Source organism: Xiphophorus maculatus, chromosome 20 (genome assembly GCF_002775205.1).
Source record: "Xiphophorus maculatus strain JP 163 A chromosome 20, X_maculatus-5.0-male, whole genome shotgun sequence".
NCBI classification, from domain to species: Eukaryota; Metazoa; Chordata; class Actinopteri; order Cyprinodontiformes; family Poeciliidae; genus Xiphophorus; species Xiphophorus maculatus.
In genome coordinates, this window is record NC_036462.1 from 20,220,886 (window position 1) to 20,360,393 (window position 139,508).

The window sequence follows — 139,508 nt, forward strand, 5'->3', positions numbered from 1 at the left end:
GGAATCCTCAGACTTGATGAAGTGCTGTACAAGTGCAGGTCCTCGACCGTTTTACCATAACAGGTAGGACTGCAAACATCTAGCGACTTTCACTGATTTGTGTTTGTTAAATTTCCCAAATACAAAAAAAGGTTTTGAAGAGCTGACTCATATGTCATTCTTATTGCTGAGAATATTTTTTCTAGAACAAAATAAAAATAAAATAACTCCCCAAATTCAGGCCCGGAGTACCCAGAGAGAACCCACGCATGCACAGGGAGAACATGCAAACTGCATGAAAGACACCGGGCCGGGATTCAAACCCAGGACCTTCTTGCTGCAAGGCAACAGTGCTACCAACTGCACCATTGTGCAGCCATGTGGACTCTTACCATTCTTTTCATTTGGTCCAGTGATCCGTCTGGCCATGTGGGAACATGACCGGGTGACTCCTGGGCCCTAAAAGTCTTGCTGATGATGAAAACAGAAAAATTTAGGAATGGTGGACGCCTTCTAACAAAAATACCGTACGTCTGTGTGAGACGCACTCTGGTTTTAGGCTAGAACTGTGAGTCTACTGTTACAGAAAAGAACCAAGTCCCATGGTTTTTTCTTTGCTCCTCCTTCTGGATGCATGATTCCCACAATTCCTCGCACTTGGCTTGCACACTCAAGCCTGTGTTGTGTTATCGAACTGCTTAGCAACAAGCCTGGATGTTGTGCCTCTGCTGAGAAAACTGGAGCCAGGTATACTCTCAGGAAGTGACAAGCCTCACCAACTGGGACATTGTTGGCTAGTCTAACCAAGATCTTGTAAAATTAATTAGAAGGTTATTCTGATGGATCGCATAACCTGTGTGGCTTTTTAAAAAAAAATTTTACACACAATTGTATAATTTGGAAAAGCACTTCTTTGAAAAAATAAAATGTTTCCCTGATCTCATTAAGTAAAACTGGAGGACAATGTTTTAACTCCAGTTTCAAATAATCATTTATAAAAATTAGTTTGCGGTAAAAACGAGGAGTATGATTCAGAACATCCTCTTACATAAATCAACTTGGTTTTTACTTTTAAAACAGTCACAAAAAATCTAACTTAATATAATACGTGTTGTGATCATGCAGGTCTTTTTGCAACTCTGGTCAGAGGTTTACTTATAGTCATTTTGGCTCTGAATTTTATATTAGTTTTGAGCTTTAAGGATTCATTTGAACAGTTCTTATAACTTCAAGGATTTTTAAATACAAGAAACAAGTTTGAATTGATTATAGATTTTCTCACTGGGAACATATACAGTACATACTAATGATTGGGAGTTGAGAAAAGTTCTTATATTTCCTGAAACCAACAAGCTTCTTGCATAATTACGGTGGGATTTTTGAACACTTTTACCATAAATGCTAACATCTCATTTAAAATAGAAAGCTGGTTTTAACACAGTACATGGTTTTTTTAAATAGGATTCACCATTAGCCTGATTTCTCCACTATAAAAGCAGTTTCCCTAAATTTGACCGAACCATCCTAAGGTTTTAGCAATCTGTGACAAACTATCACCGAGATGTAAGAAATTGCAAAAATAACCCGTTAGTGAGTCTGTTTCTGCTCAAAGTTAGACATTTCCGGGGCGTGCCGTGGTGGCATAGGGGTTAGCGCGACCCGTATTTGGAGGCCTTGAGTCCTCGACGCGGCCGTCGCAGGTTCGACTCCCGGACCCGACGACATTTGCCGCATGTCTTCCCCTCTCTCCTTTCCTGTTTCCTGTCAACCTACTGTCATATAAGGGACACTAGAGCCCACAAAAAGACCCCCTGGAGGGGTAAAAAAAAAAAGTTAGACATTTCCTAACAACTACACCAAAAACTCGAAAGTGGCAACCAGAAGCATGTCATTTCACTGCAACTTTAAGATGTGTTTTAATAGTTAGGGTGTATGGTTAGATTTTAGCTTGAGAAACTCCACAATCAAAAAGTTGTGTTGCTTAAAAGAATACATGCATCAATGGTCCGAAATTAATCACAGTCATGGAAATGAGAAGTTTTACTTCTGACCAGAACTGTCTAATTTAGTTATTTAAAGGCTGAGCAAAATTGGTTCAGTTGCACTGCATTTCAAAAATAATTTCAAGCAGGAACAAATATATATTATATTTATTAATTCTCAAAAAATAAACGGTGAAAGTAGTTCAGGTAAAGTGGCTATAAGTCAATTCAGAACAAGGCAACAGATTGCTGGGTGGGAAGGCAAAGAAAAGCTCATGTTACAGCGTTTAATTAAAGACTTGATGAATTCAGCTCTGCTTTCTCTGACGTTAAGTTAGCAGCGAGAAAAGGTCGAACAAAAATCCTCAAATTTTGTTGTTAATCTGAGAGGAAAGATAAGAATTCCCAAAAGTTGCATATAGCTTTTTAAAATTCATTTATACTCTATCCAAGCTCATACTTTGCTGTCAATACCAAAAAAATAAATTTTTGAAATTACCCCCCATCTATGGTCCTAATACAGCGTTTCACATTCATAACAAAACCCTCTAATTGAAGGCTAAATTGATTTTTACCTCCTGAAGGAGACATTTTTGCTAAATCTGCTGGGTAAATATCACAAATGAGACAGGAAGTCAAAGTGAGTCTCCTTTACAGCAAATCAACAGCGATGACTCATCTGGCAGTCTTTAGTGTCTTTGAGAGAGCGCTGCTCTACTGAGGCCCCAGCATCTACTGGGGGCTTCCTGCCCCCAGTAGATGCTGCTCTACCCGCCGATTAATGCGCTGGAGATCTTTCCGATGGTTGGGTGGATTTTCCAGATCCTCATGAAGGCATCGTGCAATTTCCAGCTTCCTGTAGTCCTCTGGTCGCACAAGACGTCGCACAGCATAAAGAGCTCGATCCTTCAGGCTGTCAACTGGTGAGAAACAGACAATAAGAAAAGTGTTGCTTTTATTACATTAATGCCTTTTACTCCAGATTTATTTATACAGTATTATCAGGTGCATAGATCAATAAGACAGAATCAGTCAAGAATGAACACCATATGCAGTCTATAGATGCATGAATTAAAAATATGCACTTTGTTGTACTTTTAAGCATCTTACAAATCATAGAAGTATTAGGGATATACACTTTAGTGCATACATACTAACCTAGTAATTATTTTTTTGTTTGATTAGAAACCTTGGTAACACTTTATTTGACAGGGTGTGCATAAGACTGGCACAATGCTGTCATAAACATGAGATAACATCTATTATGAACATGAAGTAGTCGTTATGAATGTTTACAACTGTTGTCATGAAGTGTCATTCGGTAAATAATGACACTTTTAATGCAAATTTACATTAAAACTTGTATTAAAAGTCCATTAAAACTGTAAATTTTGCATTATTCGATAAATAAATACACTTAATAAAAGTTGCATTACAACTTGTATTAAAAGTCCATTAAAATGGTCAACTTTGCATTATAAGTGTCATTATTTACTGAATGACACTTTATGACAACAGTCGTAAACATTCATAAAGACTCCTTCCTCGTCATTACAGGTGTTACGGTACTTTTATGGCAGTGTCATGTCAATCTTCTGCACACCCCGTTAAATAAAGTTGTTACCAAAACCTTTATCAAATAACCTACAGCACCTATTCCTTTGTAATGTTTTAGAGATCTTAGGAATAAAAATGAGCTAGTCAAAATTAGAATATCACACATAATAGAAAGGAAAATTGCCATTGACCAGGAAAGCCTGATTGGTGCATATTAATTATTAGAATGATGAAATACTGATAATTAAACAATTGAGAAGCTTTTAGAAAGTCAAAGAATATATAAAAGGTTTAAATAACTAAATAAAATCTGTATAATCAGTCATTGGCTCATTTGGTGTATGATTTCTGTATGTCATATAGTTTCTACTCCTTTATTGAGCTAATATGTTAGGACTTTATCCATTTATTTATGTTTTTGTTTTTTTGCAAATGTTCTTAGGCTTAAAACACCAACCATTTCTTTTAGGAACTTGAAGGAGAATTTCCATGAAGTTTTAAACAAACTGGGCTGGCCACAGTGTTGATGTTAAAAAAGAAATCTAATTTAACTTTTTATGCACAACTAATTTAATAAAAAGCATCATTAGAGCCCCAGGAGAAATATAACTAAACTTATTCCTCTATAAATTCGACAATAAATGTTACAGTATATAGATATCTTAAATATCTTTAAGAGTCTAACCTGGTAAAGTGATGTTAACATGAACAGCCTCATCCCCGGACGGTTTGGGAACAAACAGCTCTTTGCAGTTGACTTTTAAAGGTTCATCCGAGGCTGCATCTCTGAAGATCCAAGGGTGCCCTTAAAAAAACCAAATACAGAATAATAACACATTATTTTACAATAATATTTATGACAAAAAAAATCTGACCATCCACCTGGAGCATCACTACAAGATTTTTTTCCTCTCTGCCAGTTATCTGAATTTTATTAATCTGTTTAGGTCTGAAACATCTGTGTAGCTGGCTACAGCAGTAGCTTCCTCCCTCTGCAACAACAGAGATCTGGGCGCTGAAACCTTTCTACTGACTCGTGTGCATCATGTTTACAGATCTGCTCACATGATCACAGCCTCCAGATTTCCTGGCACAGATGATAACATCTAGGCCAGCTTCTCAAAGACCAGCAGGAACTCATGTTCAGCAAATTAATGCTAAGGCTAAATTGGGCCATCTCAGCCACGTTCTTGTGTAGGAATGATTAAGGTTTCCTGTAAAGACACACTCAAAGAGATTTTTTTTTTTTAATGAAAACTGTCTGAATTCTTTGACTCATTTGACACATCGCCACATGCTTAGGTAGCTCACACAAGGTCAATAATCCATCACAAACTAGATGTAACTTAAATTAATAATTTAATTAACTTTTAACTTCCCCTTGCAAAAGAGAGTAAACTAAATGTCTGTTTCAAAGGACAATATTTCCTGTCACTGCTTTTAAACTGAAAATGTATTCTATTGTAACAAACTTGATTTTTAAAGATATATAAAAGGACAACTATAAATAAAAGCAACATTTATTTAAGAGTCATTGATGAATATTTCCATGTTTACCTGTTATTTTTGATGACTTCACATACTTTTTCTCTGGGTTTTAAATGTCTTGTATCCTTTTCTTTTTAAAAAAAAAATCACAGCAATGTTGTTTGATATGTTGCATCAGTTTGTCAACTTCATATTGTCATACACACACTGGTGTGACTTCTTAAATCTCCATGGTGGGGCACTTATTTTTACCACACAACGCCGGTTTAAGCTGAATCACTCTTTGCCTTAAAGAAAGCAATTTGAAAATTACTTTTGTGTTTTACTCTGTTTATATTTGCCCAGATTTAAGATAATCTGAGCTATTTGAGCGCAACAAATGAAGTAATATGCAAGGATAAGATGCGGTTATACAGAAATTTAAGTCAATACCAGACATGAAGTGAAATGAGATTCATTGTTGGTCCAGCTGTATGATATTTCTGCACTGTAAATAAGTGGACTTAGACAATGTGTTTCACTTAAAATCGAGAAACAACACATTGAGATAAAAAAAAAACACAGCTTTCTAATCACACTTCGCTAAAAGAAATATGCACCATCTCAGGACATCTTCTCTTACTGATTAATCGATTAAGTGATAGATTTCGCTCATTCACTCACCGACATAGGTCGTCATTCTTCGGCCCGAGAATGGCTGCATGTCGGCGTAACTCGTTGGCTTGCCTTCATAATTTATCCACAGCGGCCGGACAACACGGCTGGTGCGATTACAGAAGATGACATTAACGGGAATCCCGCTGTTCAGAGAGCGAACCGGGGGAAGAGGTTCCTCTCCCTCCTGAGGCATTAGACCTGAACACCGACTGCAAAGTGCAGCAAGATTAGCTGAGTGGCTAACAAGGGAGGAGCTAACTCAAACAGGCCCCTTTCTTTCGAAGTAAAACCAACAATTAAACGACGACTGCTCTTTTTGCAGTTTAGCTTGTTAGTAAAACTTAAAACGCAACTAAGTTCAGCGAGATCGCAAAGAAAACCCGCACTTAGCTCCTTTAGCTCCACTATCCTGTTTATTTGTTTTCTTTTCCGGAAGAGACGCAGTACTACACGGTGTTCTGATTGGTTAGAAAGCCACGTACGACATCACGGCCATCACAACGTGCCTCTCGTGCGTGCGGTGCGTGGTGCAGAGAAAGAACCACAACAATGCTATGGCTGTCCGCTTCTGAAGCTTCGATACAGTGTTTCAAACACCAACCAGCGGCCCTGACACCTTATCTCAGCTGGAAGCGATGAATATTTTGTAAGCATTTCTAGTGCACTTTTGCTGTTGAGTGAGAACATGGAGTCATCCAGGAAGAGAGGTCGTTCTGACATGTGGGCACACTTTAAACTGATCGCTCCTGATAAGGTAGGTGTGCTGTCCTAGCTCTTTTATTAGTGATATAGCAATAGGAATAGCTTCCCATTGAGGAAACCATTAAAGGGTGATTTCACCTAATTTTTCACGACCGTGAGCATCTTTGAACTGCTTTAGTTAGTAACTAAAACATTTTAAATCTGGTTTAAATCATTCTGCACTGATTACAGAATATCTAAAACTACATATGTGAGTTGTGAAACTTCAGTAAAGGGTGATTTCAGCACTTTTTAGGCATCTGGACCACAGTGGAACTGCTCCTGCTCCATAACTACCACTAGACCAGGGGTGGGCAAACCTGGTCCTCGAGGGCCGGTGTCCTGCAACTCTTAGATGTCTCCCTGGTCCAACACGCTTGAATCCAACAGCTGAATCACCTCCTAAGTGCAGTCAAGTTCTCCGGAGTCCTGCTAATGACCTCATTATTTGACTCAGGTGTGTTGAAGTAGAGACCCATCTAAAAGTTGTAGGAGACCGGCCCTCGAGGCCTGGAGTTGCCCACCCCTGCACTAGACCCCTCAAACTTCAACTGGAATATTCTGAACTAAAAGCAGAATAAGTAAAACCGAACATGTGATTTTTGAAATCTTTATTTATGAAACTTCAATGAAGAGCCATATAACTCTTCTTCTTGTATTATCATCATTATTTTTTGCGTCCGGACCACACTAGAACAGCTGTTGCTGAAATGGAGAGCTCCATCAGTGACAGATGTGTGTTAACACACATCTGCTTTTTTGCACTGATATCCTGTATTTTAAAGAGTCTCTTTTTAATGCAAAATAAACAACATATGTTTAAAAAATAGTCATCTTACTCATTTGCACACTTCTTGGATTGTGAGTACAATATTTCTATTTCTGATAACCAAACAGTATATTTTTGTTGTTATGTTGAACAGTTACATGTATTGATATTGTTGTTAATCTCATATCTTTCATATATATGTATATATACGCTCAACACTTTTGGATGTTTTGCGTAAATCTACATATCTTGATTCTGCTGTTGCAATTGAATTTCCCCACTGTGGGACAATAAAAGGTATTTATACTGTATTCTACTGATTATGTGCAGAAAAGTGAGACATACTCTAGTGACATAGTTGTTTGGAGGTGATGCATGCCTTTGCGCATCACAGTAACTGTAGTGGTCAAAACGGGTGCAGCAGTTACCATGCCTATCTGATTGCTAGCAAATTAAAATCAGAGCCTTTTTTATTGGTCACTGTGGTGACTTCTAGAGTGGCTGGGCTCAGCACATTTAAATCCCTCCATAGGGTGCTGGTTTGATAGGTCTCAAAGCTACTGTTCTCAGATTTCTGCCTCCTCACTGAATAAATCACAGCATAAATCATGACTTTGTCCATTTAGCCGCTGTATTATGCACTGGCGCCCAGGTAACGCATTCGAAGTGCATCTGCGTCTTGTTTACCTTATTTTTGAGTCATGCTCTCTTCTAATTTAAATCTGTGTTGATTGTGGTTAGCAGAAATTAAGTTAAGTATTGTGAGCTACAAGCATATCATTGATGTATTAGACTAGTATAACCATTACGGTACAACCTTTTAGACTCAAACGACAATTTGATCTACAAATTGTGTCTCTACAGGTGCAGTGCTCGTTGTGTTTAGGTGAGTTGAAGTATCATGGGAATACTTCATCCATGATTAGGCACTTCTCTACCCTGCATGGAGCCACGGTTAACCATGGGAACACAAACCAAGGTAGGGTGAATGTTTTAATTATTGTTGTAGTGGCGATTGTTTGTCAAACCAAACATCCAATAAAAGTTCCATCAGCCACTATGAGGCACTGGGGTCAAGATTCTTTACGCAGGCAAAAGAAGTTTCACTGTCCAAACTTGTTTTGTTGTTCTGGATGACTTATTTTGTTTCAGCAAAACAATTACAGAGTTCAAACCTTTTCTTGTTTTCATGCTACCTCTCTTGCTCTGGTAAAAACCATAGGCCCCAAACCCAAATGCCTGCTGGTCTTTACCAGGCCCCTACACTTATAGAAAGTGGATTGATCCACCTCACTTCCTGTCTTTAGAAAACGAATAAATAAGAACAAATAATAAAACAAAAGATAAATAGAATCACCAATTATTAACCTGCAAATAATACAAAAACTAGAAATGCAAGAATAAACTAACAAAATTCAAATGAATAAAGAAATAAAGAATAAATAGCTCCAACAATTGTTACTAAACCACAGACCCATTTTACATCTTCCTTTTATTCATTATCTTTTTATTTGTGTATGTCTTTATTTATCTCAGTAGATCAGAAGCCAGATGTAGACAAGGCTCTTGTGAAGATGCTGGTGAAAGACTCGCAACCTTCTTCCATCGTGGACTCATTGCCTTTGCATGACAGTGGGGGTCAACCCAGGAAGAAAGGTCGCTCTGATATGTGGGAATACTTTAAACTGGTCAAGCCTGATAAGGTAGGTGTGCTGGCTCTTTGATAGTTAACATAGGCAGAGTTGGGAAGTAACTAATTACATTTACTCAGTTACATTTACTTGAGTAACTTTTTGGGGGGGAAAAATATGTTTAGGAGTATTTTTAATATGCTGTAGTTTTTACTTTTACTAGAGTAATTTTATTATGAAGTGTCACTAGTTTTACTTGAGTAAAATGTCTGGATTCTCTACTAACTGTGAGTAACTTCATTGAACGAAAAACAAGTTTGTTTTAACCAAAAGATTACCAGATATAGACACATCTGCAGATTTTGTTAAAGTCTTATAGGTTTGAAGAAATTGATTTGGAAAAATGTTTCTTCTGATTTTCTTATTTTGTAATAAGGTAATTTATATGAATTATTTCCATTTTGGTCTATGAAATACAAAGAAATAACATAACTTTATATTTTGGTCTGTCTGATGATGTAATTTTTAAATATTAAATCAGTAACCTTTTATTACTGATCAGTTACTCAGTACTTGAGTAGCCTCATTACCAAATACTTTTTTACTCTTGCTTTATTAATTTCTTGAACGGCTACTTTTTATTTTTACTTGAGTGAAGATATGTTAAAGTAGTGTTATTCTTACTTGAGTACAATTTCTGGGTACTCTACCCACCTCTGAACATAGGAAAATACACACACAGTGGTAACTATCAGTGTAGTACAATATCTTTGGTCTTTATTAGGTCTATGTGAAGGGGATATATCATTATATTTAGAGACATAAAACCCATAAAATACTGCAAAATATAAATCATAACCAGTCTTTCAAATGGTTTGGGATGAAGTTATTTCAAATCATTTTTGACAAATAACTTTTAATACATACGTAAAGGGAGTACCATAAATAAAATATGATTTGTCCTAACCATTTGTGCTTATAAATAGCTTTTAGCTGGAACATGACAAATAGATATGTCGTTAGTTATTGAGTAAGCAGAAAAAGGATCAACTTTGATGTTTTGCAATAAAAATCACCAATGCAAATAACGTGTGAGCTCTGAGGAGCTCCAAAAACACTGTTACTGGTGATGCACTATCTGGCCCAACATTACGGCCGTTAAGGAACGGCCGTAATGTTGTAGTTGGGGAAACTAGCCACAAATGTGCTTGAGTTGTCCTTAGGTCAGTGTTTGTCAATTCCGGTCCTCTGGACCACTGCCATGCATATTTTAAATGCGTTTCTGTTCCAGACCACCTAGTCCAAATGATTGCATGACCTCCTCTGCATGCCATCAAGAGCTGCAGAAGCCACCCACGTATTCGAGTCACGTGTGTAGCACTTGCTAACTGTTTACGCTGTGACACAAATCAACAAGAAATCATGAGAAATTTGAACTGCATACTTTTCTATTGCTACTTTTGTCTTGTGGAGTCATTGTGTCGTGCATTGATACCCAGGTTTAGTGTAAGAACCCATCAGATTATAACTCTTGAGATTTAAAGTGCCTTTTTACATACAGGTCCAGTGTTTGGTGTGTTCAGCTGAGTTGAAATACCATGGAAGTACTTCCTCCATGATTAGGCATTATACTGCGAAGCATGGAGCTGTGGTTAACCAGGGGAAGGCAAATAAAGGTAGCATAAATCTCTCATAATTTTGTCATCATTGACAATAAAAACAGAAACACAATATGCTTCTGCTTCACATTTTTATCTCTTTTCTTTTTTGTCTGCTTGTCTTCTTTTTTGTGTCTTAGGGGACCGGAAGCGAGAGCTAGATGAGGCTCTTGTGAACATGCTAGTGAAGGATTCGCAGCCTTTTTCCATTGTTGATGACTGTGGCTTCAAGGAGTTTGTGGCGTTGCTTGATCCCACATATACTCTTCCATCCAAACAGACTCTAAAGGACATGGTGATACAGAGATACAAGGGCCAGATGTCCAAGATCAAAGCTCACATAGAAGATGGAGACTCTGACCTTGACTGCTGATATATGGACCACCATCTATATGTTTCCTGTCGTTATGTGGATGAAACTACCAGGCGTTCCACAATGCATTTGGAAGTGGCGTATTTGCCTGAAGCACTTACTGGTGGTAGGATCGCTGCTGACACAAGATCTCTCATGAAAGAATGAGGTACTGAAGGAAAGGTGGCCTTATTAATATGGTTGCCTGATAGAAGTTTAAATCTGAGATGTACACTTAGCTTTGTCCTTTCGTTAGTTTTAGTGGTGAGGAATTTTCTTGATGCATCTGATCTGGGGGGCTTTGCACAAAAGCCAGTCACATTCTTTCAAATCAGCTCAATGGGAAAAGATAAGCTCAAAGAAGTGTAGGAGGCGATACATTTTGAGGCGATAAAGGTAATTTTAGAGGTGGAAGCAGGCTGGGACCAAACCTTGTTCATAAATTCAGAAAGAGGCAGCCGGTGGGGACAGCTTTTGTTGAGCTGAAAACAGACTCTGGACAGTAGCTGTCCAAAGTGAAGACGGTTTCATGGCTAAAGAGTTTCCCAATGACAAAAATGTATGTGATACTTGTAAGAAGCATTTGGGAAAAAAATAAATTACAATGCAGCTGAACTTTAGAAATGATTGTTTTCTAAAATGTGTTTGTGTATTTTTGTTGAGCAGCAGTCATCAATGTGAAACAGAGACATAGATTTCTCCCTGATTTTATTTTTCTGAAACATTTAACCTAACCTCATGCTAACCTCATGCTAACCTCCAAGATTAATAGGATATGTTTATTTTGGAGATTAGCAAAATAACATAATTTATTTCCTGTTATTTTACTCAGAATTCCTGTTTTACAGGATTTCTACTCGGTCTCAAAAATTCTGGAGAAGCATTAAATTGGCTTCTCTCATTTTCCACATTTGGAAAAGTACGGTAATTCTTTATTAAGGAATTGTATTAAGTTTTCAGATTTGTTCCCCCTTATTCCAATATTGTACTGACAAAGTCTAATAATCCTTTACAAATGCTATTGTTATCACATCAGTTTATTAATTATATGCTTTATCTATAGATTTGCTATCTCTCAGATTAGTTTGAACATTTTACCCATCAATATTTGATTTTTGACTTACTGACTGTGTATAAGAACTTAAAACTTTAAGAAGTATTAGGTTGAACAGTGAGAAAGAGAGAAACTGAGAAACAGTTGAACCATTTGATCAAAAATCCAAAACAAGCACTGGAACTGATATATTTAGCAGACGTATTCGCCGTCATTGTGGCATTTAGCAAATCTACATGTTGAGTTTGTTTTCATGGAAACAGTTTCATATGTTTCAGTCTGTATTCTGTCTATTCTCTATCATCTGCTGACCTAATAGCCAAACCTTCAGCAATGGTTGTGAGCTCCACCCAGTTTGATCTCCAGTATAAAAACAGGGGGCGCAGCACAGGAGAAACCAAACCAAGAGTTCAACTTCTGCAGCGTTTTACCTCCGGCAAAATACTGGTGGGAAAAAAATGACATCTTTATAGCTGGAGAAGCTGAAGTCTGATCAAGGATTCTCGGGGAGAAGATTGCAAACTTTATATGCAGGATTTGTCTTTTAATTAAATAGATTTTTTTTAATGTATATATACTATTTCTATTCCAGACGCTTTGTGTCCGAGTTTAAAGTTAAAATGCGTCCGCTAAATGAGAGCGACTTTGTGGATGCGTACGACGTCCCGCGGGACGAGAGTCTGGCCCGGGTGGAGATCGCGCTGCTCGGTGCGATCTTCGTGACCGCCACCATCCTCAACACCGCCCTGCTGCTGCTCCTCTGGCGGCAGCGCAAGCAGATGTCCAGGATGCGCGTCTTCGTCTTCCACCTGTGCCTGGCGGACCTGGTGGTCGCCTTTTTCCAGGTGTGCCCGCAGCTCATGTGGGACATCACGGACCGGTTCGTGGGACCCGACCTGGTGTGCCGCCTGGTGAAGTACCTGCAGGTCCTGGGCATGTTTTCCTCCACCTATATGATCGTGGTGATGACGGTGGACAGATACCAAGCCATCTGCAACCCGATGGTGAAGTTTCAGCGGGCGCGCTCGAGACTGAACGTTCCCGTGTGCGTGGCGTGGGGGGTCTCTCTCGTGGGGAGCTTGCCGCAGGTTTTTATCTTCTCCCAAGTGGAGGTCGCACCCGGTGTGTTTGACTGCTGGGCGGACTTCATCCAGCCCTGGGGGCTGCAGACCTACATCACCTGGACCACTCTGGTCATTTTCATCCTGCCGGTTTCCACGGTGGTAGTTTGCCAGGTGCGCATCTGCAGAGCCATCCAGACCAACCTGTCCAGAAAGACTCACAGGCAGGGAGTGAGCGTCGGGGCGCCGCTGCCAGCAAGAGCCAGCGGAGCGGCTGGGATGTCCAAAGCCAGGGTGAAGACGCTGAAGATGACCGTGGTCATTGTGTTGGTGTATGTCATGTGCTGGGCTCCCTTCTTCACCGTCCAGCTGTGGTCCGCCTGGGACGCAAATGCGCCTAAAGAGAGTAAGTTGCTGCAAAAATACCACCACGTTTTTCCTTATAAACAACAAACGCGGTCCGAAATTGAATGGGGCCCAAGCGAAATTTGATTTGGGCCACCAATTTTCCCCGTAATCTAATAAAAAAATATATATGTTTATTTATTTTTATCCTTATTTTATGAAATAGTGAAGAACACATGTAGATTTAATAATTAAAATAACTTTAATTTAATGTAATGATTAAATGTAATGAAAAAAAAATCTAAAGTTTATATGCATATAATGCATTAGGCTATATCAAAACAAAAATGCAAGAAAATAAAGTGTACTTCTTTTTCAAAAACATAAACAATGATATCGGACAATTATTTTATGTCATTGTGTGTTAAAATAATGATTATTTCATTATTTTATATTTACTGAAATAGCTAACCTGAGGTTATGTGGCCTTGAGCTGAATTCAGTTTGGACCCCCAATTAATCCTATAAATTAATATTTATAGATGGGCTCACTTTAACAGTATAATAAATGTGTTAAATGAATTTTTAAAGTGTTAATAATTCATTAAAACACAAGCACAACAAAATCTTCAATTAAAATATGACTTTGTTATATTGTTAATTAATGCTTCTTTCTTATGCAACATGCAACAATGACATACATTAACCCTGACATCTAAATGGTTAAGCTGCTTAACTGAAGACCGATCTGCTTGACTTCTACATTGTTAACATAGCAAAACTGACCAAGTTTATTTATTTAGCACATTTACAACAACCTCAGCTGATCAAAGTGCTTCATGACAAACACAACATCAAAAACATGAATGATAAAAAACAGAAAATAAAAATAAGTTTGGTAAAAAAAAATAAATAAAAAAAAAGACAATTATAAAATTGGCAGAAAATACCTAAAATTAATAATATGAATAGAAACCAAAACCGTACTTATTTTCAGCTGCAGTGATTTTCTTCCCCCCTTTAGCTTTTCTCTTTAATTGGTGTTAAATGTCAGGGAGAAACATTTTCAGTCTGAGCTTAAACTGACAGACTGACTGAGAAAGCTTAACAAATAAAATGACTTCATCTCTTGTTGCAACAAAGAACTATAGAGCAATAAATTAGATTCTTAAGTAAACATATGCTTTTAACATATAACGAACAACAATTTATACTTTCATTTTTACATTAAATTATTCTGTTACGTGTGTGTGTTTAACTTATTGCACATTGAATTGTAACACTTTTATCTGGTCATAAAACTTACATTCTCATTATTTCTAAGAGAATAAGGTCCAGAGTCCTGTATTTCAATGCAAACCTATAGAGCAGGGAAGTTTATATATTGCTTAGTTTGCAGCTACATTATTAATAATCCATCCAGAAAACAAATAAAAAGCTTAAACAGATCTGAGGAACATATTTATGCAACAATATTAACTGGACAAGATAGTTCACATTTTCCAGTAAAGGTTCTGTGACCCTGTAACCTTTTTACATGCAGACATCAGTCATTACTCTTGCATGGATATAGAAAGAACAATTTTATCAGCTGGAACCGATCAAATTTCACTTGTATATTTTAAGAAATGTTGCTCAGCTGTAAATGTAATATATTCTGCTTTTGTACTTAATTTACCCAATTGCTTTTCTTTGATAAAATGGAAAGATTAATAATGTTACCTGTGCAATCATTAGTTTTTTTAAATTTTTTAAATTGAATATGAAATACCATTGCAAATTTTGAATCATTATAAATTTTTAAAGTTTTTCCTTAAATGTAATTATGAATGTAAAGTTTTGGCACCTACTCTCTGTGTTAGAGGTCATGCGTCCTCTGGGACCCGGCTGGCCTGCGAGCTTTGAGTCACAGTTTAGTTTGTTTTTTTGAGTAAATTAATACAGGAAGCTACAACATATTCATAAGATTTCAGTGCAGACACATTACATGTTTTTAGTTCTGTTCCTCCAGCTGCGATTTTCACCATCCTGATGCTGCTGGCCAGCCTGAACAGCTGTGCCAATCCCTGCATCTACCTCCTGTTCTGCGGGGAGTTCCCCAAGAGGCTGGTGAAACTCCTGCGTCCACCGGCGCTCTCTGCCGGTAAGAATCCGATGCGTGAGGAAGTGACGCTTGTCAGCACTTTGTATATGAGCTTTAAAAATGCCTCAGAGTCAAAGGGATTGTAAGGCCATGTCATAAAAAGGGGTGGGAGGGGGTAACATGGAGACCTGCGTCCTGAGAAGAGCTTACTCTGAGCTCTCTTTGTGTTTGACAGAGAGATGAAGACAAAATATCAATCAATCAATCACTTTATTTTGGTAAATTGTCCACATTAAACACAGGAAACAACAAAAGAAAAAAAACAACAATAAACAAACCCACAGTTTACCAAAAAAGGAATAGGCCGAAGCAAAGCTGATTCTTGCCTACCCTGTTTTTATACCTTACAACCTACCAGGATATCTTCACAATACATATATAAATCTACATAACAGCGTAAGATTTTATCATTTTACATTTTAAAGCTCTTTTAAAGTTCGCCAAGAAAGGACATAACTTAAAATCATCGTTCAGTTCATTCCACAGTTTCACACCAATAACTGAAACACATCTAGACTGCATCTGGCTCTTCTCGTTTGCACATAAAATATGATTTATCTGTTGATGTTTCTAACGTTATTGCTTGTCTCTGAAGCAATTATCAGGAGAGCAAATCAGGGATGGATGGCCGTAAATGAGATGTGGACAGAGTCTCCTTCAGATGTTGGTCTGAAAGGTGATTTTACTTAAATGGAGCATTTTCAACTGGATAAAGACTTTTTTTTTTTTTTTTTCATGTAACAGGATATTTCTAAAGCCTGGAAGAGATTGGACTTTTGTGGGCTCTTATTTTTATTTTCAGTTGTGCAATGTTTTATTTTTTTTATATACAAAGGTTTGTGGAAAGAAATATTACAGACACAACAAATTGTACCACAGATTGACAGTCATTTGTTGGATCTGGGTTTCATTGTTCAATAATAAGCTGCTGGAAAAGCTAAAGAACAAAAGTCTTTGTATAAATGTACAAAAAGGTTTGATGTTTTTGTTCTGAAAAAAAGTGTTCATGTTTGTTGTGATGAAGACAAATTTTCTGACAAGTGAATAATAAATCTATAGAGGCACTATTTCTGTTACTTTCTTTCTAAGGTCATATGAAATGATAATATTACAGGCATAAACTTGAAATGAATCGTGTGTTACATTGTCTTGCTAAAGTATTCCTGCCCCACGAACAATCCCAACTTGTTATGTTACAACCATGAACTTCAATGTATTTTGCTGGGATATGTGACAGACCATAATAAATTATTATATAATTGTGAAATAGATTTGAATAAATTGTTTTCAAAATGCTTTATTGAATAAACTGAATGAAAACTGAGGTGGCAGCATCGTGGCGTGGGATGCTTTTCTTCAGCGGGAATCGGGAAGCCAGCCAGATTTGAATATTCTGTTTAAATTAAATGTTTAAAGGATCCTACTAGCCATAGTTGGACTTTGTAGCTGTCCTTGTTAAACATCTGGAATTAGCGTATTATCTACAGGTCTGCAGACTGATGAGGAATTTTAACACGAGTAGCGCAGCTTGCCAGCAGCAAGATGACAAATGTTTGACTTTCACCTTGTATACATGCAAAGAACATGTTGGATTTATTTTCACTGCACCAGCTGAAAACAAGTTATGTTTCAATGCTGTCGTGTCTCTTTCTCTTCATGTGATAACAAAGGAATCTGAATGTAATGTTTTCAAGGTTAATTTTAAAGTAAGGACACAGAAAGTTTATCCTGCTTCCTGACCAAGCTGCTTATTCATGTAAGGCATTTTAAGAAATAATAGTGTCAGTATTAGCAGCTAGTATTCACTTGGAGATATTTTATTTTCTCAAAACCCTGAGTGTGAGAAACACAATTAAAGTGTTACTATTAATAGGAGGAATAATTCAAACATTTCCCATTTTAGAAGAGGAGGATGAGAAGCCCTGTCTGTTTACTTAAGGAAAAGAGACTCTACAGTCGTGTGTCCTTACTCACTCACTTATTTATTTACCTTTTGAGAGAGCTACACCAGACTTTCCAGAAGAATGACATGAACATCATGTCATTTTGGGTTAATAAAACATTAATGACACTGGGGGTTTTTTTCAGTGTGCAATTACAAGTTCAACTACTTTTAAGAACATGAGTTAGGTGCACATGTTTGATTTATATACATTTGTAGATTATCTGCAATTTACACAAGATTAAACTTATACGTACAAGATCACATATCCATCTAAATCTCTGAACAAGTGGTGCTGAATGTGTTAGGATGTTTTTTAACTGGACAGGACCGATGCCTGCTAATGTTTGGTAAGTGGTTATGGCTGACTGCATCTGGTGCTTTTTCTTTAACAACATGAAAAGGGTTTGTTTGACAGCACTCGTAGGATTGGCCGGTACTCTGAACACCGGCTGGGTCCAATGAACTGAGTGAAGATCAGGGGAGAGTTGCAGATATATACATATATGGAGAGTTTTGTTTTTTTTAGCAATGTCTAAACAGTTTTAGATTCTGTAATTATAGGTTCAACCATTACTAGAATTACTTGTTTCAAATGCTTTGCACTTTGCCAAGGTCTTACAGATGACCCAAACTGTCACCTCCAGGAGAAGGCAAACTGGTTTGGATGTTCAAGAGATACCCAGCAACTTTGAAAGCACAAGCCAGATAGGCAATCTAAATAAAAAGGCATGATGTAAAAGAAAAAAAAAAAAAGACCAACAACAACTATTAGAGACTATTAACGAGTTGCACAGTCAAAGACAAGAAGCTTGGATCAATAACAGAACACGTGTTAGAATCAGAATACGTTTGTTGGCCAAGATAGTGTGCACAAATGCAAATGAGGAATCTGACTTCGGTTTTCAAGTACTATCAGCATATAGACATTAGTACAGATATATTAACTAGAGAGGAGACCAAATAAAAACCAAAGTGCAAAATGTACATGTGTTTCAAGTAATTTTCATGAAGAAAGAAAAAAATATTTGATATGACACTGCAAAAATTCTTGTTTTGTTTCATAGTTGAGGACTTTCCTCATCAGGGAGACAACCTGGGGGAAGAGATTCCCTGTGGCGAATGGCTTTTCCAAATAGTGCATATACCAAATTGCAGACAAAAGTTTAAACAGTTCATGTCCAGAATGTGTCTTATAATGGTCCAGTAAAAGTTCAGACTTAAATCCAGCAGAGAATCTGAGACAAAAAGTGAAAATACCTCTTCACAGACGCTCTCCATCCAGACTGACTGACCAGCAGGTAATTAGCAAAGAGCTATAATTGCAGAGAAAGGCTGTTCTAAGTATTGACTCAAGAGGGTTGAATAGAAAAGCACGCAACATTTAGCAGATTTTCCTTTGTTAAAAAAAAAAACAACGTAAATCATATATTTTTTCTACTTCTCAATAACGCTTTCATGTTGTCGTTTGGACGTTCCTACTCCTGACCGCTGGTTGGCGACAAAGCGCTGCATCTGATCTTTTAGAGAATAAGCGATGAAGTAATTTCCAACAGGAATTCGACATGTTTTTGTTTCGTTTTTTCCTGGTTTCTAAAACAACAACTGCCCATGTGTCCTTTACAGCTCCCTCTTCACACACTAGTTCCTCCATGAAAGCGCCCTGGTTGTCTGCTATATCTGCTTGTTGTTTGCACTTTCCTTTTTGGTGTTTTAGAGCCTCTTGAATGGGCAGAAACCGCGGACTGTTTGGACCATGAACCGGGCCTGTTCCTGTTAGAAGAGGTGAGACTTTTAGCTCTATGGGTAAAGTGAGCATAGAGACCCGGCTGCAGGTGGTGAGCCTCAGCCAGCAGGGACTTTCTCAGGCTAAGATCGCCCGGCAGACGGGGGTCTCCAAGAGCGCCATCCAGGCTCTGCTGCAGAAGCACCGGAAGACGGGCACCGTGGAGGACCAGAAGCGCAGCGGCCGACCGCGCAAGCTGAGCGGAGCCGACGAGCGGCACATAAAGCTCATCTGCCTGCAGAACAAGAAGATGTCCAGCAGCGACATCACCTCCGAGCTGGCGTTGACGAGCGGGACCCTGGTGGACCCGTCCACCGTCAGGAGGAGCCTGGCCAGGAGTGGCCTGAGCAGGAGGCGAGGAGACAGAAGCAAAACCTGCCTGAGTGATGGCAGAGAGGATGAGGAGGAGGATGAGGAGGAGGAGGACCACAAAGAAGACGGTGACAGCCTGGAGAAGGAGCTCTCTGCTAAGGATTCAGGAGCAGAAATAACAGACTCTGATAAGAGCATCAAGAAGGAGAGTCTGGACGCTTCCAGCTCAAGTGAAGAAGCGTAGCAGCCATTTTTGTAGGCTTTATCAGGCAATATTTGCTAAATAAAACAATTATCAGCTGGTTATTGCAGCGGATGATGTATGACGGCGTGTTAGGGCCATTGTAGAAAAAGTAAGTAACTTTCCGCAAAGAAACAAAAATTTTGAGACTGAACTCAGAAATCTTTTTTTGGGGGGGGGGGGGAAGACGGAATTGTTTGAAAAATCGAAGAATTACATTTTTTTTTCTATAAAATTTGTAATAGTAATCTAAAAATTTCTAGCAAATATTCAACTTTTCATACTCAAGAGATTTCCAGGTTTCCTTCTAGCAATTTGCTGAGATTAATCTCTAAATTTCTGAGCTTAAATTTTTTCTATCTACAATGGGCCTATTATGCCGTCATAGGTGATGGGACCAGTCTGGACTTAAAGGCTCACAAAATGATAAACTGTTGGAAGAGAAACCCAAACATGGTGCATATATGTCATGTAAGCTCATATTTATAGACTTTATGTCAGTTTTTATGCCAAACAGTGTCAATCACGCTGCTACACGCACTAAACAGCAAACAAACTGTGAAGAAAAAACAATGAGTGCCTGGGGAAACCTGTTCAGATATGTTTCTTTGTTGACCCAAACAGGAAAGAATATTTCAGCAGGCTGAAGTGACCAAAAATAAAGTGAAACCAAAATGTGTTTACACAGTTGCTGTTTGAATATGTCACTTGCTCTTGTTTGTCCAGAATTATTCATACTGCTGGTAGATTCAGATTTAATGTCGTCCTGTAATTTACAGACATGTTTCTTCTGACTGGAAGGAGGAATATTAATATTTGGAGTTCTGACTTGAGTCTGTGGAGATGGGAGATGATTAGAGTGCCATTATTTATGAAAATTGAAATAATAACAGTTCCCTCACCTTTCTCTAATCTTGCTGAACCATCTTGTACTCTTAGGTATATATCAGGTGTAGAGGAATAAAATAGAGTGAAAGTCCATCCAACTATTCACAAATAGTATCATCAAACAGGTTCTGCCACCTGAAATGCTGAATGCTTCGTCCAAGCAATCTTTTGCAATTTTGCACATGTAGAAATTACCATTAAATCTGCGATTTGATGCATTTTGCAGCTCTTCCAGGAGTCCCGTAAGCTGCAAAGACTTGGAGCTCATTACAAATATGAGTGGTCAAAATACCAGCGGAAACATGCAAAAAGCTGGTCAGTAATTGAAAGAAGCTTCTTGTTGCTGCAAAGCCAGTAGAGGCTTTTCCACTGACTCTGAAGAGAGTGCTGTAAATCATTTAATATGCGATGTATGTGTTCAAATGTAAATAAACATGAATTATTTTTTTCCAAATATTACACCCTTTGCACATTCTTCTTATTATTTTATGTGCTGCTAGACTAACTTAAGGCTGTGCATAATTATAGTGTAAGCAAACTGATTCAGGATTCATAAAAATATTTACCAAATAAAAATCTGAATAGTGTGGTGTGCATTTGTTTTGATCCCTCCCCTGAGTCAGTTTCGCTGCAGTTACAGCTGCAAGTTGTTTAGAGTATGTCTCTACCAGCTTTTGACGTTAAACTTTTTGCCCAGTCAGCTCAACCACAGTTGATCTTGCAACATATTCTCAATTGGATTCATGTCTGGACTTTGACTAGGCTATTTTAACCCACGATGGAAGATGAACCTCTGGCCTAGCCCCAAGTTTTTTGGAGCCTCTGACTGGTTTTCTTCCAAATTTCCTTGTATTTTGATCTATTCGTCTTCCTATAAGCTTAGACCAGATTCCCTTCCTCCTCTAAAGGGAGGAGGAAGAGGCAGCATCAGGCTCCCCACAGCCTGATGCTGTTTTCTTCTGCAAACAGCTGAAAAGTTTACTTTTGGTTTCATTTGACCGGAACACCTTCTTTGTCTGCTGCATTGTCTAAATTGGAACTGGCCGTCTTACAGCTCTAACTCAGGTTTCGTTTTTGTTTCATAACAAAGAGTTATCCTACCGACATACTTTCCACCTGAGCTGTGATCTCTGGAGGTCCTCCAGGCTTTTTATTTTCCACTTCGTCTTCTTCTGCTGCTTCTCTGATTTGTGATCTCATTATCCAGCCAGTGTAAGTGGGCGGCTGTGTATTGCTATTGTCCGTGCTCTAACCATTTTCAAATGAGAGACTCTACAGTTTTCTGAGATGTCTGACACTTGGAATGTTGATTTATAAGCCATCCCTCCTATACACTTTTCCAGAACTTTCTCCTGACCTCTCTACAGTGTTTTTCAGTATTCATAATGTGAGATTAGATTGCATATGACACATTAGATTTACAAATTAGGTGGCCTCTGGAGGCAGTCAGTGGCACTGGATGTATCTGAGTGAAAAATGATGAAAACAAAAGAATGGATCCCTTCTAAACATCCCAAAACGAAGGTGATATTTGTCGCTGTGAAGTGACAAATATTGAAAAGATCAAGAGGGATGAACATTCCTCAAAGTCGCTGTGCTGTGGATTCAGTGAGCTGTTTTTTTTGGGGGGGGGGTTTTTGGAGTAATGTCTTTCATCAAACTTTGGCAGCACAAAGCAGCACTGTGAAGTCTGTATGTCCAAAACTAGCTCAGTAGTGTGAAGTTTCCCTGTTTAACCTTTAGGAGGTTTTGGTTGTCAGTCAGTAGCACCTTCCACAGAATCAGACGATGTCCTGCTGTGATCCTCTTTGCTGCAGGCACATTGTAATTGATAGTAATGAAGCCTAATAAGAACAAGCATCACTTAAGCGTGCAAACATGTCATGCTTACAAGGAGCAGCCCATGTGCCGTAACATGCCCAGCTGACATCCATGATTAATGAGCGCAGTGTTCATGGCTGCCACAGCTGTTCTCCACACTTGCTGTCTTGCTTAGTGTACATCACAGCCTGGATCTGCTTTGTTCTTACACTGCCTGGTCAGGATAAAAGCCACCACCAAACAAAAAAGGTCACACACGCTAATATTTTTGATAGACTGGCACACATTCGCTTCTGCAACGTCTCAAGATTCATTTCCGTCCAGCGTTGTTGTGAAAGAACAACTCTTTGGCAGTTTTATCCTGATGAATCTTGACATTGTTGGAATATGCCTGTGCCATCAAGGAAGAAAACATCCACTGATCTAATGACCTGGTAATCCAGTTTATTCAGCTGGCCACAATCTTTTGGCAGGCATCAAGATGAACAGAAATAAGTGTTTAAAATATAAAACTATCTGCATACTGAAGGCCAATAACGCCTGAGTTTCACTTTTGGACTTGATTTCCTGTCATAAATGAATTCCTCAATGATATCCTAACTATTTAATACATGTGTGGTGGTATAACTGTACACATTTCTATCAGAAACCTGACAAAAAGACATCAATGTCATAATCAATACAGCTGGTCCTTTTAGGCCAAATTCTAGCTCAAGTAAAAAGCAATAATTTAGGAGGTGCTGTTCCTCCTGGACATGAAAAGAAGACTCAGCAGCTGCTGCAGACACAAAGCAAAAGAAAAAAAAATAACCAAGTTGTGTTGGTGAAATGTCATATAATGCATCTCTCAAAGTGGTACAAGAAAGGTTTTTCTCCGAGGGTTGTCGCATTAAAATCCTCAGAGAGGCTCCACATCTCTTCTCCCACACACAGGGACTCAATAGATGGCATCAAATGAGCCTGCGAATAATTTGCGTCCACATCAGACATAAAAAGCAAAAATCACGTAATGTGTAGACATGATGGCTCAGGAGCATTGGCAACCTCTCTTTGGATTTGTTAAAATTAGAAAGGAGCTTCTAGCTTCTTCTTTAAAAGCACTACTCCACTAAGCAGTAGTGCTTAGTGCTACCTTTATAAACCCACAGAGATACAGAACCATCAGATCTGTATCGCTGTGGTCTGAGCCTGAACACTCTGGACAGAAACATGAAAAGCAGCACAAGGTCTCCGTTTGTGTCCATTTTTAGTCACTGGTGCAATAAATGATCTGGAAAAACAAGCTAAGGCTTCTCTGGCAACTGATCTCTTAGTAAAACCTCCTGCTTTTAGATTAACATAGGAATGAAAATTAGACCAATGACTGGACGCAAAGTTACAGGATATAGCACCTTGCAAAAGTTTTGAAAACCCAAATTTTAAAGTGTTTTGTTGGGATTTTGCTTGATGGACAAACAGTGGTACATAATTGTGAATTGGGAAGAAAATATGACATAGTTTTCAAGTTTATGACTTTCAATAATCTGAATAATCCAGGTGTAGAAGCAACAGGTGTAACTTCAATCTTGAGAGGATTGTTTTCTTTTTTTCCGAAGACTACTTTTAGCATCTTGTGGCTAAAAGTAGTCACAAGACTACTTGTGACTACTTTGTCTCCCTCTCATTTGAATGAAGAGGGAGACATTCAAATGAGCTTCATTTGAATGTCTTAAACTATTTTCTATAAAGTTAAATGACTAATTTTAGCCAGGTAATTTTAGCCAGGTTAAGAGGAAATGAATGTGTCTTCATTTATTCCCCACCAGAAATTATATATATATTAAATCGCACTCCACAGAAACCTTTAAAAAGGGTTTTTCTTCCGTTTTAATTGCCTATATTACTTCTTATTTTATGTTTTTATATGTTTTACCCGGGTAAACATTCATGCTTTGCTGCTGGCACATCTGAATTGTACCACTGCAGGACAGTTAGGATTTTTTTCTATTCTAATCTATTAAATTAATAAAAGTAAATTTAATTTAGATAAAATGTGAAAAGCCTGGACTTTTTTGAACCACTTTTAGGCATAAAAGTTAAGGTAATTCATATTTAAAACGTTTTTAAAACACAGCAGCATCCCGTTTGTCTTATTAAGAGCTGCAGCTCATTATCTCATAATTAGAGCAGCGCAGGTATTTGTTGTACAAGTGTGAATTAAAGGTCGAATCAAGAGTTTTTAACATAAGTTAACCTGAAAAAAGTATATTGGTCAGTCGTTCCATTAAATTTTAAGGGACATGCTTTACAAATCAAGAATTTTCAGCTGTGAATGTTTTTGTCTTGCCTGTTTTCTTACAATGAAATAAAAACACTTTACTGAAGATCCTAAGTAAATTAGTCCTGCTATATTTCTAAGTGCAGTACAAACTTTGGCTCAGTTTAGTTTGAATACTGAAAACAAGAGGAAAGAGAGCCAACTTTGACTAAAGCAAAATCAAACATCCAGCTGATCTAAAACTTACCAAAAAGTAAAAATGAAATGTTGAAACTTTTCAAAACCTCAGTATCCAGCAAATGTCCTCACACAAGCCGTGGGTTTCTCGTTGTATTGTTCCCGTCAGATGAATGAGACAAAACATGCAAACTAATTTTGAATTGTTTGTAGATGTATGATTATGACTAAACCAGTGCTGTAAATAATCATATTCCTCAGCAAATGAGTAAAGGAAAAAAAAAAGAAGCTTTCATTGAAAAAATGTCAACCATAAACAAAGAAAACAAAAAAACATGTTTGTAGATGAACATTCTTAAGTTTTTATATGATCTCTCACTGCTTTGTTTTAGTAGAGAAATGATAAAATTCCAACATTTTGCAAAAACACAAAAAGACGATTGGGAAATAAAGGATAATCTACAAATCATTAGAATAACAGTCATTTAATACAACTAACATGTTTATACAGAGAAAGACCCAGCAGTTTTCTGCAAAAACTGACGGAAAACAAACGTGAGAGAACCCAGAAACTATGAAACAATAAGCCGTGAATCTTATCGCCGGGTTGCTGTTTATGAGCTCGTGTTCAGGACCGGTTCACAGATTTTCCAAAGCAACAAAAGGAACGTCGAGCTGTTAGAATAGGCACCGGATTTTTAACATGCCACACGGCATGAACAAAATGAATGAATAAGGGCGAACGCTCCGTCTTAATTAGCTCTGACCTTTACAAACAGTCCGCCCTGAGGCACTGATACATATCTGACGCTCAACTTGTGCACCAGAGATAACGGCCGCCTCGTGAAGCATACCCTCAGACGAGACAAACAGCCTCTGCTGAATGCAAATCCAGCAGATTTGATCAAGTATATTACACATTATCGTCATCATCATCTCTGATATTACCCTTCGGTTTTTGTTTGGTTAAACAAGAAAACATGGCTGTGATAATTACCTGCACGGTTCCTCCCCACATCAGCAAGAACTTTAAATTAATCCTGGAAAAAATAACAACAAAAAAACTCTTGCATACAAAAATACATCAGATCTAACATTTCAAAAATAGTCTGTTATCACAGATCTATACGTACATGAATGCATCTTAATAAATTAGAATATCTTTGAAAATGTAGTTTATTTCATATAATCGAATTCAGAAGGTGAAACTCCTTTTCATTACACTAATATATTTAAAGTGTTCATTTCTTTTAATTTTGATGGTTGTGGCTTTCAGTTAAAAAAAAAAAAACCCAGAAAATTTAAACATTACATACAGTCAAGGAAAAAAAACTATTTATAAACAGATATGTTATGGTCACAATATAGATTTCCACAATCATAGAGAATAAAAAACCAAAGTATCTGACCGATCATATCGCAATGTATCCGAGTCTCTTAATGGAAAGTTAGGTGGAAAGAAAAACTGTGAAAAATGTGCACAAATCAACTGGGATAACTTCAGCGTTGAAAGGATTGTGAATAGTTTGGGGGAAATGGTGAAGAGGCATCTGGAACTTACTCTTTGTGCTGAACCATAGGCAACATCAGAAGTGTCTTATCTGCTCTAAAAAAAAGGATACGTGTAACCAAGTCTTTACTCTTCCCCCAGTCCACCCGAGCCTCCTGAAGACCCAGCAGCTCCGTATTATGGTGCACTAATTCAGTAATTCATACAAAAGGAGCCCTGACTTTTCAGTACAGTGACATTTCTGCATTAAAAATCCATTTCCACCTAACTTTAATTTTCTGAGGAACTGAATGTTGTAATAGCTGTAAATTAAATCCATCAACATTTACAGAAATAAACACTTGAAATATAACCCAGTGCATAATGAATAATAAGTGAATTACTGAAACAGCATCTCTGTTCAAATATATTCTAATTTACTGAGCCGAACCTCGCTGCTCTATGACAGATAAAATATCTCAGACAAACAGCTGAAATTACAACAAGTTCACTAAACAAAGTGGCTGCTATCGCGGTGCCAGATGCATGCAGATGAGACTCTGCACTGCAGGGAGAGAACAGTAGAGACCGTAAAGCATGAAGCGACCGTTTTGTGTTTATTTGTGTGTGTAGGTGTGTGAACCTTCAGCCATATTGATTCGTACAGAGAGAAAACAGCTTGATGTGCAGCTGCTGCATGCAGGGATGTTGAACAAGTTCCCAGTCTGTTCAGGCAGTCGGCCTTCGTCTCCTTCTCATTACTCCATCCATCCTCCTGAAATCGACCCTGAAAAGTGCCGTTCAAAGACCCCCTCTTCTATTGCAATGGATTTTCTGCCACATGTTGCAGCTGTTACGATGCACTGATGACTATTAAGTTAGAAAGTATTTGCAGTTTGACACTGACAGGAGAGCGGGGCGTAGGGAGGCGATTTTTGAAGAGGAGGAACGGACGGTCTGAAGTCACAGGCAGAAGAGGCGAGAACCTTTGCCGCCGTCCTCGTCCTCCCCCTCCGGGATGCGGGGCAGCATGGCCGAGCGGGTCAAACCCCAAAAGCGAGACGGAGACAAGTCCTTCTTGGTGGCCGTGAACTTCCAGCCCATGTGAGAGCCGCAGGTCTGGCACTGAGCGATGGTCCAGGCGTACCTGAGAGGAAAGAGAAATTAAACGATAAGTCATCATTTATGTGTAGTGTAATGTTCCTAGAAACCTTATTCACTTTAAAAATCCATCCTTTTCCAAAGTGGTCTCAGTTGTACATATTCTCATATATGTACAACTGTAAATACAAAAACTCACAAGACAATTGGATGAGGAATAAAGTCTGAAAATATATGTCTGTTATCGTTTTTTCCATCTTTATCCAGTCCTGGAATCCAGCATGAAGTATAAGATTATCTTAGTGGTCAATAGAAAAACACACCTGAGAAGCTAAAAGTTGATTTAAAAAAATGCTTTTAAAAGTATTCTGTATAAATAACAAGATCATCTTATCAGTCTAGAACTGAGGTCCTTACACTGGCTACTTATTGAGTTTATAATCTCCCTAACAAAGCATTTACTAGTAGAGGTCTGGACTTTTACTAGTCCATTACTATATCATTGATCTTATTCAATGATATAATCCACTAAGACCTTTAAGATAATCTGAATAAAATCTACTAACTACTTTAAGAGTTAAAACAAAACACAAAGCAGAATCACTTTTCATGCACCAAACATTTGGCAGAAGCTTCCTGTACGCTGCATTAATGCTCCCAACAAGGCTAAAAATATTTTTATTTGATGTTGCATACGCTTAATCTAGTTTTTTTTTTTTTACTTTATTTTAAAATCTGTGTAATCTAAATGTTTCAATTTGTTTTATCTTAATGTATGTTGCTGTTAACTTCAACACATAAGCACTTTTAGTTGCTTTTGCTCAAAAGGTGCTACATAAATAAGGCTACAATGCCTTAATAAGAACATAATTTCACAAGAAAGCTTTTCTTAACTCTAATCCCACTGACTGAATTCGCCTCAAGAGCCTCTGTCCAAACAGCTCTCTGTTTTTGGAAATCTTTACTGAGATTCTGTTCGGTCACGTACACCTTTCCTTTAGTGGTGTGTAGTTTTACACACCACTAAAGGAGAGGGAGTGTTATTTTGACCCCTCAAAGTCTCAGTCAGGATGTTTTGACTGAGACTGAGACAAAGGATATGTGCAGCTCTGCATGAATAAATCCCAGTCCAGAATCTAAATCATTGGGTCTAATTCATTTAACTTTAAAAGTTCACTCACCAGAGTTCATCTACAGTGAAAATGAAGTATTCAATAATTCAAACACACTAGCAAAGGACAAAATCAAAGTCTCCATGTCTTGTAATTCCCAAACTCCCTACTGAGACCTGCTCAAAAAATGCACCAAATTCTGAACAGACCAACACAGATTGAGTGAAATGCAGATCATCTAAAAGAAATGGTGAAGAGAAAAAGAGCAACAGTGACTCTGCACTGCTGCCTTTACACAGACAGGGCAGGGTTGTTATATTTTTAAAGTAAACCAATGCTTTTGGTCTCAAAAACATTTTGTTCCTCTGCAGCAGTACATTTTATCCATTTAGAAATACAACTCCGTGAAGGTTTTACAGTTTGTGCAGCGCCTCGACCTTCCGAAGAGCTGAAGCTCCATCTTTGTGTTGGTAGCTATTGTGCTTGTTGCAGAAGATCCTGTTTAAATAAAAAGGTGAAGGCACTTCTGACCAGAGCAGATATGAAGCAGAGGGAAAACACAAACACTGGTGAATTCATGCTGACTTCTAAACACATTTAACAAAAGTTTAAGGTCAGAGGTCAACTGAACACAGTGAGAGTTACCCTGGAAACCAGCTGTGCAGTGTGGAGGGCCTGCCGACCAGGTTCAGGTTGTTGGCTTTGTAGACAGTCAGCGTTTCATGAACGTAACCGTGAGGGTTGACGTATGCCGCCATGGGGCCGTACAAAGACAAGCTGGTGGAGGAGAAACAGGCAACAAGTCATTAGCTGAGAAACTCACTGAAGACTTAAAAAATAATTACATTTAAATATAAGCGATAATTCTGCTGTGTCTGAGTACAGCAGTTTGTTCAACAACCTCAGATTGCATGGTTATGTACGGTTAACAATCACAAAGAACTGTTTTCAGTCACATTTTGTAAACTAATGGATTCAAACTTAAACTGGACTTTCCTTTTTGAGTCCAAACCTGATCTTAGCCGCCAAGTTCACGGAGCTCAGGAAGAGTAGTGATAGTGGCAAAGTAAAGGTGAAGAAAATGGGGGTTAATACCAACAGGCTAATAAAAATCACATTATCGTGTTTTCACAAACTTTAAATCAAACCTTAAAATCAACTTTTTACTTAAGTAAATCTAAAATTCTGCCGCAGCCTAAGCTGCTTTGGTAATTGACCAAAATAAATGTGAAACATGTTAAAAAGACTTAAATAAAAGCTCTATTAAGCTTTTTCCTCTCTCACATGTTACTGTTTTTCTAAATTCAAAACATTTACTGCTTTTGCACAACGTGAGTTTGATATTTAGTATCACTGATTTGGCCTAAAGGATGCAGGAACCTGAAATAGAGCTAAAATAAAATGCATTTCGAATTTACGCAGCACTAAATTTGCTCTGTGATGGCACAGTTACTTTAAAAAAGTAACTTTAATCAGATTACTGATTACTCCTTGAAAAAGTAACTTAGTTAGATTACTGACTACTTGATTTGGAAAGTAACTAAGTTAAAGTAACTTTTTTAGTTAACTTCAGCAGCTGCTAACAACGTTCCGCCTCCTGTGAAAATTACGTTGATCTTTGCCAATACTTAATGGCAAGTTATTTTATAATTGATTATAATAATCAACAATGTGTCTCCACTTATAAGGTTGAACTGAAGAGGAGATTTTTTAATGGTTACAGTACAAAAAAACGTTAGTAATTTGTGTGTGTTTCTGAGTGGTCCACTATTGTCTGGAAAACTCTAAGAAGGATTTTAAAGCCCCCATCACTTCCTCAAGCCTCCAGGTTGTGCGTTACGCCCCTGCGTTTGCTGTCAGCGCACAGCGCTCCTCCTGCGGCTCCACAACTCAGCTGTCCCGCTGCACAGATTTGTGACACTTCTCTTAATATTAATGATTATAATGGCGTTTAGTTGCACAACTTTACGGACTCGTTCATTCGTGGCTGTTTTCACGGTTATTGCGCTGATCATATTAGTCTCGATGTTTGCAGTTTTCTGGAGCGCAACGCGAAGCTCGACGTCATTCAGGCAATATATTAACTTAACATTAACAAAGACACAGCGGGACGGATCATCCGGGAAATGATGGACAGGGAGAGCCTGACTAAAACTACCTTAATGACGGACAAATTCTGGGATTGATCAAGAGTCGCTTATTTCCAAGCCCAAATGAGCAACTTCACGTTCAAAAACGAGCCCAAAAACGCAACCCGCGACTCATTACATTTGCAAGCGACTTGAAAAAAAACAAGCCCAAAGCCGCCTATAATAATCGGACTTGGCGACAGAAACTCAAAAAATTTCCTGTTTTTCCACCAACAAAATGCGCACCTCCCTCATCCCTCCATTGTTTAAATTTCCGTAACTGCTGATACTGTCGCATAGAAACTGCGATCACTCGACAAGACGGATAGCGGAAATAAAATTAAATTACAAAAGAAGAAAGTAACGCAACGTGATTTCGATAAGTAACTGTAGTCTGACTACTGGATATGAAATAGCAACGCGTTAGATTACTCATTACTGAAAAAAGTTACTGACATCACTGCCTGTTACATAATCACATATTTTGCTAACAAAATCCTAACTATAAAATTTGTTGTGTTTATTCAAAAGTAATACAATAAAACTAGAAACATGTTTCAATGCTGTAAATATATAATTTCAGATAATTTGATGCGACTCTTTGGATCAAATATGAGACGTTCAAGCTTTTTCTTCTTTTTTTTTTTTCAAAAACATCACTGCTATCAAGATTTTCCAAGATGAAATTATGTCATATGTAATTATGTTTTTCTTAGATCCCTAATTGAAAATGCATTAGCAAGACACAGTTATTATTTCTGAATGCATCACAGATCTCGCAGCACACATAATCGCTGGTTAACTCTGATGATCTTGGTGACTAAACCACACTTTTGTCTGGAAAAATATCCATCGCGGCTCTGGACAATTTCCCAGGTCTTTAGCGTCTTTGTGTGTTTCTGCTGAACAAAGAGGTGACCCAACACACATCACAGGCGGCTGGAAAATGACATTAGATAACAGAGTCTGTCGGTGTGGAGGTGCCAGGTTTACTCATGACGTGACTCTGAATCTATACAACTTCCAGGCAAACGAGCCTCAACCACAATGCGTTTGTAATGGCAGTGATTACAGAGGGAAAAGGTTTGCTTTATTCTGCTTTTTTATAAAATGAAACAGCCAACTTTTGTGTGGATAGAAGTACAAATTGCACATTTTAAGAGCCTTGTAAGATTATTCAGACCTCAAACTTTTGCACATTTTGTAAAACAACAAACCATAAAACAATTTTTAAGCCATATATTGATTACAGCGTCATAATACAAGTCTCAAAAACCAGTAAACTGTAATTTTGTAAAGAACGCCTAACGCAGGAACCGGAAGATATTTTAAATATCCAAAAATAAAACACAGAAATCAATAAAAAGGAAATAAAAGCCACACATAGTCAAAACCATAAGTAAAATAGAATATGATGTCTCTGTAAACAACAATGTAAAATCACAATGGAAATGATTGAGCTCATTTTCATTTATCGTGCAACTAATTGATTAATTGCTTTTTGTGATGAGCTTAGAGTCAAATGTTTTTCAGCCTACAACAGATTTTCTCCAATGAACAACAGTGATTTGGCTCCATTCACCTTCACATCAACCACAAGCCGCTTACCACAGCATTATGCCGTCTCCACCATGTTTTACTGTGGGAATGGTGTGTCCAGCTGAGTCCAGGATGACGTGTATTACTAGTTTCCAGCATGCGTGGCATTCCTTGTAGTCACTCCAACATTAACGCCAGCTTTGTGAAGTGAAAGTCCAGTAGATGTCATGTTGACAGATTTTCCACCTGAGTTGTGGATCTCCGCAGCTCTTCCAGAGTTACTGTTAGCTGCTTTTCATATCAAAAGCCTCCTCGTCTGGCCGGTCAGCTTAACCGGATGAACATTTTTTTGGTAAATTTGCCTTTGTTCTGGACTTTTTTGTGTCTTTTGGATTCAGCAGACATATGAGGTTTTCAAAGTGAAACTTCTTCACAACTTCAGGGAAACTTCTGATTTCAAAGACATTATTGTGACATTTAGAAATAGAAATCATTTTCAAACTGACGTAAAACAAGAAAAGTTTGGTCTGATTTAACTTCAGACAATAAGAAAAAAAGGCGCATGTGTCTTTTTATTCAGTGTATGTAAACCTCTGGTTTCAACTGTATATATTTCATTCAAAGCACTAGAACAGTTTCATTTAGTGTCTTATTTTAATCTCTTGACTCCTTTATGGACCTGGGGTTGCATTTCGGCCCTTATTTTTTTATGTATTTCTCAATCAGAAATCCATTAAAATTACAATTTTGATATTTAAATTGAAAGAAGTCACAGCAAAATAAGTTCTCACCTGAAGATCTCATTCTTTGTCGTAATTTCTGTGTCTTGACACTGCTTACAGCACAGCGACGTACACTGAAGAGAAGACATAACACCAAATTAACACTCAATATGCGTCAAATGTTACCTCTGATAAATACCGATCGATGACTCTGATGAACAAAGCTGTAAAATTCATCTTAAACCTCCAGGCTTCAACAAGAGAAACTCAGGTGAAAGCAAGTTTTTTTTAAAAACCCTGAACACATCCACCTTACAAGTAAACAGAGCTGCCCTCTATTTAAAGTATGTTGGAAGAGTTAATTTACCTGTTTTACTTCAAATTATTTGTCTATTATCAACTTGGTATAAAATACAACAAAAATTGTGTCCTTGTACAACAGCTTAATGCTAATAACGTAAACAATTTGTTTCAAAAAAAGGATATGACCCTATTGGTGTTTTATCAAGTCAATCACAAACCTTTTCTATGACAGCTAAATATGAGAGTCATAATAACCTGAGCTACCATTAGTGGTCTCTATGTGTACTTAGAATCATCACTTGATCAGGACAGGAATGTGTAAATGAGGAGGCGACTGAGTTGATGAGAAGTAACTTTCCCTCAAACTATGGCTACAAAATGTTCTGCACAGAGCTGATAAATTACTGAAATGAATCATGCAGAACATTTGACTGTTTGTATTGACATGGAAGAACTTATAGACATTCCTGTCCTAACTCGCCCTGACACATACACAGGGTTTAAACATACAGAATAACCAGGATGACAGAGACCAGACTGCCTTGTAATGTGTAACATAATCACGTGAAGAAAGGCTGGAGTGACGTATTCAGAAAAAAGCTTCAATATTGTGTTCACCTTTCACCCCAAACACAATAAGCATCCATATTTTCCAGCTGTTAAAATCAAATCAACCAACATTTACTTTTGTTTCATAGTAAGTTAACTCTGGAATGAATCTTTGCAGCAACAAATTGTCTGCCAGCTGAACCCAGCCCTGGAACTGGATCCCATCACAACATGAGGAAAATGACGTTGCAGCACAGGGACACTGTGACCTTTGCTTACCCGGTCCATGATGTCCAGCTCGCAGCGGAGTCTCTGGATGGCGCTGCCGATCTTGAGCAGCTGGAGTCGCAGAGCGTCGTCTATGGGGAGACAGGCAGCCACCCTGTAGGAGAAGTCTGACACAAGCCAGACAGAAGCAGAGGAGATGGATGAAATAAACAGGAGAGAGCAAAGCGAGCACAAACAAGAGCCAGACACGCACGGACGTGCATGATCGATGAGCAGTAAACCGGAGAGTGGCTGACCTACGGCGTTTGTTGGGAGTGAGTCATCCTTCAGGTTCTCATCCCATTCGTGGAGCTGCTTCTTCACTCTGTTCATGAGCGACTCCTGCGAGGTTGAGCCACGGGAACAAAGGTGTACATTCAGTTCTGTGAGATGTTCTTTAGAGAATAATGGGCCGTGTTGTATAAGTGGACTGCAGCACTCACAGAGTCGTAGAGAGAGTAGACCCAGGGAGGCCATGGAGTCAGGCTGGCACAGTGAAACTTCCTCTGTAAACAGAAACAAATCCACCAGATCTTCAGTTTTTAATTTAACTCTCCTGGTTCTGGTATGAAGTGAGGCATACACATTTATCTGTTCACGGAGAAGCGTCTGACCTGCTGGCTCAACCAGCGCTGGGCCTGTTTACAGCTCTGAGCTCTGAGTTTGGAGGAGGGGGACATGTGGAGCCTTGAAAGTGGCGTCAGCTGCACAGCAGAGAGCGGGTCTGGAAGGATCCGTTCGGGCAGGATCTGCACTTTGGCCTGTCTGATTCTGAGAGACACAGAAGGAAGGTGATGAATCGCAGCACAAACATGTGATGTCTGGAGTAAATGTTAGGAAGTGCATGACAGGAAGTATGTAAAAAGTGAGAGCTGCTGCAACAAGAAAGCCAGCAAAGAGCAATAAAACTTACGTAACTGGTACAAAATAAATTTAATACAGATTAAACAAATGTTTCTTCTCAGGAGGAGAACTTAAAGCACAAGATAAAAAGGTTAATTTAAGTGAGCAATAGTTTAAGTGCTCTAATGTCTGGAGATATCGCTATAATAGGAGCTCATAACAAGATTACGGCCAACAATTCGTGTGTATTATATAATCGTAAGTAAAAAGATGGAGATGTGTCTTAATAAGAACTTGCTTATATTGAAAGAAAATCTCAGTGATTTCCTGGGCAGAGGAGGATGGTAGTTAAAATGATGTATTTCACAGGTCCAGCAGTGACGTAAGAAGCCTCAATTCAGAAACACTTCCTTGGTTCATAAACAAACAACCCCTCATTACAAACTGGGACAACAGAAAATACGTTAATTACATAAAAGGTACAATATAATCATATTTTATCAACCAACTATGTGTTTATTTACCCAAGTTAAAAGGATTAAAGATAAAGCCTTGAAAGAGGAAAATATGTTATTTCAGACAAGATTAACGCCAGCATATTGTATCTTCTTCAAGATCTCCATTGTGTTATTCAAAGCAAACTAATAAATTACTGAAGAAAACACGAAACTTTTTCACCACATTTTGTCCAACTACAATCAACAGGAACACCAAATAATTTGGTTAAAGCTTCACCAAATTGATCAAGTCACATGAAAAGAGAGTAAATAAGCTAAAGTTAGCCTTAACTTTCAGGAAGCTGCTCTGCATTAAATAAAATTTAAAAATCAGCAGTAGAAGAAAGACACGAGTTTATTGAAGACTGCATGGTGTGTGTGTGTGTCAAAAAATGAGGTTCCAAAGAAAATTTTCTCAAGTTCAAATAAGGATTTAAACTTCTTAATTACAGTCCAAGTCAAATTTGTGGAAGAACAAAAGAGACAGTGCTTTTATTCTGATAAGCCATAAGTGTCTTTGTCACACAGTTAGCTGAACAGCAAGCTAATGAGATGCTGGAAGCCATTTAAGTTTATGTTGTCCAGAAATTCCCCCAAGTTATTAAAATACTGTGTTCAGATGGAGAGATATCTGTGTGCTCAAAGAAGCCTTTAACAACCCACAATCCATGAACAATAAGGGAAGTAAATTATCTGTCTCTTTTTACTGCAAAACATGCATATATTTATTAAAGTGTGTGCAAGTCTGTTTTTTTTAGCAGTAAAACATTACTGCACTCTTTGCACTCCTACAGAATTTCCTCATGTTGGATTTAATATAGGGGTTAGACTGCCCTCTAGCTGTGAACTTCTAGAGTCAATTAAATCAAGATTCAGAAAAGTTAAAACCTATATTCTTTTCTTACTGAGGTAATAGTTTTAAGGTGCTTAATATTAAGTTTTCATGCTGGGTTTAGTGTTTCAGTGTCGGCTCAGGGACTTCTTAGCATGTGGATTACCAAGAAATTGAACTGTCTCCCTTCTACCTAGTCTCAGTAATCTGATAACTCCTGTATGAACATTTACAACCTGTCCATGAATACACAAAGTATATTCTCTTGTCTCTACTGAGCTGAGAAGCGAAAAGAAGTATTCAGTTTGCTTTCTCACTTCATGGGACCAAATACACTTACCCGTCTGCTTGAGTTCTGATCTCATGGACCTTAAATCTCTGCCTGCCAACAGCCTTCACTTTCACAGTTTCGATGCCGTACTCCTGCTCCTCTCGGTATGCATATATTTCAGCCGTTGTTCCAAACTCAGCCTCCGGCTCGCCTGCATCACTGCAAACACATGCAGAAGCTCTGAAGTACTGGTGACCCGGAACAACTTAAAAGATTATAACAACATCTAGCTCCTCTGACTGAGAAGATAAAACATGGGTGATGGGAATTTTATATGTTTGTGTTGTACCTGTGTGCGAGCACGGCGAAGGTTCGGTCTTTCTGGATGACGCTGCGCATCATGCTGACCTCCTGTGGCCTGAAGAGCTGCAGGGGCAGCGTCTGACCCGGTACCAGCATCACGGCTGTGTGAGGCAGCACAGGGATGGTCTGGCAGCTGTCGTCATCATGCACCGTGCGGCCGTGAAACTCCTCCATGTCTGAACCCAGGTACTGTAATCAAAACAACAAAGGTATTGTTACAAAACAAGACAACAGACAAATATACTGTAGGTGGAAAAGCAGAAACTAGCCTGTAGCAGATTAATATTTAGAAAGATAGAAAGGCTTTTCTCATCATCAAGATTTGTATTCGTAGGACAGAAGATTTAGAAAATGCATTGCCTTTCAAAGGGTATGTTTACACCTTGAACATTTTTATGCCGTCATGTCACAAGGAAACTGCAAAGAAACTCCAGAAGTCACAAAGGTGATTAGATAATAGAGTTTAAATGTGCATAATTTATTCTCAGTCCAAATCCAGCTGTTCAGTGAAGGTCTCAGAGGATTGTGAGAGAATATCAGTGAATATGTCACCGCATGAGACATAGTGGTGGCAACATCAAGTTTTGGGGATGATTTTCTTCAGCAAAAATTTTTGTAAAATGGTTAGAGCAATGGATGGAGCTAAACATCAGACAATCCTGAAATAAAACCAGTTAGAGGTTGTAAAAAAAATTAACTCTGAGGTGCAGGTTCACACTCCAGAAGGCTGAGTTGGTATGATCATTTTTTCAAAGCAATAGTGGCATAAATAGGAAAAGAGTGGAAGACAGGAATTAGTGAAATGTTGATTGCAGAAAGAAAGAAAGAAAGAAAGAAAGAAAGAAAGAAAGAAAGAAAGAAAGAAAGAAAGAAAGAAAGAAAGAAAGAAAGAAAGTCCATCCTGGACAAATAAAATGATTCCTTAAACGTAAAACTTTCCACAGATTTTCAGCTATCTTAAGCTTATTGATAGTGAGCAGTGTTGTTATTTTTGATATTTAAAATCTCAATTCAGGGAAACATTAATGCTGCTTTCTTACTACTGATATAAATATAGTGATTGTAGAAAAGAACAGCGATTTGTTCACATTTTAGAAAAGGTTACAACTGATTGCTCACAGCATGAGATGTGGGAAGACTGGGGTCAAAGGTGATGGTGCTGGGTTTTTCCGCCTCGTCACTGTCTCGGTCCTCAGTCTCCATGTCATCTTCCTCCTCTTCTTCCTCGTTGTCTGTCGCGGCACAAGTTAGTGAAGACACAGAGAGACGGGTTAGTGCTCCGTCTGCATCCCAACACAACCACAGCCGCTAAAAAACACTCTGCTGGAGCCAAACGGGCTGCTTTACAAATGTCAACAAAGACAGAAAGCGAAAGCTTCGGGATCAAAGATGGACCAGAGCGGCTTTGAAACCCGAGGAGTGGCCTTTGTTGCGGCTGTCTGCGCGGCTGTCAGGAGGAGGACACGGACTGTCCCCTGCGGACACCGTGAGACATGTCTCTGCTGCCGCCTGTTACCTGGTAGCAGCTGCAGGTGGTTCCCCATGTTGTTGTTAACGTTGTCTCCTCCGCCACCCTCGTCAGCCATATCTCTCTGTTTACAATGCCAGTTCTTCTTCTATGGCGTCTTCTCTGTGCTGGGCCCAGGTGAAGGCAAGAGCGCCACCTGGTGACCGTGCGGTTTGAGAAAAATGAACAATTTTCTGCCAAAATCACTTGATTTTTTATTTTTTTTTAATTAATCTGTGAAATTTTCTAGAAATATTTTTGAACGTTGGGCTCCAAAAGTAAAAAAAAAAAAAATTCTGAAAAAAAATAAAATCTCAGAAATTTTAAAGAAAAACAAGGAAATTTCTCGGTTTAAAAAGTTTCAAATTAGCTGCAGACTTCAGAAAACACTTTTGACCCACACCTGCAGATTATGTGGCGCCCCAAAACTGACTGGAAAATTCACACTGGACCTCAAGCATTATGGACTCTTCCTTTGTAAAATGAAATACACTTTGAAAACAGGACTGGACAGTCGACTTTTTCCTCAGCTCAGTGTATTTTTAACCCTATGGAGGATCTCTCAAAGTACATTGACTTAAATCAACTCCATATTAAACAGGCTCCAATTGAATGGATTTTGCTCAGAAATAGTCAAGGTCACAGTCAGTCATTGCTGAACCTTTACACTCAAGTTTACCATTTTTATTGAAGGGAGGAGTCGATGCCTCTTATGAATTCCTAGTCATATCAAATGATTGTCCTGACCCAACAGAACAGTTTTAGAGGCTCAGGAAACCTTGCAAGAGTGGTTGGTCTGCTACATTTTGACTTCCATATATCATTTTTACAATAAAGTTGCAATATCTCACTTTGTAATAAAGGTTTTAACTTTCTAATCTAATTTAGATATACCTACACTATTTTTCACACATCTCCAGTTTCCTCAAGCTTTTACTGAAACTCCGGAGGGCTAACACAAGTGCCATAATTTATTTGAAGCTAATTATTGATACAGAATAAAAGAGGCTTAAGTGTTTGGAAACTTAACAGTGTTCGTTTATTGTTCAATACACCACATGACAGTTTGGAAAACAAGTTGTATTATGGTCCATGAACAACGCAGCTGCACTTCTGATATCCTTCCAGGATCTTTGCCTTCCTCCAGTTACGCATCCACAGCTTGGCCCAGTGGAAGTCGTCCTCCGATGGAATATCTGGACTTGGCCTCAATTTCAGAAGATGCTCCAAGCGATCCACTCCCTGGATGAATGGGTCTGTAGATCTGGAGAAGCTCAGATGGATCACAGCTGGCAGCGATGAGGGCTTACTTTGACCTCTGCCTCATCTTTCTCCTTTTACGCTTCAGCCTGTTGGAAATAAAACGGCAGCTTTGAGGAAAACGTCCAGCTCACTCAAAATAAACTCATCGACTCGGCACGTTCTGCTTCCTCTGAGTCTCTACTAGCTCTTGTATCATTTACCATTTATCAATAAAACTGTCCATAAAGCAAGAACTTTGGTGAAATGATTTTCTTATCTACTGTAAGGAAACGCCTCACTACTGAACACATTTTCTGCGTGGCTCAACTAGCTTAGGGTTCACCAATTGTCATAATTCACAAATATTAACTGGCTCAAGCAAATAAAACTAAGTGGAAATAGGATTCAATACCAAACCAAAGTGACAAGAAACAAAACAGCGATATGTGAATGGGATGTAGGTGTATGAAATAGTCACTTTTTAAAAACAAAACTGACCTATTAGTCCCTTCTGAATAGTCATTGTGATCCCTAAAGTTAAATTTGTATCTAAATTATCAAATTGTATTAATGCATCAATATTTTTAACTTCCTAAAAATTGTTTAAAATCAGCCACTAATAAAATACTCTAATTTGTGTTCAGTAAAAATTGTACAGAAAGTTCTACCTGGACTTTAAACTTGTTTATGATTGCTGTACTGACTGCTCAAATGCTGCCCATTTGCCTTTAGACTTCATAGCAAAATTTACCTGCAGGGTTTACTTTGATAAAACATTGATGCAGAATAAGTTCTTCATGCTACAATATCCCCCAACTACTGCTTTTTTAAAAATCCAAAAGTATGGACTCAAAATTTTAGGCTGAATAAAAGATTCAAGCAATTAGTATTAATTCCAACCATCACAATGTTTTGAACATTTTCTTAAAGTTTTATATAAATAATTTAAAAGATGTAGAAATTATTCCATACTGTGATCAATAGTGTTTGTCACACCTTTCAATGTGCTTTGATGCAATTTGAGAAACTTAAGTTGCAGAATAGAAAAGATTTCAAATTCCCTCATTTTGTTAATTTGTGACCTACACGTGTGGCATGTTCATTTGATTTTTTAAGTGCCATCTCCAATTAAATGTAGATAAAAAGACTACACGTGCTTAGCTTTAGCTACCACAGTAAGCTAACCCATAGAAATAAACCTCACGCCGATATATATTAAACAATTTTTTTTAAAATCACGGTGTAGGTGGCCTGCAGCGGGTGCTTACCTGCGCATACGCTTCTTCCTCCACTAGAAGAGGAAGAAAAGAAAAAAAAAGACAGTTTACATCTGAAACATTTACTTTAACAGCAGCTTGAAAAGGAAGACAGTGCGCTTCTAATAAAAGATTAAAAACGTAGCTAAAATCTCACTATTGCAACACAAAAAAACATGGCATCAATGGAGTCACTGATTTGCTTTCGCTAACGGTAGCACGCAAAGACGCACAGGCCTTCTGTCAAATAAATATCCGTAGAGTGGAATTACCCAACTTTGAGCCATTACAGATAAATAAATATCATACATTAAGCATAAATTAAGGTTAAATTACATTGCTTGTCTATTGGGCGTTAATAAGTAGCAAGGAAGGCCGAGCTAAGATACAAGCTAGCAGAATAGCAACGCGTGAGGAAACGTATCTAAAATACAGAAACTGAATTCCTTATCTTACCTTGGCTCTCATCGTGTGGAGATTTTTCTGTAAAACGACACAAATAACTGGTTAGCAACTGCAGATGGTTTGTAAATATCAAAGATTAACTTGGATTTCGTTCGCGGTGACACGATCCACCGTACCTCAAAGCGAGAAGAGCAACGGAAAGAGGATGTGACGACCAAGGAGCGCGAGTTTTATAACGGTGTGACGTCACATCAGACTGGCGCAGGGCGCATAGGGAAATGTAGGACGTGTTCAACAAAATTCAGCGCCTACGTCCTTCGGAGGCCGCGTTTGAAGTGTGATTAATCAAAGCGGCGCGACGAAGGCTCGCAGACAAAGTGCGTCATTCTTTTCCCCAGATTTGAAGGACAAATGGTGTAGCCTTCGCTGCCCATTGTATCCCAGGATTCATTGCGGGACAAACGGGAGGTTTTTGGCGGACGAAGTATGAGCGGGAAAGGAGAGTACGATAGTTTTACTGTACTGTTTAATCAAAAACTGGCGGCCCAGAAATTAAAAGCAGGTTTCTGTTGTTTGGCTTTTAGAATTTATATAAACATTTTTACTATAATTTTTGTTATATAAATATTTCATTTATTATAACGGTTAAATAATTTAATAATAATTTATTAAACTGTTTTAATAAATAATTTAATTTAAAAACTCAGCTCAGGTTGCTAGGCGACCAAACATACAGAGAAAATCTAAATTAAATCGTAATTTCACGTTGTTAAAGCCAGTTCCCCCTGCTATGATTTTACTAATTAAAGTAATAATAATAGGACTGTCTTTTATAACAAATTACTAACTGTACAGACAAAAAATGTAGTAATAACTTCATAAGAAACATTCAAAGTTCCCGTTATTAACCCTAAGAAGAAAACATTTAATTCTAAATCCTGCTCTTTTAAAGAAAATACTAACCAAATATCTCTCTTTTCCATTCTCTCTAAAAACAAATATATTACAAAATTGGTGAATGATTTTCTCTTGAAAATATTTTTTTCAAACGAAATTCAGCATTAGTAACAATTCATGACTCGGCTACTGAGACAATATTCACTATAATACTATAAATACCATTTGGAATGATCTTCAAAACTGGATCTGGTATAAACAACACATTTCACATAACGTTTGATATGTTAAAATTAATCAATTTTCAAACTATGGTATTACGAATCTAATTCTCCGGTTTACTTTTTTATTCTCAAGTATTGATTTTTAAAGTCCTCTCCTGTTTTCAGCATTTCGCTCAGTGAAATAACTTGCTTGAAAATTGTAGTTAACTTTTAAAGATTTATCTCATGTTTACTGTATTTTAATGTTTTTTGTATTTTCTCTTCAGTTGTACAAGTAAAATTGATTGTTGTTGTAAAGTGCACCTTTTTTGTTCTGAATCGTAATGTTTACAGGTTTAGATATGCTATATATCTTAGGAAGAGAATCACATAGAGGTAATGTGATTTTGTTTCTTTTACAAGCTTTTAGGAATTACCTGTTAACTTTAGCAAGTTTCACTTTAATTTCTGCAAACAAATGACTAGTGGCAAAGTTTATACATTTTCTAGAGCATATTAACTGGTATATGTAGAAATCTAAATAAAATTAATATTTTCTCAATTTGATCTTACAATCTTTGTATATAGGCTCAAAGGGGGATTAAATACTTTGAAAACTGTATTTGAATTAAGAAATCACCTGTTATTCAAACATTTCGTGTTGCAAAGTGCTAAACAGTCTTCGGCATCATTTCCTAACCTGTATAAAAATATAATTCTTAATTATACAACCTGGGGGTGAATATACCACTACAAGCAGATTTACAAAAAACAAAGAAAACCAGATGTGTATGAAAACATTTTATTCCATTTTCATAGGTGTAAAGTTACTTGCCCAGTGGTTGAGTTTGAAAGAGCAGCATTGTGCTTTTCTCCCAACGTATTTCATTGTGGACAAATATGAACCACCACTTCTCTCAGACCTCCAAATGGAAACTGACATGAAATGATCGTACAGCTCTGTCTCGACTCAAGACTCGTCTTCAGACAAGTTTTCCAAAACTTTAAACAGCTTTAGTCTCCATGATTCATAAGACTAAAGTGTGTTACAGGTGTAAATGGTAGAAAAGTTCTCAGTTTTTAAACAAGATCACAAAGTATAGATGTTCATTTTCACCATAAAAAGGGGAATGGCAGTAAATGTAGCAGATTGTTCCCTAAAATCAGGTTGGTTTCCACTTCCTTTCCGTGTATACCTAAAATATCGTCTGTTCAGCTTTTTAAAATCTAGGAGTTAAAACATCAACGCTTCAAAGAAAAATATGGTCATAATAAAAATATAAATGTTTATTTTAATTTTTAATCCTTTACTGCATAATATTGGCAAGGAAAATAATTCAGGTTGACTCCAGTTTTCGATATTTTAAATGAGTTTGTAAACTACAAACAAGTGGAGATGCATTAAAATTACTTTGCTGCAGAACCAACATGAGCTTATCTTCTAACTAATAAATCAAAAGGAAATTCTATGCAGATCTCAAAAACTTAAAAGTCTTAAACACGTTTAAAACATGTTTTAAAAAAGTTTGGTGATTTTCATACAAAAAGAAAAAGGAAAAACTGCATGAAGAAAAAACATACACGTATGATGCAGATTTTGAGAAAAAAAAAAATTACACGCTCATTTTCCCTCCATTCCTTGACCAAGTTAGGGAAGAAAAGAAAACATTTCTCCAGTGATTCTATCAATTAATAAAGCAAAGGGTTAAGCCAAATATTGATCAAATGTAGGTATTTCTAAATAAACCTATCAGTTTAATTTGCTTGATTGGCAGAGAGCTCCGGAAATCTTGTCGTGCTTTGTCTCCCTTGTCTTTGGGGTCTTGCATGTGTGGAAAGGCAGTTTTGTTTATTCTGGTGCTTCCGTGTCCTCAGTCGGCTGTCCAGTTGCGTTTTCTGCCGTCTTTGACGCCTGGAGGACATGAAAGGGTTAAAGTCATATGGAAACTGACAAACTAGTTATCTGTCCTATTCAGCTGAAAGTGGCAAAAAGCAACACAGTGCCAGAATTTACTGCACATCACTGCAGAGGTTACCTTCTTTTTCTTCTTCTTCTGTGTTTTACGGCTTGCAGAGCTCTGTAGTAAAGCCTTGAGAAGGGAGGAGAAATTCAGGATGCACAATGTTGACTTTTGAGAAGTTAAAGTTTTATAACTTATTTCAGACTCACCTTTAGCTCTGGATCCTGAACTTCGTGCTCCGACTGGTAGAGCTCTGGATCAAAGGGTCCATTTGTGATTCTATGAGCCCCGTTGGCCATCAGCAGCACTGTGAACTTGAACTGGGCAACAAACTCTCCTGGAGGGAAATAATTACATAGGTAGTAAAGATGTGCCGTAATAAATTCAAATATTGTTAAAATGGGAATTTATTCAAGTGATTTATGTCAGGAGGGAAAACATGTATAGGTTCTTTATACACTGAGTGATTCATGTCAGACGTTTACTTGTATTAATATTGATTAAAGCTGAAGCAAAACCTAAACTTTAATTTCTCTGAAAATTTGGACTTCAATCATGATCAATAAGTTATTTTTCTATGCAAAAATAACATGTTAAGAACTACACAATCATGGAGGAGACTGGCTGCTCATAATGGAAAGTTGAGTGGAAGGAAAAAAGGTTTGGCAGAATTTCTGTACTGAAAATTGTATTTTCATTGGTCTTATGCGTTAGTCTGATTTTCTGAGAAACAATGTTGGGTTTTCATTAGCTCTAAGCTATAACAATTAAAATTAACAGAATGAAACAGTGTTTGATTCTGTGTGCTATAGATCTATGAAATGAACTTTGTGATTTTGTAATTTTCTGGGACGTAACTCTATACCTAACAGAAGGTAAGATACTCACCCTCCTTCTCATGCAGCACACTGAAGGGCTGCAGCAGCTCATGTTTGGCACACTCGACCACCCCAAGACGAGCTTTAGCCTCATCCTCAAAAGCCCTGATTAAAGAATCAATGGCGTTCATTAACCTGCTGCACATGTAGCACTTCAGACGGCGGTAAAGGCGACATATTGCTTCCTAACCTTAGTGTGAAGGGCATGGCATCAAAGCGTCGCTCCACTTCGCTGAAGAACGTACGAGAAGTCTTCATTTTCAAGCCGTACTGTTTGCTGGGGTCCCGCTTATAGATGGTGGTCCTCAGACCTGAGTCTCTGGCCTGAAGATAAACCAGACATGGAGTTCAACTTTCCCTATTGGTCTTAATGTGAATTAGATAAAGTAAATTAATGAGAATGTTGGGTATGAATGGCTCAGATGGAATATCTAAATGTTGAATTTTTTTTTTTATTGTCTTTCCGGGGATTAGACTGAAAGTAGCTTTGGCTAAATCTGATGTAAAACATCTCTTGTTGTGAAAATTAACATGTTTACATATTGTCCCTGTGATGTAATTAATAATAAAAAATTGTGACAGTGAGTAGGCCTGTCACATGATCAATTAAAACAAACTCAATAATTTCAAATGTATCGTTTTTCTCTTTCTACCAAAAACTGCATGGTAAAAGTCTTCAGTCTGGACTTTTGGTCTCAACTGCATCACTTTTTAAAGAATAATTTTGTTTAATGAGATTTTATAATTCATTTCATCAGTTGTTTCTGTTGTTTTGTTCATTTATTTTGGATATTTAAAATGTCTCCCAGTTCCAGTGTTAAATTTTCATTGGAATTCAAAGCTTATTGCTCTTTGAGAATGTATTCCTGCATTATTACCATTATATTACTGGCAAACTGTCTCAAAACAACAATATTATCGTTTATTATGATAACTTCTGGGACGATTAATTGTCCAGAAACAGTTGTTGTGACAGGCCTAAAAGTGAGGAGCAGAGGCGACTTACCTTCCCTTCTCCAGTGCTGACCAAAACATCGACAGCGTAAACTTCATGTACCTCAAACTCTGCCTTCTCGTGGTCCTTTCTGGAGAATATAATCAGAAAAGAATAAATATGTGAAGATCTTACCCGTTGCTATAATAATCTTTGTGAACGTTTTCAGATTAAACGACAGTACCTCTGCTGGTCTGACGGGTTCTGAATGATTGTTTTCTCTCCGTCTATCACATGCTGCTTTAACTGATGAGACAGCATACCTTAAAACCACAAAATCAAAGCAGTGAATAACGCTGCACATTGTGGAATGAAATATAGTGCCATGGAAACATCATCTGACAGGTTATGAATGCATAACCATTATCCCATTACATGACGACGCAGACACCCACCCTCAATAGGAGAGCATTTAAATGAATGTGCGATCTTGTTCCAGGCTTCTGTCACTTGAGTGTTCTGAGAGAGAAAAACGAAATCAGACATTTTCTAACAAAATCTGCATTTTATCTCTAAGATTTTTACATTTAAACCAGTCTCTGATCTATTCCATTAACTAATCAGCTCTGAATAGTTTAAAAAGCAAAGAGGAAGGCAGCAGAAAACCTGAGGTTAAGATTAAGCGGTACATAAACCTTATGTTTCACAGAACTAATCTTTTTAGCCACACGACTGTTTTACCTGGTTGCCGGGTTTAACGAGGCGCAGCGCCGCTTCTGCGCACAGATGAGCCGCTTTGATGACGTCAGCTTTTCGGCCCGTGATGGGGTTCTCCTGCAGCAATAGAACCGATCAGCAACAGTGAACAAGAGGATATAGAAACGCGACTAAAAACAGGATTTTGTTTTTAAAAAGCTCTCACCTTTTTGGCTCCAACAACAAAGCTGTGAGCGACGTTTGCGATGAAGCCGTCAACGTGAACCCCAAGGTCTCTAAACAAAAAACAAAACGGAGTGTCAACATTTAGAGATGAAGTTTAGCTGCCACTTTTATTTCACTATGAATTCCCTTTTTGGAAGTCTAACAGCTAGTAACAGATATGATTCTGCAAAAGACATTGGGGTATATTCAGTAACCATCATACAGTAGAAAACAAAACTTCTTAAAACAATTCCTTATGAATGCTAAAGACACAATTAGAAACCAAATTGCACCAATCGACATGTGATCTACAGGCCAAATATTGAAAAATATTAGATTTCTTTATTCACTAAATGCATAAACATGAAGTTTGATCTTTAAAAGAACCAACAATATTTGATTTGATGCACTTTCTTGAGATAAATAAATTATTAGTAGAAATTAAGAATATTTAACACATAAATGGTGACAGTCAGTGCAACTACAGCCTCTATCAAAACACCTACAGAACATTGTATACGGTGTTGCTAAAATGTCATAATTTGAAAAAATAGTCAACTTTTAATGGGACATATTGTCTAAAAGTCAAATAAACTGTTGCAGGCCAAGTAAACACTTTGTTGGACCACTATGTAGATTAATCTCAGTGTTTTTGCTTCTCAAGTTCACTGGCTCCAAATTACAGTGAATCAGCTTAACCAGATATAAAGCTCCTGGTTGGCTACTAATCCTTAAGCTACAGCCAAAGAGCAAAGAGGCGACGAAGGAGCAAAATAATCTCACTGTACAAATGTTCCAGTCAGGAGAAGCAGACAAAACAACAGCAGCATTTTATACCAACTACTGCTTAGTGAAGACAGTCACAAATAATATATCAGGTAAAATTACCAAAACTGGAGTTTTCTCCTAAATGAGTGAAAAGACGAGATAAACTCATGTCAGCAAGGAGCTGGATGGTTTTATGGCTGGTGCTAGAGGTGTTCAATCAGTCCTCCATATTTTGGACAAGGAGTATGATTGACAGACAATTATTTTCTTCCAAATAATACATTTGGGGCTTGGTAAACCCTCTCAAAACCCAGTGGGAGAATTAGATCATGATCAAACCAAACTTTAACTTTAAGGCACAATAGCAAAAACAGCAGTTTTATCACGGAAACACCACTGTGCAATAGTCCATAATATTCACAGAAAAACAAAGTGGTGGTAGTAGCACGCCCTGTGCTTGTTTTTTTTTTTTCCCCAGACGAAACTTGATTATGTGTTCAAGTGGATGAAATAAGGAAACGTTCTAAATACAGTCAGCTATAAAGACACATCTCTAACATAAAACATCGACATAAAGAAGGAAAACACACCGGAAGCAGCAACATTACTGCAGTGTGGCACCTACATTTTGACCAGATCCCCATCTTTAAGTGTGTAGTCGGGGTCACTCTTCAGGGGAGAGAAGTGGCAAACACAGTTGTTGACTGAGACGCTGGTAGGGAAGGCAATGCCTAGAAGAGAGAGGACAGGAGTCTTCATTTAGAAACGATCCACAAGTTGATCTCAATCAATCAATAGTCCTCAAAACAGCTGATCAACCTAATCCAGACTGAGCTGATTGAAAGATGCAAGCGACACCATCTTCTCCTCACCTTTCTTCATTTCCTTCTCCTTCTTGAAGACCTTCCCGGTCTCGGTCATGATGTAAGCGTCGCCCACCTCACACAGGCTGAGCACAGAGATCCCGGCTTTAGCTGCCTCCACAACCTTACGAAGAGCCTCTGTGTGGAAACAAACCGCACAAATTCACAAGCAGGACAGCTTAGTAGCTGGTCTACTGGTGTGACTTTGATACTGTTAAACTGAGGGACGTCAGGACAACAGCTTCACTAGTGTACTACTATGAGAAGTTATAGTATTTCAAAATACTGTGAATACTGTGAGTGAGTGTAATGGAACTGCAGTGGAGACAGAATCTGTAATCCATCCACCCAAAGCTTTGTGTTGCTGCTCAACAGCCTGTGTTGCAATGCCCAAAGCACGGCTTTATACCCGTAATTACCTGCAGCGATAATACAGGCAGGTAATACAAGCCCTGATGTGAAACACAGTCTATGAGATTCTGTGTAACCATTTTTTTTTTTTTTTTACCAGAACACATTCTGTGCAGATTTGAGTACAAAGTGCACAAATGAAGATGGAGAGGGAAAGAAAATCATTATTTTTCTGTCTATACTTGCTAATTAGAATAGTGTATATTTTTCATCCATATAATCATTATTATATGGGTGATTTTGTACCTGCTCTGATAGGTTCATGACGGAAATTAACAATATACAAACAGGGTTATAATCTGTCACATTTCTTCTAAGTCAACTGGTCCACATAGGAATCTGAAGCAAAATAAATGGATGGTTCAATACAGAGTTTTCCAATCATGTTGAATTGAATAATATTGAATTAAATTATATTTTAGATAGGAGCATTTTAATGACTATTTGGTTCAATAATTACCAAACATGTTTAACCAACCATATAAACAGAATTTCAGACTAAAAGTGAATTAAAGATGAATATTAAGAGCTTTGACAAGCCATGCCTACAAAATGTTATTTTTATAAAAAGAAATTATGGTTTTTAAACAAACTTGTAAGTAAATGTCTCCGCAGAACAAAAGACAAAATAAGACAATATATATTAAAACGTATCAATATTTAAACTTAGGAAAGCCCATGTGAGGCTCTGGGTTACAAACTTGGACTTGTTCACCTTTTTACTTGATTTCATAATCATTTCATATGATATGAGAAATTACTTAAACTGTGTTTCTTATTTTACTATTAAAAAAGGCCAAACAAACATGATATGCAGGCACGGAAAAAAACTTCTCCCAACTAATATTAAGCTCCTGAACTAAATAATTTCATAAAAATAATTCCTCCATATGTTAAAGTTAATGTTAGCCTGTTAAGAGCCATTCAACCTGGTGCATAAGTGATTCTAAAATTAAAATAAAAAGTGAACAGAAACGGCTTTTAATACATATTTGTAAGGTTACTGAATGAAAAAAGATACCAGTAACTCAAGTACGTGCTATCATGACCGACTCAGAAGAATGAAGCTCGGTTCCGTTCTTATTTTTCGGCTCGTTGGCGTTTAGTTTAACGGACAACCATGTACCAAGCTGTGCTAGCTCGTTTGTTAGCATCTCACAATGTTTTAAAGGGTCCCCCCATTTAAAAACCTAACATCAACCTTGAACTACACCAGCTAGCTTCGGCTAACTTGGCTGTATAAAACTGTAGGCGCTGCACCTGTTCGCCTGCCGGTTATGATAGCATACGTGCTCCCTGAATGTAAAAGCACATGGCAGAAGCTGCAGCAGCTGCTGCTGCTGCTGCTGCCGCTGCGTGGGGAACGTCGCTAGCTGGCAGCGCGACAGGCCGTTAAGGGCAGGTCGTTCCAGCCACAAACGGCTTTTAATTTTTTCCATCAACTTACGGGTGGCGATGTCACCCCCCATCTTATACTTGGTGACCACCAGGTCTTCGGCTATGGTCTGCTCTTGCTCCTCGTCGGACATGTTGGCAGTGAAGTTCCCGTCGCTCCTGGGCCCAACGAAGCGACAGCTCTCCGCAGATCAGCTCGGCTCAGACCGTTACGCAGCTGCTCGCACTACGGATGCCCCGCAAGCTCCTCCCACTTTACGGCGTGACGAAACCTCAACCAAGCCCGCCAAAAACGCGGGAATGGTATGGCAAGCTAACTTATCATATAACAGTTCTGCAACGCTGTTCTCAGGTCAAATTATCACTAGTTATTTACCATTAATAATTTTGCAGCACTTCCAATTTTATATATGCTTTTTATTTCTCATAGCCATTATGAGAATAATAGCGATATTATTTAACATATAGTAATATTTATTTCATATTATTTTGTCTTATAATAATCTATATCCAGACCTGCACAGCAAAAAAGGAAAACATTACATTGTATTACTATTTCTGAATACTGTGACAATGATTCAAGTTATGATCCACCCATAATTTTTGCACATATATATATATATGCATATATATATATATATATATATAAAAAATTCCCTTCTCACCCACCGCGGGTGGTTCTTATCCTCTGAGCTCAGGTCCTCTACCAGAGGCCTGGGAGCTTGAGGGTTCTGCGCAGTATCTTGGCTGTGCCAAGGACTGCACATTTCTGGACTGAGATGTCTGATGTTGTTCCTGGGATCTGTTGTAGCCATTGGTCCAGTTTGGGGGTGACTGCCCCGAGGGCCCCGATGACCACAGGCACCACTGTGGTCTTCACCTTCCAGGTCCTCTCCAGTTCCTCCCTGAGGCCCTGGTATTTCTCTAGTTTCTCGTGCTCCTTTTTCCTGATGTTGCAGTCGCTTGGTATTGCTACATCTACCACAACGGCTTTCCTCTGTGGTTTATCCACTACGACAATGTCTGGTTGGTTTGCCATTACCATTTTGTCTGTCTGGATCTGGAAGTCCCACAGGATCTTAGCTCTGGTGTTCTCCGCCACCTTTGGGGGTGTTTCCCACTTTGATCTCGGGGTTTCCAGTCCATATTCTGCACAGATGTTTCTGTACACTATGCCTGCAACTTGGTTATGTCGTTCCATGTACGCTTTCACCATATATATATATATATATATATATATATATATATATACACAACAGACCAAAAGTTTGGACACACCTTTTAATTCAATGAGTTTCCTTTATTTTCATGATTATTGACATTGTAGATTCACACTGAAGGCATCAAAACTATGAATAACACATGTGGAAATATGCACTAAACAAAAAAGTGTAAAACAACTGAAAATACCCCTCATATTCTAGTTTCTTCAAAGTAGCAACCTTTTGCTGTGATTACTGCTTTGCACACACTCTGCATTTTCTTGATGAGCTTCAAGAGGTCGTCACCTGAAATGGTTTTCACTTCATAGGTGTGCCCTGTCAGGTTAATAAGTGGGATTTCTTGCCTTATAAATAGTCATGAAAATAAAGAAAACCCATTGAATTAGAAGGTGTGTCCAAACGTTTGGTCTGTACTGTATATATATATATATATATATATATATATATATATATATATATATATATATAGACTTTCTATTATAATGGCTAAACAGAACCAGACCTCAAATAGTGTTTGTAATAATTTTTATTGCTTACAAAATGCATGTCATTTGTAATCCCTCACAGAGGTCTAAAAACATACATTGACGTGCATTGTTCTCAAAAACATTTAACTTACTGAAAATGTAAACAGTAATTGTAGCTTGTAATCTGTTTAGTGTTAGTGCTTTAAACACTCAGTGCTTTTAACTCCTGAAATGCCCAAAATCAAAGGCCAAAAACATGACAAAAAATTTACAGAGGCCCATTTTTAACAATGATGGAGAAATAAGACAGATCTACTAGTGTTATTACTATTAGTGAGAAACGTTCCCATAATGTTTCATTACAAAACTGCAAATGTCTTGTTGCATAGTTGACATAAACGCACAATCCCTGCTATCATGGAGGTAGGGAAGCATGATGAAGGTCTAATAAAGGGCATGTGGATATTAGCATTTTACAAATCAATAAACCAGTTAGCATTATAAAGGTTTACTACTACTTGTATAATCATTTTCAGTTATTATAAGGCCAGTCTTTATTCTGATAAAGTTCTTCAATATCCTGAGGTTTTTCATCATCAGATGCACTTCCAGTAGTTTTTCCCCCTCAAAATGATATGGGCATCTATGCTAAATATATACATAAAATTCTTATTAAAACAAAACAAAAAAAAAACATGAAAGCACAAACATTTGTAATATAGGTTCATTGAAAAAAAATACAAAGTCTTCACACCTTATTAAATGTTCTGTAAGGTTTTAATTCCAGTCTTTATGATTTTTATGTTTCATTGAGATTGTATCAAAGGCTACATTATGTGGCTTATTGATTCTTTTCCTTTTTCAGGTCCTTCATGAATCTCTTCCAAGACTGAGATAAACGAGTTCTTCAAGTCGGCATTGCATTGGACTTCAGGAACATCTTGCTGTGCCAGTATCCTGGATTGTCAAAGGATCTTTCACTGGATATAGGCTCCCCAATACCGACTCCAGCTCGCACCCTAACGTTGGGATCAAAGCCCAACGAGTGCATCTCTATGCAGTCCACTGCTACCTCGCTCTCCCTCCGCATGTTCTGGTAAACGACTGTATCGACAGCAGGTGGCGGAGCTGCAAAGCAGTCCATGTCCTCGTATTCATCCGCCTCACTGTTGTCACTGCTGGGGTCCTTATTGTCAGCAACAGGTTGCTGCTGCGCTGTTTGTCTGTTCGTGTACTGATAGTCGTCACTCTCGACGTATTTGTTCTCCTGTCTCTCCGTAGCGTCTCCTCTCATCCTCGGTAGAATCGGAGGTGGAGGGAGAGCGTGCTCTGGTGGGATTTCCACTTTCTCGTTACATCTGATGTCCATGTATTCATACTGGCCCTCCTTGGAACCCTGCTGGGCTGAATGGGGATTTTTCTGACTCGTCTTTTGCCCTCCCCTGACCTCCAAGCTCAGCGTTGTGTCACAGTAGGCTGTCGCTTGTGACGATAGGGAATAAGTTCGTCTCTTGTTCGACCTCAGCCAGTGAGGGTTGTGCCTCAGAGAAACAGCTGTTTGCTTGTTCATGTACTCATACTCCTCATCATCTGGGCTATCCAGGAGGCCCAATGAGTAGGACTTTCCCATTCTGCCTGCAGTGGCTCGAGATGAGTACATTAGGGTTTCTGAAACCGTAAGAAGACAAAAATGGGTGTAATTTTAAATATGAGACATTGTTTAAAATAAAGCTTTATCCCAAAAGGATGTACCTATGATGTTTGTAGAACAACATGACGTACATTTTCATGCAAGTAACAGAAGTTTGTGTTTTTCTAAATTTCTGTTAAAAAACAACCCCTTTAAAACATTTTTTAAATCATTTTTAAAAAGCCTAAATATAATTTTTACTATCATAAAAAAAGTGTAAAACTTTATGAGAATCTTCACAAAGCACCCTATTCTCTTAACTTTGCGACAAATAGGGTTTGGAAATGTTTAACAGGTAAAAGTGTCCACAAACAGGTAAAGCTAAAAGAAATCTGAACAAAAGCAAAGGAAAGACTTTGAAGCTCAAAGAAGTTTCACACAGAGGAAAAAAACTGCCTCTGCACATTCTCTAAAAATGTTTAAGAATATGTTTTAGTGTCACATACTAAACATGTCTGAAGATTTTCATATTTCCACGTTTTTATAGTCAGGGAGCTTTTAAGGAAGTAATTTGTTTTAAATGTTAATTTAGAAATATCCCTCTGAACTTATTTCCTATTGAACTTGAGATGAGGTGACAGCGGCTTGTCCTCATCCAGCCGAGCGACCGGCGTAATTCATGCATGTTACATTTTGAGCACACCTGGGCTAGCACAACATATTTAAATATGTAGTTTGATTAATCTGCACTATGTAATATTAATATGTTAATTGCATGCGTAAGTGCGTCCACGTTAACAATCCTGATTTAAACAGATGTTCGACATTGTGGCTTTTGTCAAATAAGTTCAGTACGTCTCAAAACCAAGACTAGTCTCCAGTTTTCTTATTCCAGTTCAACACGAACCTTGTCACACATTCCATTTATTTAAACTTTTTTTTAATTATTATTTCACTTTGGTCTAGTGTGCTTAAATATTATTACATCAAACCCCTTGACCAGCTACAGCAGGTTTACTGAAGCCTCTCAACCTCATGTCAAAGCTTTTTAAACGCTAAAGCATTGTCACCTCTTTCTGGGCTTCCTCCAGGAAGGACGTATCCGTTCTGATCTTCCTCCTCTGTGTCAGGGGAGGGGGTCTCCGGCGGCCCACCGGACATGCTGTCCCTCTGTGATACGTAAGCGCTGTCCTCACGTTGGCGTCTTCTTTTCAGACTTCCTGGCAAAGAAAAGTCCTCGCTCATCTCCATGTCCACCACAGTGCCGCAGCCCTCGGAGCTCTCAGACATGGTGCGCGCAGAGTTCAATCGAGAACGGGACTATCACACAACACAGATAATTTGAGATTAACCATTTAAGTAGTCTGAATATGATGTGGGCTGATAAAAAAAAGCTTCTTAATGGATCTACCTGTCCTCCAAAGCCTGGGGTCATGGGCAGGTATCCAGCCATGGTTGATGGATTGAGCACCACCTTTACCACAAAAATGAATGAATGTTATGTGGATACAGATGAGCAGGCAGTGCATTTTCAGGCATGAAATACAGGGAATGTCAACAGAACACCGTCCCCTACTCTGTTAGTGTCGGTCCTGGAGATGCGGCTCAGACTCCTGGACAGGAGGTGTGGTCCTGGAGTCCCGCAGTCTGCTGAGGCATGCACTCCAATGTCCTCCAGATCAAAGTCTAAATCATCCAGCTCATCCAGGTCTGCACTCCGCTGGGCAACTTCATCAAGTGGTGAATCGTGTTGATTGCAGTCTTCCTGCCGAAACCAGAAACATTGTAAATGAGCATGCTGAGTTAGCACCAACAGCTGAACAACACAGTGCTAAGCCAGGTAGGTCTTACTCTGATGACCAGGTAGCGAGGTGGGTCTCTGGCCATTCTGGTGAATTCTCCAGCCAGTTCCTTAAATGTCGGACGGACATTCTCATCGATCATCCAACCTGGATAAGTAAGAAATAAAGTTATTAATAGTTTTCTGGGAGACTGCAACCAGCAAAAAAACAGCTTTCGCCTGTAAAATTAAAATGACTTACACTTGACCATCACCATGTAGACGTCAATGGTGCATATCTGAGGTTGAGACAGACGCTCGCCCTTTTCCAACAGATCAGGAACCTCCTGTGGACGCATTGTGGAGTATGGCTCTGTCCCGTGAGACATCATCTCCCAAACAGTCACACCTAAGATTAAGAGGAGAATGTTGAAGCAGTCTGAGCAGAACAGCCTTTAAGTTTGTAAAAGTGACCTATTACGCTTCCTTAAACAGGATGAGACAGATCTACAGGCAATACAAAACATGTTCATGACTATTTTCACACAAAATCATTCTTAGATATATCTCATTATACAGAGTAAAATCATGAGCTCCTTTCAGAATGAGATGTTTTGGGGCCTCTTGTCACTTTAAATCGAAATAAGCTGCTGATGGCCAACTACTCAATTGTTACACTACCACGTGAAAATCGCTGCAAACAGACAAACAATTATACAACAGTACATCTTTGAAAAGCAGAAGTAGAGCCTCCTGCACATCCAGCAAAAATTCAGCAAGTGGTTTCTAGAGGGTAAGTCAACAACAATGCACTTGTCTTTTCCAGCAGCCATTGTACAGCACATACAGCGGTAAAACCAGCTGACTGAATGTGCAGGAGCTCTGCTTGGGTTGCTAGGTAATGTTGAATCAATTTGGAGGTTTTTGAAACTGTAAATTTATTGCTTAAGAAAAGCTGTTTTATTTAAGTACAAAAGCTTAAAAATGTGAACTTTGCATAATAGGTCCCATTTAAATAAAGTCAGTACTTAGAGCCTACCATAACTCCACACATCACTCTGATGAGTGTATCTGCGAAACAAGATGCTCTCCAAGGCCATCCACTTGATGATTGGTGTCTGCAAATGTAAACAAAAAAGTGTTTATTAGAAATCAGTTAAGAAAACAGAAACGGTGGAGATAGAAAATAATGGATGTTAAAAGATATAAAACAATTTTCCTAAATGTCTGTTTTCCTGTTTCTGTGTCCTACAACAAGTTAAAAAAAAACATGCCATTGAACTTCTTCACATTTCGATTTGTTACAAGAAACTTCAATGCATTTTTTAAAGATTTTAGATGACATCAACAGAAAACAGAAAATTTGTAGAAAATTAATGAGTAAAAAAAAATCTTTACAAGAACAACAGAATAAATCTAACAAGCATAAGTTGCAGTTAAAGCTGTCAGCCTCCTGCTTTTAACATAAACTCCTCCCTATCCTTGCACAATACTGCCACCACCGTGTTTCACCATGATTCCTCTGACTAAATTACTTTCCTTTGAATGTTTAATGTTTCCCCTGCATGGCTGGTGGGAAACTATAACTAGGATATGTCATCACTTTGTTTCAACAATAGATTTCTTCTTGCAAATCTTCCATTAAGGCTGAATCTGTGAAGTTGAAGACAAACAAGTGCCCCACCAAACTTCTTCCACCTGAGCTATGGTTTTCTGCAGCTCCCCTAAAGTTACTGCAGGCCTTTCGGCTGCTCTCTAAGTAGGTTTGTGTTATTCTGGCACATAAAATTTCAATAAGAAGATTTTAGTTGTAATGCAAAAAACATGAGGAAAGATTCAAGGCGCTTTGATACTCTTGATTAGCACTGTACATAACTCCTCCTAGAAAACTCACCTTGCCCTCATTAAAAAAGTTTTTCTTGTCATCAGGATAGAGCAGGTCCGCCACGCCGTAATCTGAAATCTGTGCTGTGAAGTTGTCATTGAGGAGAACATTTCTGGCAGCCAGGTTTCTGTGGACAATCCTGTTTTCCTCCAGGTAATTCATTCCCTGATGGTGAAGAAGAACAATGTGACTCGTCTTTGAAATGTGTGTGTAAAACTAAAAAACAGAGACTGCATTGGTCCTTTACCTTTGCTATCTGGACACACCAGTTGAGCAGCCTCTGTGGGCTCAGCTTGTTCTTGTTGTTCCTGACATGCTCCAGCATGGAGCCCTGACTGCTGAGTGGGGTGACGAGTTGGAGGCTGTCACCCGGACAGAAACCCAACGTCCTCACAACGTTGATGTGGTTCATGCTTCCCATCACAGTCATGTGCTGTGGAAATCATTTCCGTTACATATTAAGACTTTAATATCTGAGTTTTCAATCACATTTTCGTCAACAAAATCGAATTCCTTTCCATACAAGTTCACACTCTTTTCAAGCATCATTTCAGATGGATGGACAATACAAACATTTTACTGAAGTTGACTTACATCTGTCACTCTGTAGAAATTTTGTCGACCCGTGCGATCATGAATCGTCCTGATAGCAACAGGCAGCTTCACTGTGTCTCCCTCAGGGATCCAAACGCCCTAGGATATAAAGAGAGGCCAGCTTCAGACACCGATCAATAGGAATCAGATGTGGAAAACGAATGCTGCAATGTGTACCTTGTGGACGGTTCCAAATGCTCCATTACCCAGAGGTTTGATCTTACGCAGGTCCGAGGGTTTAAAGATCCGAGCGTGGACTTTCTCTTTCTCCTCCAAAGGTTCGAAACTCTGAAGACACACAAAGCATAACTTTATGTTGTCGTCTTTAAATTCAAACAGGAGTGGGGAAACCCCAGACAGATATGCCGACTTACTTCACCGCTCTCCATGTATCTCCTCATGGCTCGCTTACGACGGATGACGATGCTTCGGCGCCACAGCGTCGTCAGCATAAAGATGGAGAATGAAATGAAGAGTATGGCGAGGACTCCCAATATGATGGCGGTGGTTGCTTGTCTAATCACAAGGGTTCAAAGGATGATATGCAATCAGAACCTCATAATTACCCAAATCAAAACTATAGAAGACGTATCTAAATAAGAAAACATATTACCCAGACAGGGCTCGAGGAGCAATTCCCACACAGTCCCCGATTCCAGGGCCAGTACATCTGGAGGCCAAATGCATGAAGAGTCAGTTTAAAGAAGGAAAATACACATGCAGGGATACAGATTTGTAATCGTCACTCACCCTTGGGTGCAGTTCATGTGGCATGTCTCACAACGGCCTTGTTTGCTGGCATATTTAAAGATGATGACTCCGTCCCCGCCCATCACACCATCGGGACACGAGGAGACGCAATGTGGACCGTCCTGCAGGCTGGAACATGCTACACACTGATTTGCTCCCTGGAGGTAGACAAAAGACACAGAGCGGAGACTGTATTTGAGCCACTAGGGGGCAGCAGTGGATCTTTGCCCAAACTTTACTCTTCTTCTACTTTGACCAATTAGAGAACATATGCTATAAGGGTAAGAAAATAGCAAAGGGATCATACCGGCCCTGTGCAAGTCTTCATCCCTTCCTGGACTTTACATTCAGGATGACATGGCAAACACTCGCCTGACTGTGTGGCAAACTCCCTCCTATTTCTGCATTAAGAGCAAAAAAAAAAGAATGATAATATTCAGCAGGCTGCAAAAAGAACTGAAATCTGTAAAGCATCCAGCTAAAACTTGCATTATTTATCCTAAATGTAATTTTTTTTGAAGACCTACCCAGTGAGGAACATGCAGTCTGGTACACACGTCCCTCCACGGCTGTACTTGTTACAGGAAACACACTGATCCGGCCCCGCGCCCCAGCAGCCGTCAGAAGAGCACAAGGGGTCACACACACGGCCCTCCTCGACTGCAGGGGAGAAGAAAGACAAATGATTGTGGTGAAGTAGCCTCAGCGTCGCTGGGATGAGGTGGAATGAAGAAACATCGGTAGGTGTGAACACAGAACGAAAAATAAATTTTGCAACACAGCTCAAGGTGTACAAACTCTTGGCTGAAAGATTACATGTTACAGAAATGAAGCAACGTTTAGATTCTAGTTAGCGCAACAATTAATTATAGAACAACAAATGAAAATAGCTGGCATATTCAAAGAATATCAACTTAAAAAAAAGGATTAACTTGAATGACATCTTTTTGTTAATATTCAGGGTTATTATTGTTGTCCAGATATAACAGCTTCAGATCTTTGGGGAAGGTTTTCTAAAAGATTTATGAGCTTTGGAAAATCATGCCAGGAAGCACTCCGCTTACTGTCACAGAGTAGATCTTAAGATCACATAAAATCTGTAGGCCTGTAACTAATTGATGTGGTTTACCACTTTGTTGGTGCTGCAGGTGATTTCAAAATATGTGAAATTGTTCCCCTCCTGAATAAAAGTGCTTAATTTAAAGGTTGAATTATTCAAAAACATAAAATCTGAGATTATGCTCCTTTAATAAAAGTGTTAAAAGTAAGTCTTACATTTGTTCATCACAGGTGCCTTCATATGTGAAGGGTGTTGTATATTTCAATTGGTGAGATGGAAAAATGTTAAAAACGTTTTATTTGACACACTTATTTTAATTCAGAGCATGTTCTTTTTTAAAGTAAACTGTACGTACTGGCTGCATTAGTTTATTAGCAGGAAGCTTCTGTGTCATAAATTAGATTTCTATCTGTATTTTAAAACAGTTTTTCATTCGTAAAAACCACAGTGTTCAGGGTCACCTTAGTAACATTTTAAAATGTGAATGTTTTTAATAGTTTGCATTGTATTTTAATCATTTTGTTATCTCTTGACCGTGACTGCCTTGAAAAAGAGGTTATTGATCTCAGAAGGACTTTCCTAGTTAAATAAAGAATAAATAAAAATAATTTTAGCTTTCACCAGCACTAAAAAGGTTTACTAAATCTATTATGACACCACTCACCACACCGATCCGGCCTCCGGTTTTCCTTGATGACGGGGTTATTCTGCTGTTTCTGGGGACTGGAAATGATGCGCGTCCAGTTCACAGTGTTGTAGTAGCACAGCTTCTTGTTTTTGTTGATGTACACACCGCCGTCATTTAACTTCTGCAGGGAGCGCAACCCGAGGGAGGTGAGAGACTGGCTATTCATCACGAGGAAAGAGTAGCCCCTGAAAGAAGCAGGTGATAACGTGAATGCGTATTTTTGTATGAAAAAAAATCTGAATTGGACAAATGGCTTACTTTAAAAAGACTTGTTCTGGATTATGTGGGTTCACTAAGTTTAGGTTTTGCCATTTCAATAAAAAATATAAACACAGAAGAGTCTCTAAGTTTTGAGTTTCTTCTCTGAACTTCGTCACATCAAAGACAAAACAAAAACTGATTCTGATCATTTCTAAAGGTTTCCTACATCCCTGTTTTAATTTTTGTTTCTTTGAAAGACATTTTACGTTTCATTTGAAAAGGCAAAACTTAAATTTGGGAAATCTCGAAAGGAAGTAGGCAGTGGAACAAAACAGAAATTAATTTTATTTTGAAAACATAAATGATTAACAGAATAGATTGGGATTAATCTCCAAATATGAACAATCAAGTGAGAAATTAGCATTTTATTTTTTCCTTTGTAAAATTGGATCCCATTCTCACAATACAACAGATTTTGCCCAGGTACCAGAAGAAAAGAAAAAAAACAACCTTTAAACAGAAGTGTCCATCACCAGTTTAATCTCACAATACCAGTATGGGATGAACACACACCAACACCAAAAAGAGGATGCAATTTGAGGTGTTTAACATACCTTTTGTTACGGCTCCCTCCACTACGGAAAGTAAAAACATCACATGACAAAGAAATAAAAAAGAAAACCAGTTCAATGTCGTTTAAGGTTTATTGTGTATGCAATTGTTAACAGAACACAATAATTTATGGGTCAGAAAAACAATAAGGCAAAGAAAGAAAAACATCAGCTGCTCACTTGTAAAGTTTTCTTCCTTGTATTGTTTGAAGGTTGGAAAAGACCGACAGGTTCGACAGGCTTTCAGGCCACGATTGGATGTTGAGGTAGTCTGAAAATCAAGTTGTATTTCAGAGACTCTAAAAACGTGCAAACAATATCGCAGCAACTTAAAAATACTCCTGTAGTTTAGAAACTCACCTGTAATCTCCTGCACAGTGTTAAAGACTTTCAGTTTTTCTGGATCGAGGGGTGGTATATTTTCGTAAGAATCGCTTTGAGCAGAAAAGAAAAAAGACGAAAAAGATTATTTAATGCGAAATACCCTCAATGAAGCACTGAGAATAATGCTTTATGATAAGGTAATTATAAACTGAGAATTTTCTGAGGGGAAGTTTTAGGTAACTCATGCAGAGAGCAAAAAAAACCAAATGAATTGTTTTCCCTTTGCTTTAAAATTAAACATGTTACTTAAAGGATTATGCCTTAACTATCAAAACTTATAAATGGTTGTGTGTGCATCATGTTTCTCTACTTCCTGTGCACAGCCTGATACAGACAGGGCTTGAGACAAGATGTGGGTTTGGAAGAAACAAGAGATGAGCCCACATCTTAATCCTTTTTGTCACATCATTTCTCCATGATCATTGTTCAGGCAGGTGGCTGACACTGGGTCTGCTTTTAACTTAGATTTATAACAATTTTTAAGATTTCTTATTGAACTCAGACACAGTCTTGTACTACTTTAAAGGTGAACACAATTAAAGACACAATATGAGTCGTTAAGCTTTCTCTCACAACCTTTAACTAATTTTGCTTTGACAACTAAAACAGGAATATATGTGAATGGGAGAAACATGGTTGGGAAACTGATACTGAGAATGAACCCGTTTGTCGTGTCTATAAATTGAGTTCTGAATGTTCAGCTTGTAGCATAAAATAATTCTTACATTTTCATTTGTTCTTACCCTATTATGCCAAGTACCGTAAAGTCAAGACCGCCCTTGATTACAGTGCAGTTTATAAAACTGTCAATGTTAGTTGCATCAACGGTTTTGCTGTTCTGTTTTTCTGTGCCGTCACAAACTGTGAAAAAGAATGGGAGAAAAAATACATTAAAAAAAATAAAAACACCAAGAAACATAATAGTGTATTGGCATAATTAAAACTAGTGATCAACAGAGATTTAATTTTACACGTTCAACCACAAGTTATAAATACTCCAGTGGCTTATTACTAGGTTTCAGACAAATCAGGGATCAGCAGGTTTTGTAATTTGCACTTTCAACATAAGTTTACAGATGCTCTTTAAAATAAAGGCCTCACTTTTCCTAATAGAAATAACTTAGGTATAGAAAATGTATTATTGCTGTTTTAAAGGAAAGCTCACAGAAGCATTATATCAGTGGAAAGTTCTGATATAATTAGAGTTAGCTGGCACATTCTCGTTAGCTAGGATGCTAATGTTAAAATTAGCATTTTAGCCTATAATAAAGCACTGTTAATGTAGTAGAAACGTTTAGTTTTTCTTACTGATTAGGAAATGTTAGCATTTTAGCTAAGCACAGCATTCAAGTTTGATAATACAGATTAGCATCATGTTAGCTAATGCTAGCTTATTATTGAATGCTAGGAGACTGTAGTGTAACAGATTATGTACATTATCGATAACTAACATGCTAAAGTAATAATTTAATATATATTACTTTTATATTAAAAGTAATATAAAAAACTTTATATTACTTTTTAATATAAAGTTTAAATGTTTATATTAACATTTAAACTTCTTAATCATTTTAACCCCCATTAGCATTGTAGATGTTAACTACTGTTAGCAACACTGCTGTTACTAGCTTGTTCTCCTTTACTAATATGTTACTGTGTGCATTATACCGTAATTTAGTGTAACAGATATTTCTAGTTATTATAAGCAACATGCCAATATTGCTGCTACTTGTAAAGTGGTTACCTTTGGGGCACAGTCCTCTACAAGGCTCGCATCGCTTTGCTCCATTTTTCTCCACCTCCATTTTATCTGCTGGGCAGTTCCTTACACATGAGCTGCCATCCACCACAAAGTTGGCTGTTCAAAATCAGAAAATGACATTAATGGACACTGTGCACTGTGCCAGGGACTTACATTAAACTGAGCTAACACTTATAGCAGCTTAATAACCAGAGCATTATGACTATCATCACTGTATTTAAATAGGTTTATGTACAGTCAGTGTTTTTCCTAAGTGTGTGAGTATAAGACAGCATGTGTGGGGACTTACGGGGGCACTGGGCCACACAGATAGAGCCATACTGGTATTTGGCATTGGGATTGTCCTCCATTTTGAATGTATGCTTGTTGTAGATCACAGTCTGGGGGCACTGGAGCACACATGATCCTGAGTTGTTGAAGTTCTTGCAAGCCTGTAAGATGCAACATAAAATAACAATTAGATGAAAAGGTTGTGCATTTGTATACATGTTTTTAATCTTTTGCTACTTAAGTGGTTAATTGTTATTTATGACTGCTTTTATCGTTTATTTAGAAACTTCTCTTAGACTTTTTAAAAATGATATTGAAGATCATTAAGCAGTTCCTAATAAGTGCTTGTAACTGTCAGATGTTTAGCAGCAAAGCATAGTGTCATTTGCATAAATTGCACCATTAAAATACTTGTGTGAAAAATAAGACATTCAACTTCTGCGTGGGCTTTTTTAAATTTACATTTGTACAGAAATATTTAAATTTCCTCACTAAAAGCCTTCTTTATATCAGTTGGAGTAAACAGTGCAATACTTTGACCTAAAACTTTATCAAAAAGTTGATTTGTTTATTTTATATAAGCTGGCTTCTGTCTAAAATCTGTTTACTGTAAGTTTTAGACTCACAAAGCAGTCTGTATCCAGGGGCCCGTTGCAGCCACCAGCACATTCAATGTGGCAACACTCGCTCGGGCTTCTTCCGAAGCATCGGCTGTTACACTGAGGCGCACACACAGTCTTTGTCACTGAAACAGAGAAGGAAGTTTGTTGTGCTTCCAGTGAAGTGAGAGTAAAATGTGGCACACAAAAGTCAATGAAATGTGAATTATCGCCGAAGTTTGAATTAGCATACAGTGAAAGAGTTAACTCATCAAGCTACAAAGAGTCGTCTTTTTGGTATTTTTATAACGAGTTGAGTAGCAAAATTAACGGATAAGAGATAAAGGTTTATTTTCTGTCACTCACAGGTCTGGCAAGAGTTGCTTCCTGGTCCCCAACAAGGCCCATTCCCACATGCTTCATTACAAGGTTCTGGAAAACATTTCTACTGTTAGTAGATGTAGTTTTACAAAGGAAAGCAAGTGAAAACAAATCAGAGCGAAATCAGGTTTAAACACTTACATCTTACCTGCAAACTGATTTACTCGTCAATTGTGTTTTTTGTTTGTACATAGGCATCTTTAAAAATTAGATACTATAAAAATATTTATTTATTTCGGTTATTCAGTTCAATAAGTTAAAGTCACAAACGACATAGAGCCATTACGTTCAGAGGAATGTGTTTTAAACTTTTTTTTTTGCATATTTGTTTAAAGTGTCACTATGCTGTGACAGTAAGAGACAGATAAACTGTCAAAAATTGAGCTCCTCTGCCTTTTCCCGGTGCTAACTAGAAACATTGAATCAGAGCCAAGAGGAGGGTAAAGCACTGTCAATCAAGCCCAGGTTTGCGCCACTCACCCCTTCCTTCTTTCTGTGCTATGATAGAGCTTCTCCCCATCAGCAGGGCCTGTCATGAGTGCTAGAGCTAGTAAGTATGGCCACCAATGATGGCAGATAAACAGCTTTCCTGTTTATCTGGAAAGCCATTACCACATTTACCACGGCGTTCATGAGGATGATTGACAGCGCTAAGGCACTCCTCCTGGCTCTGATTGGTTTTGTTTGCTGTTTTTGACCAGGAGTGTTGCATTTCTTCATAAAATAATAGCAGCACAGGGAGGATGTGGAGGTGCTCGATCTTTTCACAGATTGTCTGTCTCATAACATACTCTCACGACATGACGACAGTTTTAACAAAATATATTTTTTCTAAAAGCTTTTGCTCATTAGTTCAGACTCACTTTCAGGACCGTTCTTTTGGATCATAATCTCAGCTGATGCATCCTTCACTATGTCGAGCCAGTTCACCTGTGGAGCGTAACTCAGGTACTTGTTGTCGAATATCTGGACGCCTCCTTCTAGTATCTCTGTGGGCGGCACAAATGCAAATGTGTGGAAAAGAATGAGAATTATCAGAGCAAGCCCGGACAGGCCCATGACTCATCCTGTCAGACGTTGGCACTCGCTATTTACTACAGCACATATAAATGCAGCGCAGTGGTTCAGAGCTCGTTACTTTGACAGTTGGGCGGTTGTACACGACACATTCCAGTTACCTCACCGACAGATGGCATTCTGGAGGGTGCGGCTTCACTGAGAGCGTGTGAGAGCTCCAACAGTAACTGAGGACCATATCCAGCTCTTATCTGCTCTGTCTCAGCCTCCCACACTTTTAACATACATAGCATACAAACAGCATACCTGTGAGGTTTGTCAGGCCGAGCTCCTGAAGGCCGTGTTGGCCGTCTTTCTTGTAGTTGAGCATCACGGCCAAGGCGTAGCGGTCCTCATAAAGATTGTTGCCCCTGATCACACGCAGGTTATCGAGAGGGAGACGGCTGAACTCATTCATAGCGAACACAACGTGGCCTGTCACTTCCTTTATAGACTGCAAGGTTCAGTAATAGAAAACGCACGTTAGACAACAAAGCATCACTTAAATGCGTTTCAGCCACAAATAATGATCCCATAGTGACATCATTTCCACTGATTTGGTTCCCGACTTCTCAGGGAACCTCAGGGTAGGAATGTTTCTGGCACCGGTTGATTCTACATCCATGTCTGGACTGGTTAGTGACATTCTTCTAGTGACACATCTGCGAAAGGATTACTGATAATCTGCTCTACGCAGAGGCTGATGTTCCCAGGCTCACCTGCAAGAAGCTGAAGTCCCGGGTGTGCTGCATCAAGATGATTTCAAGGTTTCCCATCACGATGTTGCAGCCGGTGTATCGCTCCTTCATCAGTTTGTAATGGTTCTCTGGGTCTCCTGTTGTGCTCATGCCATTTTGAGTGCCAGAGCAAACAGCCACTGGAGAGATAAAAAAAAAGAGACTCCTATTATTTCAAATATTTCTCTTATTTTCTATTGCACATTTAAAAGAAATGTGCAATAGAATGTTAATGTGCAGGTTTTGTGTCTTTTGCAGACACAAAACTTGCATGCTTCTGGGCACTATGTTATGGGATAGCAGGTAAACTTGTCAAACCGCGACATTCAACTTCAACCATTCAATGATTACATCAGCAAAATGGAGATTCAGAATAAAAATGAAAAGTAGCCATATACAAAGACCGGCGTCAACAGCTAAGGCATGGACAACGGACCCCAGGCTACTTTCATCAACAACAAATATGGACATAATTTGCTCTCTTGTTAATGGTGCCAGTTCCTGTACTTTTGCAGAATTTCGAAACCATAAATCCTTAGAATGCACTAACACTGTATCACAGCAAAGGTAAGAGACCAGAAACATAATATTGTCAAACTTGTATAAAAGTATTCTCTTCAAAACTAGTTTTAAACTTTTGCTTTAAAGATAATGCAGCAAATATCACTACAAATGAGATAAAACCAAATAAATTTAATAAAACAATAAAGGTCAACACCTCTTGATCAGCTGAGATTAAGTATTTAACATCTATTTTCAGATCCAGAATGTGTCACCTCATTTAAATAATTTTATGTAAAAATATAAAGTGCTTTTTAAATTGTTTGTAAAACCTGCAAAAAAAACCAAACCCTGCTACTTAAGATGTTCATTTGACCATATGTGAGGGAAGAACTAACATCGACATGACCAGCATGATGCTGCCCCCACCAGGATTCACTGTGAGGATGTTTTTCTTCCGCAGGAAGCTGGGTAAAGTTGATGGGAAGCTGGATGGAGCTGCATTCAAGACAATCCTGGAAGGAAACCAGAGTCTGTAAAGACTAGGGACTGGGACAGATATTCTCCTTCTGGTTGGATGACAACTTTGAGCAAACAGCCAGAGCTACGATAGAATGGTCTAGACCAAATTATGTGATGGTTTGGCATAGTCAAAGTGCAGGAATATTCAAATGACAATCTGTGGTATGACTTGAAAATTTATATTTCATTCGCTCTCACTGAGCTTGAAATATTTTGTAAAGAGAAGGGGGCACAAATTTCAGTCTTTAGGGATGAGAAAACAAGAAGCTTGCAATTGTGATTGTAGCAAAAGTGTTGACTCTGTCCATTTGCTGGATTCCAATGCACAAAGAGTTTCAGGGTTTTATTTTGACATACGTTTGATAAACATAATTTTCCCCATTCTACCCAATTATCCACTGCTTTGCGTTGGTCAGATAAAATCCTAAAAATAAATGGAATTTTATGGGATAAAATGTGAAAACATTAAAAGGGCGCGGATACTTTTGCAAGTCGTTGTATTTATCTCTTCGTCTTAAGAATCACCAGAGTATTTTCTTATGTAAAATGTGTTCAGATGTATTTGAATATAGAATAAATGCAACTTCATTGTCCCGCAAGGGGGAAATTCATATCTTTAGTTGTTTAGAAGAGAAACAGCACAACAAATAACTCAATGATAGACACTCTTATGGATGTCTTAACGAGGGATTCGTGAGCGAACAGTGTGCTTTTTCACAAAGACCGTTTTATGCCGTTTTACTACAAGAGGCTGTGTTCGTGTTGGTGAAAATGAATGAATGTACTGTAAGAGTGTGAAACAAGTTGCGAATTGTGTTCAGGACGCATCATTCTGCCCAACAAACACCCAGAGCCTTGTTTATGGTCAGTGGGAGTTGACACAGTCAGCATCACTATGAGGCTGCTTTGCTATTCAAATACCAGGGAAACACGGGAGACGACGAAAAGAAGGACAACAAACTCAACATGACCAAGTGTCACATAGAAACACAAAAACACTGCCAACCACATTTAATGACACAAAAAATTACCTTAAAAACACCTTTAATTAAAACAGTTTCATCTCAAACTTAGGAACTGTAGAAAAACCCACCCTTACATTTGAGTATATTTATTTAGAATACTATTATTTACAGAAATATTTGTCTTTAATAAAATCACCAGTGGTGCAGTGACAATATAGAAGAAGGATCTTAGACCATTTCTCTTTCTACAGTCTTTCTACATTGATCTTGACTCCATTATAATCTTCTTTGTTCTGAGCACTGAGATAGAAAAAGATTATTTTGTACCAGATGACCAAAGCAGAGGTTTAGATAAACCTCATATGGTTTAGCAAAAATATTCAAACAAGATATTGACAAAATATTCCTGTGTCATTTATTTTGAAGGGCACTGCAACATGTACAGTGAGTTTTGGCGACAGTTTTGGGCGTCATGTTAATAAGTTATAAATATGTAAGAAGAACAAGTTGAATTTTTAAAAAGTGTATTTTTGCGATTTCTAATCTGATTCATGCTGAAAGGAGAAAGACTGGCAAAACGTTATGCATTTTATTGCTAAAACATAAAAACTATGCTAAAAAAACACAAAGAGATAATTCTGAAATTGTGTTTTTAAGAAGCTGAACCTTTAACATGTATTGATTTCTGATTCTATTGAATAATATAACTCTGAGCTGCAAAGCTGTTTTTTGTATTTATTTCAACAAATTCCCCACATTTTGAAGACCATTTATAAAACACAGGAAACCAGACTCTCAAAAACCTGTGTGAGTCAAAATAGCAGGCAGCCGACAACAGGATCAACAAGGACATAAAAGACTAATGATTATTAACTCTAGAGCACAGCCAGGTCAAAGCCCACTGTAAGAGTCCTTCTTTTATTAATTCATGAAAAACATTGCGGAGGTTTCGTTTCACAGGAATAACTGCGCAAGTTATTATTTGGATCATTAAATTCTGGCTACGTCTCCTGGAGATGAAACTATGTTAATGCGAAGTCCCCTGAAGGAATGGAAAAACCACTCTGAGTGTGTTCAAGTGTGGCAACAAGCTTATCAGTGATTATAAAGTCCTTCTGAGGGTTGTTTAAGAGTTTCTGAGAACACTGGGTTCACTGGCTCTGACTTGGTAACAAGAACATAAAAAAGTTCCCCCACTGAGGTAAATAAAACAAAAAAAATCTCTTTGCTTGATCTTTTTCTTATTCAGATGATTTTTCAGTTTCGATCCGTCGCCTTTCTGATATAACAGGTTTGTTTGCTTATTCTGTTCAGAGATTGTTTTTCAGAAGTGGCGTTATAAGCTCTCACGAACAGGACATTATCTTACGTTTACCCAACCTTTTTAGATGGAACAGTCATCAACATCCAGTTACCCTAATAATCTCAATCTAAACACAGGAAAAGGTTTACTGGGGAGGAACATCACAAACTGAGTTTTTTATTTTTTGAGTTTTGCATTTAGGTGATCTGAAAATCAGGATAATCAAACCCAAACTTTTCAGAGACAATATTTGAATCATTTTCTACTTAAAGTAGTCCGGGAATCCATAAGTGAGGGACTGTTAAAAAGGTAACATATATTGCGTGCCGTTAATAATTTTCTTATTTGTTATAAATCCAGATTGGTCCGTCTGGTGGAATGGAGACAGTCCAAGCTAAAGCCCATTTCTCCCATCTAAAAGCTTCTCCAGTCTCCAGAATTTCACAGTAGTTTTAGAATCTTTTGCTCATTTACTTTTTTTTTCTATCTCTTCTCTATCACGTAATTTCTCTAACTGGAAAAGCTTGACATGTTCACTTCCTATTTGGTGCTTGACAGGTAAGATGATCGGTTGCACGCCATCAATTAGTTTGAGTTCCCATGCAAAAATCCAGCATCTTCTGTGTAAATAATGGACGAAAGCAAAGGTAACCTACGGTGTAATTGCTCATGAACTAGCGTCCTTCTGAAACATGCAAAGAGGATTTAACATGTTGAAATGTTAAACTCAGAGTAACTACTATTAGAAAAGCATAAAACTCAATGAGACTGTAGTTGTGTTAAGACAAGAGAGCTCACTTTGGACATGGCATCTCCTAGACTCCCAGGTAACTTTACCCACAAACCAACTAATCTAGATTTACACTAAACCATTGCAGGTAATTTATAAAGAACTCATAAGCTTTTACCAGAATCTCAGTTCAAAAGTCTTGAACTATTCCTTTAACTCTTCTTGAGTTTCCTCCAGTTTCCACAGTGTGAGATTAAGTTTTGCAATGAAATATTATACAACTGCTGTCTAACAGGAAGTGTTGGATGTTGTTTACTGGACCTTGACCAACACCAAGCTAGAACAACAAGTTATGATTTCTCAGAGTTTAGTATTTCACTTTAGATAAAGTGAGATGGAAAACTAAAGAAATTATGAGGAAATTCATACGCCAAAGCTTCAAGCTGGTACTCTGTGACCCATTTTGTGTGTGACTGATCTGCATCGGTCATTCACAACTAATGCAGGTTTAAGGAGCGATGACAGGCAACATCAGCAGCCTCTTTCAAGGAAGAGCAAAAAACAGCACTTTACAGGAGACCTTATTTGCAGTTCCACCAACAAAAATTGTTTTGTTAGCTTGTTGCACTTGCTACATACCTCAAAAGTGCATGTGCGTGCATGCATGTGCAAACACAAGGAAGAGTCCTGTTTTATAAACTTGTCACACTTCCATGGAGTTACTGGATTCTGCTAGTTGTTTTGCCAAGAAAGAAAAATGTGAAACTTTTGGTTGTTTCTTTTCATTTTGCATATTTGTTTAACTTTAATCCACCTGTGTTGATTTGTTTTTCACAATGTATTTATTTTTTTCAGATTTTCAGGTTGCTACTCCCTGTTTATTTTATTCCTAACATGGTTTCTGTCATTTCTAGTCATTCTCTATTAATGTCACAATTCATGCCTGTGCTATGCTCACATAATCAGACTAACCCGATTCCTGAACCAGTAATCACCCTTCTCTGTATTTATACTCCTGGTTTGCATTCAGTTTTTGTCAGATCTTCCCTTTACCTGCTCAGTGGCCCAAAGCTTTTTTTCATCTCTGGTGTTATGTAATGTTCACATTACTGGCAGGGTTTTTGTTGTTGTTTTGTCTTTTTTCCCCCCATTGAAATAACATTTTACTATTATTGTGACTGCCTCCTGTCCGCTCTTGGATCTTACAGATGCTCAAAACATAACAAAAGGTTGTTTTTGAACCCTTCTCATGTTTTAAACTCTTAAACTCGCTGTAAACATTTTCTATTTCTAAAGCAAGCGACTACATTATTTAACGTTTTTGTAAATGCTTGCTTATGAAGGGCGTGCCATGCATCAAGTTTTCAAAATGACATTAAGAAAACCCTTCTGCAGCCTATATTTGAAATTGTATGACTTTACAAGCCACTTGACCGTAATGATGTTTATCTGTGAGTAGCTTGATGTTATCAGTTGATGACTGAGCTGTTGACTATATGGCGCTTGAGCTGCCAGAAACACCTGTGAGTGCATCATGTTCGAGAATCTTCCACCTGGTGTAGTATGCAGAATATGCATGTGGAACAGGGTGACAAACCAGAGTAAAATTACACAGAACAGAATGTGACAGATATGGTATGTTCACATTTACATAACACACAGACTGTAGATGTTCTTTTTCTATTTAAGGAGGACTTCCTGAGTCAGCTGATGGATGATGAAGGGGAAAAAAAGGATGAGGTGAAAGGCGATGAGTCAATACAGAAGCAGGGATTAACACAATGGCTCTACTCTGAGTGAAAAGCAAGAGTAGATGTGTATCTGCAAACAATCTGTGTATTTTTCCCACTCTTTAAAAAGGCTGCAATGCGGTGGAGCCTCACTAACTATCAAAAGCCAAATGAACTCTCTGTTGCATGGCATCACTGTCCCCTGCGCTAACTTGTAACCTGACACAGTAATGAAAGCAGAGCTGTTGTGGGGTGGCTGTTCTTTTTTTTTTATTCATTCATCTGTTACCAAGGCTTCAGCTCTGCAAAACAACAGAGGGAGGGAAGAAGAATAGAGGGAGGAGGAGATAAACAAGTTCAATAGAAGCAGAGGAGACACTGACTGTTGTAAATAGAAACTTGGCACAGCGCAGCAAGAGATTACTGCATACCTTGAGTGCACGCTCGTGCATCTGCAAACACTAGGAAAAATACCTGAACACACAAGCTGGTTCACTTCTATATTAACGCCCCTGTTTACAGGCACATGTTGTGCATAAATGGAATTACAGATGCTTCTTGTGTTGCCAATGTGAGTGACTTTCATGAACTTGCAGTGAGTTACTTCACATCAATCACTGCCATCAAGCTCAATGCCATGTTTGCTTTTCAATGCATGCATCTGAAAATCACTTTGACAATAACTAATGAAGTTATATTTTAAATCTTTGTTCAGGATATTTAATTAACCTTTAACATTTGTCAGTAAACAGTCATGCACTGTTCCTCATTCCACAATGACAACATTAATAAAGGAAACCAAACTGACAAACCTGTAACATGTTTGCTTACAGCAGTGGTTCTCAAACTTTTTTCAGTGATGTACCCCCTTAAAAATATATTTTTAGTCAAGTACCCCCTGACACGGGCAAAACATTTTTGGAATTAAAAAGAGGTACAGTGCTGTAAAATCACTGTCTGATTTATTAAAGCCAAACAACTTATATCAGTGAACCTGACAAATACATCCATATTGCAAACATTGCATGGTTAAACAAAAAAGAAAAACAGAAGACTGTGACCACCAGGAAGGTATAAAACCAGTCAAACCGTTTTATTTTAAAGGATATTGAAACTAAATACTGAACATAAAATTCAGTGCATGAACACACATTTATATTTTATCGAACTTTTTACAAAATAATTTTTCCCAAGACTTATTATGAGGAGCCTACTGATTTTTTAAAGATATTTTGAAAAGCTTCACGTACCCCCTGCAGTACCTCCACGTACCCCCAGGGGTACACGTACCCCCATTTGAGAACCACTGGCTTACAGGATTGAATAACATGTTATCCTGATTTTATGCTCAAAAGGATGAGGAAAGCAATTAAATGTGCAGAGAGACAACACTACATTTATTTCCAACTCTGTGTGTAAAATCCTTTGAAATGCAGGAATGTTTTATTGTTAGCACTAAAACGTTTGTCACAACTTTTCTTCAAGTGAGTGTTGGAGATTCTGTGTGTGCTGGTAAGATTTATGAAGAACATCATACGACCTTTGTCACAGTTTCAGTGGCTTTTAACCGTTTTTAATAAGTGATCAATTAAATTATTTGGCATTAATTATTAATATTTTTTTAATTCCTTGACTGCGGATATGTGGAACTTTCTAGTCAATTTTTTGTACGTTTTTCTTGACTTATGACTCTTATCACATCTGCTTTGTGCACATGTCATGTTCTCTTATTCTTTCCATTTTGGACATTTAATAAGATAATAAAAAAATAAGCTTTTTGCAATTCTGGATCTATTATTTAGTAAAGTTTCATTCCTATTGGATTAAAAAGCTTTCCAGATCAAATATTAGAAACTAATACCTTTTCTTTCATCTGTTGCTTTCATGAAATCTTTTGAGAGTTTGACGTTTACCAGAGGCTCTGTCACCTGAGCAATCGATGACCTCATGTTCACATTGTTGTCTTCACAATCAGAGACACTTTAGTCACTAACAACCAGGTGGCAACAAGAACACAAGGTCAAAGTTCACACAGAGATTCAAATCACAACATGCCTTCACCTATACACTCAAGAAGCAACATATTTACTCAAGCACTGCACTCCTCTAAAGTGTGCGCTGGGATTGTTTGAATCTTTTCCTCTCAGGTAAAGCTCTGTCAGACTGGAGCAAAGGGAAGCATTTACTCAGAGCCGGCCCAAGGTACAAGTGAACTAAGCTGCTGCTTACGGCTCTCAAACTATTGGGGGTCCTCCCATCAATGCTTGAATTTTAACACAGACCATAGGATGACATTTTTTAGATTTGCTAGTGAAAAGGAGAGCAGTTTTCAGTTTGATTTGAATGTTTCAGATTAGATGAATTAACCAATTTTAAAATGTTTAAAAGTAATATTTAAGGAAATTAGAAAGTTTTCTTTGTATAAAGTGGTATTTTTGTGATACATCTCAGCACGCAATAACCAATCACTCATGATTGTTTTTTAAACTCAGCCAATTATTCTCCACCCCTTTCCCAGATTTCACCAAACCTGTACATAAACACTGTTAGCAGTGATATTTTTAGCCCCCAAAGCTAATTCTGCCTAAGGCCCTGTAAAAGCTTGGACCGGCCCTGTCTCTAATCTGCTACTGAAAACCCCAAACTTACACACAATCAGTTACTCAGCATTTTACCCAGCAACAAGTGAAGCAGCATATTTGCATTTTGATGTTAATCTATGTCTATATTAAAAATTTCTGTTATGTTAATTTATGTCCATTTGGAAAAACTTAATAAAAAAAATAAAAAAAACTACAAGAAATATTGATATTAAAAAAAATTAAATGAAGTAAAATATTACACAAAACATTTTGCGTAGAAAATTACTACATACTTATACTTACAATGCTATATTTACACCGTAAAATAAACAAATACAAAAGTTTACTCTCAGCACTATTTTGTATCCAAATATAAGAAATAATCAAATTACAGCTTATCTTTATTGATCATTTGATTATTTTTATTTGTAGTATCTCTAAACATAGTAAACAATGATTTCCACATAAAAATCTGAAAGTGAGTTTTAGATTTATATTTGGTGTCTTTTAATCTCGCAGCCCTGAAAAAACAACACAGCACAACCTACTTTCTCCAGAAGTCACTCTTAGCGAACAGCGTCGACCTACAGTATGTCTGACTTAATCTGAGAATAAATCCAGCTTTTCTGTGAAGGCCTCAGAGATTAAATAGAAGACTTTAGTGAACAGCTGCATCATAAAGACACAGAGAAGTTTAAAGAGAAGTGATGTTATAAAATAAAATCCCAAATTTTGGGTATCTTACACCGTTTAATCTGTTATCTGAAAATGGAAAGAGTTTGGAACAAGCAGCCAAGTAACCACTGGTGTCTCTGGAGAAGCTACAGAGATGCTCTGCTCAGGTGGAAGTAGATAGATAGATAGATAGATAGATAGATAGATAGATAGATAGATAGATAGATAGATAGATAGATAGATAGATAGATAGATAGATAGATAGATAGATAGATAGATAGATAGATAGATAGATAGATAGATAGATAGATAGATAGATAGATAGATAGATAGATAGATAGATAGATAGATAGATAGATAGATAGATAGATAGATAGATAGATAGATAGATAGATAGATAGATAGATAGATAGATAGATAGATTTTCTCTCTTTTACAACCTACTTTCACGTGACTACCAAGCCTGAATAGTTTCTCTACTATTGATTAAAGCAAAAAAAAAAAAGGTGGTTTCAACATTTCTTAGATAACCTTTTCACAATCTGGGGCACATACTTTGGCCTGACTGTAACTCCTGTGGTGGTTAAAAAGGTTGGGCTCTGTCGCAAAACCTTGAAACAATTGAGACAAACATGATAAAGCACACAGAGTCGTGGGAGAGGTGCAGGTGACTCACAGCAAACAAGTTTCACGTTTGCGGAACAGGTTTTTTTTCTTTTTGAAAAGCAGATGTCCTCCCACCGCGATTGAAGCTCTGTATGTGGGAGTAGCGCTATCTCAGAGTAAATGTTATTATTATTATTATTATTATTATTATTATTATTATTATTATTATTATTATTATTATTATTATTATTATTATTATTATTATTATTATTATTATTATTATTAAGAAGGAACATACTGTGTCGATGCATGTGTGTGCCGGGGTGTGTGCGTGTACCCACCTCCATCCGTGTCAGCGCAGCAGCGCTGGAGAGCGCACAGCAGCAGGACGCAGAGCACCTGCTGCACCTTCCTCATGAGAGCAGTCATCCTCATTCAAATATCCGGGCTCATGAATTTCAAACAAACATCACAAGATCATCTGGAAGGCGGGGGGAGGGGGGGGAAATATTCCTCTGTCATCCAAAGCTGTCCTGCGGGATTTCAACCCGAGACTGTCCATTTAGATCAATAAAATAAATTTCTCTTCGACTAACTCCAGTTGGCGTTTCCTCTTTTTAATTCCTCCTCGCTCTCAGGAGAAGTAAGGTTCAAAATCTGCCTCGGGAAGGAATCCTAAACGTGTTTTCAGCTTGGCTGTGAGCTGCGAGCTGGAACTTTACGAGCCGCCTGCTCCGGTCTGACCTGGAGGAATCACTACGGCTCAGTGACAGCAGCCAATCAGCGGCGGGAGCGGCGCTTTCTGCGGCACTGATTTATGTGGGCGGGGCTTGTGCGCCTACCTGTAACCTGGACTACAATCTCAGAACACCTGACGCTTCCTTTTAGCCACTCTAAATGTTTTAGATAATCAAACAATTTAAAAAAAAAAAAAGCAGATTTCAGATGATTATTAACTAAGAACTAAAATATTAAGTGTTCAAGTCGTCCTTTCTCTCTGCTATCAGGCTATTCTTTTATTTTTATTTCCTTCAGATCTCATTTTCAAGAGGGACCTGGGCAGAAATCGGCAACGCACAACAACCTGGCTACAAAACATGTACAATGTTTGTATTTTTAAGTCGTTTGAGTATTTTCCTTTCTTCTTCTGATCAATATGCAGTTTGTTTCATTATATTTTGATAGATACAGACAAATTCAAGAATTTAAACTATCATTTACTTAATCAGGAAGTGAAACATTGTGCACATTAATCACACACAGACTGATGTTTTGAAGCTTTTATTTCTGTTAATTATTATAATTTTCCACTTACAGCTAATGATAAAATTATCTTTAAGACTAGAACAAAAAAAAACATTTGAACTTAGACTTAAACATTTTAAGTCTAAGTTTACTTACTTAAAGTTTTTCTTACTTTAAGTAAGTAAGAAAAAGGTCTGTTAAAAATGGTGCTTTTATTCTGACAAACAAGCATCATCAGATACATATTCCAGTTTACTGAATATGACTCTATGTTATGTTTATGTATGATTCATTAATAGTTTGTTTTGAGAATGCACCTTCGAAAATGAAAGAGTTTTTCAAAACCTCGACCTGTGGGTCCAGGGTTTAAGGTCCTATTAAACCTAATAGATTTAATTGTCCTATTAAATTTAATAACTACTTCTTTCACTCTTGGCTGCAGCAACTGCCATCAAGCGCTTGCAATAACTGCATTGTAAAAAAAAAAATGTCTCCAATTTATGGCAAAATAATGGCACCTGTGGTTGCCAGAGTTTTACCGTATAAATCCGGTAAAATTTGTATTTATATGGTAAAATTCTGGCAACCGCAGCTGCCGGTATTTTTATCGAAAATTAGAGCCATTTTTGTTGTTGTTGTTTTATTTTTACAGTGTGGGGATTGGTCTCTTCCTCTTCAGTCTTCAGCTCCTTCAGGAAAACGATGTTGCTTCTGGAAATCTCTTCAGCCTCCTTCATGTTGGCAGACAGTTTTTATTTGAATGCTCAGTCAGTGATCATGCCTGAGTCTGAAAACTGAACTCATAATTGGAGAAATCATCTATCAAAGATTATTAATAATAATAATTCCTGGCTTAAAAATCTGGTAGTTACTTTTTCACACAAGGTTGGGTTGTATAGCTTTTACATGTAATACACAAAATCGTGATTGTTTTGGTTTATAACATTAATATTTGTTTACTGATCTTAAATATTCACGTGTGATTAAAAGACAACAAACAGAGGAACTCTGTAAAGGATAAATACTTTTTACAGTACTGCATTTCTTTTCCTTGCAGCCTGGTTTGAAATGACATTTGCTACATAAATAAACTGAAGTTTAAAAATAACTTTTCTGTACTTTTTGTCACTTCCCACAGTTAAACACTGGCCACAGAAAGTCAGATACAGTATAAAAATGCCTTTGAGAGAAAAGCAGTCAGCAGCTACCTTAGTCTGGTTCGTCATGTCAATGTTCAACATGAAACTGACCAAAAACATTTGGTAAAATACGTTGTTTTCTGTGTTTTTTTTTCTTCACAGGTCATTTTCACATGTTTTCATATGAAGAAGCTGATTGCCTAAATGTGTCAGAACAAAATGAATAATAATTATTGAGTGATTGAGTTTATTAAACAGGGTTTCATCTGGTATACAGGTAGATAGGTTGCATTAATGAAGTAGAAGCCTGTATTTAACCTTTGACCTATTGGATTCTTTGCAAGGGTGGGTCGCTTCCAGTTGCTTTACCTCTAGCAGTCCAAAGTGAACACTGCTGACTAACCAGCACAATGCGACAAATTGAATCTCACGGACTGAAGGTAAAACACTGAAATGTGAAAGAGTGTGAGAGATTTGCAAAAGAGTAATCCGCCGGGATTCCCCAGGAGACAAGAAGGGGCAACCAGTAAAAAAAAAAGTAAATAAATAAATAAATAGCATCAGGAGGTACTTTTGCTCAGGTAGTTACAGATTTTTGAGGAGGATTGTAAAGTAAAATCATATAATTTTGTCCTCAACTGCAAATCTAATGGATAATCTGTGGCAGAAATTGAAATTCGATGCGCTCTCCCAATCAGACTGAGTTGCGGAACCGCTAGTGTCACAACCAGACTCATAAGGTTCTAACAAAAGGGAGAAGATGTGTTGATTTTAGTAGACAATTAAAGTTCTTATTCATGTTTTGTACTTTAAGTTGATTGAGATAGATAGACAAGAGACAATAAATGGCATCAGTAAGTCAGGAGTGCAGAGAGTGAAAGTAAGACTGTATGGGTGTTGCATAGTAAATTAACAAAATATATCATTACATATATCAGAATTATACATAAAAAATTTAATATTTCCGTGGAAATAGCTATGATAAAAACTGCTCATTACATATTGTTTCCAAAAGAGAAAGAGACTACATTCGCACTGCAGGATGAAGTGATCTACATCTTTTTTTTTTTTTTTTTTGCCTTTATGAGATTTGCATTTGATCTTTTTGAACGACACAGATCAAATTTTTTTCAAACGCGATCCAGGCCACTTGGACATGTTGTCCTACATCTGATGCGTATCCAATCTTTTCAGATGTGACCTGCGTCAAAATCTCCATGAAGTTTTATCAGTATATTTTGTTGATGTGCTGATTTGTAACAAGAAAACAGAAAAATGAGAAGGCTGAAGCTGTTAGCCTTCGTGGGGTTTAATGGTCAGCGCTGTGATCGCTCTCTGTAGTTCTTCACTGGGTTGCCACAATTCTCTGGAGGTATGCACTCCCTCCTCCATCATGACAAATTGCTCCAACTCATCTAGACTCATCCATGAGATTCAGATCTGTGCTCTGTGAAGGCCTCTCCAGGATTTATGCCCCTTTTGCCCAAAGTGAGACTTGCAGCAGATTTCTCTAACTTATTCTTCTAACACCAACATCCTGTGAACATATGAACTTCTCTAGTATGCCTTGTAAAGTGTCAGTCAAAGTTGTTATGATCTCTTGTTTTTCTTCTTGTTGCTTCATGTAAAACTAGTTTTATCATCTCCATCAGACAGGGTGTGTCAGCGTCTCACTCGTTACCTAAAGACATTCGTCCTGTCCACTGCAACAAACAACAACAACGACTAAGATAGCTTTAAATGCTCCCCTTTATCTGTTACTCGTTGTTTGCTGGCACGAATCTCCTCTTTGGCCACCCCTAGAGACTTTGACCCCTGCCACTCCTTTCTGCTGAAGTTCTTGAGGTGTAAGATCACTTTATTGCTGCATCACAGCATTGCTGCTGCAGCAATTTACTGCTGGACTTAGGACTATAGTTTGTGCAAAACAAGAGCAGCAGATTGTTTAATTTGCTTGTAAGAAACATTTCTTCCTGGTTGAGATAAGTTATCTTGCTTTGGTTTAAGAACAAAAGAACCTTAGTAAAAAAAACAAAAAACAACCTAAGGAGTGGACAAGCGGGCCAAACCGCTCTGCGGTAACTGGTTCTGCCTGCACCGCCAGTCTCTCTCAGGAACACAAACATCTTGAGTTGTTCCATCCAACAACATTGAAAATGTACGAAGGGGGAAAAAACCCAAACCTTTGTATTACTTTCCTGTAAGGAGGTAGAAAGGTTGTTCAAGACAAAGGTTAATATATCACTAGTAACAGGAAGGGATTATTAAATATAAAACTGCTTCTTATCCCTACGGATTACTGCAAAACAATTTATTTTAACACAAATCAAATCTGTCAGATACAAAATAAACACACTCCAAAGGTTTATAATGTGAAAAAGTCAAAGAAAGTGGCCTGATACTGAAAACGGTCCAAGCGAAAATGTATTTAAATTAAAAGAACAAATTGTTTAAGATTATTTTAAAAAAGCTTGTTGTGTTGTAAGGTGTTCTCTTTGTTGCTGGTTCAAAACATGTTATGAAAGCTGACCATATTTCTGTGTTGACTTTGTCAGAGGTAATTTCCTGTTCAAGGACTTAAAAACCCATTGACTTATTTCACCCCTTCAGTCGTCGACTATATTGCAAAAGCATATTTATCTGACCTCAGAATGAACTGGAGTGACATCCAATTCTCACTCTGTCTGGTTTATTATGGAGTCAGCCCACACTGTGCAGCTGTGACAGGCTTTCCACAAGGTTTAGATACAAGCGTTTGTAGTTTTTTTTTCCTTTTTCCAGAAGTGCATTTGTTTTGTTGGATGAGAAAACAACGCAGACTCTGAGTCTGCGTTCTGACTGATTCGTCCTGAAGGTGTTCTGTCAAGCTGGTCACAAGGTCAGTGCAAGTCAGTCAGTAAACTCACACATCCATGTGAATAAATGGTGCCCAGAGATTTTGGAAAGGGAAGTGGAACTGTTCCCACAATGTTGGGAAATTGTCCAAAATTTACCAACTAATTATATTAAAAGATGATGGACACAAGGAGATTGAGAACAGATGCACAACACACTTTTCAGATTTTTGTGTGAAAAAACCAAATCATAAAACCATTAAAAAAAAACAAGTCTAACTAGAAATCTGTTGGACTGTAAATGTCTTGGGGAAAGATATGAAAATGTTCAAGGTGTGTTGAGGTGAAAACTCCAGCAGCTCTTTAACTTTATTGATAGTCCAACGTGTTTCGACTTCTTGGCTTTATCAGGATTAATATGTTCAAGATGTAAATATCTCTGCAAAAGACTTTGTTGGGAAATTGTCCAAAATTTCCAAACCTTTCCTTTCATTGGAACCAAAGTGACATTGTGTAACCCAGAGTTCCAGAGAATATATCTCCATAGCTCTGCAGTCCTGTGACTGCATACTTTACCACTGCATCAGATTCTTTGCATTGCACTTGGTGATGTAAGGAGTGGATGTAGCTGGTCACTCATGGAAACCCATGAAGTTCTTTTCAAATTGTTCCTGAGCTGATCTGAAGGCCACATGGGGTTTGGAGGTGTGAAACTGTTCAACTCTGCTGAAAATGTGCGAGCTCTTCACAGTACGGATCTGTCTGACCCAGCTCTGTGATTTTACATCACTTCATGGCCGAGATGCTGTTTTCACAGCAATCACTTCCACTTCATATAAAACCGCTAACAGTTGACTGAGGGATATTTAGTTTTTTTTACACCTGTTTCACCTGCAGCCACAGCAGCAAGTGAAACAAATTAACCCAAATACCTGGAGGAGTCAGCAAATATATTTTGGTAGTTATAGTCCATTTGATCAACATGACACAGATATGCACTCGGAAATGCCATGAGGCTCAATAATTTAGTCAAAACTTGTTTTTCTTTCAATTTTTTAAATCTCTTATAGTGAAAATAGGAGCTTTGAAATGTTCTCCTTACTACATGTAATCAGTGCAACGCGATCTGATGCAATCAAACCAGTTAATAATGTAGAGGCTGATATTTATAGTGTTTCTAAAATAACAAACAAAAGTGTATTCTATTATAGTTTTAGCACTAAAGAAAACTGATAAGATGTGATAAAACGTTGTGACTGTAATTTAGAAATTGATTTTGCAGTTTACTTTAATGGGTTTGAGTTGTTTATAACCATGTCAATGTTTTTATTAATCCTCAAAAGCCTCTCCAGAGACATTGAAGCGTGTAGAGCAGGACATCCTTCATGTCCTTTCAGCGGAATATTGTCGCCCTCTTCTGGTCAAACACCGCAGCAGCTCATCATTTACAAGTGAACGTACAATCATGTCCCAGAGGCTTTAAAATTATATTCTTTACAAATGTGACTACTGCAGGGTTGTTCACTTTTTTGGGGCATTAGTTCCTCAATAACAAACATAGCTGCGAAGGAGAAGTAAGTCTAGTTAATGGAAAGACACCAACAGGTTTAATGTGGAATTAAGGGAGGAGTCCTTGGCATGGAACCGTCATGTTTGTGTTTTAATCCCTGAGTCACTCAACCTTTGACCAGGTTCCTCATCATCCTCTGTATAAAAGTGTTGTTCATCACCAAATTAATCCTTGGTTTTGACAAAGTTGTTTTTGGAGCAGGGTTTTCCCACTCTTTGGCAATGTTTTGATGGAAACCTGTGACCAAAACCGTACCTCCTTGGACAAAAGGCAGAAAACACGAATGGCCTCAGGATGTCGGCACAGCACAGGACTCATGTTCCCAGATGTTCCTGACTCTATAAAGTGGAGAAAATGATTTGATCCAGCATGTCCGCAAAGTCCAATGGATTTTAAAATATTCTTTAAATTATTATGAAACTTTAAGATCCACGTGAAAAAGAAATGAGTAATTTAAATCAAGAAGTCAGCTGCAGGAGCAGACTTCACTCAGGGCTGTTTGATGCCGTGCATCATTGCCGTTTGTGTTTTATTATAGTGTAATAACACAATTCACATTAAAGTTGTAACTAAGTGAAAATTATGACATAACAAACACTCCTGACAGCTTAAGGCCCAAAATTTAGATCAAATTGAAACTTTTGAAGATGCAGCAGAATCCCTAAACAGGGCTTTTTGTTTTAATTTAAAAGTTCATGCCACACAACAAATGAAATTATGTTCACTTGAAATCTTCTTGTTAACTGAATGTTTTATTTTAAAGTGCAGTAGTAAACTAACACATTAGGGTAGTCTATTGTTTTTTCTGCTTGTTTCTGTAGGGATCAAAAAAAATATTTGAATTACCTCATTTTTATTTTACTTGTTCACCCCATTCTGATTTATAAACAAAAAGTAATGACAATAATGCATGAAAAAATATTAATATGCTCAATTGGGCTTACATTTTAGATATAAAGTCAACTTGAACAGAAATGAGTCAGTGGAACAATTTATTTTTACTTAAAATTCCCCAAAACTTGTGCTGCCCTTAAAACAACTGAAATATTACTTCAAAAAACCTATTTTGACTTTAATTAATTTACAGAAATACAAGTTATTTCTGATACTAAGATGTACTGTCAGGTTTTGTTTTTTGTTACAATGCATGAGTAACAACCACACCAACCAGGGGAGACAGGTTCTACAATAAATGAGTTTATTTAATTTTTTTAATACAGCAGGATCTTGTCTTACATCACATACAGAAGTCTCCATGCATTCAGCACTGGAACTTTTTTTTTTTTTAAATCTACTTGTGCAACTATAATGGTAAAGAATGAATGAAGGAAAATATTCTTTTCCACACTAATTACCATTGTTTTACAGACACCGTCTACGTGAAAGTTTATTTAAACCCCAAAGAAAACCAAAGAAGAAGTCCAACCACCGAACATGAATCCAGTAAAACAGCAAAACAAAGAGAACGCCTTGTGAGGAAATGTTTGCCTTGTCAATGTGAAGTGCAGTGCAAAATCTGGCTTTTGAGGGCGCTGATTAATAAACAGCAGGTTGTTTTTCTTTAAATAGATAAATATGTGCAAGTCAAATTAAAAATTTAACTATAAGGCCACATGAACCCCCAAAATGAATTGATCCATAACCGTATAACACGTTAGATATGAGAAAAGTACGGATAAGATGCCAGAGGATGTACAGTAGGTGACACTGCTGATAGTATGTGACTGAGTATGGCACAGGAAAAAAACATTTTATTGACATTTAGCACCTTGCAAAAGTATTCATACGACTTTGAACTTTAGCTTTTGGTATTTGGTCATTTTGACAAACACAGACAAACTTCAATGCATTTAGTCAGGATATGGCGAGACAGACCAACGCAAAGTGATGCATAACAGCGAATTGGAAGGAAATTTGTCTTCACAATTAAAGTCTGATCCTGTCAGATGAGCTTAAAACTTAAGCAAAACACTAAATGTGTCAGAAAAATAATACTGCACACAACAACGCCAACTTTTAAACATGGTAGTGGCAGCTTCATGCTGTGGGCAATATATTTTTTTTCCATAAAAGACAAGTCAACTTGTCAAAGTTGATAAAATAATGGACTGGAGTACAAGGTAATAATTTAAACCACTTCACACTTATGCAATTCCTCGTGTGTTGACCACCTAAAAATCCAGTCACAAACATTAAAGTTTATTTGTTGCAGTGCAGCAGAATGCAGAGGTGAATACTTTTGCAAGACATTAAAAATCTGTGGATTCTGCTGGTTTCAGCCGTGACGTCATCAGTCAAAGACGAAGGTGGAGACGGATTGTCTCTCCTTTCAATAAATATGCAAACAGAACATTAACTATCTATAATTACAGCCAGGTGAAGATACCTTCACAACATTCACATTCAGTAGTTGAGCTTTAAGTGACAGAATCAACAGGGGAAACAACAACAAAAACCACAAGCTGGTGCTATTTGAGAGCTGATTTAGACACATTAGAAGGTGGACAAGCAGCTGTGTCTCACTTTAAAGGGGCGATAGTATGACATTTTTTAACTTTATATCATATTATAAAGTCATTCCCTCATCAAAAACATACCTGGCGAGTTGTTTTGATTCTTTCATGCATGTTTGAGAAATCCTTTGATCTCCTGCAGCAACCATTCAGCTGTGCAAAACTGCGGTTCTCACAAAGCGTCATCTTTCCCATAAATCTTGTCCTTGAAGCCAAGCTCCGTGCTCACACAGCAGCCCTCTTCCACAACTCCCCCACTCAGCTCCTGCAGACTAGCGGCAGCAGCAATGAGCAAACACCTGGTGGAACTGTGTGTCTGCTGAGTTCACTATATGACCTACTTTTCAGTCCAACGCTCCTAAGAATGGTTTTAAACAGCATGATGGAGGAGCTTTGTTGTGATGACAACAAAGTAGAGTGTTGGAAAGCTTCTTAAAGAGACAGTGGCCCAATTTGAAGGTGTCAAATTGCAAAGTCAGGTTTATTTTAAGTCATATTTGATATATTAGAAAGCACTTTTGTAACAACTGAGGGTAACATAATTGTTTGATTGTACTATAAAATGATTCTATATGTCCTAAAAACACATAAGCATATGATGGCACCTCATGCCGATCGCAGAGCTTTAGTCAATTTTTGTGGCGACAATGAGAGCAGGTTAGAGAAAACCTCATCATCTACGGATTTCTGAATGGAGAAGGGCTGCTGATAAGCATCCATGTCAGGTAATTGAGAGCGTGTAGCACAGGTTTAAATATTTAAAATGTCCAGTTTCAGTGCTTCAGGTTGCCACAAGCTACTACTAACACAGCTTGGCTCTCAAAAGATTTCCATAATGTGGCAGTAAGAGGATGTGTCTTTAGCATGATGGGAGAGATGTTCATGAGTTACTATTTCTCTGCTGCCTGCAAGGAAACCGTCAGAGTCAGCTATGATGGTATGAATCTGCAGAATGCTATTATAATGTAAAGCCAGGTTCTGCAGGTCAGAACAACTAAAACAGAAAGTGAAACTCACACAGAGCTGCTGCTGTTTCTAACTCCACATGATCTGATCTTTATAAAAGAGTGGCAAGAAGAAAGTCTCAAAGAAAGAAAACCATCTCCTGTTTCATGTTTTCCATATAGGGGACTGTAGGTGGGCATTTATCAAATCATTTATGATAAAAACAAATATCTTGTAATACAAATTTAGATTTTTCGTTCTCTCGATAAATTTTATGTTTTGTTAAAACCCCACAAAGCTGACAGTATTATCATTTCCACAGTTTTCTCCACTGTTTGTTTTGAGTAAAAATAAATATCAGTAACTTTGAAAATATGATTAAATGCAGCTACTCTGTGCAGTTTAGTGATGTAAACCACAGTTCTTTAAATAAGTGGCATCCCGAAGAAGACTAATTCAAATGGGAAAGTTTTTCCAAGAACAATATTTGTACTTGTGATGCCATGAATGATGTGACATGTAGTCACAGCCATAACTACCTAAAAAACAAGCGATCATTTTTTTTTTCTTACTGTTATTATGATATAAGTGGGTTTTCTTTCTTACTGTTACTGTCGTAATAGCAACACAAAACATTGCAATAAATTTCTAATCCCATGTCCCCCACCTCCATAGGAGACGCAGCAAACTTGAGGAAGAAGCCGCTCTGCACCTAGCCAACATGCAGGTGTGCATAGATTCAGAGGAAAACTAACTCCACACACAGCGCTTAACACACCATCTCCACCATGAAACCTGGTGGTGGCAGCATCATGCTGTGGGGAGGCTTTTCTTCAGCAGGGACTTTGGGAAGCTGGTTAAAGTTAATTGAAGATCAATAGAGTTAAATACAGGATATCACAATATTCCCAAAATACGGCAGTAAGATTTTGTTTGTTTAGCATGTGGAGGGAGCTGCCATTTTCTCCATGAAAAATGGCGGTAGCAGCATCATGCTGTGGAGAAGTTTTTTTCAGAAGGGACAGAGAGGTTGACCTGAGTTAATGGGATTATGTTTGAAGCCAAGTACAGGGTAAGAATTGTTTCTTTAGCTGTTTGTGATGAAAAATCCCTCTGCATCTAGACACTGAGACTAAGTGTTCAGCACTGCTAACAATAGGGAAAGGAGAACAAACCATCAGAACCCGCAAAGACTAACGTGGCTGTGTAACACATCTCTGTGACCCTGCAGGACAGGACAACGATTAATGACTCACACCTGGAAAACGAAAACTGGACACGGCACTACAGACTAACACAGAGCACACCGAACCAAAGAACGAGAGGTGGACGGAGCAAAAGCAAGTGTCTGCTGTGACTGCTTACGGTTAGTGTGAATCAGTGTATGTGGTTAGATATGAACCTTTTTTTTCTTTAAAGAACCACTGAGCACGGAGCAAAAATGAAGTCTCCCTCAAAACCAGGGTCTTGTTTTGCGCCTACCATTCAAAACCCTTGCACCAAAACCTCACCCTCCATCCCCAGAGGAAAGAAAACACTGGATCGGGTGGCTTGCTGGCTGTGTTTTCCAGGTTTGCCCCCTCTTACTTTTTGTTCTTGAGCTGATTGGCCAGCCAGTCCAGGCCCTCATAGAGGCCGTCGCCACTGGTAGCGCATGTGGCCTGGATGTACCAGTTGCGGTGACGGAGGGAGTGCAAGCCCAGCTTGTCTGTGATCTCCGCGGCGTTCATGGCGTTTGGTAAATCCTGTCAATACAAGGGGGGAAGGTTATCATGTAACAATCTTTTAAAAATCTAAATTTAATGACAAAGAATTTTATCTGATGTATCGCAATTGTTGACACACACCCTGGTAATCAGCTTTACAACCCTTAATTTTCAATATGGCATCAATAAATCTTGTCTGGCAACATTTCACAAGGTTAGAGCAAACAGAGAATTATAGCGGAGACCGCTCTAGAAGCAAAAAAATGGACTGTAGCGCATGGCATTCTGGGTAAATACAACCAAAACAAACATGCAAGTCTATTGCTAGCGAGAGAAAGAGTTTGTGTCCTTTTGGCAAAGACAAAAGAGAAATCCTACAGTCACTAAAATCGGATGCCACACCATTATTGTTTACATTTCTTGAAGAAGGAAGCTGCGCTCATGTCGTTTCCTTCAGTGATTCTTGGTGCAGCGCCACCACAGGTGAGGAGGGGAACAGGTTTTTCAATTGGTTTGGTTCGTTTGACACAGTGCGGTGTGAAAGTGAATCACATCAGCTCGAAATGTAACAAATGTTGCAAATTCGGTCCCCAATCAAAACGAGCCTAACAGGTTATCAGGTGTAAAAATACCCTAAATGTCCTGGTATTTCAAATGTTATGCACTCTAACAAGGTTTTTATTCTCTTTGGAAGAGTCACAGCCCATTTCATCACAGATCCTCTTCTGTGCATATCAGCAGGGATTATGTGCTAAATAAAAAAAATATTAATCCTTTTTTCACACCAAACCCACGTGGAGTGTTAGTTTTAGTCTCATCTGACCAAAAAACATGTTTTCTAGTCAAAGTTCAAGTAGCGCTGACAACTGTGGCCAGAAAAGGCTTTTTTCTGACATGCCTCAAAACAAGAGGCTGGCATGTTGATAGACTCTATTGGTTGCTATGGAGTCTTGGTGAGTGTGCAAAACCATTTTTTAATTTGCTTTCTAAAGAAACATCAACCCTTGTAAGCTTTGTCAAGAAGAAAGCAGGACTGAATGTTACAGCTTTTTCTTTCCTGAGGATAAGTCCCACACATCGCTCCCTGCAGAGCTTCTAATTATGGCATGTAATTATGATTTCATGCATCTGAAGCTGTGAAATGTGTATAATTATTCCTTCTATATGACTGGCAGAACTGCTCTGTTTATTTTTAAACATGCATCTTGCATTTTAATATCCTGTTGCATCTCCAACATTTTTGCTTGTTCATGGAGGTGGGAACAGTGTCCCGAACACTCTTTTACTCTATAATAGTTTAAACCAACTGTGACTTGTGAAAATAAACACTTGGAGCACCATGAAACAGACGATAATCTTGTATACTTTGCAGCGGTTTGAAAACTAAAGGCTTCTTGCCTGCTTATTTGCAAACACAAGGAGAACTGCATCTCTCAGCTCATCCTCAGCCAGCATCCTCATCAGCTCCTCTCGAGCTTCGTTCACACGTTCTCTGTCGTTACTGTCCACCACAAAGATCAGACCTGAAACAGTAAGAATAAATCAGACTGAACTCACCGTTTTCTGAAAACAAGCAGACATTTGCTGAGGCTGGCTGATTAGCTCTGCTCACCCTGAGTGTTTTGGAAGTAGTGCCTCCAGAGGGGCCGGATCTTATCCTGTCCGCCCACGTCCCACACAGTGAAGCTGATGTTCTTGTACTCCACCGTCTCCACATTGAATCCTGAGGAAAGGGGAGATGTCATGTTTCATGTAAACACAGTGAACAACTGTGATGGTGCAATTAATGTGATTGTCTCAGCTCACCGATTGTAGGGATGGTGGTGACTATTTCCCCCAGTTTCAGTTTGTAAAGGATTGTCGTTTTCCCAGCAGCGTCCAGCCCCACCATCAAGATCCTCATCTCCTTCTTTCCTATGAGGCTCTTCAGCAAATTCCCAAAAATATTCCCCATGACTTCAGAGCAGGTTCTGGTGCTTCAGTCAAGGTGCTGGAGGCAATTTGTTGTCGTCCTGCAGGGACCGACAATTAAGGAGGACTGAAAAGAAACAAAACAAAAGACTTCTAGTGAACAAAATCTCTGAAACCATTTTTTTCCAAAATGTTTGATACCAATGAGGGTGCACCTCAGGGGTCTATAATAGATAATCTGTGATTTAGTTAGTATATTAATGACTTTCTTGAACATTTTCGACTGATCTAAAAAAGCTACAAAAGAATTGTCAACTATAAAGATCAATAGCAATGTTGGTGTACCATAGGTTTCTACGTTGGCTCCTCTAAATCATTTTTACACATTAAGTTAAGGATTTTCCTTAACTTTTTGTCACTTGTTGTAGATGTCACTGTATGTATTTTTGAGTCACTGTACGCATATTTTCAGAAAAAAACAGGAATCTTGGTGTACCTCAGGGTTGTAAACTCGGTCCTCTTGTTTTCTATATTAACAACTTTCCTAAAGTAGGTTCACCTCATGTTACTTATCAGATGTATTCAGATGACACTGTTGTTGTCTGAATACATCATTTAAACACACACACACACACATATATATACATATATATGCTGACTATATAACTAGTCAGCAAACGATCTCTGACTGGTTGCTGAATGTTTGTTTCTCAATGTTGATAGAAAAAATTGTGCAAGTTATTTTGCTGTGTCAAGGAATAAACTGTAGTGCTGCATTTATTGCTTACTTTTAAAACATGTAAAAAAAAAAAGTTGTGAACAGAATTGAGTTTATTTTTACGGAGCATAAAGAGAAGTTTTAGTTCTGCAAAAGCATAAGTATAATTCTGTCACATACTGTATGATGGGTTAAACACAAACAGGAAGGGTTTGAAAATGTTGGCTATGAAAGTCAACGCTATACCTTTACTGCATGTTTTTAACTATACAGTCATTTATATCTTAATAAAAAGGGATTAAATATGCAGATCTCATAAAAAGATTTGTAGGACAATCGGGTGAGGATAAGTGCCTTTGGCAGTCAGATTCTCTTATAGGACTGCTCATACTTGGAGCAACTCGTGTTATTTAATATATTAATCTTGTTTTCTTTAGTTAACCTCCTAGTTTCTGCAAATGGAGATTACTCTCACACACATTTGCAAGTCCAACTCTGCCGATTGTTGATTAATGTCTCTTTTAAATAAATAAATAAATAAAGCAAACAGTAAAGTAAACTACGACCCTGCACTGAACAGGTGCGGCGCGCTGTTGCACAGCGACAGTCGGCATCAGAAGGTGACAGAGATGCATGTCCGCGCCATGACTCCAGGCAGCAGCACAATCTGTTCAGACTCCTTTCACAGCCTTTCCTTCTCCTTCACATGTAAGCTTGCAATCACGCCAACCCCTCAGAGCACATGCAGCATGTCCTACATTATCATGCCTCATTAGAACGCATTTAAAACATGAGCCAGGCACCATGTCACCAGATACTGCCGTAGCTAAAGGCCTTAAGACACAATAAAACCAGACTTTTGTATTCTGAGTTTTATAAAAAGCTAAACTTGAGAGGAAAAAATATATGTTTTGCCACCAGAATCTGGTGGTAAAAGGTCATTTTCAGCTGCATTACAGGATGAAAAAAAGAAACTCACCAAGTTAACTTACTTTCCATGACAATACAAAACACTTTGCAATGGAGACTATGACGAGAATTAAAGCTGAAATACTGCAGGTTTTCTGCCCAGGTCAAATTTTCAGATACTCTGCACCTTTAAGCCTATTCAAGGTTTCCAATAGAAAACTTGCTAAGCCCGGTGGCTGGTTCCTAGGGTAGTCATTCATCCAGCGGCCCAGCGTGTTCAAAAATTAAAAAACGTTTAAAGTTGACATCGAAATTTTAAAACATCACTTGATAGTTATGTGTTATTGAAATATTGGAAGATTAATACCTGAACACCAACTATAAAGCCTTAAAAATGCAAACATTTTAAAAAGACTTAAATAAATAAGCAATGCTTAGCCTGGTGGGGGCACAAGAAAATCCTGGTGGCCCGCCAGGCTTATAGTACACTAGGGGAAACCCTGCTATTGGAAAGCAACAAAAGTTCATAATTAATTTATGCCAGATTTTATTTGAATGCATAGATGAATTGACCAATGCTTGAATGGATTCCTGAATGGATGGATGTTTTAGGCAATGAAATGAAAGAAGTACCTATTTTTCCACACTATTTTTCTCATAGTTATGCAAACTTAGAAGATATTGTATTCAATAATATTGAATTGGATTAAAAAAATACATAATGAGCAGCAGAAGTAACTTTTATCTAAAGGATTTAACATAAATTGAATATTGTAAAGATAAATTTCAAGAGGATTGTTCTTTCTGAACTAAATTCATTGATGACGTACATAATAATAATAATTGAATCTGTGTGGAAATGGGCACAGTTGCTTACAATTTGATCAAATAGATGCTACTAGAAACAGATACTACTGCTGCTGCTCAGTTTGCTGAGATAATAAAAATATAAACAGGAAATATTCTGCAGCCCTGTCCATGGTGCTAAAGAGGAGACAGAGCACCTGATCACTGCCTGACTCCAGCTCCCCTCTCAGCTATCTGGGGCTTTTATCCCTGCATGGAGGGAGGTAAGTAAGGGCAGCAGGGCCTGACGATGCCCCCCCAGCTCCGGTGTGTCAGGTTAGCCCGGGATGCTACGTTAGGTTACAGCCGCCCTGTCTGCCCCCGTTAGCAGCCTCAGATCCATTACATTTCACCACACATGGCTCCCAAACGCTGCGAGCTAAGTTATACTAAATTATATCAATTTATCAACTTTTTTTATAGAAACATTTGGATGCGGCGGTTGCTAGCGTTTGGACCGTCTTGATCCACCCCATTCATCCGTTTATCCATCCCTCCCTCCGCTCATCACCTCAGAGGGCATCCCGCTACAGCGAGCCGCCCGCTGCTGCCTGAGACCGGGCGGCACCGAGGCAGCGCGGCCGCTGCCGGAGCGACACATTCCCCCGTATAATTCAGTCACCTGTCGGAACCTACGTGATACGTGCCGTGTTGATGGTGCGGTCGGTGTCCTCGCTTACCTTAGCCTTGCAGTCCACTACTGAAAGGTCTCACGAGATCTCCCGGAGGACAACTCGCCAACACACGAAACCTCGCGATATTTAAACTAAAGCGGCGCAAGCGGGATTTTCTTTCCCCAAGGGATGAACTACAAATTGTGTTTATATGAGTTTTTTAGAAACATCGAACGGTTTTAGCATTATAATTGAGTAAGTTTGCTTCTTTTTTTGTGATAGTGACCACAGATGGATAGTAACTACTTACTTGGTTACATTTACTTGGATAACATTTTGAAAAAAAAGAAAGAATTTAACTATAATACACCTTATATTTTACTTTTACTGGAGTAATTGTTCTAAAGGTACTCCTGATATTATAATTCATTGGATACTTTGTGATACAAAAAGTTTAATCTGAAGGTTCAAACAGTATGTCCTGAATGCAAACTTTCACTTTTTCCAATCTTGTTTTTTTTAGCACACTGCCAAACACAGTGAAACAAAACAGCGTATACATTTAATTTACTATTTCAATGCCTCAATCAGGGAAAACGCATGTGTATTAACCAGTTTTTTCAGATATGTAAATTTCAGGCATTTTTTAGGTTTATTGTCAGCAAATATAGATATTCTACCTTCTCAGCGATATTCTGATTTTTTAAAAACCTTCTGGAAAGTGTAAAGGGCCTGTCTTTGTGGGTTATGGGTCTTTATGTTGTAATTGACTGCAACATGTTGATCCCAGGCATGCAAAAAAACACTCCATGAAAGCTCCGGGTGTGAGATGCAGACTCATTTAATTGTGAAGTTAAGTGAAAAAATTTGGAAGACATAAAACCGGTTAATTTGTTTCAAATCTGCAGAATTAATATTACACAAGAATTACTCTGTTCTTAAAGCCATTTAAAGTATTGCTTTAGAATATAGCATAGCAAAATATAACAATGAGAAACTGCATGAAGGGGGGTTTGAACAGTTTAAAACAGACAAAGCTGCAGGTCTGTGGTAACTGATGCACATGTAAATGTAGCAATTAAGTCAGATCATAGATCTAAAATATAAACAAGTAGCTCTACCTTCATACTTCTGAGTAGTACTGTCGTTAGATGGGGGAAGTAGGTTTTATCACCCAGATGAGTCATGAGTTCTTATCTTGCAGCAGAACAAGCTGTTTTCAGATTGTCTGGTTAGTCAGACATGTTTAAATAAGAATAAGTCTCTGTCTGTTAGGAAGGAAATCACTCTTTGACATTTCTTTTGTTAAATTGTTTCATGGAAGCACAATCTTTAATGTTTAGGTTCATCTTGGTACTTAAATGCAACAAGAAAAATTGTATGAAACATGCTCTATGCATGTTTAGATGTTTGGCTTCAAACACTCAATTTTTCCTAAAACTCCTGGCACAGACTCAAAAGTTTTTGCCTTTTACGATTTATCAGGAAAAACAGTTCTTGAGACAAATGTTGTATGTTCTAGGGTCTTTTTGATTAGATCTGCTAAAAGTAAAACTGACACAGATTTGAAGGTCCAGTATTCTAGAAGATGTCAAATATGATATTAAGCTAAAATGTATGAATGTGTAGGAACTCCATAATCACCACATGAGCCATGGGGAACCTAAAATATGTGGCATTAGTCAGGATTTCTTCTTTCAGAAGGACATTCATACTGTTGCAGTTCATAAATGTATTGGATCTGCAAGCATTGAAGGGACTTCTAGTTAAATTGTAATTCATTCTTTAATGTGTTACTTGTTGACATTTAGCTACCTGGTAACAAGTGCTTCCTGGCAGGAAGGTGCAGATGCTTGATATGTGAGTCATAGGTGAAGAAAACTAGACTCGTCATCATAAGCAGTTTCCAGAATGTCTCTAATCTGTGAGAACAATCCATGCTTAATGTTTAATAATATTTTTTGATTCTTAAAAAGTTTAACGTTGAAGAGATGCAAAGGTGTCATATTTTTTTCCCAAGAATTTGCTAACAGAAACAAGAAAAGCCAAGAAGTCTTGTTACATCTTTTTCAGTCAGCACAATTTCTTATTAAGAAGGTGAAACATTTGCAAATCAATGAATTGCAGAGTCTGTGCCAGAAGAGCTGTCGAATGGCTGTGTTTACAACAATAACCTTTGCATGTTGCTTCCTGCTAGCAACAAATATCTCTCGCTGTGGTTTAACTGTACAAAACCCAATTAAGTTCCTGTGATTAAGTTCTAAGTTAGGTAGGCCTTACAGGCAAATAATATTTTTTTAAATAACTATGATGAAACACTGACCTTCATAAACACCAGATTCTCATTTTTGTTTTGAAGCTGGTGATGTAGTTCATTTTCAGAAATATCCCATTTTAAATGATGTGACTTTCAGGAAAAGGCAAACTCAGCCGAACCTTCTGATTGCTTCTGGCAATAAAACTAAGTAATATATTTTAGTCGGATTTTATTTAATAGACTAACACAAAATATCAAATATTTGTGAAGTGAAAGGCAAAGGATACATAATTTTCTTTTTCTACTTTCCACAAGATTTTTTTTTTTTTTTTTTTTACAAAAAGTGACGCATGGATAATATTTTCAGGTCGTTTGGGTTACCAGCTGTGCACATCTGTGAGCTGAAAATTAAAAATCTACTCTGCAACAGCTAAAACTCAATTACACTGGATGTAAAGTGTCTCTAGAGATCAATATTTAAGTATTGCTAAATATTCTCAGTTGGATTAATGTCTGGACTTTGACTAGGCCAAAATTATTCATGCCCCTGGCAGGTTTAGGTTTAAAGTAGTCCTTTTTTATTTTATTAACATGTTTTTCTTGACTGTAGGTTCTGTTATCATTTTGAAGTGGTCCAGCTACAGTCTCAACTCTGATCTGTGGAGGAAACAAAACATTAGGATAATGACAAATAGCACTGCCAACCTCCAAGACACGGAGCTCATTATCAAAGAAACATAATCAAAATACCCATACAATCATGCAAAAATATGTGCAGCAGTTTTATAAATCATTTGACTGAATGCATATTTTTTCATTGGCTACTGGGAAGAGTATAAATGATTTTCAACATTCTATTATTCATTTAAAATGTAAGTTATTTTTCTTAAACTTATACTTCTTTTACATTGTTCTATTATCTTTTGAGAGATGCCTGTCTCATTTCCAATCAGAAACTTACTTGTTGAAAGAAAATATATATTACATGTCAGCCAAGCATATTAATAATTATGGGCTTAACTCCATGTGTTTGGATCAGTAGTAATCTATGCCTTTTTTAAGGAACTATATGGTTTAAAGTTTAAACTATTCATCATTAAAATAATTAGTTAGCTCGGTTCTCAAACCTTCTAAATATTTGTATATATTTATATTTCTGAAAAACTAATTCCTTTTATAACTCGGATCGTCCCCTGACTGCATTGCAATTGCCGAATTGCTCATTCTAAAGGACATTTGAGAGGACTGCAAAACAGCAAAGCTCAAACCAGTCAAACAACAGAACTACTGGTCCTGTTCATGACCATAACTGTGGTTTCCAACATTTTCTTGGTGGTCCTAACCCATTCACTAACTCTTACTGGAGCCTGCTAATGACGTGTTCATTTCAATCAGGTGTGTTAAACAGACAGGAGTCTCCGAAAGATTACGCGCTTTCTTCTGAGCTCAGCCAAGTGGTGTGAATCCCAAGAAAGTTTTGGAATTCCCACCAGTCGTCGTGAGGAAAGAGCTGAAGCAGAGCGCCGCTGCCCCCTAGCGGCTGCGCGGAGTCATTCTTCCGCTTCCCTCCCACGGCAGGCAGATGGGATGCTGCTGGAGGAATTTTCAAGGCGGGCTCTTCGTGGAGAGACCCAGGTGTTGGGACAACATCCACGGGTGGCTAATCACCACAGTGTTACAACACCTCAGCATTATCTGCTGCCGAGCCATTTTGGACGCACTTATCGACCAAACAGGCGGTGCAGCTCGATATTTTCTCTCTGTCCGCTCTGCTGGGTGCAGAAGAAGCCAGACGGAAGTTAGTGGATGGCCGCGGCTCTTCTCCACAAGTTCACAATGAAGACACGGGTTTTTCTCCTGGTGCTTGCTGTTTTCTCCTGTGCACTCGCACAGGTTGAGGAAAGTGAAACGGAGGAGCTGCAGGTCGAGACACTGGTGAGTATTACAGTATAGCAGCAGGAAATGCTATAACGCAACACCCTGAAACAAAATAACAGTTTCTGAACTCTTCATGCTGTATAGGTGAAGCCAGAAACTTGTTCAGTGCTCTCCACAATGGGAGACACGCTGCAAGTCCACTACACAGTAAGTCAATCAGACACTCAGCTCTTCTTTACCCCATAAAGCAGCGACCCCGTCTGTATTTGGGGAAGGAACCTATTTTATTTAATTTTTTTTTTACAAACAACGGCAGAGACGAGCCCAGCTGATGACGAGGGCAGATGTTGTCTATGTGGCACCGTCCGCATGAACCATGTGGATCCCGCAGCAGCATTTCCATACAGCGGCTCAGACTGAGCGATAAAAAGCCTCAGGCTCGGGATTTAGACTCACACTTCGGACATGATGTGGTTTTACGCGTCTGTGTTTCATGTGACTTTACACGGGAACCGATTCGACTTAGATTTTTACTATGAGGCATATAGGGGCGGTGCAACACGTCAGCATAATACCAGCTCGGTTGGACATCGCTTTCATTTTATTATAGTAGAAATATAAAAATGATGGCAGCGATTTATAATGTTCAGTTGCTCTCACAGTTTATATATATATATATATATATATATATATATATATATATATATATTTAAAATATAGTTTCAACCCTACCACTTGGGTAGCCGTGGCATGGGTGAGGCATTAGTGGAAATTAACACGTTGGTGAGAAATACTACATATGGTACTGTGCCATTTAATATTATGCATTTATTTTCCCTTAATAATACAAATAACATAGATTATTATAAAATTGAGAAAAAAGGAAAATAAAGAAATTGATAAAATCTCTCCCAAAATTTAGACGATACAAATTTACTTTCTTTTTTTATTATTAAATTGTGAGCTGAGGTTGAAATTTCCATTAATGTCATAAGTTGAATTTTAAGTTCAATACATATCTATTGCTGCAATAGCTGCAATTATTATTACTTCTAATAGTAATAATATTTTTTATTATGAATAGTCATAATAATTGTGATAATGATGATTATTATTATCATTAATAATAATTATTAGTATGACCATAAATACTGAATAAGGTATAAATACGGTGATTTTTGTTAAAAACCTTTAAGATAACCACATATCTGGTCTAAAGATCAATGATGTCTTTTTTTATCTTACATATGTTAGTAAGAAAAATGTTGAATGATCTCTTATCAAAAGTAATGGGTCCAAAAATCTGTTTCGCATGATGTTTTACATCTAGGGTTATTCATATATTCTGTTACAATTAATTGCAAAACCTTAACTGATTACACACCTGGTGCGAGAAAAAACAACAGCCATCAACTCTGAAATCTTGGTTTTTCTCTTTCTTACTCCTGTTCCTGTTTCTCTGGTTGCTCAGGGAAAGCTGATGGATGGGCAGTTGATCGACTCCTCGCTGTCCAAGGATCCTCTCGTTCTCGTGTTGGGGAAGAGGACAGTCATTGCTGGTAAATATACAAATAATGATATTAATAATGCAGCTTTCCTGCAGCATCAGCGACACTTCATTGAGACCCTTTAATTTCCTCATAGTCAGTGTTGTGTGACTTTCCTTACAGGTCTGGAGCAAAGCTTGATTGGTGTTTGTGAAGGGTAAGTCTCACGGGCGAGAAAAAGCTTGATTTTTGTCAAAAAAGAAGAAAACATTTTATAAATGTGTCCAATGATTTTTGAGAAGCAAATTTGTTTTCCCGTCTTCAGGCAAAAAATAAAAGCCACCATTCCTTCTCGCCTTGCATATGGAAAAAAAGGATACCCTCCTACAATTCCAGGTACCCAGACCAAACAATGACAAATAAAAAGTAACGATGCATTTTATTAAGTCACTTCTCTGTACATACTTGGTGGATGACAGCAAAATACCGCATCTGTCGCAGGTGATGCTACGCTTGAGTTCGAGGTGGAGGTGATTTCTCTCTCACCGCAGGCGCAGTGGCAGAAGATCATCAACGACGTTTTCCCCCTGGTGTGTTTTGCCCTGGTGCCCACGCTGCTCGGCCTGGTGGGGCTTTACCTCTACAAAAAGGCCAACGCCCAGAAGCTCAGCAAAAAGAAGTCCAAAGATAAGAAGAGCAAGAACAAATGAGGTCCTGGCAGAGAATTTAATTTAAATAAACTTTTTCAAGGACTTTGTTGTTTTTCGCTTATTTCGTACAGAACACCACTTTGCAAGCGCTTTGTGAAAAAACAATATCCTATAACAACTATGTCAAAAATGTTTTTAAAATTGAGCCAAAGCTTTACAATCTTTCCCAAGATCTTTTGGGAAACGGTCTGTTGTCTGACAAAAAGAAGGTGGAAGCCTCATCCCTTTACTTCTGCTGTAAAACTAACCATTTTATAAAAGAGCATCATTCTACAGTCAAACACAGTGGTGGCATCATGGTGATCCGGGACTGCTTTGGCTCTTGGTGGATCCATGAACTCTGTTCTTCTTTATAAATACCTGATGGCGAATGTGCGGCCATCACTTTGTGACTTTAACCTCAAGCTAACCTGGTTTTGAGGCAAAAATTCAGCAGAACGATGATCCAAAGTACGACAGAAAGTTCATCACTGAATGGCTGGAAAAACAAACTTACTGGCTTTGGAGTGGTCTAGTCAAAGTTCACATTTTTCCTTAAAAAATCTTTGAAGCCTGATATTAAAATCAGTTTGTCACAAAAAAGAAATGCAAACAGAAAAAAATAATTTAAAAGAATCTGAACAGAAGCAATACTTCTTCACAGCACTATGTTCCATAAAAAGAAAACACTTAACTACAAAATCTGTAACAAAAATCACTTTCAAAGCGAATAAAAAGCAGCAACAACCTGGTTGCCTAATGGTTCACACCCTGTCTGAGAAGGATTTCCTGACATTTGGAGCATTTAGCAGAGTTTGCAAAGAGGTTTAAAAGGATCAAAATCATCTCTTTGGACAAAAGGTGATGAGTCAGGATAAGGATGTACCCCTGTTCACAGAAATATAATATGTAATGCTTGAATAAACGGCCGTCTTCAAGAAAATACCTGGCTGGGGTTGAAGGAAGAATCGCAAAACAGGATCCTCGTCTTGCAGAGAAATCCTGAGCTGGGTAAGATCTTTTGTGTTATGGTCCGTTGATATCAAATTGGACTTTCTGGGCCTAAAACCTGTTTGGCAGAAATAAGCAAAGAAAAACACAAAGTGTCAGCAAAAGAATACCACATCCACATTAAAGTACGGTAATGGCAGCACCATTATCTGGGATTACTGCTCTTCAAAGGGAGAGGGGAGTTTTGTTAAAATCTTTAGAAGTCCACTAAAACACTCCGATTAAGAAGTATTTTATGGTTTCAAATTTGCACAGTGTCTAAGTGCACTTAAAAAGTCAACAAAACAAATGATTCTGTGGCGGATACAATGTATATATTTCACACCCGAATACTCTTAATGTGAAGGGGAGAAGGTGAGGTGAGAAGACACCAACGGTTGGAAGACACTGAGAATAAAACAAGACTCAAATTATTTTTTCGTCTTTTTCTCCTGACTTCCACATTGGTGACCCCGAACATCTGAACAATAAAACTGTTTGTTTTCTCCCCTCCAGGGGGTCTTTTGCGGGCTCTAGTGTCCCTTATATGAAAGTAGGCTGACAGGAAAGGGGGAAGACATGCGGTAAATGTCGCCGGGTCCGGGAATCGAACCCGCGACGGCCGCGTCGAGGACTCAAGGCCTCCAAACGTGGGTGGAACCACAGCACGTCCCTGAACATGTGTTTTTTTTTTTGTTTGTTTTTTTAACGAGAACTCACCAGATGCTGCCGCCAGCTGTGTGGTTTCGGACCCAGTTTCTTGCCAGGCGGCCGTTACTTTTGTTTTTGCTGCCGTTATCAAGCTTCCAGAGTTCTGGCAGCGAAATGAAAGGAGAATTAAAGTTCTGGTATGGGTGCCTGTGGGGACAAAATAGTTGAATAGATTCAACTAAAGACAAAACTAATACGACTGAATTAAAATGCGATTCACTGAGTTTGACTTTCAGGGTGTGTGAAGTCCTCAGTAATGCTACTGTATAATAATTAGAGGTCAGTATTGAGTCATTTGTGCACTGTCCAGCAATTAGTGCAGGGTTTAAATCGAGAAATTAATGAATGTAGAGTCCAAAACCACAAATATATCTGTCGGTGTGTGAGAATGGGTAACGATTGTACAACGTACAACGATTGTACAAGTTATATGTAATAAACAAATCAAATGCAAATGACTTATACCTTTCAAAACAAGATTAAGAACAGCCTAATCTTATATATAGACACAAATACACATAGATATGAGATGAAACGTGAGATATTTTTATTTTAGACATCTTCTTCTGTAGACGGTAGATTTTACTCTATGTTTAAATCAGTCAGAGGGCGGAGCGGACGGGTTCTTGTGTCGCCGTGCAGCCTCTTCCGGTCCTCTTTCCAGCTTCCCGTGCAACATGGTGAGTGTGTGCTACCGACGGCGGCATTTCACACACATAATAAACTCGTATTTTAATCGAAATGTGTGGCGCTCTGAACACATGTAAGCATTTTTAAACCCATAACGAATACACGACACGTCGAACAGGCTATTAATATCTATCAGAACAAGTAGTAAAAGAGTCGGGGCCTAATGCTAACCGTTAGCAGGCTAGCCGTTTTGTGCATGTGTTCGTTGGGCTGGCTAACGATAAAGTAGCTGCTAATGTAAACTGAGACGAGCTGCAGCAACATAAATTTGTCACGAAAATTTGATTCTCAAGAGCGTTAGTTCATTAAAACGCTAAATTGACAATACATGGATGTAAAAATGCCTCTTGGCAGCTAGAGGTTCAAAACCCCGAAGCTAACCCAGTCGGGTAACCTACCGCATCCTTCATAAAACGTTTTAGCCCTAATTATCTGTTTTAATTCAACGCACCTCTCTATTATTGGAGGTTCACAATGACATAGTTTGGATTCCCGAGTGTTGTGAATTGTACTACACGTTTATATCTCAAGGTTTCAAACGCAATTTCATTTTCAATCCATCATAAGAATAAGAGATGTAATTGTCTATGCAGGGAGGTGACTTTTAGCATTTAGCTTATTTGTAACAGATAAGTAGTATTTTAAGGATGTATGTAGGGAAAAAAACACTTTTTAAAATGTATTCGATACCAAGATAAAGACAGCTACAGAGCTTAAAAAGCTGATATTCTGGGGTAATATGTTCCTTACCTTACATTGAAATTTGTGATAAAACCAGCCAAAATACCAAAACAGGCTGAAATTCAAAACCTTTAGATGTCATTAAATGTTAAAATTTTGGAGTGTCCTACCTTTTCAGATATTGTCAGTAAATTGAGTTGTAGCAGTCCTCTTAACTAACATAACTACCAAGAATTTATATACAGACAATCTCATATTTCACAACACATCATTGAATAAAAAGATGGCAAACCATCCGAGCGAAAGTGTTATTGAATAATCTATATTAGTGAACAGATGAAGAAATGTGGAGATGTTTCGTATTGGTATGTTAGTACGGAAACTCGAGAAACTTACCGTTTATTATTTTGCTTTATTGTCGAATGAAAACAGTCACCTGAGTTTAGTGTGTTTTTTTTTTTTTTTTTTTAACATTGGTTCTGTGTTACAGACCAAGAAGAGGAGAAACAACGGTCGTGCCAAGAAGGGCCGTGGACATGTGCAGCCCATCCGCTGCACAAACTGCGCCCGCTGCGTCCCCAAGGACAAGGCCATTAAGAAGTTTGTCATCAGGAACATTGTGGAGGCAGCGGCTGTGAGAGACATCTCAGATGCCAGCGTCTTCGACTGTAAGTGTCCTCTCAAACAAAATACCTAAAATTTCAGCAATGAATTAAGAGTAAGGATTTGGATTTTTTTTAAAAAGAAGGGAAATCTACATGGGTTACATAAGACAGAAAATGTTTGATAAAAGCTACACTTTAGGTTTTAAAATGTTAAGTTGAAAGATCAGATTTGTGTACTAATGAGTGACATTTACCAACCATGACCTGACAGCTAAGATTAACAGATTTTCATACAAAAAAATTATTTTTTGTATTTTTATATTGATGTCATTCTTCACTTTGCAGCTTATGTTCTGCCCAAGCTCTACGTGAAGCTGCACTACTGTGTCAGCTGTGCCATCCACAGCAAAGTGGTGAGGAACCGCTCCTGTGAGGCCAGGAAGGACCGAACCCCACCACCAAGATTCAGGCCCGCTGTGAGTTTTTCTCCAGACTTTATAAGTCTGACTGGCTCTGGAATAAGCCGGCTTCCAGATTTAGACTAAAATAACTTGGCTGAGATGAGCTCACAAGATGTTTGTAGCGGCTCTTGTGTTAACATTTCTGTTTTTGTTTCTCTTTACAGGCTGGCGCACCAAGAGCTCCTCCAAAACCAATGTAAAGTGAAATCTGAAGATGCTGTGTTCCTGAAAAAGAAAATTAAAACATCTTTACAAAACTTGAATCAGTGAAACTCAGTCTTTTGTTTTTCTAGGAAACACAAATTAGATTTTATTTAGGGTAGACGCTTACAGTACAAAACTTACAGCAAGTTCAGATTGAGTTAAGCAAATGCAAAAGTACATATGATACATTTAAAAAGCTGTAGTTATTTAAAGCAATATTGAGAGGAAAAAGATTAAGTTAAACATTAAAGAAGCATCACAAATATCACTATAGTTTAGTAAATATAATAACTTGAATTGATGTATTTATTAGTGATTTATCTAGAACGTTTTTGGGTTTGCTCAGGAACAAATAGCTTTGGAACAATATGAGGGTCAAACTTGTGCCTTTAGTGGGTAAATATAGGATATGGCACATTGTAAATTTGAGAGCCAAGACGATTCTTTTGGATTTTTTTATAGGATCAAAAAATATGAATAAGCCAGTAGTTTAGAAACTTGATCTGATCAGAGTTTGGGATAATTAATCTGGACCAAAACAGCATTTAGTGTATAAAAGACAGCTGTTAGAAAAATAAGACTTCCAACTAAAGGCACAACATTTATTTCTACATTTAAAAAGTTTTTGCATGAGGGGCTTAAATGAAAACGCAAAGGGAGACCTCGGGATTAAATGCTTTTGCTGTACAAATATATTTAAGATGAACACTTTAAAGTCAACATTCTTAACAATGAGGTCACTAGGTGTTTAAATAAACTGCAGGAATCTATAAATTTCAGAAAACCTCTTCCCCATATAACACTATCCTCAGGAAGGCAGGATATTGTTCACTGCTGAAGAATGGGAATTTTATTTCCTGTCAAAAGAAAAATGTATGTGAATTTAGACTTTGAAATATTAAAGTGCAATGTGACTCAAGTCTGTTTTAGCAGAGATATGTGCTTAGTTAAAACTTTCCTTCCAGATTAAATGAGGTATACGTTTACGTCACACAGTTTGAAAGAACTTCCACAAAATAAAGTGGAGATGAGGATTATAATGTCCAAAAGCCTTTAATAACAGCAATAAACAGCCTTTTCCCAAATGTACAAATGTCTGAATTTTCCTCTCGCTGCTATAACCAAGGAAAAGTGCTTTACAGTAGCAAACAAGTGGTTCTTTGGCCCAGTTATGAGGAAATTATTTGGTGCCGCACTGAACCACACTAATACCAAACAAACACGTTGCCTTAAACCGTTATTTTCAAACATTTTATGTTTCAGAACGTCTGCATATCTAAACAACTGTTAAAACTGCAAGAATCAATGAACTGGGATCAGTAAGACAAAACAGGAACTGTTCACAACACTGGCACAACCACTAATATTCATTTAAAGCCTAAAGTGGCTGAGTGGGCTCAATTTAGTTAGTCTTAGAAAAGTTTGAACCTGGAAATAAGAAAACTAATGAATGAAAAACTGACAAGGGAAAAGACTCGAACCATGATCACAAGGTTGAAGCCCGAGTCAGTCTTGAATTTTAAGAACATTTTTCATAACTGTTTATTTTAAGTGATATCATTCCTGTTAACTCGAGATTCAAACTGCCTTCTGGGCAGAACATTGCGCTTTAACCACTAAAAGGTCCAACAACCCTAACCTTAAATCTTCAACTTTCATAATAGAATATCAGGTTTAGTTTTGCTAAACAGGGTAAACATTTGCTGAAAAGCCACAGAGAATCTAAAATGCATGAAATACTAACAAAAATAAGAATGCAAGTGTTTAAATCATTCTGTGACATCCTTCTTATTGTGACATCCAGAAAGACATGAAGTCTAGCATTTCCAGCCTGGGGAACAAGTCAAAGGCACAATACAATGACAGAACATCAAACTCATTTTAAATACATCATAAATAGATTTGTTATATATTAGTGTTGGATCAGGTCTTAATTTATTTTTCAAAGGGAAGTTCTGAACTAAAACTCTGGCAGTGATAACTAAACCCCGCTCCTCTCGAGACAGAGCTTTCAGCCGGTTTTTCCTCACATTATTTTTCAGAGAGGTGCAGAACATTACTATATTTCTATAAAATAATTTAATATAATCAGATTTCTGGCAGGTATCAGTGCAAACAAAACAGTCAAGAGACGAAAACAGATTCATATATTATTCCTCAAGGCATCGACAGACAAAAACAAGGGCCTTCATTATTCACTTTTACAGCAAAACTGAGGGCCCCTCAGGGTTGTTCTCTCACACACGCCAATACATACAAACACAAATCTCTTCATTTCACCTCTTGTAAAAACCAAAGTGCATTTCTAATTTAAATATAAAGGACAACCCCTTCCAATGTTTTACTTTAGCTAACATGGACTTGGTTTTGAGCTTGAGTTGTACTTTTTGAAATAAAGCAACTGCGCAGGATTCCTCCAGTGTTAAAGAAACGTAAAAGAAAAAGCATAAACTTCGAATGAAGCATTCATTTCTTTAAAGATTTCACCATAGCCTTTCCCGTGTTAATTCTGATGAGGATTTGTCTACTATAATTTGTGCATGCAGTCTGAATCCTGAAATTTGGTGCAAGGCACGTCTGTGGATAAAAGAATGCATTTCGTCCTTCTACACTTTGGTACACCTTTAATGAAAATGTACTTTAAATACTTAAATCACTCATAAAATAAGTAGAAACCCTATTACAATTTTGTGCCAGGATCTGAAACATTCAGGAGCGGCTTCTCGCCGTCGGTGACCCCTTCAAGCTCGTGCAGATCAAACCAAGCCAGGTCCTCGTCTGAGTGGAGGGGGGGTGGGGGGATGGGGGGGATCTCTGTATGCACAGAAGGGCGTCCAGCGATAAACCTCAGTCTATAATGTGCTCTCCGCGGACAATGTGTGAAGAAAATTCGTATCTGTCCTTGCTGCGGTAGCCACAAATGTTGCACTCGAAAGGCTGTCGGAAACCGTGGCAGCCCATGTGGATGGTAAACATGACGTGGTCCAAGAAAAGCACGCGGCAGTGCTCGCAGCGGAACGACCGCACAGCCCGCCCTTCTGCATCTACGACCCGGAAAGCCTCCCTGGAGGTAGAGGAAGGCGCCGTAGGTGAGCTGGAAGTCGGAGCGGAGGCGGGAGGCGGAAACGCTGGGTGTCCTCCATCTTCTCTTTCCAGCTCCCGATCTTTGGCTCGGCTGGGGCTGCGTCTCTCCCGACTCCTGTGGTGTGAGGTGGGAGGAGGTCTGGCGATGTGTTTGTTGGCGTGAAGGAGCTGATGCCCGTTGTTACTGGGCAACGTTGGGACAGGAGCTGTGCTGTTGCAGGGCTCGTCCGGCATGCTTTCCGTGTCTGTGGAGTCCTGGAAACCATTGCTAGGCGACGGTGCATGACTTCGGCCAGCAGGAAGGTCTTCGTGACCCTCTGCTGCCTCCCTCCCGCCAACAACAACAGCTCCCAGCCCAACTCCGGTGCCCGTGCAATCCAACCTCGGGCCCAGAGCAACGGAGGTGTGAGGGGAGCTGAGGCTCGGCCGGAGTTCTTTAAAAAAGGATGGATGGGGGGGAGGAAGGTGTAGAGGCCTAATGGCATCTGATAATCCTCCTCCATTACCTGCTGTGTACTCTGCAAGGCTGGCGAAGTGAGGTTCTTCCAGGTCCCCAGCTTGCACGTCCTCGCCTTTATCCAAGCCAGCTGTCAGGTCATAAGGTGCATCCGCAATGTTGAGGCGCATGTGCTTCTGTCCTGCAACATAAAGACACACACAATCTTATGATATAATATGCAGTTCCATCAAATAAGTTATTACCGAAACTTTTGATGCATTCTATGCAATGCTTTACAAAAGCATTTATATTCCTGAAAGACTTTTGTTCCTAATTGTTTCTTATTACAGCGTTAAGGATGACTTTTTCTGGCTGGATGATGTGATAGACCAAAACAAGCAAAGGCATATTTGTGCAGGGGAAAAAGAAGACACAAGGTTTTCATAATTTTTTAAAACAAAAATCAGAAAAGTGTGGTGTGCATTTGCATTAACCCCACCTCAGTCCATGCTTTATATAAACACCTATTGCTGCAATTATAGCTGCTAGTGTCTTTCTTCCAATTAGCACAGCCAAAGACTGAAATTCTTGCCTATTCTTCTTCACAAAACAACTCGAGGCCAGCCAGATTGACTACAGAAGGTCTGGGAACATTAATTGTAAAGTCTGCTACATATTTTCAATTGTATTCAAGTGTAAATTTTGACTAGACTACTCCTGAATCGTTCCATTGTCGATCAGTCTGCATGTTTAGGACAGCTGTCCTGAAGGGAGTTGAACCTCCGTCCCAGTCTCAAGGCTTTTCCAGCCTTTGAAAGGTTTACTTCCAGGACTGCCTTGAATTTACTCTGACCAGCTTCACTGCTCCTACTGACGCAAAACATTTCCACATCATCATTCTGCCACTAATATGCTCCCCCACAGGGATGGTATGTTTAGGGCTGTATGCAGTGCTAGCTTTCTAGTTTTGTTTTTTAGTTGACTCTCCTAAATGTCTTGATGCAAACAGTAAGCTGTGGCTCTCTGCAGCTCCTGCAGAGTTACCATTGACCTTTTGGCTGCCTCGCCGAAATGTAGCCTTTTTTCTCAGGCAGACAGTTTAGATGGTCAGTTGTGCTTTTGTGGGTTTTCAGAAGTGACATATTGTTTTCCCTTTGGTGATGCCGGATTGAACTATGCTCTGTGAGGTATCCAAAATCTAGAATATTGTTTTTCAACCCAACTGCAGTTTACACTTCTCTGCAACTTACTCCTTGACCGGTCTGCTTGTCACACTTTTCAGATCTTTACTTGTATAAAAGTTCTGAAAAAAAAAATGCATCCCTTCACAATGTTTTGCTATTTTGTGTTGATCCATCACAAAATCTCAAGTTGTTGGTTTTAAAGTGGAGCTGCACAATATATTAAATTGAAATCGTCATTGCAATATCAACTGCGTGGATGTGATATAAATATAAATAAATAAATCTAAATTTGTTTTGCTTTAGTTAAATCACTAAAGTCCTTCCTACTGCACATAAGTTTGACTACTAGAAACAGAATTGGGAAGCTACTTGAACCCTCTGGGAGAATAAGTACAGAGGACTGGTAATCCCATCAAAAAGGCAGATTTGACTACCTGAATTTACACTTAAAGCAACGAATATTGCTTTGTTAAATCCCTAAAACCGTCCACACTGAGACTAAATGCTCACCTACAAATTTTTGTGGTGTGGATCTTTTGCGTTTAGTGACGCTGTTGGCGAGCCGATCGATAAAAGCCATCTTGTCTGAGGACGGCTGCAGAAGAGAGTCTGGTACAAACTCTAGCTCTCTCATCTCCTCTCCTGGACAGAGTACAAACAAACTGTTACGTTATTTTAAAGTTTCGTCATAACTCAGACAGCGTTTCTTGTGAGTCCTAGTTTGCTGTGGAATCTAAAACCACATTTTGGGATTTCAGGCAATTATGGAAGGAGGATTGTGGTCATCAACTTGTAAAGGAGTTTTTACGGTCACCATTCTGTAAGAGGAATGAGTGCCAGTACTATACCTAGATTATGAGCACTGTTTGTTGGTTGTGACTCCAGACTTTGTAGGTAACCATGACAGCGCTCATGGTGTTCCTCCAGGGTGTTTTGCTGCTTGTAACTACGGCCGCAAAAACTGCATTTATATGGCTTCCCTATGGTTGGAGAGGACACTGGAGGTAGAGGAGGAAGACAGTTATAACGCAGACTGATTGTAAGAAAGAAAAGAACAACAAAACACACTTATCAGGTATTAAATTGTTCTACCTGCATGAGTGCGTAAGTGCCCAGTAAGGGCATCTCTTCTTCGACAAGCATAGCTGCAAAAGGGACATTTAAACGGCTTCTCTCCTGAGTGCAGCTTGATGTGGCGGAGCAGGTTGCCTTTTTGGGTGAATGAGGCGCCACATTGGTTACATTGAAATGGTCTTTCCCCTGTGAATTGTAAAATAAGTTAGCACATGTTCTCTTCAAACAACTACATGGCTTAGTGCATTGTGTTAGTCTACTTAGACAAGAACGCAGGATTCCTGAGGATCTTACATTCAAAATGTAGCACATTTTCAGACCCAGAATTACTTGTTTTCTTTTATCAGTTGTTTTCATTTTTTATATGTTAGAGATTTGAGTACTAAGAATTCACATTATTATTATTATCTTTTTGTACCACTGTTTATGAAATTACGCAACAATGACATTTGCTTCTGATTCAGCGTTGTAGTAGTGAATTGTTTCACTGATTTTTCTGCTTCTGCACCAACTCAGAAAAATCAAAGATCCTTATGTTTCACAAATTCTTAAAAACATTTTGTAAACTTTTTAAAGCTTTTCTTCAATTAATCTTTATTTTTACCTGGAATAATCCAACTAAGATTTAAAATCTCTTTTGCTAGGAAGTCTTGGCCACAAAAGCACAATAATAGACTATTAATGTTATCACAACAAGCAAAAACAGACAATACAAGAAAACTAAGTAAAAGAATGGGGATTTTTTATGAAATTGCTACAACCACTAGTTGTTTTCAGTAACATCACATGTACATTCAGTACTCAAAAGTTTCTGAATGAGATGTTGTTTGGCATCATAGCTCCATGTAAGGAAGCTGCTTCGAATCCTAGCCTAAACCGAGTAAAAGTTGGAGAAAAAAAACAAAACTATAAAATTGTCCTTTTTTCCATTTTAAATAGGTATGTATTTATGTGTGGGGTCTAAGCCAGAAACTTGAAAAGCCAAACAGAGAAGGCTAAACTTTTAACTAATGCAGCAAATCAAAATTAAAGGACATTAATTCAATATGGTTTCAATGTAAAAACCACTTATATTTTGGAAAATTCGATTTTTTTTCTCTTTTAGAAAATAGAAACTCCAAACTCCAACTCCAAACATTTTTCCACTCCTATCCACACTTTAAAAAAATATATAATAAAAAAACAACTCCATACTTTTTAAAATGGTATAAATCCAGAAAATGTCTTAAATTGTTTACACATGATGTGCTTTCTTAATTCTTACTTAAATGTTTATGGTTTAAACACATTAGTCACCTGTATGGCTGCGTTTGTGCACCATGAGAACATTAGGCCCGATGCAGATCATTCCACAAATGTCACACTTCAGCTTTCCGTTCGGCAGTCTGGTGGCTCCAGGTGCCATGGTCTCAGGGTTCATGACTTCCCTGTAGCCTCCACCAGACTCTGATCCCTGTCCTGAGCCTCCATCATTTATCCGCTCTATTCTTTCATCTTCATTATTGCGTCCTAAGTCTTCATCACTGTACAACTCCACTTTAATAGAGTTGGCTGCAGAGGCACAAGAAAAATCAGACAGAGGAAACATGACATTAAGTGATCAATCTTGTTTATTGAAATGCACATGTAAATAAGAATAGTTTAACTTCCCACTCACCACTTAGAGACCGTCTAGGAGAGTTGTTCTTGCTATTTGGGGTGCTTACATTTGGACCTCCAAGGTTCCCAGAAAACTCTCTTTCCAGTGATGACTCCCCACTACCTAAAACCACAACCATAATAACTGTGGAGTCCCACATTTAACAAGCATGCCAATGTTAAACAACATGGTAGCTTCTACTACATAAACCTTTACCTGAAATATAGGATCTGCCATTACAGTCATCAACATCCATACTAGTTCAAGCTGAATCCTGAAATTATATTTAGGTCAAGTTGAATACTTTCTCAAACATAATTAATCTCTGAACACCATTGCATGTCAAACACTATCCGTATCTGTTTAGGAAAACAGATACAGATTACAATTGATCAGTGAGTTAAAGAAACACAGAGGGCAGATTTAATCTGGCATTTCTAACACTTAACTGCAACACTCCTAAAGCACACAGTTTCTGTGCGATGATTGACGGGTGCACTTTAAAATCAATCATGTTTGTAGATTAGTTGATGTGGATCAATTAATCGCCTTAAAGTAGATTACTGGCAGCTAGGTTAGGTCCACTCCTAACCTTACCAAACCAGACAATTAGAACCAGCAAATGACAACTTCAAAAAATAAGCTCAAAGTTAAGACAACCTATTTTAGAATTTATTTGTGTCTAAATAATCTGAAATCCCGATCACGAACCAGAAAGACAGCGTTTACATAACGTTGAGGGTGAGGTAACCTAAGTTTATGGCCTTGGTAGCTAACGTTAGCTTACTGCATGGGATGGAAATTACCGTTTGTCAAGTTAGCTGAACTCAACAGCAAGACGATACAACAGTCTGACATCATCGACAGCCTGATAAAAACTCAAAGAACAATGATGCTAGTAAGAAATATAAGTAACGGCGCCAGGAAGTAGCATTAGGTTATGATACTAACTGGGTAGATGTCGCTGAACTGAACACACTACTCGGCTCGACGTCATGTTTGAGGCTAGCACAACAAACAACCGTTAGCCTGTCAGTGTTTCTTCAGCGGTTGCTATGGCAGCCGCAGCCACACCAACAGCTGCAGCTAGTCAGTTGGTGGTTTGACTGTTTCAACACGGCAAAGACTAACGACTATAAATACCTCTCAAAAGCTGTCCGATTCTTAAAAACTTGGTAAATTACCTGTCTCTGTCAAGGCCGTTTCATTGAGGTAAATCAGATTTTTTTTATCTACCTGTTTATGACGGCAATATTCACCGGAAGAATAGTTATCTAGGTTGGGATAACTTCCGGATCATATTAGGCACGTCACTTCAGAGCAAGGCATTTGTTGACTTTGTACACATTTTAAATATACATTTTATAGTTTCTCTACTATCACAATCAGTTTTGAAAAAGAAATTTCTTTGTAATTTACATTTTAATTTTAGATGGAAATGACATTTCGAATATCAATGAAATCATTTTTATTGTCTAGCAGCTTAAAAGCTTTTTGTGTATATTTCCACATGTATTAGTGTTTGTGGCAATTCATCTTTTGCCATAACTCAAGGTCTTAACTCGGAATGCTTTCAACTGCTCACTGTAATCATGAGCTTCCTCTACATATTTTTTTTGGTCACATTTAATTGTTTCTTCTAGCCAGTTTTAAAGTCAGACAAAAATAACTACCGTACCTTCAATACAAAATGCCATTTTCAAATGATTTCATTTATTAAGGGAAAACATTGTTCAAACTAGCCCTATTCAAAAAATGATTCACTCAATAAAAAGTCAGGTATTGACTGTTGCCTCCATTTTTAACATGTACAAATGCATAGAAGATGATTGTTGATAAGACAGGAAAGACAAAAACTTAAATCACATATTACACGCTGGCTTTTATAAATTCAAATTGAGAAATAAGGTTAAGTAAAATGTTTACAGTCTTATGATCTTTATTAGTTTTTTTATGTAAAGTTTCAAATTAGACAACCATTAAAAGTAAAGCTTCAGGTCTGTTTTGTTCAATGTGTTGTTGTTTTTTTGGAACATCCTTTAATAATCAAAGAATTTGTATGAAATATTGCTTGCTACTGGTGTAAATAGGGTTGTTAAATATCAAGCATACCGTGACCTGGGTTGGTGGTTCAAATGTTTTGTGGGCCACTATTTCATCTGCATTGTGGATGGTGGGAACGTGGTCACAGAAGTTTGAGTAGATACGGTGGAATGGCAGATTTAGATTTATTTTAATTTTGTCCTGACTGATGATGTCCAGGGCGTCTCTGTTTCTCTGGAGATAGACATCAATGCCATGTGACCCAATAGTAATACGCAGATATTGACATTTGGCTGGACAGCTATTATCAAAATGCCAATAAATTTATGTTTGAAAATATTGATAGAAAATTACACAGATAGCTTCCAAATCTAAATTACAATACATCGCTTTTTACTTACATTTTTATCTAATTGTATATATACACTTCTTATTGTAGCAATCAAACACTTTTTGCATGTTCCCACTGGTATTGTTCACTCTTCCAATAATCAGTGGATCAATCAGTCAATAGTATTTCATGCCAGAAGAAACATTCTGGTGAAACTATACACATTTATCTGTGCTTTTAGCAAATAGCAATATCTGGCACAGAAATAGATTTTCAATTCAAATAAAATCTGCCCTTCACACTATAAGGCAACCATCCTCACTATACTATTACCAGAAATGGGGAAAAAAGAAAGAAAAGGGAATTTCTTTTCAGATTTAGTGTGTATTCTTCTAATTTATCTTTCCAAACATTATCATGGAGGCCAACTGAGTAAACACGTGTTCATATTTGTGTTCTATAGTATGAGTTTAGTTGAGTTCAATATTTGTGATTTAAAAAAAAAAGGAGTTCTTTGATGTTGTTTGCCGTCTGTCTGGAACAGTCTAAAAAAGGATAGTTCTCAGGAACTTGCTGGGACGTCCAAAGAGTGACATCTACTGTACAAATAAGCCTGAAAGCCCGTTCATGTCATTTCTCTGACTCATCGGCTGGTTTTACGACGGTGTGCTTACACAATGGCAATTTCCGTCAGTTTGACTTGCAGCTCGCGACCGCGTTGAACTCGCCTTTTTGTGTTTACAGTTTTGTTTCGAACGACCTCTTTTCCCGCTCCAAATTTCGCGTATATGTTTACGCCCGACTCAGATACAGAAATCGGAAGCTCTCAGAGTTAGGCGCAGGTTGTTTTTGGTTCGGTAAAAGTGTGGAAACCCAGCTTGAGGCCCAGCTCGGAGAGCTCGAGCGGGGCAGAGCTCCGGAAAGTTTGTTGTTGTCACGTGACGCGGGACGAATGTGGCGATAAAAGTTTGTTCAGATCGTGAAATTTGTTGGCGTATTACCTTGTTCAGAACTTGTGCGGCAAATTTTTCACCGCGATGCCTCAACCAAAATACAGAAAGATCGCGGTCATAGGTTACCGGTCCGTAGGTGAGTACAGCTGATGTCGGTGAGCTAGCAGGCTAACATGCTAATATCCTGGCTTTGTTTTCGTTTTGAGTGTATCTACCTATCAGCACTAAAATCTTGTCTACAAGCTTATATATGCTTTCTATATTCATATTCTTAATACCAAAGTTAAAAGCTATTAGCTCTATATTTTCTGCCATATGCTACCTTATGTGACACTAAATGTTAGCTCAGCAGGTGTTATTCGGCTACTAAGAAGCTTTTTGTTAAGAATTTCAACCATAACATTTATGTAGGTTATTCATTTAATTCACGTATCTACCCTTCAAACACTATTCATATCTTATCCCAACTGTTTCTGTTTAATAATATCTCGATGTTTGTCCTTTTGTTGCATCACTGTTTCAGGCTTAACTCGGATAATGTTTGTTTACTGTTTAAATAGGCACAAGGTTACAACGCACTATCTTTTCACAACCTACTCAAGTTTAAAACGGTGCAACAAACCATTGTGCCTACCACCTGTATTAAAAGTTTTCAAAAGTCGTGAATTTTGAACTATTTTTTTTTATACACGTGTGTTTTATTGGTCAAATAAGGATTGCCATCACTCCAGTAGTATTCATTTAGCCTCGCATTCTTTAAACTGGCTTTCTGTTTGCGTGTCAAAATAATCAAAATAAACAATTAGGCTAAAAGTGTATATAAATATTTTAATTGATGGTTAAGATAGTTTCAGTGTTTTCAAAAGATATAATTCAGGGTTAAAATAAAAATTTGTAAAACATTAAAGGCCTAAATTACACAATTTTTTTTATTTTTAGATGCTGCCGAGAAAGGTAAACAAATGACCTTCAGTGGTTTAGTTAATTTGTTAAAGTGCTTGTATTGTTTTGTTTTTTCTCAATAAAAGCTATAACTTAAAAACATTCTCTAGTTCTTTTAAAATAACATTGATAAATCTTGAAATTAGAATATTTCCTTCCAATTCTTTGTGGAATTTGGGACTTGTATGGGGTAAATAACATCAGTAGGCCTGTCACAATAACAAATTTTGCTGGATGATAAATTGTCCCAGAACTTATTGCGATAAATGATAACATTATTGTTTTGAGAACATTTTCAAGTCATATAATAGTAATAATGACATAAAAATGCAAGAACACATTCTCAAAAATCAATAAACTTTAAATTCTAATGAACATTTAAACAATTTTCTGAGTAAATTGGCTCATCGACGCAGAGACAAAACTGGCTCTTCTGGCTATTGAGACATTTTTCACTTACAAAATTCCTGACTATAATCCATGTTGCTGTAGAGAAAATGACAAAATCTACAGCTAAAATTTCCACCAGAAAAATAGACATCTACAAAATATTCTTCAGTTCAACTTCTAAAGCTTTTGCAACATTTTAACATTTTTGCGTTATTTTCTGTAAAGACAGACCGACTACCCTTGTTCTCTTAAATTCTAATTAACTCTGTGCTTTTTGCAACAAGCTGAAAGGTCACTAACCTAACTGATGACTCAGATATTGAAATGTAATTTTTAAAACCCTTGGATGCTTGTAAGGACACAAATTACGATCAAAACTTAGTTTTAAGACTCGCTTTGTTAAAGGTCCAGCCTACTTTGTTTGGAAAAAACTCACACATTGGCAGCTGGTTGCCTATTCTTTCTTTCCTGTCATTAGGTTATGTTTTATAGTTTGCATTTAAATGCTGAGCAGCATCAATCACGAATGAACATCAATTATCATTGAATCGTTTTGTTGTTTAAGAGTCTTCTGTGCTCTTCATGCAGGGAAGTCGTCTCTTACGATACAGTTTGTTGAAGGACAGTTTGTCGACTCCTATGACCCAACCATTGAAAACAGTGAGTGATTTTATATTTGCTCAGTTTTAAGAGTACTTTATGGTTTAGTGTGAAAATTGTAAAAACTGCTCTTTTTTGTCTTTAGCGTTTAACAAAATGGTCAACGTGAAAGGTCAGGACTTCAATCTGCAGCTAGTTGACACAGCTGGACAAGTAAGTTACTTAGTTGTTGTCATAACTGATCTGAGTGATTTAAACTGAATATTTCTGAGTAATAGGCATATTTGCCTTTTGTTTTTAGTGTTGTTTTTGAAATCTTCAAGACTTTTATTTATAAAATGTAATGGAAATCCCTATTCTCCCTCTGTAGGATGAGTACTCAATTTTTCCACAATCCCACTCAATGGACATCCATGGTTATGTTCTGGTCTATTCAGTGACTTCCATGAAAAGGTGAGTGGATGGCTGTTGTAGTTACCTTTATTTCAGTAAAAAACTTTGCATTAAGAAGTCTTAGATCTGCTTCAAGACGGGAATTATTTGGGTTTTATCCAGTGTTTACTATTGAATCACATCAATAACAAGTAAAGTTTTAGTTCATCCCAGATTGGAGTTTTTGTTGTTTAGCTATTTATAAGCGGTCTATTGAGGAGAAACAATATATATATATTTTTTTTATTTATTTAAGTTGAACCATAAAAGTTATATCAGCCAAATGTTTTAAGAGATTAGTGTCTAAACAAACAATGTCATTTGAAAGAATGTAACAACTTTTAAATTGTACTAGATAACACAACTATTTAATAAGCTACAAGTGTCCCTCTATTTTTGTAGAAACGTCTCAAAGAAAAAGACCTAAGGGCCTAAAAATCCTCAAAAGGTTTCTTATTTTCACATTTTTTAAGATGTTACTATTAAGTATTCAAAACATTGCTTCTTTGACTTTTTAATGGTTAGAATAAAATTCAGTTAATTGAATTTTAACAGTTATTATGTTCAGCCAAGATATCACCATTTCTTATTGATTTAAAAATGTTTGTTTTAATCTGATTCCTTTTCTGGTAAATCGTTTGATTTTGGTGTTTAGGTTCTTGAAAGCATTCAAGAAACTGTTAGGTTGAACATAAACAATAAATATATTTATCTCCATCTAAATCAAACAAGATTTTGTCAGGCCCAAAAGAAATCAATGATACTTTTATTTTAAATAAAATACCAAGTGACATTCTGCGTATGTTTGTCTTTAAGTTCTAATTGGAAATCCTGGAAACTGAGTCTCTGAATAGAAAATACAGGAGAGTATCAAAGCCAAAAGCATCTAATAGATGTGCAAATTAAATGAGGTCAGTGTTTAGTATTACTATTTATTTTTAGTAATACTCTGAACTACAGTTCAGACTCGGGGGAACTGTTGGTTTAGTGTCACTGCTGCTTCAAATGCTGCAAAACAACTATGATGCTCACAGTTAGAGCATTTCATACAGCTAAGCAGCAAAAACTCATGTTGATTAGAATTATACCATGAAGTAATTTATGTCATAATATCCCCATTTGGTTAGTTCTGTATCCAAATGTTGAAGTTTTGTTAATATTATTCTTCCAGATCAATGTTTAAAATAACACTGTCTGTCCCCTGTCCAGTTTTGAAGTTGTGCAGGTTCTACACGACAAGCTGCTAGATATGGTTGGCAAAATTCAGTAAGTCCAATCAGTCCCTTAAATTCTTTATAACTGAGAAAATTTAAAGTGTATATTTGTACAATTTGAGCTATGTTTCTTTTCAGGGTTCCAACTGTTCTTGTAGGAAACAAAAAAGATCTTCACATGGAAAGGTGAGTATTGATGTGATTGTTTGGTTTAGGCTACAGCTATCATAGAAGCTCTTTTCATTCCTACTATGAAGTGGGAGTATTTTATAACATGCCTGGATTATATGATTGCTTATCCAGAATGCGTTATGGTTGGTTAATCATAGACATGCTGAAACTCATCATTAGGAGCAATAGCTTAAATTGGTGATGAAAACTCACTTAAATAAGCAATCTTTAGAAACCTAAACATTGCGAATGTTGGTGTGATTCTTTTCAACAGTCTTTAAACAGAAATGCATTATTGCCATCTTGTGGTAGCAATAATACATTAAAATCTTGTGCTATTTGAAAAAATGCTAATTTTAACAAGGCAGTATTTACTTTATTAAATTAAGTAACTGCCATACAGTCCTTAAACAGAGATCCTATGACACCTGAAACTTAAATTCGTTTTTTGTTTTTCAAGTTTTTGAAAGTGCTTGAACTTTAGAAAATGTGCTTAAAATTGCTACTAAATGTATCTTGTGTTGCAATCTAGACCTCACAACTTGTTTTGATTTGTACAGCTACACTGATGTAAAAAAAAAAAAAAAAAACATATTTGAAGTGATGAAGTAAAACTGGTGTAAGAATCATCTAAGTTAAATTGAATTCCATGTTTTTTTAGTAGAAATTATACATGTTTAAAACTGACAGTAGCTTAATTAGCCAAATTCAAATTATTGTGTTGTACTTTGGAACTCGGGTCACAATAGCCTATTTATTAACCAGAAGGATTTATATCTTAAGAAGTTATTGAATTTGACCATGTGAAGGTTTCGAGTACACTTTTTAAAACAAGGAACCAATGAGATGTTCCCGCTTCACTATGCATTTTGTCAATTTGTTTCAAGGGTTATCAAACCAGAGGAGGGGAAAAAACTAGCTGATTCCTGGGGAGCAGCATTCATGGAGTCTTCCGCCAAAGAAAACGAGGTAAAAAAACCCCATTAAAGTTAGCCCTTGATGCTAATCTATTGTTCATGTCTGACAAAGACTCTTGCTTGAAACACAGACTGCTGTGGAGGTTTTCAAGCGAATCATTTTGGAGATGGAGAAAGCTGACGGGAATGCACCTCCAGAGGAGAAGAAGTGTGCAGTGATGTAAAGGTTTATGCAGGACACCAGTGAGCTGATTTACTGAAGACATGAGGCACAACTTCACCAGCTTGCTAACAGTGGCCTCATCGATGGAGAAGAGAAACGTTTGTTCTCCGCTCAGAATTCAAGATTGATTTACATAGCAAAGCAGCTGCCCAACAAATGATACTAGATCCCAGCAATTGTAACCATGGAAAGAGAGAAATGTCTAGAGCAGGATTAACCTCTCAAAGAAGCATCTTCACTGGATACTTTAACGTTCAAATGCATTCTGGGAATAATTGTGCTTCTTTTTTTTTTAAATTATTTCCAAGGACTGGTCCATAATTTCAGCAGGTCTTTTTGACAGAAATGCACTCACAGTTCACATTGCTTTAAATGTGGTCACTATTCTATCAGCACTCTGTAAGAAAAGAAATCTCACTGGGGTTTCTCAGGTCTCACTGTAATTTTTATCTGCTCATCCTCAGGTACCTCTTACTCATGAGCTGTGCTGACGCGTCGTCATGACACCGTTCTGTTATTGTATATTTAACTAAGCCGATACACATCGCTCATATCTGTAGTATAATTTTTCCCCATTCATTGTGATAAGGTTGTTATGGACAACACTTGTAGGTGGAATAAATATTTGCTAATTACAAGTGAAGCCCTTTATATACAGTATAACTAAAATCTTAGAATGTGATTTGGTACTTTGGAAAATATCTGGAGCGACGCAAGTTGTTGCGCTCCGTTTTTCTACACAGAGTACACTCTTGGATTGTTTATCAAAACTTAAAGGATTAATAGATTTCAGTTTTTGATTTGCATTTTAGTATTACAAAATACTATGAAGGCGGCCACGGAGTTAGCTTAGTGAGTTTTAAGTTGATGACTTTAACGTGCTTGATAAAACCCAACCATAGTGCCTGTAGCCTTTCTGACAAATGGTCACTGTCAAACACTTGAAATCTTTTCTTTTTGATTTGTTTTTACAAAACCTGTACCCTTACAGAAATCTAATGTACAGTAATTCTGTTTGTTTTATCCCCTAAAGCTTTGTGTTGTAGCTGTAGTGGATACTTCTAACTTTATAAAATGCTTTGCCTAGATAGTTAAATGGTGGGTAACTGATGATAGTTGAGCAGAGGCTGGTGATGATGTGTCTTGTGCCTTACAGATGTTCAAACTCCTTCATCTGCTTCCTTTTCTTGACTCAAGGTGCTCTTAAGTTTTTTTTGTTGTTTTTTTTTTCCTTTATTGACTTGACACCATAGGTGCAGGTGTTGTGCACCTGAACACCAGTATTCCCCTGTGGGTCAACAGTAATTTAGAAATCTTGCTGTAAACTGTTTTGTAAATAAACAAATCTGTCACTTGTTGGATGTCCCTGATTTTTCTTCTTTACGATGCCAACATTTATATTTTTATGATATACATGAGGCTGTATAATTAGTTGTGTATTTTTAAAAATCACATTAAGGGGCATGCCGTGGTGGCGTAGTGGTTAGCGCGACCCATATTTGGAGGCCTTCAGTCCTCGACGCGGCCGTCGCAGGTTCGACTCCTGGACCCGACGATATTTGCCGCATGTCTTCCCCCCTCTCCTTCCCCGTTTCCTGTCAGCCTACTGTCATATAAGGGACACTAGAGCCCACAAAAGACCCACTGGAGGGCTAAAAAAAAAATCACATTAAGGGTGTGGATTTATTTGCATTTGTCTTAGCTAAAGGCCTTTAATGAACAAATACAAGCTCAACTACAAGCACAACAGTCAGGTATCTCACTCAAGTCCTGGACTTTCTACTGAAAACAGCTGCTAGTAGTTTGTCTAGTGAGCATACTGTGTTATGTATACAGAAATATCCCAATTTTACTTATTTTAGGAAAAATCCACACACTGAGGACTGCTACAAATATTAAAAATATCTTAAATATGCTCTCATTCTGCCATTTGTCATACAGGTTTTATCAAATTTATAATCCCTCCCCCCCCCAACTAGCCTAATGTATAGTGTTGACCATATAAAAACAGAAAAATTACCTGCTGATTGATTTTATTAATCAGTCATCGAATTATTTTTGTTTTGTTATTCAGTCATAAAATAAATATTTTGATCAATACTTCAAAATACTATAATTTGATCAACTTGACTGAAAATGTACATATATGTATACATATGTTATAAGTATGCATGACTTGTATGTATGCATGTCTGTCTACACCAAGTTAAATTAAATAACCTCCCATAAAGCATTGCAATCTAAATAAAAAACACATATGTTTTATTATGCACATATATTTTACTTATATAATCAGGAGTATAAAAATGAAAAAAAAACCAACAACAAAAAAACAGTCCAAAACAAAAAACAATACATGAATTTGAAGGTTTTTTTCTAAATACTTCCAAAACTTAAATATTCTTGATGAACAAATAAACTATTATATTGAGTTCTGTTTCATTTACTTCTCCCTAATGCGCACAGTTACATTTACAAAGCAATTATTTACCATTAAAACTTTATATAAAAGAGGATCTTAACGTTTTTATTTGATCCCGTCCTGAAATGCGTTTAACACATTTATTACGGCGATGCCGCCTGGTTGCGCCAGTACCACAGATATTACGGTAACAGCTCCCTTTGCGTCACAGCGGAAGGAGGTTTGCGTGCCTTTGTGAGATCCCAATCAGTTGTAGACCGGGTGGAACATGGAGTGTGTAAGCTATGAACTTTGCTGTTATTTCTACTCTTGAAACTCTTATAAAGCAGCCTATCCACTTCAGTTTAAAGCTTTGACTAGTACGCTAAAGTTTAGCTACTTGCTGGAAAGCTTTTTATATATGTTTTTAGGGTTGTCTCTGTCTTAGAGGTTGGTTAGGAAAGCTTATAACAGAGGCCACTGTTTAGCAAAAATGTGATGATTGTCTATTGACTTCAAACTGTGCAAATAAAGTGCAATAAAAGCTTGAGCCGTCATGAAATGTCACCTCGACTGGCGCTTTTAAAAGTCAGCCAACTTTGACGCTAGCTAGCTAACAAGCTAACGCCAGTGCTAATAGTGGTGAACAAAAGTCTCTTTTCTTAGTATGACCAGAGCTTCAGTAACGACAACCGAGGGGGTTTAAGATTAAACTTTGAAATGTGTCAACTGGCTAGCCTGCAGCTTGATGTTTTACTAGTTTACTGATTGCCTGTGTTTTTATGAAGTAGAGCTAGCCTGCATCCCTCAAAGTCTTATTCTGAGAGACAGGTAGTGTTTATGTGTCATCCCGGATCTGCCCTGAGTGTGACCTCAGTAAACTACCCGATGCATAGACTGAACCACTGGAAACATGATTTGGCTGAACGCTACACATGGGTCTCAGACGGCCTGTCCGTTTACCATTAACACAGGATCAATAGTTCAGCTGGGTTGGGGATTCTCTTTAGCGCTAGAGTTGCTTCTAAAAGGAGGCCGTACAAATTACAGCTTCAGAGCAGAGTAAATGCTTTCAAATAGTTTGGGATCTCACCATAAGCAAATGTAAACAATAGGGATCACAGAGGGTTACATTTAACGTTTCTCCTGAGTAGAATATTTCACAAATTTAGTATTTAAAGTCGGTTTCTCGCTCAGAAACAGCACAGTTAAAAACTTTAGGTGTGCTCATATATGGGTGGTTATACAACTACACTAGATCATAAAATATTATAATGTGTTGATCTGTACAAAACAGATAGATCATAATATTTTGGGGCTTTCTCTTCATTGCTGTTTAAGCTCCAAATCACCAGGGTTATTTTCCTCCTCTTCCTATGATTTCCTTGTCAAGCTTTTACTCAGTATGAGTTTACTTTAGAAGTGGTGATAATGTTTATTTTTTAAACTCAAGTTAATCTTGAAGTTACTTCAAACAATTTGATGTCAACTGTGCTCATCAAGTCTCGTATCTGTCAACCTGTTGGTTTTAGGTGACTTTTATGCCAGTTTATTCAGAGTTTCCCCCAGTGTATTATAAGTCTGGCGGGCCACCAGGCTTTACTTCTGCCCCCACCAGGCTAAACATTGTTTATTTATTTGCTCTATTTTTATGATTGCCTTTTCTTAAGACTTTATAATTGGTGTTTAGGGATTAGTCTTCCAAGAACACATAATTATGAAGTGATATTTTCAGATTTCCTGTCAACTATAAACATTTTTTAATTCGAAAACTTGACGGCCGGTTGGATAACTGCCCTAGCGCCCAGAGCACCGGGCTTAGCAGGTTTTCTGGGGGAATCCTGGTTTATTGCTGTGCTGATTTATTATAGAGCTGTGTTTTGTGTGTTTTAATGTGTTTTGTTTTTAACTTTAGTTGTACTGGTTGTTTAAAGTACTTTACAAATAAAATTATATTGAACCTACTTACTAAATGCCAATTGTGCTTGAGACATTCTGTTTCTAAACATTTGTTTGTGTAAGGAAACAGTTATAAATTAGCAGTCTGTGATTTTTTTTGTGCTTTTTGCAGTATTATCACAAATAATAAAAGTAAAATATGCAACTGTGCTATTATTAGATATTGCTCAGATATTTGTTTAGGTTTTCCGTACCTGTTTGTTTACCATAATCACAATGTTGCTGCTGATCATTGTTAGCTTATACATCTTATTCTGTAAAATCTTTGTCAGCTCTGGTCATCAAAAACAGATTACCAGAGAAATTGATCTAAAACTTATTTGCATGCAGTGTTGAGGAATGGCCCTAGAAATATGATAGCCAACCAAAAATTGCATTAAATCATACTGTGACCCAGTTTCTCTGAGATATAGTGCATATAGATGCACTTTAATCTCTTTACATAGAAAAATCCCATACAACATATCATGATCACACACTACGCTGGTTATGTTTAGAGATAATTGACACAAAAATAGATAATTTTCCCAGCTGTGTTGAGCTGATATGAACAAAGAAAGGACACATTTTACACACAACTATTCAGAGAAGGGACATTTAATCTTCAAATGATTGTCTCAAAAATAACTGCTTGTTAAAACTGGTTGATGAATGATCACACATTGTATGAATAGAAGTTGGTGGTAGTTCACAGTTGTAATAATGACTTCCCCATTTGGAACACGTAATGCAAAATGGAGCATGTTTAGCCAGTGTAAATGTCTTTGGCAAAAATATTACAGAAATTAGCTTGAACCTTTTTAGTTTTTTTTTTTTTACTACCATGTTTTATTTTTACAGTCAGTTTGGCTTAATGCTCTGTTGTGCAGCAGGTGTCTCAGATAGTCAGCTTATTGCTTTAGAACATGACCTCCCACTGACATCAGTGTAAATAACTATCTAATTCAAGGCTGACTTTTGTTATAAGACACCCTGAACATACGCAGCTTTGTTTATTTTTGAGTTTGTAGCTGAATGAAGATGATAGAAAGCTGCTTTCTTTTTCAATCTGCACTCAATTTAGATTTCAATTCTAAATCTAATTTTCAGAATCTAATTTTATATCTGTAGTCTGAAAACACTGACAAATATATATATAGGGTTAGGGTTAACCCTAACCCTAACCCTAACCCTGTTGCAGGTACAACATTTAGTTTATGACCTCTTAACTCTATTGCAAAAAAGAATGACCTGACCTAAAATAGTTTAATACTTGGATTATTGACCTTCTTCTTCCAGATCCCAGTAAGCATTGATGATCTTGAAGGCAAAAAGGATCCAATCATTGAAGGTAAGTGGCTTTGTTAAATATATTTCTGCCTCAATCAGATCCACTTTCACAGAAGAGTGTTCACTGCAGTCACTTTAATTTCTTCAGAACGAGAGCAAAATGTTTACACCAGGTTTATGAAGTCGCACCGCTGTTACGACCTCGTGCCCACTAGTTCCAAATTAGTGGTGTTTGATACGTCGCTTCAGGTAAAGCAAATACATTTACATAAATGCAAATTTGATCTGGTTCCAGAAATTAATTGAATATTTAACTATCCTTCAGGTGAAGAAGGCGTTCTTTGCGCTTGTTTCAAATGGGGTGAGAGCAGCTCCTCTTTGGGACAGCAAGAAGCAGTGCTTTGTGGGTAAGAAAAATTTTTCATTTGAAAGTAACACTAATGATAAACATATGTAAAAAAACCAATAATGTTATAATATAGTTAATTATTCGCGGTGGTGTTTTTCCAATCCAACCCACAGGTATGCTAACTATAACAGACTTCATTAACATTCTTCATCGCTATTACAAGTCTCCGTTGGTGAGATGCTTTTGTGTTTTAAATATAAATTTTGTAACATAAACTGTTAATGTCATTTTAATTTATTTCATCAGTGACTGAACCTGTACTTTTTTATATGTCAGGTTCAGATATATGAGTTGGAAGAGCACAAAATTGAAACATGGAGAGGTGAGAGCTTTTAATGATCACTCAAACGTCAACATTTATAATTTTATTAATTGTAATTAATTATTATTTTTCTGTTTTTGTATTCATTTTAGAGGTGTACCTTCAAGACTCTTTCAAGCCTTTGGTTTGCATTTCTCCCAATGCCAGGTTGGTAGCAGCACTGCATTGTTTTTACTGTAAAGTTTAATTCTTTCTTTTTTTTTTTTTCTTATCATAGTTGTGATCAACATTGTGATGGTTCTTAACTGGACATTTAAGTATGCTGAATCTGATGTCATCATAGAGATCAAGAGATTGTTTAAATGTGATCTTTATGACTTTATTTTCTTTGAACTTATTTATTGGACTTTCTTTTGCAAGAAACAAATGTACTTTTTTCTAAACATTTATTACAAAATAAGTTTGAATTACTTAGTGATTTTGTTTTTTCTGATTACATCTCAGTTTGTATGATGCGGTGTCGTCTCTGCTGAGGCACAAGATCCACAGGTTGCCTGTAATCGACCCGCTGACCGGGAACACGCTGTATATCCTCACACACAAGAGGATTCTTAAGTTCCTGAAGCTTTTTGTAAGTTTCCACTGGTTTTATTACAGATACAGGATGAATATGTCAAGACTAAAGACCGATTAGAGTTTGGTGATCTATTACTGATCTTTAAATTTATTTTGAAACATTTTAGAAACTGTCATCATCTTGCTGCTAGAGTGACTAGCATTACTATCTTTGGAGTTTGTGTGTGTATTCTCTAGAGAATATTAATCTTTGTCTTTTCCCAATCAGCATGTTTTTATTAACTGACGTTGAAATCTCAAAAGCATGAAACAAAGTGACTTTGTTCCGCTTTAACCTGTTATCTTCCAATGTCTTGGTCTCACTTGCTGTCTGAAAGCCCAAACCAACCACAGAAATGTCTCAACATGTGATAGAAAATATATTTTCCTAGAAATAGTTTTTTTTTAACTTTTCTGTATTTTATTTTTAATAGCTCGCAAAATTTGAAACAAGCTAATCAACAATTTCTCAATGCAATGCAACATAATTATCTTTTTTTGTTGTTGTAGATCTGTAATACAGTTCAACAACTAAAACTAAAGTAGGGAAAACGTCATGGTGAAAAACAACTGTGATTCCCTAAAGATGGCTGTTTTCTGTGCTCAGATATCAGAGATGCCAAGAGCCTCATTCTTGAATCAGACTTTAGAGGAACTGAACATTGGGACGTTCAAGAACATAGCAGTGGTCCGAGCAGACACCCCTCTGTACACGGCGCTGGGTATTTTTGTGGAGCAACGAGTGTCCGCGCTCCCTGTTGTGGATGACAAAGGTAAGCGGGCTGACTGAAGCTTCTTTTTCCTGTTTGCTTCTTCTCAGTATCCGCAGTTTTCTAAAATTATTTTGTCTTACTTGCAGGTCGAGTGGTGGACATATACTCAAAATTTGATGTCATAGTAAGTTCTGTGCAGTCACTTATTTTGATATTGTGCTAATATTATTTTCTAGGTATATTTTTTTCATTACTTTATAAGTGAACATTTTGCATTTTTTTTTGTACTTCCATTTGGGTCTCAACTGCTTCTAAAAACAATTGTGGCGCTCAAGACAAACCAGCTGTTTTCTGACAATAAGATGATGTTTTTGGAATCTGCTGTTTCAAAACCCTTCTGAATGCTCTGTGCCGTTACCTAGCAACCCAAGTGGAACTCCAGCACGTTTGGTCAGCTGGTTTTACCGCTACATGCTCTGTACAATGGCTGCTGGAAAAGACAAATGTTTTGTTGTGGACTTACCATCCAGAAACAACTTTCTGGATTCTTGTTGGTTGTTCAGGAGGCTCTACTAATGCTTTGCAAAGAAGCGCAGTTTCATAATTGTGCATCTGTTTGCAGCCATTTTCACGTGCGAGTGTAAATGTTGATTTGGGGGTGTGGAAAGCAGCAGCTCATTTGGATTTAAAGTGACCAGTGGACAGCTCATTGTGAAAATAGACAGAACTGAACAGACTACAATCCCATTATCTAATAAAAATGTTGTGCTAAAAAACATATTTGACATCATATCCTAACCTGTTGAAGGAAGCATAATGGGTCTCCTTTAATTGCCTCAGATAGTGTCTTTGTTGTCTTCCAGCTTGTCACAGCTGTGATATTAAGAATAATAAATTCTTCTTTTAATTACATTTGATTATTTATATAAATCCTTCAATTTGCTGAAGATAACATGAAAGACCTGCATTCAGATCTTAAAGGAAGAATCATCTGAAGAACATGTAAGTGTCGTATCTCGTCTCAGTATCGTGGTGGGGACAGCACTATTGAAGTTGAGGACAGAGCGTGACCATCATCAGTGAGGGTTCTCTGAAAGGTGAAGCAATGCCCTTCATGCAGAGTGAACAAGTGCTTGTCTGGTGTTTTCCTCTGTGGGTCACAATGCAAGTGATTGAGAAACCACATTCAGAGTTATGCTGACTTTTCATCCTAGAAGTTGCCCCAGTTTCACAGCACAGCAGGGCTGGAGCCTTGAGGGGAGTTCAAAACAACCGTGAGAAGCTGCTGCGTGGTGTTTGTGTTTCTAGCGCCAGAGTGTGAGCCTCAGAGTCACGCTGCTGTTTGCTTCTCTTAGATACATTTGTGTGAAAATGCCCTTCACTGTGAAACATCATACACTGAGAGTTTTCCCTCTAACAGAATCTGGCTGCAGAGAAGACGTACAACAACCTGGATGTGACTGTGACCAAGGCGTTGAAGCATCGCTCGCAGTACTTTGAGGGAGTCCTGACCTGCAACAGACATGAGACCCTTGAAGCCATCATCACCAGACTGGTAGAAGCCGAGGTGAGGAGCGGAGGACACCAAAACCTGCTTTTTACGTCCTGAACAAGAAAAAGAAAGCAAGACTATAAATAAATAAATAAATAGTCACAATTTCTTGTTCTCCCAGACGAGGAGAAAAAGTTTTTATCCATTTCTGCTTTAGAAAATTCAGATTGTATTGCAGGAAATGGAGCCAATCAGCTGTCATAACGTAGGAAGGTGGACGAGGTAGTTTTAGACAGCTGAGGTTGACACCGTCTGCTTCATTGAAATATTTTCTCATGATTTGTGTCTATAGAGTCTTATATGAAAACCAGCACCAAGCTGGAGTTAATAAAGACTCACAGTTACTAAGACTGATGAGTAACAAAATAATTCACTTTTTCCATTGTTTTTATCTGATGCTAGAGACCCAATCAGTCTGTCAATTAATAGTGAATTAATGAAAATTCAAGTCAACCAGTTTTATAAACTTAATTTAATAAAAAGGTGAACCAGAGCTGCATAAATAAATTGCAGATGGATTTAACCACCCAGGTTCTCCTGCAGCATCATCACCTCACATGTGGGAGAAACTAAACCCACCAGTTAAACCTGTCATAAATTAAAAAGGGATGCAATAATTTCTACTGGCATGCTTGTGTGTGTAGTTTGGTTAATCTTTATTATTATTATTGGAAAGCTGCCATTTTGAAAAATGCTGCAAACATTTGGCACACAGTAAAAAATTGCTTATTTATTTATTTTTTTACAAAAGTCCTAATTTGCAGTTTTGCCTGTTTCTCCTGTCTGAACCAAAGGATTAATATATTTTGAAGATCAATTTTATTTTGTTATTTTATATGTTGCTTTTTGTTTATTTGTTTTGGATATTTAAAATGTCTTCTAGCTCCAGTGTTAAATATTATTTGGAAAGTAAAATTTATTGATCTTTGAGAGGGTGTACTTGCATTGTCATGCTTTTATCATGTGGAGAATGGTCTCAAAACAACAATATGATAATTTATTGCAATAATTTCTTGGATAATTTGTTATTGTGACATTTCTACCTACAGTTTGTATTGGAGTTGGCATATTTGTTCCAGTAAGAGCATAAAATGAGTGTTTCTTTTAAGTCTAGTAGCTTGCATGTCACAAGATAAAAATATGATTGTTATTTAAAACAGTATAATATATAAATATTGAAGTAATGGCACAAATTGTTGCGTTAGAGTGTCTGCCTCCGCTTTAGTGTAAAGTTTTTCTGTGCAACACATCAGTGAGTATCAGCTATCTTATAATGATATTCAAATGAGTAAAACTATAGAACATTTGTTTAATTAGCTTTTATTTTATTCTAAATTTGCATTGACTCTCATTCTTGTTTGAGTTTGTAGGAGAAGGAAGTAACATGACATTGTATCCATGTGTAGAAGACGAAATGTGTGCAGGAGGAGACGGAAATCTATTTTGCTTCTTCGGTTTAATTTTGCGACGTCTGTGCATAAAAACGCATAACTTATATCCCTCTAAATGTGTGTCATCACTTCAGTAAATTAGCAGAAGACTGAAATGTATCCAGCATGTTTGTTCCAGCTAATTTCATCTTTTCACATGTTGGTTCTTCGTTCTCTCTGTTCATTCTCTTGTCCTGTGGTAATATTGAGTTACTGTACTCAGCAGACCTGAGGCTCATTTGGGTGGCGGTCCTCTGTCTCCTCCAGGTTCACAGACTCGTGGTCGTCGATGAGAACGAAGTGGTGAAGGGAATCGTCTCGCTTTCTGATATCCTCCAGGCGCTGGTGTTGACCGACGGAGAAGAGGGTGAGTAAAGTTGACGAGCTGCTGCATAATATGCTACTTATATTCAATACATTTGGATCCATTGATTTTGTTTTATTGTTGTGTTTTTTTTTTCTTTCGACAGGCACAACTTTAGGGAGTAATTAGGAATGTTGTTTTGGGATGAGACCAGAGCAAAGGGAAAGCACAAGCATGTGGGAGGAGAAACAAGAGAGTGCGTTGCCTTCTCCGTGAACGTCCATGCAGAAAGACTTCTCTGTCTCTGGAGTTTTAGCAATACTGAAATTTATAGCTAGTTGCACAGGACTCTTCAAAAACTTTCTTTAAATTGAGCCAAATTCAAAATCCTTAGTAGTTGACCAGAGTTTTGAAAGCAGAAGAAACTTGAGGAATGCAGCACAGTCACCATCTCTGCCCTTTTAATACTTTATGAAGTAATAAAAAAAAAAACATTCCTCCATTTTACCGGCATTTCAATTTATTTTAAGACTGAAAGCAGCGAAGGCACTAAGCTTCTCTAAGAGTTAAATTGGATGTAGAAACTCGAGCGAATCAGTATGTAAACCCCTGACACTTTTTCTTTAAAGCTTGTATGATGATTATCAGATTATTCTCTTATTGTTTGTTCATTTGATTTAGGATGTTTATTTAAAGGCAGTTGTTGTGTTGACCTATATCTTTGTAAGTATTATTTCAGTGTTGACTTAAGCATCACCAAAAACGTTCACCAACATCACAAAGTCAAGTTAGGAATGTTTGAAATCGTTTTTGCCATTAAATATAAAAATGTGGTAAACGTCTGGATTTGTTCTTTAAGTCTGGGTTTTTGCAGGTTGCAGCTGAAAGAGTTTGCACAAGCAGTTTAGGATTACAATCCCGCAGCACAGCAGCAACCTGTGGAAATAATCCAGGTTCCAACCAAACATAAATACTCTGGTCAGGAATCACCATTCAGCTTTGTTCTTATCTAAATGTCCAAATATCGATACATATATAAGTATTTTTTGTTTTATTTTGACATTTTGTGTTGTGTCCTGCCACGTGTAACTACATATGTAATGGATTGTTTATCATACTCAAACATTTGTTGTTTTTTTTTTTGCATGTGACCCACTTTGATTGATGACATTATTGGAAAAATAATTTTGTCATTAATGCTAAGTCTTCCTTTTATGAAGCATTTCCTCTATTTTATGGTCAAGTTAAAAATGTTTTCTGGTTCTTGTTAGCTACAGTGATGGCGGTCAAAACATAACAGATTAACTGTTTAGTTTTTTTTAGGTTTTGATCCATTGTTTAAAGGACATAATTCTAAGAATCACAAAACCAGCATTATCATTCCATTTTCTAAGATGGATGTGTGAGGAACATTAAATGTCCTGCTTTATGCCTGATGAAGTGTGTACAACTGCATGTAAATGCATCGTTTTTGTACTAATCTGAGATTCTTAATTTAAAAGATGTCAAATAAAACCTGTTTTACCTTTGTGTTTCTAATTTGCATGAGTCACCAGCTTGTCCTAATATCCACCTGAGTGAATTCTGCATCTTCTATTCTTTTCTTGTTGACATTTGCCTCACTTGTGGGTTGGAGAAGTCATTTTAAAAGCTACATATGAGCAAAACAAAGATATTTCGCACACATTTATTGAAAGAGATCGCATCAGAAAACAGGTAGAGTCAAAAAAATTAAAGCCAGTTCAGGGTTTTCTGCCTTCTGACCACCTGGAGATAGAAACCGGATGTGCTCTGTGGCTGTGCATGGACAAGTGGGAATAGAGAATAGATGGATGTACACGGAAAATTAATGTAAAGCAAGTATTTTTATTTACATTTAGGCAAAAATGGAATGTGGAAAAGGATTTATGCTCCTCCAAATGAATAGTGGGATCATCTTTGCCCTCAAAATCCTTATAATTGCCAACTAGCGTTTTTTGTTTTTATTTTGACGATTTATCTTTGCTGATGAGGCTGGAAGGTCTCCTCTCCATCACCCTAATCTGTAGCTCACTTTGCAGGTTTTCCCATCAGATTTTATTTGGGATTTTATCGGAGTGACTCCAAAGTGTTAATATTCAGTCAGAAGAAACATTTTGGTAAAATAAAAATACTTCAAACATAAATAAGTCAGGAGTATAAATAGTGGCATTTATCATATATTCATGTATTTAGAAAAAGGCTTATTGTTTGCATCACAAAACCATTAAAGCCAAATTCAGAAAGTTAAATCTCCTAGTTGCACTGCAGAGGAACAACTAGATGATCTAAACAGCTTTTAGCCTGAATAATAAGAGGCCCTGCGGCTTCCTGGAAGGGTTTCTGTAAGCGTTCCCATGTAGCGCAGCGCGGTCTTACGTTAACCCTGGTGGCAGCAGCTGGAGATGATTCTGGGAAATGTTTGTTTTTAATAACTTGAGCTCAACAGTAGTCCAGGTGGCCTCTCTGTTTCAGCAGCATGGGGACAAGTTTCTCCATTTCCTCCAAATATCCAAATTGCTGACGAGCAAAGAAAACCTGTCGACAGGAGTAAACAGAGCAGCATGACGTTGTTACCAGATAAGCTGAAGTCTGTCTCAGCAGGTTTAGAGGACGCCACAGAGCAGAGTTATCCTACAGGCAGTTAGAGCCACCTACTGTAAAGAAATAATCATAATCTGAAGCCAGTGTAATTTAAAGAAATGAAGGAAATACATCTATGACCAGTCAGTGCTTTCAGTCAGGAGGTGTGGGTGTTGAGAAGCACTTTTTTGATTTTTACGGTGGCGTAGAAGCTGTTATGGTTGCTGTGTTTAAACCAATCATCAATCAAAACACACCTGCAATCCTCTGAAAAGTATTTAGCCACTTATAGATTTATTGTGGTTTTGATTTTTGTCAAACTTTAAAATCTGCTTCAGATTATCAAACAAATTTCAATATATCACTATGATAACCCCCTTCTTACATCTCAAATAAACAGATTAACAACATTTTGTGGTTCAGTTGCCACTTCCAGGACTAACGACAGCCAGACCTGCAGAGTTAAACCAATCTTTAAATATAACCTGTCTGAATCATGATGGTGAGTAAAACATCTAAAAAAGCCTTAATCTGATTTAAAGGAATCCAAGAACAGATAAAAAAAAACAAGTTATTAGTCAGTCTGATGGGAGCTGATTTTAAGGCTCAGTGAAGCGCAGTCTTTATCTGCATCCGGAGAAAACATGAGGGGTACCTCAAGGCCGTTTGGGCCATTTCCTTTGGTAACATATTAGCTCCTACCTGACAATTTATGAAACTCAGTTATACTCACATAATAGGTCGTACTTAATGATAACAGTGTAGTGCTGCTCCCTATATATATTTAAGGTATTCAGGAAGTGAGATTATTTTCAGAAATGTTTTGCTTGTAGAATAAATCTGTAAATCTGTCCAGTAAAATATAGATTCTGCTGCTGCAGCCTTTCCTGTTGGTTTCCCATCGTTTTACTCTGTTTTAGCAACATTTCAAACAGCATTTATCTTAGAGCCAGCTCTTCAGGAAACACATTTGTAGGTCAAATATATGCAGGAAATTGCAAACTCCCCTCAGGAAATGCTCCTATGCACATACTGTACTGTTTATTCACTAGGAAAGAGGAATAGAGCAATCAACAACAGAGATGGCTAACTTTCTAGCTGAAAGGGGGATTAACTGTCTTCAGGACTCTCTTGGAGAAAAACTCTCATGCATCATGCATCTTAGAAGGCTGAAAGAAATTTATTTGACTCAAACTTTGTTTTAAAGTAACTTAGTTTGCTAACTAAGCTCAGATAATTAATAATCCAGGCAGTAACGTGAAGGAGTAATCAGATCTGTCTTGGTTATGTGGGATGGTTCAGACTGGACTGACCTGAGGTTGAATCAGGTTTAGCAGGATTTGATTTAAAGCTGCTCTTCTTTTTAAGAGCATCGCCAAAAGTGAAAAACAGATTTGATCGTCTGAGCTTAACAACAGTCACATTCGTTGTTATTTGTTTAGCTGTTTAACAGATTAATCCAACAATGAAACACTGAAAATTATTCTTTGTAATTTTATTGGTAAACTTACCAATTTGTTTAAGTTATAAACCCAGTATTTAATTTTTTTAATTTATCTCTGCTGAAACAGGCAAATTAAACTTAATACTGCTCTCTTCGATCAAAAAATGTAAAGAAAAATTGATTGCGAAAATTAAAACATGAAAGCTTGAATTTTGCTGATCTATGTGCAGAGATTTGTGTGTGAACATTTAGTTTTATACGAAAACCTTTATGTTTCATAAGTAATTTGTATTTAATAAATTCTTCAGCTGCTTGATTTCTTTATACTTTGGTAAATTAATGGCCAACAATGGCTGCGAAAACCCCCCCAAATCATAACACTTCACTGTTTGGTCATACAAAATTAATGTAGAAATTAATAAGGATGATTCATCATTTATAATGATCATTTAATAAATTAAATTAACCATTTGTATTTATATAATTTTATTGAACAAGAAAGTTCTGAATGTTTCATGTTTCAAATCTTAAGAGAATTCAAGTCTTTTATTCCATTTTGCATTTTAAATATATTTAAATACTCAGAAATATCACACTAACCTTTGCAACTCTAAATTTATTCAAAACCATGCACTTATGGACTGAGAACTGTTCATATCTTATTGATTAGTTGTTGCCAATATTAGAAAACTGCAGAAGACGGGAGGATTTAAACGTACTCTCCGTTACATTCCTTCTCATCCACACAGGCTGTAAAATAATAAATAATAATAATAAGATAATAAAGTGATTCTTTTGCATAAACTGGTACTCATGGCCTTTGAACCTTTCTGCATTTTACTATAATACAAACACAAATTTTAATGGGGATTTATGTGATAAAACAACACAAAGTTGATCAAACTGTACTTACAAAGTGGTAGAATTTTTTATTATTATTTTAGAAATACAAATTATTATTATTATTATTCAGAGTTAATCCTTAGTTTAATATCCCATCTCTCTGGCTTTTTTGCTGTTTCTCCACAATATATGTACTGATGATTACTTTTTCTTTTGACTTGGTTATTCTAACAGATAAATTTGCTTTAATCGTCTCATTCTTCGGCCACCCTGAAGGCAACATTTAATTTAAGCCTATCGGTCTAAAACAAATTTATCCCACACTTTTTAGATGTCACTTGCTCAAAAATGTGAAAATTATGTGTCATTTTTCTCCCATTTCATGTGTTTTAATCTCTTTGTGTTGGTCTATCAGATATGATTCTAATAAAATCTGAATTTTGTGGTTTTTATTAAGGTCAGGCTGTGATTGGTCTTTTTGCTGTGCAGCTCTTACATTTGTGCTGCGCAGCAATGATAATAAGCTGCAATAATTTAGCTTCCACATGTAGACCTTGAATTGTAAATAGCAACAAATATAGACAAACACCTGATTTGTGACTTATGGTTTTATTGAATGGGTGATAATATAGGCACTATATCTGTCAATAAATGATTCAATATGGGTTTTATGTGCTGCATCTTATAAAAAAGCATCTCTGGTGTTTTTACTGATACCAACTATGTTGAAATATTGCTACGCTGTTTAAAATTTAATATAAATATTTTGTACATTCGAGGTATTTTTGTGACTTTTAGAGCTTCAGGTTAAACGAAATCTTGCCAAAACATTTGTAAACTGATATCTGTGTGGAAGAAATGCTCCCTGAGCTTCAGGGCTGATTTTAGATGTTTTTCTTCAGATGGGCATGAAGTTGAACGTGACCAAACTTCCAGACAAATAAAGTAAAACATTCACTAGAATGCTTTTAGCAACATTAAATGGTCTAAAAAAAAATCTAATTCAGACATGTTTGGGCGTGAATTATGACTTATTGTTATTATCCAGATTAGAGAGCCTTGGAGTTATTTGTTTCCTCCATTAATTTTTTGTCTTTCTACTCTCTTTATCCTTTTTATTTCCTTTTCCTTCCTGGTCTTTCTCTGTGTTTTTCTTCTCCTTCTTCTTCTCGTCCTTATGCTCCTTGTATTTCCAAGTAGGTGGCTCCAGGCAGCCCTTATCTTTCTTCTTCTTCTTCTCTTTCTTTGGCGTTGGGTCTGAAGGCTTGTTCACGTTGATCTGAGGGATACACCCAGAGGGGAACACGCTGTTGCGTCTCGCCATGCTTCGAGGGATGAAGGCGGTGGCCACCTTGTTGGAGGCCACCGACAGGATGCTGCCTCTGCGCTCGGTGTCAGGGAAGCACACTGAGGCCACTGTCTCCGCAGAGTGGATGCAGGGGGTGATGTGCGACACCGAGCCGTTGCTGTGGCACACCGAGTTGCCTTCCAGATCCTTCTGTGGATGTTTCTTCACCAGCTCCGCCACCGCGAGCCGTCTCTTCCCCAACTCAGGTGGGCTGGTGGGCAGCAGAGGGTGGCAACCAGTTACAACGAGCGGACTGTGGATGCTGGTGGTCATGCGCACCATGTGGTCCATCACCCCGTTCTCCTGGGGGTCACGAGGAAAACTGAATCCAAATGTGTTTTTAATCCGCAGTGTGATCTTCTCTGCAGACGTCTTCTGAGTCGTCGCCCGGGTCACTCTGCCCACGAGGTCGGGCCACTCTGGGACGTAGCTCTCGCAGAACTGCTCGGCTCTCGGCCGCATGGTGAGGCGGCGGAGACGGTGGAAGGTCTCATAGCGACCTGTTTTTAGGGCCCAGTCACGAGCGCACCTTCCCCGGAAGGAGTCCACTGCGTTTACATCAGCCCCTGAAAAGAAAGAAAGACATGAGGAGGATGAGGAGGAGGAGGAGGAGGAAGAAGAAAAGCTGGCTCTTTAGTCTTTAGTGTCTTCTCAAGTCTGTGTAAAAAATCATCCAGACAGCTGCAGCTAATCCAGAACGCTGCTGCTCACTAAAACCAGTAAAATAGAGCTCATCAGCCCAGTTTAAAGCCCTTTCACTGGGTCCCTGTAGCTCAGAAAATAGACTTTAAAAATACTTCTGTTAATTTATAAATCACTGAATAACTTTCCACCAAAATACATTAAAGATCTGCTGTTGTATCTTCTGGTTTTGGTCTGCATTTTGTTTTTATGATGTAAAGCACTTTGAACAGCCTTGCTGCTGAAATGTCCTAAACAAGAAATATTGACTTGACTAGTCATTCAGTTTACTTACTTAGTCAAAATTCATTGGTTGGTAGTTTAGTTAGTGTTGGAAGTAGCATAAAGTACATTAACTGCACTGTGATGTTGTTCATCACAGTTCAATGCCAAAGTAAAGTTTATGCAATCTTTACCAGAAATCTGGTCAGTCACAGCAGTGAGTTTGAAAAACATGTGAGCGAAAAAGTAGTAAGTACCTAATCTATAGCCTGCCAGGAGGACCAGTCAGGAGATTACTGTAGACATGTGATAATGCCCTCAGAATGATCCCTTAAAGCAGCCACGTGTCACCAAGTCATTAACTCAGGAGCCGAGTCAGCCGGCTTTAAATAGGCGCTGATGAAACATGGCTGCTGTCATCAGCCGCACTGAGACGCTTCTGTGGAGCTGAGGAATCTACGTTTCTTTTTATCCAACACTCTCCCTGCTTTTTCTGTTTTTTGATTAATTCCCTTCATTATACATGAACGTCCAAATGGTTTAGACATCCAGAATATCCTTTCAATTCTTTCTATAATGTAATGATTCTTTCTTGATCATTATTTATCTTAACTTTCTCAAAATCAGACCTTTTTCTTTTAAATTTGGTTGCTTTTGTTATATTCTATTCAGTTACTGTACCTGATAAAGAAAAGACATAACTCAAAATAAAAACTTTAAGCAAACCTCAAAGACGTTCAGAAAATCAGAAATTGTTTGAAAAATCAACTTTAAGTTAACATTAGAAATACTGGCATTTTTGAAGCGAAATATAAAGACACAAAATCTTTTTCATGTTGTCGTATTATGCATTTTTTAGGCACATATTACCATTTTATAGCACAATCAAGTAACTATGTTACCTGCAGTTGTTATAATAATGCTGCATATATCAAACAGTTAAAGGATATTGACCTTTCAGTTTGATGCCTTGAAACTGGCCTCTGTCTCTTTAAGAACCTCCTGCTCTTTCAGAAACTCCACCTTCAGTCCATTATCACCACAATGCTTCTCCAGGATGCCGATAACTACCGTTCTTAGGAGCATTGAACTGAGAAGTAATTCGTATGATGAGTTCAACAGACTGTCAGTTCCAGCAGGTGTTTGTTAGTTGCTGCTGCCGCTAGTCTGGAGGAGCTGAGTGGGAGATGGGCTCCGAGGAGGAGCTTTGGGCAAATAGGTGGCACTTTGTGAGAGCAAAGCAACACTTCAGGTATGTTTTTGATGAGGGAATGACATTATACCATGATTTAAAGCTAAAAGAAACATTGATTTTGCATGTAACCCTCCTTAAACAACCCATCCTTGTAAACAGAAACTGTATCTTTTCCTTAATCCTTACATACCGGCCATAACAAGGGCAGCTACGACGTCACAGCGGCCGGTCATAGCAGCTTTGATAAGGGCTGTGAATCCTCTGCAGTCCCTTATTTCAGTGTTAACACCTGGGTAGTAGTTTAGGAGATACATCACTGTGAATATATGACCTGCAAGAAGAGGAGAGAGCCAAAGACCAAATAATCACTTTATTCTCTGCTCAGTCAGTCATTTATTGCTGCTGCTGTATTTTATTGCGCTCACCTCCTTGTGAGTTGCTGTATTTTGTTGCACTCACCTCCTTGAGATGCAATCATTAGTGCCGTGTTGCCTTCATTATCCTGATGATTTATGTCTATGAAGGGGCAGGTGTGAAGCCCATGCACAATGTCAAGGAAACCCTTGCAGCAAGCCACCATGAGGCCGTTCTGTTGGTGAAATCAAACATCAGCAACTGCACTGGATTTCAAACAGCTGAAACATCATCACAAATTAGACTCTCACCCATCCGTTAATGTCCAGCTCCATCACCTCCTCCCTGGTCACCCCTCTCTCCAGAACTTTCTGCAGGGCGGCCGAGTCGTTGCGGACGCACGCCTCATAGACAGTGTTGGCTGCGCTGCTGTTTGCTGCCTCCACTGAGCTGTCAGGGAGCACAGAGTCATCGGA

The 139,508-nt window shown here is 37.8% G+C and overlaps 13 protein-coding genes and 2 long non-coding RNA genes across 23 annotated transcripts in view; 6 read left to right on the plus strand and 9 right to left on the minus strand.

Annotated features, from left to right (window-relative positions):
* Positions 1-2,113: 2,113 nt before the first annotated feature.
* Positions 2,114-6,099, minus strand: vhl (von Hippel-Lindau tumor suppressor). The gene is made up of 3 exons (XM_005799832.3): positions 5,670-6,099; positions 4,204-4,323; positions 2,114-2,881 (listed from the first exon to the last, which is right to left on the minus strand). Exons 1-3 carry the CDS (start codon positions 5,854-5,856, stop codon positions 2,694-2,696), a joined length of 495 nt encoding a protein of 164 aa, XP_005799889.1. The 5' UTR covers positions 5,857-6,099; the 3' UTR covers positions 2,114-2,693.
* A 75-nt stretch (positions 6,100-6,174) lies between these two features.
* Positions 6,175-11,419, plus strand: LOC111612342. 2 transcript variants are annotated; one of them, XM_023353413.1, is made up of 5 exons: positions 6,175-6,417; positions 8,038-8,152; positions 8,710-8,876; positions 10,366-10,480; positions 10,603-11,419. In XM_023353413.1, the coding sequence occupies exons 1-5, from the start codon at positions 6,349-6,351 to the stop codon at positions 10,833-10,835; spliced, it is 699 nt and encodes a 232-aa protein (XP_023209181.1). In that variant the 5' UTR covers positions 6,175-6,348; the 3' UTR covers positions 10,836-11,419. The 2 variants fall into 2 exon arrangements, with proteins under 2 accessions (XP_023209181.1, XP_023209182.1); XM_023353414.1 differs by having other exon boundaries at positions 8,713-8,876.
* A 794-nt stretch (positions 11,420-12,213) lies between these two features.
* On the plus strand, positions 12,214-18,095 carry LOC102229923 (vasopressin V1b receptor-like). 2 transcript variants are annotated; one of them, XM_005799904.3, is made up of 3 exons: positions 12,214-13,335; positions 15,286-15,417; positions 16,013-18,095. In XM_005799904.3, the coding sequence occupies exons 1-3, from the start codon at positions 12,435-12,437 to the stop codon at positions 16,105-16,107; spliced, it is 1,128 nt and encodes a 375-aa protein (XP_005799961.3). In that variant the 5' UTR covers positions 12,214-12,434; the 3' UTR covers positions 16,108-18,095. The 2 variants fall into 2 exon arrangements, with proteins under 2 accessions (XP_005799961.3, XP_023209266.1); XM_023353498.1 differs by lacking the exon at positions 16,013-18,095 and having other exon boundaries at positions 15,272-15,390.
* A 7,215-nt stretch (positions 18,096-25,310) lies between these two features.
* On the minus strand, positions 25,311-38,487 carry crbn (cereblon). Its single transcript, XM_005799833.3, has 11 exons — positions 38,375-38,487; positions 37,978-38,090; positions 36,845-37,047; positions 36,565-36,714; positions 34,667-34,823; positions 34,496-34,558; positions 34,310-34,394; positions 34,065-34,180; positions 33,003-33,067; positions 29,189-29,320; positions 25,311-27,477 (listed from the first exon to the last, which is right to left on the minus strand). The coding sequence occupies exons 1-11, from the start codon at positions 38,442-38,444 to the stop codon at positions 27,294-27,296; spliced, it is 1,338 nt and encodes a 445-aa protein (XP_005799890.2). The 5' UTR covers positions 38,445-38,487; the 3' UTR covers positions 25,311-27,293.
* An 892-nt stretch (positions 38,488-39,379) lies between these two features.
* Positions 39,380-41,510, minus strand: LOC102232968. Its single transcript, XR_001351207.2, has 4 exons — positions 41,445-41,510; positions 41,320-41,346; positions 40,876-40,898; positions 39,380-39,714 (listed from the first exon to the last, which is right to left on the minus strand). It is a non-coding gene; the product is annotated as an uncharacterized LOC102232968 (long non-coding RNA).
* Positions 41,511-43,154: 1,644 nt separating this feature from the next.
* pa2g4 (proliferation-associated 2G4) lies at positions 43,155-50,734 on the minus strand. The gene is made up of 13 exons (XM_005799834.3): positions 50,552-50,734; positions 48,703-48,831; positions 48,456-48,561; positions 47,064-47,133; positions 46,883-46,975; positions 46,597-46,660; positions 46,386-46,464; positions 46,214-46,292; positions 45,398-45,531; positions 45,218-45,312; positions 44,539-44,666; positions 44,405-44,458; positions 43,155-44,280 (listed from the first exon to the last, which is right to left on the minus strand). Exons 1-13 carry the CDS (start codon positions 50,631-50,633, stop codon positions 44,218-44,220), a joined length of 1,176 nt encoding a protein of 391 aa, XP_005799891.1. The 5' UTR covers positions 50,634-50,734; the 3' UTR covers positions 43,155-44,217.
* Positions 50,735-52,230: 1,496 nt separating this feature from the next.
* Positions 52,231-76,967, minus strand: erbb3 (erb-b2 receptor tyrosine kinase 3). Its single transcript, XM_023325189.1, has 29 exons — positions 76,533-76,967; positions 66,560-66,717; positions 66,108-66,294; positions 65,648-65,773; positions 64,770-64,835; positions 64,431-64,549; positions 63,824-63,965; positions 63,517-63,630; positions 62,516-62,633; positions 61,749-61,822; positions 61,569-61,659; positions 61,392-61,412; positions 60,553-60,761; positions 59,356-59,488; positions 59,136-59,229; positions 58,829-58,986; positions 58,692-58,748; positions 58,453-58,594; positions 58,256-58,366; positions 58,079-58,177; positions 57,732-57,917; positions 57,494-57,649; positions 56,639-56,717; positions 55,862-56,008; positions 55,671-55,768; positions 55,396-55,584; positions 55,231-55,293; positions 54,890-55,139; positions 52,231-53,857 (listed from the first exon to the last, which is right to left on the minus strand). Exons 1-29 carry the CDS (start codon positions 76,624-76,626, stop codon positions 53,097-53,099), a joined length of 4,242 nt encoding a protein of 1,413 aa, XP_023180957.1. The 5' UTR covers positions 76,627-76,967; the 3' UTR covers positions 52,231-53,096.
* Positions 76,968-84,154: 7,187 nt separating this feature from the next.
* On the minus strand, positions 84,155-93,301 carry LOC102233397 (ADP-ribosylation factor 3). 3 transcript variants are annotated; one of them, XM_014469075.2, is made up of 5 exons: positions 93,208-93,301; positions 89,950-90,181; positions 89,756-89,866; positions 89,542-89,666; positions 84,155-88,182 (listed from the first exon to the last, which is right to left on the minus strand). In XM_014469075.2, exons 2-5 carry the CDS (start codon positions 90,095-90,097, stop codon positions 88,021-88,023), a joined length of 546 nt encoding a protein of 181 aa, XP_014324561.1. In that variant the 5' UTR covers positions 90,098-90,181; positions 93,208-93,301; the 3' UTR covers positions 84,155-88,020. The 3 variants fall into 3 exon arrangements, with proteins under 3 accessions (XP_014324561.1, XP_023180859.1, XP_023180860.1); XM_023325091.1 differs by lacking the exon at positions 93,208-93,301 and adding an exon at positions 93,164-93,206; XM_023325092.1 differs by lacking the exons at positions 84,155-88,182; positions 89,542-89,666 and having other exon boundaries at positions 89,742-89,866.
* Positions 93,302-95,955: 2,654 nt separating this feature from the next.
* On the minus strand, positions 95,956-101,284 carry LOC111605858. Its single transcript, XR_002751865.1, has 5 exons — positions 101,163-101,284; positions 100,399-100,521; positions 99,229-99,403; positions 98,661-98,832; positions 95,956-96,055 (listed from the first exon to the last, which is right to left on the minus strand). It is a non-coding gene; the product is annotated as an uncharacterized LOC111605858 (long non-coding RNA).
* fkbp11 (FK506 binding protein 11) lies at positions 96,812-99,516 on the plus strand. The gene is made up of 6 exons (XM_005799836.3): positions 96,812-97,333; positions 97,421-97,483; positions 98,748-98,835; positions 98,947-98,980; positions 99,089-99,159; positions 99,265-99,516. Exons 1-6 carry the CDS (start codon positions 97,205-97,207, stop codon positions 99,471-99,473), a joined length of 594 nt encoding a protein of 197 aa, XP_005799893.1. The 5' UTR covers positions 96,812-97,204; the 3' UTR covers positions 99,474-99,516.
* A 483-nt stretch (positions 101,285-101,767) lies between the features above and the next one.
* rps26 (ribosomal protein S26) lies at positions 101,768-103,853 on the plus strand. The gene is made up of 4 exons (XM_023325373.1): positions 101,768-101,833; positions 103,015-103,192; positions 103,475-103,605; positions 103,755-103,853. The coding sequence occupies exons 1-4, from the start codon at positions 101,831-101,833 to the stop codon at positions 103,788-103,790; spliced, it is 348 nt and encodes a 115-aa protein (XP_023181141.1). The 5' UTR covers positions 101,768-101,830; the 3' UTR covers positions 103,791-103,853.
* Positions 103,854-103,892: 39 nt separating this feature from the next.
* On the minus strand, positions 103,893-112,484 carry ikzf4 (IKAROS family zinc finger 4). 5 transcript variants are annotated; one of them, XM_023325369.1, is made up of 8 exons: positions 112,399-112,484; positions 111,431-111,488; positions 111,233-111,337; positions 110,872-111,126; positions 109,594-109,761; positions 109,350-109,499; positions 109,012-109,143; positions 103,893-107,516 (listed from the first exon to the last, which is right to left on the minus strand). In XM_023325369.1, the coding sequence occupies exons 2-8, from the start codon at positions 111,468-111,470 to the stop codon at positions 106,642-106,644; spliced, it is 1,725 nt and encodes a 574-aa protein (XP_023181137.1). In that variant the 5' UTR covers positions 111,471-111,488; positions 112,399-112,484; the 3' UTR covers positions 103,893-106,641. The 5 variants fall into 5 exon arrangements, with proteins under 5 accessions (XP_023181137.1, XP_023181139.1, XP_023181138.1 ...); XM_023325371.1 differs by having other exon boundaries at positions 112,451-112,474; XM_023325370.1 differs by lacking the exon at positions 112,399-112,484 and adding an exon at positions 112,166-112,372.
* Positions 112,485-114,227: 1,743 nt separating this feature from the next.
* Positions 114,228-120,788, plus strand: LOC102234512 (RHEB like 1). The gene is made up of 8 exons (XM_005799838.2): positions 114,228-114,677; positions 116,462-116,533; positions 116,619-116,686; positions 116,844-116,926; positions 118,115-118,171; positions 118,258-118,305; positions 119,178-119,259; positions 119,339-120,788. Exons 1-8 carry the CDS (start codon positions 114,626-114,628, stop codon positions 119,429-119,431), a joined length of 555 nt encoding a protein of 184 aa, XP_005799895.1. The 5' UTR covers positions 114,228-114,625; the 3' UTR covers positions 119,432-120,788.
* A 1,257-nt stretch (positions 120,789-122,045) lies between these two features.
* On the plus strand, positions 122,046-131,883 carry prkag1 (protein kinase AMP-activated non-catalytic subunit gamma 1). Its single transcript, XM_014469059.2, has 13 exons — positions 122,046-122,129; positions 125,069-125,120; positions 125,208-125,308; positions 125,385-125,466; positions 125,582-125,640; positions 125,745-125,790; positions 125,883-125,937; positions 126,235-126,361; positions 126,953-127,118; positions 127,205-127,242; positions 128,479-128,625; positions 130,308-130,407; positions 130,511-131,883. The coding sequence occupies exons 1-13, from the start codon at positions 122,121-122,123 to the stop codon at positions 130,531-130,533; spliced, it is 1,005 nt and encodes a 334-aa protein (XP_014324545.2). The 5' UTR covers positions 122,046-122,120; the 3' UTR covers positions 130,534-131,883.
* Positions 131,884-136,313: 4,430 nt separating this feature from the next.
* LOC102230716 (ankyrin repeat domain-containing protein 33B-like) overlaps positions 136,314-139,508 on the minus strand; it is a 3,288-nt gene continuing 93 nt past the window's right edge. The window contains exons 1-4 of the mRNA XM_014469073.1: positions 139,344-139,508; positions 139,138-139,267; positions 138,869-139,009; positions 136,314-137,146 (exon numbers count right to left, since the gene is read on the minus strand). The exon at positions 139,344-139,508 is cut by the window's right edge and continues 93 nt beyond it. Of these exons, the coding sequence (XP_014324559.1) occupies positions 136,314-137,146; positions 138,869-139,009; positions 139,138-139,267; positions 139,344-139,508 (1,269 nt within the window). The remainder of the gene's footprint in view (positions 137,147-138,868; positions 139,010-139,137; positions 139,268-139,343) is intronic.

What these genes read in the sequence shown, in the direction of transcription:
- crbn (XM_005799833.3), bottom strand. Translation starts at nt 38,444, where the DNA reads ATGGCTGACGAGGGTGGCGGAGGAGACAACGTTAACAACAACATGGGG. An exon ending in AGCGCTGGTTGAGCCAGCAG is followed by an intron (nt 34,559 to 34,666) that starts GTCAGACGCTTC and finishes TTCTGTTTACAG; the next exon opens with AGGAAGTTTCACTGTGCCAG. An exon ending in ACTCCCAACAAACGCCGTAG is followed by an intron (nt 34,181 to 34,309) that starts GTCAGCCACTCT and finishes GGCTTGTGTCAG; the next exon opens with ACTTCTCCTACAGGGTGGCT.
- LOC102229923 (XM_005799904.3), top strand. Translation starts at nt 12,435, where the DNA reads ATGTATATATACTATTTCTATTCCAGACGCTTTGTGTCCGAGTTTAAA. An exon ending in CGCAAATGCGCCTAAAGAGA is followed by an intron (nt 13,336 to 15,285) that starts GTAAGTTGCTGC and finishes CTGTTCCTCCAG; the next exon opens with CTGCGATTTTCACCATCCTG. An exon ending in TCCACCGGCGCTCTCTGCCG is followed by an intron (nt 15,418 to 16,012) that starts GTAAGAATCCGA and finishes TTGTCTCTGAAG; the next exon opens with CAATTATCAGGAGAGCAAAT.
- ikzf4 (XM_023325369.1), bottom strand. Translation starts at nt 111,470, where the DNA reads ATGGATGTTGATGACTGTAATGGCAGATCCTATATTTCAG. An exon ending in GCACTTACGCACTCATGCAG is followed by an intron (nt 109,500 to 109,593) that starts GTAGAACAATTT and finishes CTCTACCTCCAG; the next exon opens with TGTCCTCTCCAACCATAGGG. An exon ending in AAACAGTGCTCATAATCTAG is followed by an intron (nt 109,144 to 109,349) that starts GTATAGTACTGG and finishes TACTCTGTCCAG; the next exon opens with GAGAGGAGATGAGAGAGCTA.
- prkag1 (XM_014469059.2), top strand. An exon ending in CAAGAAGCAGTGCTTTGTGG is followed by an intron (nt 125,467 to 125,581) that starts GTAAGAAAAATT and finishes TCCAACCCACAG; the next exon opens with GTATGCTAACTATAACAGAC. An exon ending in TGCATTTCTCCCAATGCCAG is followed by an intron (nt 125,938 to 126,234) that starts GTTGGTAGCAGC and finishes ATTACATCTCAG; the next exon opens with TTTGTATGATGCGGTGTCGT.
- fkbp11 (XM_005799836.3), top strand. Translation starts at nt 97,205, where the DNA reads ATGGCCGCGGCTCTTCTCCACAAGTTCACAATGAAGACACGGGTTTTT. An exon ending in GAAGAGGACAGTCATTGCTG is followed by an intron (nt 98,836 to 98,946) that starts GTAAATATACAA and finishes CTTTCCTTACAG; the next exon opens with GTCTGGAGCAAAGCTTGATT. An exon ending in TTGATTGGTGTTTGTGAAGG is followed by an intron (nt 98,981 to 99,088) that starts GTAAGTCTCACG and finishes TCCCGTCTTCAG; the next exon opens with GCAAAAAATAAAAGCCACCA.
- erbb3 (XM_023325189.1), bottom strand. Translation starts at nt 76,626, where the DNA reads ATGAGGATGACTGCTCTCATGAGGAAGGTGCAGCAGGTGCTCTGCGTC. An exon ending in CAAGGAAGAAAACTTTACAA is followed by an intron (nt 61,413 to 61,568) that starts GTGAGCAGCTGA and finishes TACTTTCCGTAG; the next exon opens with TGGAGGGAGCCGTAACAAAA. An exon ending in ACTTTTTTAATGAGGGCAAG is followed by an intron (nt 56,718 to 57,493) that starts GTGAGTTTTCTA and finishes TTACATTTGCAG; the next exon opens with ACACCAATCATCAAGTGGAT.
- LOC102233397 (XM_014469075.2), bottom strand. Translation starts at nt 90,097, where the DNA reads ATGGGGAATATTTTTGGGAATTTGCTGAAGAGCCTCATAGGAAAGAAG. An exon ending in CTACTTCCAAAACACTCAGG is followed by an intron (nt 89,667 to 89,755) that starts GTGAGCAGAGCT and finishes TTACTGTTTCAG; the next exon opens with GTCTGATCTTTGTGGTGGAC. An exon ending in TTGTGTTTGCAAATAAGCAG is followed by an intron (nt 88,183 to 89,541) that starts GCAAGAAGCCTT and finishes TTGTATTGACAG; the next exon opens with GATTTACCAAACGCCATGAA.
- rps26 (XM_023325373.1), top strand. An exon ending in AGATGCCAGCGTCTTCGACT is followed by an intron (nt 103,193 to 103,474) that starts GTAAGTGTCCTC and finishes TTCACTTTGCAG; the next exon opens with CTTATGTTCTGCCCAAGCTC. An exon ending in CACCAAGATTCAGGCCCGCT is followed by an intron (nt 103,606 to 103,754) that starts GTGAGTTTTTCT and finishes TTCTCTTTACAG; the next exon opens with GCTGGCGCACCAAGAGCTCC.
- pa2g4 (XM_005799834.3), bottom strand. Translation starts at nt 50,633, where the DNA reads ATGTCCGACGAGGAGCAAGAGCAGACCATAGCCGAAGACCTGGTGGTC. An exon ending in GATGGGGATCTGGTCAAAAT is followed by an intron (nt 47,134 to 48,455) that starts GTAGGTGCCACA and finishes TTTTTTGTTTAG; the next exon opens with AGACCTTGGGGTTCACGTTG. An exon ending in TCAGCACTGGAGAAGGGAAG is followed by an intron (nt 45,532 to 46,213) that starts GTAAGTCGCCTC and finishes GTTTATCTTCAG; the next exon opens with GCCAGAGACTCAGGTCTGAG.
- LOC102234512 (XM_005799838.2), top strand. Translation starts at nt 114,626, where the DNA reads ATGCCTCAACCAAAATACAGAAAGATCGCGGTCATAGGTTACCGGTCC. An exon ending in TAGTTGACACAGCTGGACAA is followed by an intron (nt 116,687 to 116,843) that starts GTAAGTTACTTA and finishes CTCCCTCTGTAG; the next exon opens with GATGAGTACTCAATTTTTCC. An exon ending in CTTCCGCCAAAGAAAACGAG is followed by an intron (nt 119,260 to 119,338) that starts GTAAAAAAACCC and finishes CTTGAAACACAG; the next exon opens with ACTGCTGTGGAGGTTTTCAA.
- vhl (XM_005799832.3), bottom strand. Translation starts at nt 5,856, where the DNA reads ATGCCTCAGGAGGGAGAGGAACCTCTTCCCCCGGTTCGCTCTCTGAAC. An exon ending in AAGAATGACGACCTATGTCG is followed by an intron (nt 4,324 to 5,669) that starts GTGAGTGAATGA and finishes GGTTTTTTTAAG; the next exon opens with GGCACCCTTGGATCTTCAGA. An exon ending in TGTTAACATCACTTTACCAG is followed by an intron (nt 2,882 to 4,203) that starts GTTAGACTCTTA and finishes GTTTCTCACCAG; the next exon opens with TTGACAGCCTGAAGGATCGA.
- LOC111612342 (XM_023353413.1), top strand. Translation starts at nt 6,349, where the DNA reads ATGGAGTCATCCAGGAAGAGAGGTCGTTCTGACATGTGGGCACACTTT. An exon ending in AACTGATCGCTCCTGATAAG is followed by an intron (nt 6,418 to 8,037) that starts GTAGGTGTGCTG and finishes GTGTCTCTACAG; the next exon opens with GTGCAGTGCTCGTTGTGTTT. An exon ending in CCAGGGGAAGGCAAATAAAG is followed by an intron (nt 10,481 to 10,602) that starts GTAGCATAAATC and finishes TTTGTGTCTTAG; the next exon opens with GGGACCGGAAGCGAGAGCTA.